Source organism: Sabethes cyaneus, chromosome 1, assembly GCF_943734655.1.
Source record: "Sabethes cyaneus chromosome 1, idSabCyanKW18_F2, whole genome shotgun sequence".
Taxonomy (NCBI): Eukaryota; Metazoa; Arthropoda; class Insecta; order Diptera; family Culicidae; genus Sabethes; species Sabethes cyaneus.
This window is the reverse complement of record NC_071353.1, coordinates 117,902,713-118,046,891: the sequence shown is the minus strand read 5'-3', so window position 1 is coordinate 118,046,891 and position 144,179 is coordinate 117,902,713. Positions and strand designations below refer to the sequence as shown.

The 144,179-nt window shown below is 40.6% G+C and overlaps 2 protein-coding genes across 2 annotated transcripts; both read left to right on the top strand.

Annotated features, from left to right (window-relative positions):
- The first annotated feature begins 18,371 nt into the window (after positions 1 to 18,371).
- LOC128746159 (uncharacterized) lies at positions 18,372 to 21,635 on the top strand. The gene is made up of 4 exons (XM_053843204.1): positions 18,372 to 18,473; positions 18,552 to 19,215; positions 19,258 to 19,972; positions 21,476 to 21,635. The coding sequence occupies exons 1-4, from the start codon at positions 18,372 to 18,374 to the stop codon at positions 21,633 to 21,635; spliced, it is 1,641 nt and encodes a 546-aa protein (XP_053699179.1).
- A 34,803-nt stretch (positions 21,636 to 56,438) lies between these two features.
- On the top strand, positions 56,439 to 140,189 carry LOC128746158 (frequenin-1-like). Its single transcript, XM_053843203.1, has 8 exons — positions 56,439 to 56,635; positions 65,004 to 65,062; positions 72,765 to 72,789; positions 72,968 to 73,016; positions 84,000 to 84,089; positions 112,844 to 112,922; positions 120,414 to 120,502; positions 140,022 to 140,189. Exons 1-8 carry the CDS (start codon positions 56,439 to 56,441, stop codon positions 140,187 to 140,189), a joined length of 756 nt encoding a protein of 251 aa, XP_053699178.1.
- The last annotated feature ends 3,990 nt before the right edge of the window (positions 140,190 to 144,179 follow it).

Here is a 144,179-nt window from a genome sequence, read left to right as displayed (position 1 = left end):
TTTACTTTTTACTTTTTACTTTTTACTTTTTACTTTTTACTTTTTACTTTTTACTTTTTACTTTTTACTTTTTACTTTTTACTTTTTACTTTTTACTTTTTACTTTTTACTTTTTACTTTTTACTTTTTACTTTTTACTTTTTACTTTTTACTTTTTACTTTTTACTTTTTACTTTTTACTTTTTACTTTTTACTTTTTACTTTGCACGTTTTACTTTTTGTTCAATTAGAGCTTTTACTTTTATTAAAATAAAGATTTACTTTCAATTATCGTATAAACTTTGCCGCTTTAAGCAAAAGCATTGTTTTATTCAATATTGAATCATTTTAATGAGGAATATTTTTGTTTCATGAAATATTCTATCATAACTGGTGGTTCCGTTATCGACAGTGCGCGAGCGATATCGATTATGGATCCACTTGAAAGCCTATAAAATATGCTTCACAAAATGATTTATTCATGAGCAATAACTTGAACTCGCTTTTCAACCGATAAAATTTCCACCAAAATCAAAAACGCGTAATACAAACCGCTTTAAAAGTAAAGTTTACGAGCGGCTATTATTTACTCTTTCATAAACGAGTAACTATGCGGCGAAAACACTGAGGCGTAAAAGGTGCAATTTTCTTAACCACAACTGACGGTGGAAGCAAAAAAGAGACCTATCACCACAAAGTACCCGCAGAATTTTTATTAGCCCCGTGTTTTGGCTGCCATTTGGCGACCAGAAACAAAAACAAACGCACTTTCAGCGGGTAATTTTAAACCTTGAAAAGCGCAGCAGCAACCGTGCCGGATCTGGTCTTATCGGGCATGTCGAAACGTCCCGTAAAACTTTACGACCAATTAATCTGAGAGCTTTCTCCAGTAGCACCGCGTTCACCCTAACCTAACCTGCCTGCCCTAGAATCGAGAGCGCGGGAAAAATTACAACCTCTCTCCCGCGAGTGTGTATGATACAAAGCAGACTGGCAACGATAGCAAAGTGGATTTAATAATTCAAATTCAATCTCGTCCTACTACCTACTTGCTTGATTTTTCTTTTAGTACGGTTAATCGACTCTGGCTCCAAATGGAAAAATGGAGCGCAGTAGTTTCCTTTTCTCCTCCGGGCAACCGGGCGTCTCCATCGCACAGTGGGGAATCGCTGGCCAGCAGCCAAAAAATGAAAGTTCATTTCGACTCTCCGTTGCATTTTACCTGTGATTCTATACTATTGAAGTGTTCAAATCCAAAATTTTAGATCAATATGACAAAATTTGTATTTTCTATGAATCTTGAAAGTATGCTATCTCAGCATGTTTTAGCGTTTTTTTAAAAAATAACCCAATATTTCAAAACATGCTAGAGGTCTAATGGTAGCTCGAATTTCAACGGTGTCTAAGGAAAAGTTCTTCAAAAAATAGTGCTGAATAAAGTCCATTAATTGAGTATGCAGTAATTTTATCATAATACGCCACAATTGTAATTTTCATTAAAAAAGTGCCATATTTTCCCATAAAATACGCTTAAAAGTTTTGAAGCCAAGGTTCGCCACTATTGACACTACCGGTAAAAGTTAGCGTAAAACATGAGCTTTCAAATGGATATAGTCTCATTTAGCGCAGAGTAGCGCAGAGCACAGATGTTACGCTTGTAAGGCTACTATATCAGAATTCAACAATATAGACAAAATGCAAACACTCAAAATAAACGTAGGATATCCTAATTATACCTCTAATTAATTAGAGGGTTAGGATATCTTAATTATGGAATATCTCCTTTACATGGTTGGATAAGCTGCTTCGAATGTATGATCCATATTGCAAATTGACTAGATTTTAGAGGTTGGAGGAAATCTGGAGGATACAGCGATAGTAATGACGGAAATACAGCTCGAAGATCTTATGCTAATACTGATATTAGTTCTGAAATCACGGGTATAGATATGCAATTAATTAAAAGGTTGAGAAATTTTCTTATAGCAAGTTCTTGAACACATTATTATTATTTATTTATTATTATTATTTATTTATTTATTCATCTGGCCATACAGGCCTTTATGAATTAGATTGGATGGGGAAAAGCCTCCTTGAGATGATCATACATCGACCGTTCTCAAGCAGGCGTAAAAACCCCATCATCTTTAAATATCAATACATAGTATACGTTTACAGGGCTTACAATATATTTTGGATCACATTTAACTTACGACTACTTTAAACAATTAATAGAAATCTTACGTACTAGGGTAATCTCTTTAAATTATTTTTAAACACATCAATGGACTTAGAAAAGTCAAAATGCACGTAGTATTTATTGAACACGTCACACATTGCCCTTATAGGCTCGTTTTTGCCGTACTCAGTGCGCTGATATTGCAGTCTTAAGAAATCCCATGACCTAAAGTTTCTTGATAGAGTGTTGATGTCGATTTTGGAAAGGATAAGAGGAGAGTCAATTTCGCCTATAAGCAGCTTTGCCACAAAAACTGCTCTACATATATCTCTTCTTTTAGCCAAGGTATTCATGTCAAGCAGGCGGCAGCGCTCAACGTATGGAGGTAATTCCAGAGGGTTTCTCCAGGGTAGATTTCTTAACGCGTAGCGCAGGAACTTTGCTTGAATAGCTTCGATCCTGTTTGACCAAACAGCTGTGTATGGGCTCCAAATGGCAGCTGAGGCTTCTAATACGGAACGAACAAGGGAATAGTATAATGCTCGTAAACAGTACGGATCAGTGAATTCTTTAGCAAGTCTAATAATAAAACCCAAATTTCTATTCGCCATTGAAACGACATGGGAGTAGTGATTTCCGAAGGACATTTGATCATCCAGAAGAACATCTAGATCTTTGACTACCGTTAATCTACTGACTGGTTCTCCAGATATGAAATAATTCCAGTGAATTGGGTTCTTTTTGCGTGAGAAAGAGATCACAGAGCACTTGGACACACTTAGGGTAAGCAAATTTCGAGCACACCAATCGCTAAAGTCATCCAGATGTCGCTGAAGTTCGATGCAATCAGTTGTCGAGCGTACAACAAGGTAAAGCTTTAGGTCGTCAGCATAAATTAAATATCGACCTGATGGAATTATCTTACAGACGTCGTTAAAAAATAATAAAAAAAAAAGAAATGGTCCCAGATTACTTCCTTGTGGTACGCCCGACAAGTTTCTGAAGCATTGTGATTCGTGACCGCCTATTTTTACAGATAAGGTGTGGCCAATTAAATATGATTTCAGCCATTCAATTATGGTTATTTCAGAAAAATTCGAAACTTATTGTTTGTATACCAAAAACCTTTATGTCAGGGTAAAGTCCTCATATAATACGTCCACTGCAATGCAAAGAATTTGAATTCGCTGTCATAAATGAATCTAGACTACTATATTGCTGATAGGACGAATGACAGAAGAAGCACAAAAATAAGTTTTTTTTGTTTAATAGTCACTTTAACAACTCGGGTCATTCGTGACTTCTGCGGGGTTGGGAATTGAACCCAGGTAACACCGGTATTGACCCTCACGAAAATAAGATTATTGCCTTATGCTAAAAATAGTGATAAAAATACAAGACAATATTTTACATGCAAAAATGAGTGTGAAAATACAAATCGTGATAAAATTATTCGTCTTCTTATTTCTCCGGATAAAGCTGTTAGCTTCTTCGAAATGAAAAAATGTAATTAGAAAAATATTTCTGAGTACGCTATATTACTATTGAAGACAAAACATGAAACGAGTGATTCTGCAGGAAAAAAAAGAAGAAGAAGAATAAGAAGAAGGAAAAGAAGATGGAGATTAAGACTAAGCGAGTGTAAGCGAGTCTATTGAGCAGGTTTGGGTACGAATCTCTCTAGACGGATACTCGCTCTACTTCTGTGTTATATGCATACCGCCCGATCAAACACGTGATTTAACACTGCTTGATGCGCACAACGATTCGCTGAAGGCGATATCCGCTCGGGCCCTTCCTGTCGATGAAATCGTTATTGTTGGTGATTACAATTTTCCCGGTTTGAAATGGTGTTCTGCTGAAAACGGCTTTTTGTATCCTGATTCAGAACGTTCATCTTTTCATGCTGGCACTAACAGTTTAATTGACTGCTACAGCTTTAATCTATTGCGTCAAATCAATCCAGTAGTCAACGAAAATGGTAGAATCCTGGACCTCAGCTTTGTTAGCTGTTCTGATTATGCACCGAACATTTGTGAATCGCCTTCCCCTCTTGTCAAGAGTGTTAGATACCATCCTCCTCTGCATATGGCCCTCGACGTTAAACGTGCTACTCTCAGCTGTCTAGTTTCCGACATCGTCAGTTACAATTTTAAGAGAGCTGACTACGATAGTATTATTGACATCCTGTTGAACATAAATTGGTTTGAAATTCTTGACAATGACGATGTCACCCAAGCTGTAAATACTTTTACCAATATTTTGAATTACGCCATTGATCGCCATGTACCCAAAAGGGCTACCACTCGGCATTCTAGACTACCGTCGTGGCATACTGTGGAGTTAAGACGTTTAAAAACAAGTAAAAGGGCTGCACTGAGGCAATACACAAAGCATGGTGGTTACATACTTCGCCAGCGTTACGTACTAATCAACAAAGTCTACAAGAGGACAGCTAGACGCTGTCATACACATTGTTTGCAGAACGTCCAACGCAGGCTTAAGTCAGCCCCAAAATCATTTTGGAAATACGTAAATGAGCAGAGGAAGGAACCTGGACTACCCTCAACGATGCACTATGAAGCGCAGACTGGCTCGCGCCCACAGGAAATTTGCCAGCTGTTCGCTAGAAAGTTCGCCCGCATTTTTTCAAGTAAGACGTTGTCAATGTCTGATATATTGCTTGCGGCGCGTAACGTTCCCACATCAAGCCAGTCGTTAGATTGTATCGATATCAATGAATGCATGATACATTCGGCTATAAGCCGAATGAAAACATCGACGTCTGCGGGTCTGGATGGGATACCATCAGTCCTTCTGAAACATTGTTGCGCTGCCTTAGTAGCTCCTTTGAAACATCTGTTTGGCATGTCGCTCACATCCGGAATTTTTCCAACTCTTTGGAAATCTTCATTTATGTTCCCAGTTTACAAAAAAGGAGATAAAAAGCAAGTTGATAATTACCGTGGGATTACGACGCTGTGTGCCGTTGCCAAACTTTTTGAAATGGTCATCTTGGAACCTGTCTTCAATCATAGCAAGCTGTATATTGCCGAAACTCAGCATGGATTTTTACCAAAACGTTCTACCGTTACGAACCTCTTAGCATTCACAACATATGCTACAGACGCAATGTCCAATGGCTTTCAGACTGACGCCATTTACACGGACTTATCGGCTGCTTTCGATAAAATTAACCATGCCATCGCGATAGCAAAGTTAGACAGACTGGGTTTTGGACCTAACGTTCTACGTTGGTTCCAGTTGTACCTAAGAGATAGGCGTTTGTCAGTCAAGATAGGTGACTGTATATCCAAAGAGTTCTCTGCCTCTTCCGGAATTCCGCAGCGCAGGGTAGCCATCTCGGACCCCTGATATTCCTACTTTATTTCAACGATGTGAACTTCTCTCTTGAATGCCCGCGGTTATCTTTTGCCGATGACCTTAAAATATTCTTTGTAATTCGGACCACCGAGGATGCTCTCTTTCTTCAACGTCAACTAACCGTTTTTGCTGAGTGGTTCCAAACTAACCGTATGAGCTTAAACAACAATAAGTGCTCAGTCATCACTTTCACACGAAGGAAAATGCCAATTCGATTGGACTATCATCTAGCAGGTAACGCAATCAATAGAGAAACATGTGTTAAGGATCTCGGTATACACCTCGACGAGCAATTATCTTTTAAACAGCATACTTCCTATGTAGTAGCCAAAGCATCTCGTTGCTTGGGATTCATACTGAGAGTGTCTAGGAATTTTACAGACATTTACTGCCTGAAATCTCTCTACTGTTCACTCGTGCGTTCAGTTCTTGAATATTGCTCGGTAGTTTGGAATCCTCATTACCTCAACGGAGTACACAGGATCGAAGCTGTCCAACGAAGGTTTGTTCGATACCCAAGTAACAATTCTAAAGCCACTTGGTTTTACTTGAATTTTATAGAGGTTTTATTGCGGTATTAAACATAACCTCTGGGTTTATTGTGGTATTGCGCAATACCAAGAGGATACGAGTCCAAACACACTTATAGCTAGCTAGAAAACCTGGTTGCTTATATTACCACGTTAAAACTTGTTGGCTGCACCACGTCTCCTATAAACTTACCATAAGCGTAACGTAGCAACACAAAATGGCGCACCAATCAAAATTGTTCTTATCGTGGTTACTTGTCAAATCGCAATAAATCTGTTAGTTTCATAGAGCTATTAAAACGGCAACACCCTAACCAAACAGTTTTTTTTTTGCTGCTATTATGAAGAATACCAAAGTTCAACACCAAAATCATTTTTTTATGCGAAGCCATATTGCCATATTCTAGTATTTTGTTTTAGCTTGCAAACAACAAAACAATTCAAAGTATTTTGCAGAAAGAAAGTTATTATCAATCGGTTTTCCTGTCAGAGACAGCAACTAAAATGATTTTGCTAGAAATTGAGATGGACTAACTGAATATTTTCAATTTGTTAAAACAACCAGTTTTCGAAAATTGCAAAATTTAAGTGGCGCGCTGATTTTATCGTCCTATCATATCAAAATGCACGATGAAATTAAATGCGCACATGAGGCAAACCAACGAAATTGCTTAAAATTTATTAAATATTCTATGGGATATTTTATTCTGGTCGCTATAAACCAAATCGTTCAGAATGATCTGTCAGTAAAACTAACATTTTTCTGCTCACGGATATATTTTCAAGTTGACAAAGCTAGCGAACTTATCTGGCGCTTGCTAGAAAAGCGAAAAGCGAAAAGGAAAAAGCGAAAAGCTTTTTTAAATTATGGCGATGGCTGTCAAGCAGCGAAAGCTTAATCGGTTTTATTGCTGCTTTTAGCAGAGCGTGATACGACTACTTGAGTTTTTAACCAGATTCTTATAGCGGTTATGAAAACATTCTTAGGAGTGGGCCACTTGGTCAGAAAGCAGTTTTATAGCGGTCATCAGGAAGTTCTGGTGGAGCTCATAGTTTTATCAGCGGTTTTATGAAATTGGTCATGAAAACCACTATACGAACATGATAAAACTTGGAATTGTTACTTGGGGCATGCTCTTCGGCGGATACCCTGGAATAATCCACACCAGCTGCCAAGTTACGAAAGTCGTGCACAGATTATAGGACTTGACTCACTGCAAGTGAGGCGAGAGCTTTCCCGTGCTATGCTGATTGCGGATCTGCTAACCAATCACATCGATTGCCCTTCGCTTCTCGGCGAATTAAATATCAACGTCCGCTCTCGAGCTCTTCGCGATACTGCCTTCTTCAGATTGCCTGTTCGACGTACTAATTACGGAACCCACGGTGCTGTCATCGGTCTGCAGCCTTCAATAGGGTCTCTTCTGGATTCGACTTCCACATTCCACGTTCGAGAATCAAAGTAAATATTTTAAGTATACTTAAGCATCATTAGGACCATCTGGGTCTGTTGATTGGTAACAAATAAACAAATAAAAAGAAGATTAAGAAAACTAATAAGGGGGAAAGTTTTGATTTTTGATATTAACTTATATGGATTTTGTGTTGATTATTAAAGCACATGCTTGCTTTGTATTGTTTTATATAATGTTTTATCATATAAAAATCCATCTGCAATAGTTTTCCAAATGACCCTCATTTCTTAAGGTACCAGTACACTGTTTGCTTTATCGTCAAATTTTCTTCCTGTCAGAATTTGGGCAAATTTTGGTATTTGTCAGACATATTTGTCTTGCCCAGTACACTGTTTGTCAAATTTGATGTCAAAAATTCGATCTGAGACGTTACCCGTGTTACAAAATCAAATAAATTTTGACATATTTTGTGGGGCCAGTACACTGTTTGCAAAACAGCATGAAATTCATGAGATTATCAAATACATTCGGCCCGAAAATGTTTGCGCCAGCAGATTTCTGTGCAGATCAAACAGAGCAAATACGCAAAAAAAAGTACGCTCGGAAAGTGACGCTATTCATTTAACAGGAAGCTGAAAGCCATATTAATTTTTTTAAACACGTTTTAATACAGGCATTATTATTAATTCAAAATAATTAATACAAATTACTGCGGTATGAAAAAATGCAATTTATATACACTGAAGTCGCTTTTTACGCGATTTTTTACGCGACTATTTTCACGCGGTTTTCGGAATTTACGCGGTTTTTTCGCGGTTTTCGGAATTTACGCGGTTTTTTACGCAGTTTTCGGAATTTACGTGGTTTTTTTACGCGGTTTTCGGAATTTACGCGGTTTTCGGAATTTAGGCGGTTTTTGGAATTTGGGCGGTTTTCTGAATTTACGCGGTTTTGATTTACGCGGGACGTATCCTTCGCGTAAAAAGCGACTTGAGTGTAAATTAAATTTCTACATTTAGTGATGTCTGGTAATTTCTCGATTAATCGATTACAGCATGGAATAATCGAATAATTTGTATCCGAATACTGCCGGCACGAGTAATTCATTAATCGAATAGTTTAAATAAGATTAACCCCTCTAAGGTCTACATCATTTTTAGCACTGCAAAATTCACTAAAATGGTCGTAACTTTTTTATCTTTCAATATTTGTTCACCAAATTTGGGGGATTTCCCGAATATCTTTTCTATTTTCATAATGTCTATAGATAATGGCCATATGTCTTATGGCCCCGGAGTTATTCCGGAGTTCTTTGGGGGACCGCGACATGGCTTTTTAGATAAAGTTGCCAAATATTTAAAATTTGTTTGAAATCTGTTGATTTTTGTAAATGTAATGACTGTGGACATATCAGTTAGTATGCCACACTTACGAGCCATGGCGCGCACCATCCGGATCCACGTCGAATTTGCACTTAGTTCTATCCAAAAATATATAAACTTGTTACCTTAGAGTTTTCCATAAAATTAATTGCGGTCGAATCCATTGAATCTAAATTGGTTTGTGTAAAAAGCCAAAGCCATGGGTTTATACCGTCTTTATGCATTACCCTTCTTTATCGACAGACTTCGCAGCCGGCTGTTAGAATACAGGAAAATTACGGGCCAGTGCAAAGATCCTACTGACTCTAACTAGCAAGCCCCGCCTAAACTCAAAATATTCTGCACATAACTATTAGTAAATTTCCATATTGCTGATTGCAAGGAAAATTGTACCCTCCAAAGTGCGAAATCGCTCATAAAAGTGCGATCCTGCATTAAATCGTTTTGGTATCTTCGGCGCACTTTTTCGTTACATTCCAAGCAATAAGTGCACCTAAGAGACCGAAACGAATTAAGCCAAAATAGCACTTTTAAGAGCGATTGCGCACTTATTGATTAGACAATCTTCCTTGCAATCAACAATATGAAATTCCATATGATTATCATGAGCCACATATAAACATAATCCTCCCAGAAATACACATAAAAATTATACTCGTATGAATAGTATGTGCTAATTTATCGCTTGCACATAAATGATAACTGTTTGGCACATAAAAATCATTTACTTGGCACCTCGCTAAAATCTATATGTGGGACACATAGAAACTATACGAAAAGTTTTCTCAGTGTAGCCGAGATTCGAACATACGACGATTGGCTTGTTAGACCAGCATCGTACCTCGAAGCTAACTAGGCGGTGCTAACTGGTTTGTGTATGTGACATAAAATTGGTTTGTGTGTGTGTGACGCCTATGCTTGTATATGCATATGTACATGCGTGCATACATATATACGTAAACATAATGACAAATATATTTTGTTCTTGTCGAACTGAGTCGAATGACAGTCGCCATTATGGCTCGAAGAAGCTGATGGATATATAAATGCATATCCAGCTTTTTACATGCCATAATGGCGGACGGCGTTCGTTATATTTGAATAGCATTTCTGACATTTCCTAAATACATGGCACGTTTTCTTTCCGCACGTTCCGTTAGTTTTAACGTGAACGTGCGCAAAGAAAACGTGCGATGTAATTACGAAATGTCAAAAATACTACACACACATGCAAGACATCTGTTGGGCACACAATGCATATTTTCTTATTCGATGCAGCAAAAACGTGCTGGATAAAATTATCATTTTTTCTAAAATTAATAATCATTTTAAAGTAATTAATAGTTAAAGTAACCGACAAATGTTCCCTGAAATATATGCTGACTTTTGGTAACTTGGGTTTCGGTGAATTCGCGTTAAATCGGTGTCCCAAATATACTGTTTTTTGAAGCAGTATACGGCATAGGCCAAGTTGAAAGTAACGGAATATAACATTGGTTTTAGCATAATAAATTGCTTTTTTAGCCGAAAGCAACTACCTGCTTTTGATATTTGTTTAGTTTTATCCCGCTAACATAGGTCATAGTTACATTTTTGATCATTGGTACCGCGTCTTAGCTTATTTGTTGAAAATAATTTTTTTATTTAGTAAACAGATATATTACCTTGGCGCCCATGGAAGATAGTGATGTCCTAGCACCTGATCTCCAAGAAGTCAAACGAGAAATCAGGTTGCTGAAGACCAATAAAGCCGCTGGGAAGGACCACCTACCGGCAGAGCTTTATAAACATGGCGGGGAAACGCTAGCAAAGGCTCTACACTGGGTTATTTCGAGGATTTGGGAGGAGGAAAAGCTACCGGAGGAATGGATGGAAGGAGTGGTTTGTCCCATCTACAAAAAGGGTGATCGGCTAGACTGCTGCAACTATCGTGGTATTACGCTGGTAAACGCCGCCTACAAGGTACTCTCCCAGATCCTGTTACGCCGGCTGTCACCGATAGCACAAGGTTTCGTAGGGAATTATCAGGCGGGTTTCATGGGGGCTCGCGCAACTACGGACCAAATGTTTACTATCGGACAGATCTTGCAGAAATGTCGGGAGTACAACGTGCCCACGCATCACATCTTCATCGATTTCAAAGCAGCATACGATACAGTCGATCGAGACAAGCTATGGCAGATAATGCACGAATACGGTTTTCCGGACAAACTGACGCGACTGATCAGAGCTACATTGGATCGAGTGATGTGTTTCGAACGCATCTCTGGGACACTCTCGAGTCCCTTCGAGACGCGACGAGGGTTGAGACAAGGTGACGGTCTATCCTGCATGCTGTTCAACATCGCTCTTGAGGGGGTGATCCGACGAGCGGGCATTGAAACGAGAGGCACGATTTTTACCAAGAGTAGCCAACTTCTAGGCTTTGCAGATGACTTCGATATCATAGCCAGGAACTTTGCGACGGCGGAGGCAATCTACGCCAGACTGAAAGCGTAGTCTAGGAGAATTGGGCTAAAAATAAATGCGTCGAAGACCAAATACATGAAAGGAAGAGGCTCAAAGGAAACAAATGCGCGCCTCCCACGGACGGTAACCGTTGACGGCGACGAACTAGAAGTGGTAGAAGAGTTCGTGTATTTGGGATCGCTGGTGACCGCGGACAACAACACTAGTAAGGAGATCCAGCGGCGCATCAAAGCGGGAAATCGGGCCTACTTTGCCCTTCGTAAAACGCTGCGATCAGGAAGCATACGCCGCCGCACGAAGCTAACAATGTACAAAACCATTATTAGACCGGTAGTTCTTTATGGACTTGAAGCCGTGACGCTGCTTACGGAGGACATACGCGCCCTTGCCGTGTTTGAGCGGAAAGTGCTGCGGACGATATTTGGCGGAGTACAAACTGAAAGCGGAGAGTGGCGGAGGCGTATGAATCACGAGCTACAGGCACTGCTTGGGGAGACTCCCATCGTACATCTAGCGAAAGTTAGCAGGCTACGGTGGGCCGGACACGTCGTAAGGATGCCGGACGACAGTGCGACGAAAACGGTCCTCTTCAACAACCCCACCGGCACCAGGAACAGGGGGGCCCAACGTGCACGATGGCTCGACCAGGTCGAAAGCGATTTGCGACTTCTGAGACGACTAGGAAATTGGCGACGAGTGGCCCAAGACCGAGTTGAATGGAGACGAGTGCTTGAAACAGCACGAGCCACCCCGGCTCTATGCTGCTGAAGAAGAAGAAGAAGATATATTACCTTGCCATTTGTATGAAGCAATTTGTAATTTCTGTTTTAAATGAAGAAAATAAATCATTTAAAAAATTTTGCTCTTCTCAGCCCGTGTGTTTTATATGGAGCTGTCACTTTTGCCTGCCCAACAGATCTCCAATACATATGTACTCTGCAAACACCCTATACGGCTCGCATACTCTGTGAAAAAAATATCAATCAATCCTGCATAGAACAATACTAACGTGACTAGTAGGCCCTATTGTGATAATAGATACGATATTTTGATAAAATCATGCATTTTCCATTTTGGACTTATGGCCAACATTTTGCATCAAATACTCCTATGTGCGAAGTAAAGCTGAAATATTTAGACGAGTTGAGGAATTTCGTTTAGACGGGATTTTGAATGACAAGTGCACTCAAAACAAAAAGTCGTCAAAGTTCTTACTTATTGGTAGAGTTTTAGACCAGAGCGTAGATGCCAGGTTTTGCTCGAACGATTGTTCGAACTTCCACTTCTGTTCTGTGCTGATACCGTCCGTTATTATGTCAGATGGTGTAAAAAGTTGGATAGCGCATCACTGTGCGATTACAGCGCACTACTTGCGACACACAAAACCAGAATAAAATTGAATGTCACACAGCTATCCACCTATTCGCGTGCGTAATGACGGCTATTGGATACAACTTTCGGAAAACGTTAGCATGCTTTTGGCAGCTTTGTTCACGTTAAGTTAATATTTCCAGCCTTAATTGTCGTTGTAGAACTTTCAAGCATACGTGAGCGAAGTTCCCAAAAGCAAATAAACATTGTCGAAAAACGTACCCACTAGCCGCCATTAAGCGCGCGAAAAGGTGGATATGCATACAATTATTGTTCATATTTTCTAGTAAATTATCCATGTTAACAGAACCAGAATGTAGCCTTTCGATCCTGAAATGATCGTTTACATGCTGACTATTTACTAGATTTACTAGAATAATGTTTCACATATGTAGTATTATATACGTGGTAGGCGTGGTACACTAATTACGTAACGCAAAAATTATGGTTTTTTGACCCCCTCCCCCCCCTATGTAACAAAAAGTAACGCTTGGCATAGCCCCCCCTTTAAATTACGTAACGTTAACTAAACCTCCCCCCCCTATCATTGAATGAAAATTGCACAATCCATTTAATTTTTTTGCAAACTCAAGAAACGCATCGATTTTACATTCTTATCAAAACTACTCTGATCAGAATGCCAATTTTGAATTCTGATCAAACTATATGATTTAACACAACCAGGTCTGAGTTCAAAACAGGAATTTTGATCAAAATGGATTTGATCAAGTAGAATCGAGGCTAAAATCATAGAGTTTCTCAGCTGAAAAAGCAATTAGGCATCACCTCATGTTGCATGTTGGGTTAAACGGTTTTCAGCTGCTCTATTTAGCAAAATATAATTCCGTATTTTTTTAATTTGATAAATTTGTTACGTAACTCTTCTCAAGACTCCCCCTCCCCCCTATGTAACAAAAAGTAACGCAAGCTTGACCTCCCCCCTCCCCTCTGAACGTTACGTAATTTGTGAATGAAGCCATAGTGCCTAATTTTAGAGGGTATTTAAGGTGAAATTAGTCGTCATCGATTCTGCCAATTTCAAAAGCAGTTTTTTTGTTTGAAACAAAAATTCTGTTAATGAAAATATATTCGCTGTGTTCAGATTGGCAAGAAGAAGGCAGTATTTATATTTTTACCACCAGACCCCAGCTATTGGGTCCAAAAACTGCTTTCGAAATTGGGCTCTCCGACGAAAAGTTAATGACTGCTATTTTCCCGTTAAACAAATCATGTTCGAAAAACAGGTATATTAAGTGATCTTCTCATTATTCATAATATTTTTAACTTTTCACTATTGATTTAATAATGTCCTGATTTATTCCAGTGTCATTTCCTTTGCAAAACTTCCTTTCTGCACGATTTTTCCTGTACCAAATTCTATTTTGACAGCAGTTCAAATAATAAACATTGTGAGCTTTTTTGATAAGTTTCAAGCAAACAAACCGGCGAACAGCGCAAAATGTTGCGAAAACAAATTTAATTTGATTGGCATATTACACTGTTTTACAAACCGCCAAATTTTATTGGAAAAGCTCGGCGACATTTTGAAAAATAAAATTTGTTCGAATATTTGGTTGGGTCAGTACACGGGTTTTCAAATTTATTTGATGAAATAGATCAAATATTGGATGATTCAGCAAACAGTGTACTAGTACCTTTATACGTCATTATACTTAAAAAAATATTTGAAAAATAGTTGAAAATTCTCCCTAACACAAAAAATATACGTTTTAATGCAAAATAAACCTGAAAATCGGGCTCAGCACCCCAAAATTACTAAAGAACCACATATTATCCTTGATTTAAATAGATTTTTTTGCTTGGCCAGCATTTGTATGGAGTCGCCCCACTGTGCATCGAGCTGATTTTATGAATCACTCCAATCAGCTGTCTGATCAGTGTCTCGGGTGGCTCCGGAAAACTTTTGCACCGAGCTGCAGTAATATTTGCGCAAAAGTTGGAATCAATTCCCGGCTCGTTAAAACACGGTAAAGCGCGGTAAAGTTCTGCTCAACTCTTAACGAAGATCTTCAATTTGTTTTTAATTGAGATGTTTTTCCATTGTCCGTGAGGGTTTTCGGTGTGTGTTGTTTGTTCCACTCGGACTGCTACTAGGAACTGCTACTCTAATGGGGGACGAACATTGACGACAGTAGTCTGTCGCAGTTGGTCGTGTGTGTGTGTATGTGTACATGTGGGTGATGCTAGTTGATGAGAAAGTTTTCTAATTTTGCTCATACAAAAGTTAATGGACGGGACGAGACGAGACAATTGGGTGTGGGCCACCCGTTTCGACTGTTCTGTCGACATGGTTTAAGTGGGGAAAGGAATAAAACTCACCGTAGACAATTGTACGGTAAAACGTTTTGTGTGCGCTTTTGATTGTTGGCGAGGAACCGTACCGAAGGAGGATGAATCGTCATCGCAGAGTAGTCAAATGGTTAAATGTTTGAACGTTTTCTCTGGTGTTGAGGGTGCTTTTATTCTGCACACGAGTTTCCTTTTCGTTAATGGTTAATTGGAACAAATCTAAATCTATTATTGAAAACATTTCGTTCCATTGTGCATACATTTGCGAAAACAGAATAAATGCAAAGTCAAAGTTTTCCTGCACCGAAATAAACTTCTATCGTGGAAAAAAGCTTCATAACCCTTCTTATTCAGCAATCCAGCGAACCGCAATCATAGCCACCGCGAATATGTATCATTATGCTACAAATAAAAATGTCCCGAAAACATTATGAAATACACTCCGGATGAAGGTGAAATCTTAAATCCTCTGGACCAAATTGCAATGTGGGTACCTGACATGCAAAAAATCTCAAATTCCAGCTGCAACAGATAACTGTTTCCACTTCCCTCTCATTCGGTTTAGTATGCCAGCACGAAAATAAATAAAGGAAACGATATCGCACGCTTTAGAAAGGTAGAAAAATTTGCAAACCTGAAAAAAAATCCAACAGCCGGAGCCGGAGCCGGAGTTTGGTTCGAGTGTGCGATTTGCATTTTCTTTAAATACGCGAAGCAATAGCGGAAAGCGAAGGATGACACCGCTGCAGCTGCTCCAAATGGCTTTTCATAAGGCAAATTTTTCATTCCTACATTTATTGCTACTGAATAAAAATCATTCACCCGGTTCCCGTCTGTCCCTGTCGCTACAGCGACGCCAGCCCACCGAAAGCGAAACGCTATCAATGTTTCCTGCTAACTATGTACGTAGGTACGTGTGCCGTATGTGCAGTTTGCATTCCGTGACAGCGAGCAATCGCGCCAGGTACGTTTCCGAAATCAACAAATTGAGTGGGTGAATCTAACCGCCAGGGATGGTTCGATCACTTTGATTCAATTTTGATTCATTTGACAGTACCGTCTCCGTCAAGCAAAATTTTACAAAGTTATGTATAGAACATTTGTAGAACTAGTTATTGTCTACAATTTTGCTGGATAAAGTTTTGCTGTATCTTTTGTAGTTACGGTGCTACAATGCTAGTACCTCATTAGTAGCTAAGTAAACGTTCACTTAGTCACTAATAAGGTACTGGCATTGTAGCACCGTAAATACGAAAGATACAGCAAAACCTTTTTCAGCAAAATTATTGACAATAACTAGTTCTACAAATGTCCGATACAGAACTTCGTCAAATTTTGCTTGACTGAGACGGTACTGTCAAATGAATGCTGCCGCTAACTGCATTGATCCAAAATATTTTGGAGCACATTCCTAGCTAACTAGCTACGTCCTTGGTCTTCAGTGCAAGTTTGACTAAGGATAAAACATACTTGAGAATTGAGATAGCCTCTCAAATGAGAGACGGAGCTTTTGAAAAACTTCAATTTCAATTTCTTTCCGCCTTGCACGGTCGATTTAGTCGCTAGTTTTTAGAGAAGTAAATAGAGAAGGTTCCAGCTGGGCGATTTTTTCCGATTACCAGGCCATGGTTGACAGGTGCTACTGCTGTGTCACGTATCCAATTAGGATTTAGAGTAGGGCGGGGCATAAGTGCGATGTTTGAAGTTGTCATCAATTTTCGCGAGATATATAGAAGGAAAACAACAAAATATATTTTATAGTGATGCAGCTACTCAATGTCTTTACATTCAACTATAAATCATCTGGAATAATAGTGTTATTGAAAATAAATTCTTCATTCCTTTGATGAAGTGCCGATTCGCACTTTTACCCCACTAGCGGGGCAAAAGTACGAATACCGCGGGGCAAAAGTGCGAAGCTAGAATCCATGAAATTAGCACAGCAGTAGCTAACAAAACCATATTATCTTCAATTTGCGGTATGTTTCGGTAAGGAATATTCTCAATTTACGCCTTTCCTGTTTTGCACTGGTGTATTGCAGCTTCTGTCAGTTCGAAACTTTCCCAAACGTTTGTTTTTTGTTTCACCAGCGGAAAAACATTGTTTTCCAGTTTTCGGCAGATCTTCCATTTCCAGTATCTGTAATATAATGCCAAAAGCTGTATATAATTAGCTATACATTTTTGCCCCGTCCATGAATCACAATTTTGCCCCGTCCGTGAATCGCACTTTTACCCCGCTAAGCGCTTGACTTGGAGTTTGATTAACTTATGGAAAAGCGAAATATATTTTGTGAACTCTTTTCACCGTATTTTCAAAACAGATATGCAAGTGTTTTACATCACTTGCTACAAATTTTTAACAAGTAATTTCCTCCTGTTGATATCGTGTCACCCGTTGTTCGCGACAGCGAAAAATACGCTAAAATCCGCCAACCATATGAAACACGTGCTTTCGAAGATTCGAGAAGCATCTCCAAACTGCCTGCATCTGCTAGCAACGTACATCGAACATTCTAGGCACTTCTTTCCTATGTCAGCAATGTATTTCGTCGAACCTTCCCGAAGTTGCCCGAGATGACCAGAATGTTGCGCCGCGTAGTATAAATACGGGCGTTTTACAGAATGCAAACAATAGAAGTATTTCAACCGTCTTAGAGACAACATCGATTTAACCACCGTGATAGTAACAACAAGTGATTAGAACCAAGTGAAAGTGCCACATTGTGCAAAAGTATAGTTAAATAAAAGTAGTGTTAAGTAACAGTGATCTTTTCCCGACATCCGAAAGAATTCCAGTTTGGCGTCGTCCCTAGTCGGTAAACCGTTCCGGCTAGGATTCAGTGTTTTGCGTGACCCTTCCACCCTCTCCGGCGTCGCCTCTGGACTCTACCCTTCGCAGTGGTGTGGCACAAATCCATCCAGCTGTTGTTACCGTGACTATTGTTCCAACGGCGGTAAGAAGGCACCGCTCACCCATCCGCCTTCACATGTTGGCATTGGTGCCAACATAATTTTGGTCCTTCGAGCCGGATTACAAGTGAACTAGTGATGAGAACCTGGACATAAATACCTTGAAAATTGCTAGTAAATTGCCAGTGAATAAGTTATCCTCCAAAGAGTTTTTCCATTGCCGAACCGTTCGGAACAGTGTGAAACCTATTCGATACCAAGCAAAGTGAACTATTTTTCCTCGAACAAAGTGAAACGTTTCCATGTAAATTCTAATCTGAATGCAAAGTGAATCTTATTCCTCCGTGAACATCCGTGAACTGTGAACTGTTACCAGCGAATCAAAGTGATTTCTTCGATGCCGTTGACCCACACCCCCGGTAAGAAAAGTCCTGCTACCATGGATGAAGTGAAACCGCTTATCCACCAGCGTGGCCAGGTAAGAGCCAAGGTTACGGCAATCCTGAAACAACTCGAGAAAGCAGAAAACGATTTGTCTCAGGTGAGTCTTCCTATGCTGAGAGTCTTTTCTAGAAAACTGGATATTTTGTATAATGAATTCAATGCATTGCATAAAGAGATTCTCAGTGTGATTCCCTCTTCGAAGCTTGACGACCAGGATGAAAAAGTTGTAGAATTTGATTTAATCCATACTGATGCCTTGATGCGTGTTGAGTGCCTGATTGACAAAGTGTCGAAGCCTTGTATGCCTTCTTCCAGCGCAGTTGCACCAATTCCTTCCACAAGTTTTGCTCAGCCTGCCCAAGTGATTGTTCAGCAACAACCTTTAAAGGCACCCATTCCAACTTTTAATGGTGAATATGAGAATTGGCCTCGATTTAAGGCATTGTTTTCGGACATCATTGGGCGTTGTACCGATTCGGATGCAATTAAGTTGCATCATTTAGATAAAGCGTTGATTGGTGCAGCTGCCGGAATAATTGATTCCAGGATACTCGTAGAAAACAATTATAATCACGCATGGGAAATACTGGTCGAGCGATTCGAAAATAAGCGTGTGATAGTTGACACCCATCTCTCTGGATTGTTAACTATGAAAAAGATGGTGAAAGAATCTCACACTGAATTGCGTGCATTGATTGAAACATGTTCCCGGCACATCGAAGGGTTGAAATTTCTTGATCAACCAGTTGATGGCACTGCAGGGTTGTTCATCAACAAGCTGCTAACCTCTTGCCTTGATCCCGTAACCCGCAAGCAATGGGAGAGAACGCTTAAGCACGGTGAGTTGCCTGATCTTGAATGGACGTTAAATTTTCTTAAAGATCAATGTCGCGTTCTCGAGCGTTGCGAAACAGACAATCCTCCCGCTAGTAATGTAAAGTCTCTTCCAAATACTCCAAAAACTGCCAGATTAAAGGTTCATACCACTTCTACCCTATCGACGATTCGCTCCTGTCATTTTTGTAGCAAAGACCATCTAAATTATCAATGTCCCGATTTCCGTAACATGTCACTTTCTGAACGCTTGTTGAAAGTCAAAGAAAGTCGTGTTTGTTACAATTGCCTTCGCCGCGGGCATCGTTCAGGTGACTGTTCGTCGAAGGGTAGTTGTGCTAAATGTAGAAAACGACACCATACCTTACTGCACGATGAATCGAAACAACCGAATGTTAGCTCGAAGCAATCTCAGAACAATCCTATATCGCAATCGGAACCAGTAAAAGGTTCAATGAATGTTATTTCTCAGCCTGTTAAAAATGTAAATGTTGACGAGTTTGTCCAAACTCAAACCGTTTCCTCATCCTGTTCTGTAAACCTTGGTAAAACAACACTGCCGAATGTGTTGTTGCTCACTGCTGTTGTAAATTTAATGGATCAGCATGGGCAATCGATTGCTTGTCGAGCTCTTCTGGATTGCGGTGCTCAGACAAATCTTCTCTCCAGTGCGATGTATCAGAAACTGGGACTAAAGGGAGAAGCAGCTAACTTTGACATTGTTGGAGTTGGTAATGGCCGATCAAATGCAAGTTGCCTTGTGTCAGTTCAATTGACATCCCAATGCAGCGATTATGCGACCACTTTGAAATGTCTAGTTATCCCCAAAATTACGAATCCGATCCCTCATAAACGTGTCGACATTTCAAATTGGAGTATTCCGATTGGCTTGCATTTGGCTGATCCCTCGTTTCACACTCCCTCAGAAATAGACTTATTAATTGGTCTTGATCATTTCTTCTCAGTTATGAAGCATGGTCATTTTAGAATTGATGAAGATTTGCCTGAGCTGCGAGAAACCGAGTTTGGTTGGGTTGTTTCCGGTGAAATTCGTGATGAATATGAACCTATTATAAATGAAAGACTAGCAACCGCAATTACAATTGAATCATTGAATGATACCACCAACCGATTACGGAGTATAAAAGAATGCCAAGACTTACTTCCCCCTGATCCTAAAGCGCAAGAATGTAAAGAACACTTTTGGTCAACTCACCGAATAGATATTACAGATCGTGATATAGTTGATCCCCCCTTCCACGATAATGTAAACCAATTTCACGACAACCTGTCGTTAGCATTTCGTCGTTTCTTGTTTCGTACACGATGCCTGCCTCGAAATCCTAAGTTGTATCTCCAGTACTCAAGGTTCCTCGAAAAATCTGAGTCTATTGGTCACTATCGAGAAAGCCTAGAAAAAGTTGATCCCCCAGACAAGTTAAGGTTACCACCCTCGTCTTGCCATCCTATGTCCGACTAGTTCGAGCGCGATACTTAGAGTAGTCTACGATGCTCGGCTAAGTCATATCATGCTAAACCCTTGAATGATCCTTTACAAATCTAACCCACTATGTAAAATGATTATATAACCAATTTGTTACACTTTCAGCGCTTTTCCTTTGTATTTACTATTGATATGAAGCCTCTATCCAACGTAGATTTTGGCGTTCTAATCCAAAGTAGAGACTCCGAATATTGGAGCCGCAAACTGTAACCTACGGAACAGCCTCTGCACTGTTTCTTGCTATCCCGTTTGATTCGAAAAGTACTACCCGCTCTGCAAATCCACTTTTTCCGCTATTCGTCTGTGGTCGGATAGCCAAATATTTGTGGTGTAATAGCAAAGGAAGGAAATTATCCGTGGTCCTATGTGCGTTCGAAAGATAACCCTGCTGACATCTTATCCCTTGGACAGCCTGCAGAATACTTAAAGTCGAACCACTTATAGTGAAAAGGGCTATCTTTTCTCACATCTAATGATTACCAGGCTGTTTCTTTAGATGAAGTTCCTGACAGTGAGTTACCCGATCTTAAACCCGTGTCTATGCTTGTGACTCTTTAATCAACAAGGATAGTCTCCCGTTTGTCAAGGGATATAGCTCTTTCCGAACACTACAGCGCGTTTCAGCCTATGTATACGTGGCGCTTTGCTCGCAATTGCCGTTTGAAAGATTCACTTCACTTCCTGCTGTTTCTGGACTCAGAGCATCATGCATTGCAATGTTATTAATCAACCTACTAATCGCTCTTCCTAAGTTTCTTTAGACAGGTTCTACAAGACATTTCTATTCGCGCCGGGGATGATGTTCGCGACAGCGAAAAATACGCTAAAATCCGCCAACCATATGAAACACGTGCTTTCGAAGATTCGAGAAGCATCTCCAAACTGCCTGCATCTGCTAGCAACGTACATCGAACATTCTAGGCACTTCTTTCCTATGTCAGCAATGTATTTCGTCGAACCTTCCCGAAGTTGCCCGAGATGACCAGAATGTTGCGCCGCGTAGTATAAATACGGGCGTTTTACAGAATGCAAACAATAGAAGTATTTCAACCGTCTTAGAGACAACATCGATTTAACCACCGTGATAGTAACAACAAGTGATTAGAACCAAGTGAAAGTGCCACATTGTGCAAAAGTATAGTTAAATAAAAGTAGTGTTAAGTAAAAGTGATCTTTTCCCGACATCCGAAAGAATTCCAGTTTGGCGTCGTCCCCAGTCGGTAAACCGTTCCGGCTAGGATTCAGTGTTTTGCGTGACCCTTCCACCCTCTCCGGCGTCGCCTCTGGACTCTACCCTTCGCAGTGGTGTGGCACAAATCCATCCAGCTGTTGTTACCGTGACTATTGTTCCAACGGCGGTAAGAAGGCACCGCTCACCCATCCGCCTTCACATGTTGGCATTGGTGCCAACACCCGTATAACAAAAAATTACATCAAAACCGCCCTAAAATAACATTTGCACATAACTCAGCAACTATGCTTCGTAAGCAACCAAAGTTTACGTTAGATTCAAGCTGTCAAAGTAGTCACGCATCCATGCCAATGTAGTCAATTTACTCGCAATCTGCACCGATAAATCATTAAATCGCACTTTTACCCCTCCTAACACTATAAAAAAGGTAAAAATGTAGTTTCAACCACATTTATGGTTGTTTTACGCACAAACAAAAATTTCATTTTGTTTCAACTCAATTTGAAAATACTTTACTTTTAATTCAAAACTGTTATTTTCTTGATTCAAAAAGATTTTTGTTTTGAAACAAAAATATTTTTAGATTGTTATAATAATTTAGTTTGAAACAAACTGGAATTTTTTCGCTCCGTGATAGCAACGAAACCTTTCCCCGAACAGCCCCGTTGAGAATCGCGGCTAAAACGCTGAGAGACGAACAGCTTCGCGCGCGGTAACTCACAAGTCACAAGGACTTGCATAGTGTCGTCGTCCCGTCAGTAAAATTAGTTAGATTCTCGATCCATGAATCGAACTTTTACTCCGTTAGTAAATCGAACTTTTGCCCCGCTAGGCGTTTAACGGGGTTTTATTAAATTATGGAAAAGCGAAATATATTTTGTAAATTCTTCTCACCACAATTTCAAGAGAGATATCTGAGTGATGTAAAACACTGCTATAATTTGTCAACAAGTAATATCCTCCTGTTGATATCGTATTTGCCGTACAACAAAATATAACATCAAAACCATTCTAAAATAACATTTACCCATAATTCAGCAACTCTGCTTCGTAACCAACAAATGTTTATGATAGATTTAAGCTGTCAAAGTACTCACCCATTCATGCCAATGTAGTCAATTTACTAGGAATCCGCACTGATAAATCATTGAATCGCACTTTTACCCCTCCTTACTCTACATAAATTAGACCTCAAAGAAAATATCGATTCATTTAGGTTCTAAACGTAGAACTATGTTTTGGCAGAAACTTCAAAAACAATTTGCAATGGCCGAAATGAATAGTTCTCAGTGACCAATAACGCACTTTTGAATTCCTACTACCAACTTGTTTGGTTGAAAAACTACTCAGAATTTGAGTTCGTACACTTTAATGGCATTTTGAGTAGTTTTAGCCGAGTTTAGCCAATCGAACCTATTCACAGGTAACCTTTTTTAAGAATATAGGCCCGATACGATAATTTTATACACCTGCGATTTTTTTTACTTTAATTCTTAAAAAAAAGTGACCCATTTTCCGGGACCAACAGGTCAGCAACTATTTATTTCGATTGAACCTATACCAAGTTGATGTCCTGAAAGTAAACAATGGTGTAAAAGTATAAAGTCATCCTTTTCTTTCATTCGATTTAGTCGTTTGAAAACTGAACCTAGATCGGTTTGTGAAACTGGAGGAACTCTCACTCGTCCACTAGTGACGGAATTCTTTATAAACTTTCGAGTGTACTGCTGTCAAGTATAAAAATAACTGATAAGCAGAGTGCAAAGATAACTCGCAAGGTGCAGAGCTACCAGTTGGAGTTACTGGTAGCTACGCTTAACAAGTAGTCATTGTGACTCTTACCTTTTGTCCAATGCTGGAAAGTGCATGGGTCGAACCAAGCTATAATCTGAGATAATAACCGAATTCGAACCCACAACACCCGCCAGGGCATGTGGCTCGCTGGTACCCATGTACCTTTGAACCACGGCGCCTCTATGCCTTCCAATCCTTCCAACGACACCGTCCCCATTTCCAGCTCAGTGTCTAATCCGCACCAGCAGAACTACCCCAATCCGCTGCTTTTTCACTACCAGAACGTGCGATGACTTCGAACCATAATCGATGACTTTCAACTCTGTGTTTATTAAGCGGATTAAACAAGAGATTCCATTCACTGCTGGAATAATCGACTTCTGAGTTTAGCACCGTTTTAAAAAACAACAAACACTGCTTTTGATGCTCTTGTGAAATGTCCTGAAATATCTTCATCAAACATAACAATACAAAAAGTTTTCATCCGCTCAACCGAACGGCATTTTTCACTAACGTTTTTTTTTGTTCTCTGTCAGTATTGTCCGGTCTGTGCGTTCTTTATTTATTTTTTTGTCCGTTCCCATACCAATGCCTGTATCAGTACTGTTGACAGCCAAAGTTTTCCCGAGCAGTGTGAAAAGGGTCAATTCTTCAGTAAAACTTTACTATGGTTTCTACCCTCATTAGCTCGGAAACTTTTTAAACTTTCGCACTGGCGAATTGAACTTTAACAAAAGATATGGTGTGTTGAAAAGCTAAAAATATAATTGTGGATTTTTATTGCTGCAAAACATCTAACGTAGTTCTTAAAGGTACTCTGCTATATATTTCCACGCATCGAAAGCATTAAAGCGCATTAATTATTAAAGGAATTTGCGGTGAACGACATCGCATTCAAACCGATTGTGTGGCAAAGCAAATTCAAGTGTTCGACATTTAAATAATCGCATTTTGAAGCAATGAAAGCACTGAAGCTTCTAAAGCAAGCGTAAAGCAAACATGCCGATGGATAAAATTCTGCTTGTGGATTTTTCACACCTACCACTACCTACCCTCGCTCGGCTGCCTACCTAAATCTACCTTCCTGGAGCAGTGAAATTTGCATTCGATTCGTGGTGAAACCCCGGCGAATGGGTGAAATGTTTTCACTAGATGGAAATGTGTGTAGCAAAACCACGAATAAACCCACAATGTGACAGTTCGATTTTCCTGGCAGCTATTTATGGGTATGTGTATGTGTGAAAATTTGGTTCGGTTTTGTTTTTCACTTCACTGGTTCAGTTTTGAATAACTCTATTGTGCCACTCGATATGCATATGAGTTTGAAGCGATGGAAAGCGTATCGAAACTGCAATTTTTGAAGCGCATATAAAATGCAATGTTCAATCGGAAAGATTGCATGTGAACACTGGTCTCTAAAGGTAACGTTCCGTATGTTAGATATCATCGGCTTATGATAGGTTTGTTGAGGAAAAATATTGGTTCGGACCGAAAAAAATGAAACTGTATCAGATGTTTACGCACATGTTTGCCAGATATCAAATTCATTCTCGAGTCAATTATTTCATGACTTGCGTGAAATATGTTTGCAATACTTATAAATTAGACTATAAATTAGACTCTACTTCACATTGAACTGGGAATTGGACTTAAAATTGGACACGAATTGTTTGAAATTGGACTTGAATTCAGAGTAATTTGCATTGGAAATTTTGCTTGGAATTAGCTATGAATTTGGACTTAAAACAGAATTTGAAGTTTTTATTTGCAATTGAACTTAATCGTTTATTTGAAATTAGAATTGAATTAGATTCGGAATTGGATTTGAAATTAAAGATGAAATTTGATTTGATAAAATTGAACCTGAAAGAGAAAATTGAAATTGGACATAAAGCGGACAGAAAATCGGACTAATTAGAGTTTGAAGTTTCCCTTTAAACCGGGCATGAATACGAAATTAGTTGCGGAGTTTTACTTGAAATTAGAATTACCATTTTTCGTTTTATTCACTCACACGTTTTAACTCTTTTTGTTCCGTTTTTATCCTTTCCTGTGCCGTTTTGTTGGTTTTGTTCTCATTTTTCTATAGTTTTTCCTCTTTTAACGTTCTTTTTTTTCTGTCCCGTGTCTCCTGTTTTACTGTTTCGTTTATCTTGATCTCCCATTTTTTCTTATTTTCAGCCGTGTTTTTCCATATGTTTTTTACTCGTTTTGTTTTATTTTCTTTCTTGTTTTCCAGCTTTTCTCTTCTTTTTGTCTCTTTTATCGTTTTCAGTTTTCGTCTTTTTCTAACTTTTATCTACTTTTTATCTTTTTACCGTCTTTTCTGTCGCACTTATTCTGTTTTGCATACCTCTCGTTTTTCGTCCTTTGCGCTTCCTTTTTACGTTTTCCTTTAGTCCATTTTACCTGGGTTTCTTTTCTTTTTCTTCTGTCCCATTTACCTTGTTTTTGTTTTCTTGTTTTTATTTGTTTGTCTGTTTGTTTGTGTGTTTTGAGGGAAAACACTCTTTTTTGCCCGCTCTTTTCTCTTTCACTGTTCCTCTCTCTGCTTTTGTTAATTTTTCTCTCTTCCGTTTTATGTCGATATCAGGCTTATGTTTTGTCCTTCTTTGTTCTGTTTCGACCTTTTCCTTTTTTCCGTCTTCCTATTATCATGTCCTGCTTTGCCTTCTTCTCTGTCATTTTTTGTTTTCTCATCCACTTAATCCATTTTGTCTTCCGTTTTCATTTTTTTCTATTTCGGTTCCGTTTTTTTTCTTTTTCTATTGTAGTTTCTCCATTAAGCTGCTCCTGTATTTTCTCCTTTTCTTTTTCTCATTTTCCATCCCATTTATTCTCTTTTTGTGTCACTCTTCACCTGTTCGGTGAAGTCATCTTCATTTTCTTTCTCATCTTTTTCTGTTTTTACGATTTTTTCTTCTTTTAATCATTTTTTTTCTTTTTGCTCTTCCATTCTCCATTTTTTTGCAGTCTCCATGCATTTTGTCACATTTTCCCTTTTATCTCTTCCACATTTTTTCATTTTATGTAACGTTCTCATTTTTAAACCTGTTTTTACGCATGTTTTTACTTGTTTACCGTATTTTCTTGTCTCTGCTCTTTTTTTCGTCTTTTCTTTTTTATCTCCTTCTCGTTTTTCATTATGTTTTTTCTCCGTTAGATCCCTCTTTCGTTCCTTGCCGGGTTCCTTTTTTTATGTCCCGTTTTTCGTTGTTTACTCTTCTTTTTTACTTTTTACTTTAGTTCATTTTCTTGCTTTTTTGTCTTCTTCTGTCCCATTTACGCGTTTATTTTGTCCCATCTCTCTCCTTTTATGACTTATTAAATCTTTTTTTCCAGTTTTCGTCATTTCCACTCTGGGATTTCTTCTGTTTTCTGTTTTCCATTCTCTTTCTTGACTCGTTTTCTCTGTTTTTCTATCCGTTGTTCGTTTTACTGTCTTTTTTCTCTTCTTTTACTGTTTTTCACCTTTTTCCTGAGTTCCTGTATTCCGTTTTACCGCGATTTCAAGCTCATTTTTTTCCTTTTCTGTCGCGTTTTCTTTTTTCCGTTTGTTTCGGCTTCCTGGTTCTGGTTCTGTTTTTAGTTTTTCTCTCTTTCTGTCACTTTTTGTTTTTCCATTAAACTCATTTTGTGTTCCGTTTTCATTTTTTCTATTACTATTCTCTTTTTCTTCTTTTCTATTCTCGTTTCTCCATTAAGCTGCTCCCGTATTTTCTTCTTTCCTTTCCTCCTTTTCCATCCCGTTGCTCTTTTTGTGTCCCCCTTTCACAATTTCCTTCAGTTTCTTGACAATCCTTTTGCGTTCCGTTCCCTTTCTTTTATTGTCGCTTTTTTTCATACTTTTCATTTTATCTTCCACTTTTTCTAGACGCTCTAGACGCTTTTTCTTTGCGTTTATTCTGTGTTTGGCTGCCCGTTTATTTCCCGTTTTTCGTCTTCCTATTTACTTTGTTCGTTAGCTCTTTAGTTCATTTTTCCTGTTTTTCTTCGGTCGCGTTTTTCGTCCTTTTTGTTCCTCTCTCCTTTTTTGTCAACTCTTTCGTTCCGGTTTTCCTCATTTCAATTGTAGGACATCTCTTGTTTTCTATTTCCTAATCTCTTTCCTGTCTCGTTTTACCATTTTTCTACCTGCTGTTTCCGTTTTACTGTTCTTTGGCTATTCTTTGGTTTGTCGCCTTTTTCCTGAGTTTTCCCTCCGTTCTATTTTTCGTCTTCTCTCTTCCATTTTTCCTCGATTGCAGTCTCTGTTCCCAATTCCAATTTTTTTCTTTTTTTCCACCGGTCTTGCCTCCCACCTAATATGTATGGCTTTACTTCTTTTGTATTTCTTTTCCATTGTATCCCTTTTTCCGTTTTCATTTCTTTTTCTCCATTTTTTCTATTTCTATCCGGTTTTTTTTCTTTTGCCAATCTCGTTTCTCCATTGAGCTACTCCCGTATTTTCTCCTTTTCTGTTCCTCCTTTTCCACCTCGTTTTCCCTTTTTTTTGTCCCGCTTTTCAGCTTTTTGGCCAAATTTATCCCCATTTTCTTTCTGTTTTCTTCGGTTTTTTAACGATTTTTTCTTCCTTTCTTTCATTTTTCATGTTTTGCTCTTTCGTTTTTTATCTTTTTTTTCTCCAATCTCCACATTTTCCCTATTTGTTTTCCTTTTCTTATCCCGTATTCCTTCCATAAGGTTTTTTATTAGCAGTCACGTTTTCCCACACACAATGTACCATTTTTTAATTTTTGCTCTCACTTGCCTGTCATTTTCGTCTTTTTCTGTCGTTTTCCTTTTTTCTTGTCCCGTGTTTCCTGTTTCATTGTTCCGTTTTCCATGGTTTCATGTCTACTTATTTTCAGCCCACCTTTTCCTCATATTTTACCTTTGTTATACTATAACAAAGGTTTTTTACTTGTTTTTAATTATTTTGTTTTTTTTTGTTTCTAGTTTTCGTTTTTTCATTCACTTTTGTCTAGTCTATTTTTCCTTTTTTTACTTCTCTTAATGTTTCACCTTTTATATCCTGGATTTTTCTTTGGTTTCTATTGTTTTTTATTTCCAATTCTCTTTCTTGTCTCGTTTTCCCTATTTTTCTGTTTGCTGTTTCCTCTTTCAGGGTTCCTTTTCTCTTGTTTTTCTGTCCCGTTTTTTGCATTTTTCCTGAGGTTCTTGGTTTATTCTGTGTTCCGTTTAACGCCATTTTTTTCGTTTTACTGTGATGTGATTGTACTGTGGCTCGTTTTTTGACCTATTCTGTCCCGTTTCGACTTTTTTCTTTTATCCGTATGTTCGGTCCTCCTCATGTCCTTGTCCTTTTGACTTCCATTTTCATTTTTTTTTCTTTTTCTGTCGCGTTATTTCTGTTTTCCTGTTTTTCTCGTTTCTCCATTCTGCTGCCCCGTATTTTCTTCTTTCCTTTCCCTTTTTTTCCAGTCCGTTTTTTATCTTTTTGTGTCCCTCTTTTCACAGTTTTGGTCAAGTTCATCCTCATTTCTCGTTTTTTCAGTTCCTTTTTTGATTTTCCTCTTTTTTTTCCTTTTTCGTTCCTTTTCTTTTACTGTCCAGTCTCCTCACCTGCCACATTTTCCCTTTTATGCTTCCATTTTTTTTCTTTTTATGTCCCGTTTTCCCTCTCATAGTCTTTCATTTCCTTTCTCGTTTTTTTCAGTTCCTTCATGATTTTTCCTTTTTTTCTCTCGTTTTACTCTTCCGTTCCTTCTCTTTTACTGTCCAGTCTCCTCACCTGCCACATTTTCCCTTTTTTTCTTCCACTTTTTTTCATTTTCTGTCCCGTTTTCATAGGCTTATTTGTTTTTTCCCTTTTCGTTCCGTGTTTATCTTTTTTTGTACCGCTTGATTTTTGCTCTCACTTTCCTTCGGTTTTAATAGGATTTTTACAATAGCCCCGTAGTTTTCCTGTACTCTAATAACCGGCTACGAAGTCTGTCGAGAAAGAAGGGTCAAGTTCTAAAGGACATTTATACCCACGGCTTTGCTCTTAGGTTTTACTTCCATGTTGTCCGTCTTTTCTCGTCTCTGTAACTTTTTTTTTTGTTTCCATTTTTTCATCTTTTTCCAACTCCTTTTATCTCCTTTCCGTCTTGTTATTCGTCTGTTATATTTTTTCACTTTTTGAAGTTTTTTTTATTTGGCTCCAGTTTTGCCTGTTTCTTCCCGGTTTTTCATTTTAATCTCCCGTTTTTCGTCTTTTTTCTTCTTCTTTTTCTTCTGTCTTATTTACGCGTTTTTATTCCTTTTTTCTCATTTTATAACTTGTTAACTCTTTTTCCGATTTTCTCCGTTTCCACTGTTGTTTTCTATTCCCTATTCTCTTTTCTGTCTCGTTTTTCCTTTTTTCTACTCGCTGCTTTCGTTTTACTGTTCCTTTTCTGTGCCATTTTTCGGCTTTCTCCTGAGATTCCCTTCCCTCCGGTTTTCGTCTTATTTCTTCCTTTTTTTCTCGATTTCATTATCGTTTTTCGTCATTTTCTTCTCCGGTTTTCGTCTTCTTTCTTCCATTTTTCCCCAATTTCAGTCTGTTTTTGTCATTTTCTGTCCCGAATTTTTTCTTTTTACCACCTCGTCGTCATCGTCCTCTTAATATGAAGGACTTTTCCCCTTTTCTGTCACTTTCTGTTTGTTTTCGTTTTAGCCGTTTTCTTTTTATTTTTTCATCGTTTTTCTTCTTTTTCCGTTCTTGTTTCTCGATTAAGCTGCTCCCATATTTTTCTTTTCCTTTTCCTTCTTTTTAATCCTGTTTTTCCTTTTTATGTGTCCCGCTTTTCATCTTTCCGATCAAGTTTATCCTCATTTTTCCTCGTGTTCCCGTAGGTTTTTTACACCTTCTTTTCTCTCATTTTTTCTCATTTTTCTTTTGAAGAATGACTTTTTCTGTACAGTCTCACAGTTGTTGCCACTTTTTTTCACTCCCGATTTCTAGCTTTCCACTTTTCTCTACTTTTTAGGTCTTCCCTTCCGTAACGTTTTGTGTTTCGTTTTTCTTTCTATGCTTTTTAGTTTTATTCTTATTTTCTTTCGGATTGTTTTTTATATCCAAGCTGTCCAGGTTTTGTCAAATTTTCCTTCATGCTCTTTTCCGTTTTTACCTTCTTCTACCTCATTTTTCCTTTCATCAGGAAAAATCACATCAGAAGATGGAGTACGTCTAGAACCATCGGTAGTTCAACTGGGAATATTTTAAGGAAATTTTCGACATTTGACGTTTTGAATTGCGTAAATGTTTAGAATAAGCGAGTTTTCCAGCCATTACTCAGGAACAACAAAAAATATCGTAAAAATTTTATTATTAAGAGATTAGAAATCGACAAATCAGTAAAAAATATTTCAAAAAATTTTCATGTGACAAAAAATAATTTTTCGACGATTCGTTGGAGTTTGCTATCATCACTTAACATAAAATTGGACTAAAATATGGAAATGAATTGATTTTATATTGGACTTGATACTAGACTTGAAATTGGCTTTGAAATTGGTGTTGAAATTGGGCATGAATTCGGAATTAAATTTGAATTTAAATTGAACTTAAATTAAGCTTGGAACTAATCTTGAAATTCAATTTATAACTGGACTTGATACTAGAACTATTTTTACGCAGTTAATTTGCCTACAGCAAAACTAGTGGCCGAATAAATTATAACGGGTGGCAACTAAAATTTTGGAATTTTTTCGCGGCCCTTATGCTCAACAACAAACGAGCTCAGAGAGAAATGAAAGTATGTATGTGTTAGCTCTCTCTCTCTCCTCTTTTTGTTAATATTTTTTGTTTCGTTTATGCTTGCCCAGTTTTACTAAAAATGGCGTCGAAACAAGAAGTATTTCGGGAGCGCGTTGTACACTTCTACAAACTGCAACAGAAATCTCGACAAAAAGTATACGATACAACATTTAAAAAGCGAAGATGTTGCGGCTTCGACTATTTACCTTATCCTAAGATCCCCGATAACTATTTGCAAGCAAGGTAGTGAAAGACCAGCCAAAATTATGGACGCAGGACATGGTTCTCTTTCTCGTTTCTTCAACATCAAGCCCTCTGGTTTGGCTATCGATTAAGATGCACCAGATGAATGTTTGAAGAAAATTTTGATCCCGTTTCTACAAAAACATCATGCAGATGGACAATACGTGTTTTGGCCGGATAGAGCATCATCGCATTACGCCAAAAAAACACAATCGTTCCTGAATACCCATTCGATCCCATTTTTACCCAGAAACCACGACGCGAAAAATCTGCCTCAGTGCGCCCAATTGAAGATTTCTTCGGGATTTTTATGTACAAAAATAACTGGAGAGCCACGAATTGCAAACAGTTGATTGGTAAAATCAAGAGATGCATTCACAAAGTTGACATGACGGCCGTACAACGCTCCTGTTTCGACGTCAAATGAAAGCATCGCCGAACAACCGATTACGGACCGTTTTCAAATGTACACTAATTTTTTTTCAACAATGGATAATGTATCTTTAATTTCGGTAAATCAGATCTTCTTCATGTATCTTTGTCTTTTTTTGACAGCTTGAGAAAAAAATTCCAAAATTTTGGTTGCCACCCGTTAAACTGCAGACTTCTGGGTTACACTAAAGTCTTTTTTTCACGGTGACAAATGTCGCGCCGGTCCCAAATGTATTGAAAAATAAATGAATGGTCCCTGAGTTGCCCCGTTCTTATTAATCGAAAAATCAAATCGTGTAAAAAAGTACTTGAGTGTACATAAAATATTTTGTTTTACATTAAATTTTACACATAAGGTGTGGCACGTGCTCTAGTGTGCCCTAGTCGGGGAACGTCCGTGCAAGTGTTATTTTGTAAATTGGCTCTAAAGTTATACAAAATTACCACAAATGCATTTGCTAAGCTCTTATGTTGCTAATTGCCTGATAGCATCTTGCAACTTTGCACCATAAATTCAGACAAAAAACTTTCAAACAACCCAAAAGTCTCCGCATCCTTCAAGCTAAAGTCATTTTCTTTCGTTCATTATAATGTGCAATCCGAAAAATGCTCTTCATTACATCACTAACCGAAGCTTTCTTCTCGGTTACTGCGCACCCGTAGTCCCTCATTTGCTCAGCAGGAAAACCGGTACCGACTACGAAGTTTTATTCCATTTGAACGAATTTTCACTTTTTCCCTCATTCATAATTTTACCAGTATGCCAGTAGCCGACCAGGGCCAGGGAGGCGGGGTAACCCGGAAAAAAGAAAACATCCACTTTCAACTGAAATTAAGTTTAACGATACAAGTTTTCAGGCGCTGCTACTGCTGCCGCTAGTTGCCGGTTGCTGAGAACGCATTCTGCATTAAATGAGCTCGCTTATGGTCGTGCTGGCTGTTTGCACAGTGAAACTAGTTCGAATGGAAACCGAAGAAAATAAATAATACTTTGTAATCCGATTTGTTCGGTTTCTGTTATAACATTGTCCTAAAACAGCTGTTAAATTGATTGACTAGATGCTCATCGGAGTCAGCTAAGCCGGAGGTATCTTTAGGAGCTCTTGTGATTATCTTAAATGGTTACCCAAGCAATTAAATCAGTTACAGGATTCAACGGTCTTTTAAGATTGATTAGTTTGCAACTTTATCTTCGGTTACTACTTACTTCATTTGATCTTCAGTATTGTTTCCAAGAGCTGTAAGGTCATTCATTCCAGTTTACTACCAAAAAGGGAGTGGTTTCCACAGCAAAAAACTCGAAACTATGCCGATTTTGGTCATGCACTCGTTAAATTTGCCCCACAGTACCCCAATAAAGTTCCACGATGGTGAATATTGCAATCGGTTTGCGGGTTAATGTTAGTTTTTGCCAGCTAACCACCGCCTTACCATTGCAATCAGAACTGAACATCACATTTCAAAAACGTTTCCTCCCATTTATACTCGGGCTGAATAAGATATATATACGAAACGAAATACAGCCTAACCGCTCTAGTAGGTAGTAGTGCAAGTTCGTTTGCTACTTCCCCCCCCCCCCCCCCACCCCTCCTCAAGATGAGGTTGGTTGCCGTATGTGTGAGAAGCGGCAAACAAAAGATTAAACTTTATACGGTTTTGAAAGAATCTTAAAAAGACTCATTGTCACCAGCCAGCCGGAAGCTGTACGGAAAGAAAAAAGCTTCTGCGCCGGAAAGCTGGGGCTGTTTCAAGCCTGGCAATGAGAGAAACGACTCCAGACGCCATTGTGAATGGAAGAGCCAAGAAAGTTTAAGTTTTTTTTCTCTGGTGTGCACCTCTGAATAACAATGAAATGAATTTCGTTATTCCGTGAATCTTGAGAAGTGAGAGGTGCTAACGACTGCTTAAAGCTTTAAATTATTTCTGTATGTAAAGTTTTGAACATTCGATTTTTGTCGAATGCATTAGACAGGAGTTTTTTTTTAAGTAATAGAATCAAATCTTAATATTTTAGTGATAACGATCGCTTATCAATCATCTGTAATTTTATAGAGACGTATACTGTTTGATTAAAAGGGAAGAAAGGAATAATTGCTCTCAATAAAATTGGACTTGAATCCGGACTTAAAATTGAACTGAAATTGAAATTTAAATTGTTCTTGAAATGGATGAAAATTAAACTTCAAAAGTCCTAAGACGAAAACAGAAAAGTTAGATTTTGAGTTGAAAGACAGAAGTAAGAGGTAAAAACTTATTTAGGGCATTGGTAGGTATTTTCGGCATATTCGTAGCACTAAACATTACATTTCCTCTAACCAACATGGATTTGTGGCTGGCCGCTCTGTGATGACGAACCTACTTGACTTTACTTCCAATTGCATTACTGAAACGGAGCGCAAAGTACAAGTAGACGTAATATATACTGATTCAAAAGCTGCCTTCGATCGCATCAATCATCGCATATTGCTTGATAAAATATTACGACTGGGTGTTTCGCAACAGTTTGTTACATGGTTACGCTCGTATTTGTGTGACAGAGTTTTACAAGTGAAACTTGGCTCGAAGGTATCGTCCCCGTTTACGAATTAATCTGGTGTCCCACAAGGCAGCAACTTAGGACCACTTTTATTTATTCTATTCTTTAACGACGCTGCCTCTGCCCTTGAAAGAGGATGTAGACTGGTTTATGCTGATGATTTTAAAATCTACTTGACGATTCGTTGCATCGAGGATTGTTATCGCCTTCAACTTCTCTTGGACACATTTGTAAATTGGTGCAAAGTGAATAACATGACTATCAGCGTTTCTAAATGCGAAATTATGACGTTTCACCGAATCAAATCGCCTATAGTATAGTTTTCGGCCACAAAATTGACGACCAGATACTAAAAAGGGTTGAGCATGTGAATGACCTTGATGTGATTCTGGATCCAAAACTAACTTTCGATCGTCACCGTACAACGATGATCTCAAAAGCGACTCGCCAGTTGGGATTTATTGTAAAAATTGGACGAGGTTTTAAAGATCCCTGTATTGCTCCTTAGTTCGTACCCTTCTCAAAAATTGGTTGCCTAATTTGGACTCCACATCAACTCTATTGGAACCTTCGAATTGAACGAGTGCAGAGGAGGTTCATAAGATTGGCCCTGCGTAGTTTGCCTTGGCGGGACCCGGAAAATCTACCTCCGTATCCGGATCGCTGTCGCTTGCTTGATTTAGATACCTTAGAACGTCGTCGGAACATCCAACAAGCTTTGTTTGTGGCCAAACTGTTACACGGCGAGATTGACTCGCGGCAATTACTATCGCTGGTGAATTTTCGCGCAGTACAAAGGACTCTGCAACCATCCTCACTGCTGACCAACCGCTTTCACCGCACTGAATTTTGCCGCAATGAACCGATTGCATCGTGTACTAGAATATTTAGTCGTGTTGAACAATATTTCGAATTTGTTGAACATATGCATAAATTTAAGCAAATGATTACAAGCTCTAGCTTATTATATCGTAGTTCAAGTCAGATGAATTGTAAAAATAAAGAAAATAAAGAAATAAAGAAATAAAGAAACAAATGTGCAACCATAGTAGTATATATTTCTAAGAATTAGGGATGATTTTCCCCCTGGGATGCGGAGAACAGAGAGTAGGCCCAAAATAGAAATAGGCCGAAGAACTACTGCCGCAACCCTACTTTACTTTATTTGCACTGAGGTCTCACCCGCTATTCTAATGCATGATTTTGACCCAGCGTCGTACGAATCAGCGTAATCAGTTTCGTCGGAAACCCATATTCTAGCATTATCTGCTATAGCTCATTTCGTTTGACTGAGTCATACACCGCCTTAAAGTCCACATACAGACGATGAGTCTGCAAGTTATACTCCCAGAACTTGTCTAGTAACTAAAGCAGGATAAAATGTAAAAAATCGTAAGCAAAAGATCAAAACCCAAAGGATAAAAATAACAACGTTTTAATTCAAAAATCAGACGTCCAAAGCTAAAAGCTAAAAGTTACAATTCAGAAGACAAAATTAAAAGAAAACGAACGTCAAAAACCAAAAGTTAGAACTAAAAGTCTAATATCAAAAATCAAAAGTGAAAAAATATACAAAAGTCATAACCAGTACCGATAAAAGCATTTTTTTTTCATGTGTGGACTCATTACTGCGACCAGCAGAGTTGATCTATTGTAATATTGCCCGGGTGCTTGCAGTATGACCCGCACTGCATTTCTTTTTGCTATAATCGCTATTGAGTGAGCGATATGCTTAATAAATTTTATGCCCGCTTGTGTGTATTGAGGTTTACCCTGCCTTCAAAGCTTGATCTACTTTACCCACTTATTCCGCGCTGCCAGCACTATCCCCTATTACAGCCGTCCCGGACGAGGATTCCTTCGTTTCTCTGACCAACACACTTACCTATAGGAGGGACCTTTGCACTATCAAGGGGCTTCAGTGTGGTAAGTATATAGAATAAAAGCGGGTAAATATATAGATAAAAGCATTGATCCGGTTCGAAACACTCTCGAAGATGATTCGAAAACGCCAAATAGTATTTAGAATAGAAAACCACGATTTTCAAACATTATGTACCTTTTTCTCAGAAACTACATAACGTATTGGAACAAACTTTTTTTACTTTTGTTGGCAGATGCTTGGCGAAGACTTTTTGAGCTTTGTAAACTACGCATAGCTTGAGAAAAAAAAAGATGGCTGAAAAAACTAAAATTTGTCTTCTTTTTTTTTCTTTGGCTGTGTTTCGTTTACAAAGCTCAAAAGTTATAAAAGTCTTTGCCAAGCTTCGACCATCAAAACAAAAAAACTCCAAGGTATACAGCCCTAAGGGTTGTACTAAAGGGTGACGTAGGACTATATCAGACCTTTAGATCAAAGACTAATGTAAACTGCATTTCTGACACATGTATGTTTATAATAATAATTGTTTAAGTGAATGTTTAAAAGAGAAGAGCGAAATATTCAGATTCAATTTTTCATTGAATGCAATGGTGGCTTTGAAAATACGTGGACGGGGGTTCAGAAGTCCAACGCCTGCAACCAGGAGCTCTTTAGGAGCCCCCTCTCCTAAAGAGGGGAGGGGTCTAAATTAACCATAAAAAAAATTCTTGCCTTTTGAAACCCCCACATGCCAAATTTGGTTCCATTTGCTTGATTAGTTCTAGAGTTATGTGAAAATTTGTATTTCATTTGTCTGGGAGCCCCCTCTCTTAGAAGGGGAAAGGGTCTCAGTACACCATAGAAAAAATTCTTATCTCCAAAAACCCCCACATGCCAAATTTGGTTCCATTTGCGTGATTGGTTCTAGAGTTATAGGGAAATTTGTATTTTATTTGTATGGGAGCCCCCCCTCCTAAAGAGGGAAGGGGTCTAAATTCACCATAGAAAAAATTCTTGCCTTTTGAAACCCCCATTCGCCAAATATAATTCCATTTAAGACTTGATTAGTTCTAGAGTTATGAGAAAATTTAAATTTCATTTGTATGGGACCCCCCCCCCCCCTCTTAGAAGGGGAAGGGGTCTCAGCACACCATAAAAATTCCTTTCTTCTAAAACCCTCACGTGCCAAATTTAGCTCCAGTTGCTTAATTAGTTCTCGAATTTTGACGATATCTGTGTCATTTGTGTTTCATTGTATAGAAGCCCCCCCTCTTACGCCCTCCATAAAATTGCTCTCTAATTGCCTCTATAGAATTGCTGGTCATTTTATCTATCCAACGACATATAAAATGTTCTGTTTCGTTCAGTAGTTTAGTAGTTATTATCATTTGAAATCTTTCATTTAAACGTTACACTTCTATTTTCGTTTTCACAAAGTGCTACTCAGTCCCAGTATAGTAAACAAAGACATAGTCCTACGTCAAAAGTTTTTTCCGATATGTTGTGTAGTTTCTGAGAAAAAGGTACATAAAGTTTGAAAATCGTGGTTTTACAGGAGCAGCGTTTCATTCCGGCGAGGTTGTGCACTGAAATGCTTATGTGTTCGATCGTTTTTCGACCACTTCCCATGGTCGGATCGTTACAAAATTAGCATCAAAATAAGCGGAAAAGACAGCAGAATCTAAATCTGAAATGAAAAATTTATGACTTTTTCAAAAAAAAAATTAGTCGTTTAAGTCCCCTTAACGTAATTTTCTTTTCGGTAAACTGCTTTTTGCAACGAACCAACCGGAAAGCCATAGCAGCTATGCGATCGACGAAGCCGTTCGTGTATAGTCATGAATCACAATGAAATACCAGTCCAGGTGGCAGGCTGCAAGCGACGTGGGATAATTCTGGTCTTTTTATTGTCGTAAGCAGCACTTCCGCAGTTAATTATTCTATTACGGCAGCTAGCTCCAGCTTCAATAGTTTCCTTTCCTCAGCAGCCGATGAATACGACTGACCGGGAACTGCAGACGTGCACGACTCGGGCGTGATTTTCGCTTACCCTTGATGCTTTCTCCTTTGTCGCGTCTAGACATGCCAGTAAGATGTTGGCAGTAGCTCAGCTAGCGTTTGAATAATGCTGTTCGCCGGGCTACTTCGTGTTATGTACCAGCGCAAGCGACAAGAATTGGTCCCGCCTATTTTTCGTGGTCCTTCATTCTATCATCTACGTTGAATAAAATGGAGCATTTCAATTTCAGTCTGAACAAAACCTGAGCAAAGTTCCCAATGAGCCGTTCGCCTTTTGCTGCTAAAGAAAAATTACGTGCGCCCATAAACCATCAGTTGGAATTTCGCAGCTGGTATTTTGGATTTATCCGCACGCAGGCGGGCAGATGGTGTGGTGACGAGAAGAACAATATGCAGCTGGCTGTCCGTATCGACGGAGAAATGAACAAACTTTTCTTCGGAGTTACTAGAGGTGTTTTGCTAAACATTCAAGCTGTTGTATTGTCCTTGAAAAGTGAGAAGAGTGCCGATATCAATTACCAGACACCGTCCTTTTAAGGATGAAAACATGCTTTTATGAAGACATAAAAGATTATTGAGATTATTAAAGTCCATATCTCCGGATTCCGCTGAGATAAAATTGATCTCTTTTTGCCATAAATAAGCTATCATCAAGAGGAATCCAACGACATAGTATTTGTTTACGGCACGCGCCTGTCTCTAGTAGTTTTGGCCAAGGGGATTTTAGCCTAGTTTTCTGGGAATACAGAGATGTGTTGATCACTAACTCTGGAATCCGCTGGGCGTTTATTTGGCACCTGGGCGTTTATTTTAAACATAAGATACAACCATCGTAAACAAATACTATGTCGTTGGATTCCTCTTGATGATAGCTTATTTATGGCGAAAAAGGATCAATTTTATCTCAGCGGAATCCGGAGATATGGACTTTTACATCTCTTCATGTCGAGAAAAGTAGGGTAAAATGCCCTTCTTTCAACAAAAACTGCTGGGCACAGATGCGTGCCGTAAACAAGCATCACCTATTTTTCTTTTGACATCAACAGGTTGATTGTAGCTCAGCGGCATTTTGAGATATTGAGATAAAGGACTTTTTTCTAAGTTATCCCCACTGTGCATTGGGTTTAGTTTTAATGAGTTTTTCTGCGCATTTGCTGCGGCGAATCAGTGTTTAATTTCGTGTTTACTTGGTTTTAATTGCTATCACTTATTCACGGCAGACAATATTTCAACGTGACGATTATTGAATATTGAGCACAATAAAGAATTATCAAGGCAAATAGCAATCAAGGAGAAATGGTAGAATTTCATTTAGTTCTCTTGTAACTTTGTTATAGTAGAATCAAATGAAATTTTCTATCGACTTTCTCGTTGATTCCTGAATAATAACTGAAAATTATTCCAACCAATCACAAAGCGACAATTTCTAGTACGACCGAGTTAGAATTATTTTCAATTTTTCAATGACATGCAGTAAAAATCAATAGTTTTTCTATATTTTCAATATTTTCCAAATCGATTTTCCGATCAATTGGTGTAAATATCTTGGAAATCTATTGAGAATTGACTGAATTATAAGCCGAAGTGTGAAAACGCGTTTCCGCTTTGATGACGTCATCTCCAACAACTAATCACGAAGCGAGTAAAACATAGGTTCATTATTTTCAATTGTTCAATAGTTCAACATCAAGAATCCATACTTTTCTTCATTTGGGCCAATTCTTAAAAGATTTTCCAATTGATTGGTGTAAGAATCGTAAAATCGTATAAAATCGATCGGGAAACCACTAAGATATTAACGTTGAAAACCTGACCGCTTTTCGAGAAAGATTTTTTGGAATGTCACCCTATACCAGCTACCTTCCTGAAAGACGTAGTCCCACATCAAAAATTTCATTACTTTCTTCTACCGTCCCTTCGTCAATTGTAAAAGAACTACCGTTCCAAAAAATATTCATTTTTTTCATTAAAAAAAATTTGACTTATATCCCAGAAATTTTTTTGCTCCCCGATTTTTCAAACGATTTTCAAGGGAGCGGGGGGAGGGGTGACAAAATCATTAGAAATAGTTTGCAATGGCCTCATCTGTTAATATATTTACTTATTTATCTATTTCGCTATTTTTTATTTTTCAATTTTTCTTTTTTTAAATTTTATCTGTTTTTCTTTTTCTTTATTTCTGTTTTTCTAATTTTTATTTTTCCGTTTTTCTTTTTTTATTATTCTATTTTTCTATTAATCTGTTTTTCTGTTATTCTGCTTTCTATATTCTGTTGCTTTTTGCTGTTGCTTCAAGTTGAATATAAACCAATGACAGTTTGTGAAAAAGCATTGCCTTAAAATACCATCGGCCAATCAGTGTTCGTAACTTTGCTGCTTCCTTTCATCCAACCGCTTGTGGATGAAGCAGTAAAAACATCAACGGTATCATGATAAGTTTCGCTTTACGCCTCCGATCTGGTTTGAGATACGTCCGAAGCAGTTGGAACAATTTGCATCTGATTTCGCCTAAAATAGCCGCAACCCGAGGCGATATTTTACACTACAGCCAGCCAGGATGAGCGGCCAGGATAACTGGCAGGAAATTGTCGGTAAACTCATCGTTAACAGCCAGCTTACAGCATAAATAAAATTTGTTTCCGCTTGTTTCTGCCAGCAGCCGCATCCTTCCTAGCTCAGATCCCTCAGATGCAACATCCAGCAACCGACCCGATGCAACGCAATTTGCATCGGCGACTCCTTTGGTTTCCTTACTCCATACCATACTTGGTGCGCAGTACAGTTGTTGATTCCAGCGAGTCCTCCCAGAGCGGAGCAAAACGACGGGAGATTGTCTCATTACGGCAAGAGCAATTTATCAGCCATCTGTAGGTACTCGGTTTGTAATTTGGCTACTGTTTGCTAGCTGGAAGCGATCCAACAATAAACAACCAGGAAATGAAGATAAAGTTTTCGTTCGCTCGTTCGTTCCTTCGATTGTTCAAGCGTGCAGATTGTTGATAACGAAAACGCTGACGACGGCAGTCGCGTGGAATTCACGGAGACAATGTAAACAAACTGGAAGCACTGGCGCTCTGGCGGTTGTATCTACCGAAGAATGAACCGATGAACCGTTGGCGTTGAGTTTTGCTCATTGTGCGATACTGTTTTCACCATCCTGTCGTGAGTTCAAGTGAAAATTGTTTACCGATTTGCAGCAGGAAAATTGATTTCAGTTTTCATTATATTTTACTACATTTTATAGGTACGTATTTTGTTTTAATTTTTTTATTGGATGAGTAACCTACACTTTCGTAATACTCATGTCCCATGATTCAGCGTCATTGAAATTCAATAGCTGTGATGGCAAAAAGTTGGCTTCCATGATATCAGGAGAACAGTTTTGCACGTACCGTTAGGCTCTCGCTGTCCTTAGATTTTCCCGCTACCTAATTTATATTCAAAGCGTGCTTTCAAAGTCAACAGTTTAGAGCCCAAAAATGCCAGAAGCACAACCCACGAACGGCTCTCCTGGTGCAATGCATTATCACACTTTCAAGTGAAGAAAAAAATCAACTTTAATACAATAACAGTAACTGCAGTTATTGCTTGCTGTTAAAACTGAGTTTCAATTACACAGGCAATGGGTAATAAATTTTAATGACCGAATCAAAAGATACTTATTTTTTCAGTGCCCAGTTCTTGAGCACATAAAATCGTTTATTTCGAAAATTTTACGATCCGAACGAACTTTTATCAAACGTGTTCAATTTTAATGCCACAGTTTCAAACCGGCCGTGAAATCTTTATCAAATGAGAGTAAAAAATAGAATGAATACTATTTATAAATTGCTTTTGTTAGAATCAATTTTTGCTAATAATGTTTCGTTTTTAGAAATAACTAATGCACAAGCAACAGAGGAGTTTCACGTGAAAAGCAAACGTCAACATGTAAAGACTATCAATGATTAGAAAAGTTTTCCAATATCAACAGTGACAAACATTTTGCATACAGTACTCGAAAGAAAAACTCGGACATAAACCAAGCAGTAGTTCAGTTCTCCTGATACTACCGGGTAAACCGGACGAACAAAGTTGTTGCTTCTCCAGCATACCATCATTCTTCGTTTTCAAAACTTTGCCGGAATGTTTTGTTTTTGTTAACTCTAAATTAGTGAATTCTAAGCATCATTGTTACTTGCTTGCTTCCGGGAAACTTAAACACTAGCTCAAGCTCGAATGCTCTGTAATTTCTTGCGAAACAATTTACAGTTTGCAGTGTCTTTTTACTTCCCATCAAGCAAATCCCGAGCGGGCAAGGCTATTTGTTTGCCCTTACATGCATTAACTGGGATACGGGGAACAAGTTTGTCTTGTGCGGAAAAGCACGTGCTTTAAATACTACTACTGGTGGAAGTTCTTTTGTCGTATCGTTCCGGATCGGATAGCAGGGACGGAAGGTGTTAAACTTTGTCCTGCTTGGCAAGAGACTGCCCCACTGTCATTCGTTATTCATGCTGTGTAATAGTCCGTGGCAGTGCCACTACGCTACCTCACAGTAACTTCCAGTTTCAATCCGCTCAAAGTCATCATCGCATTATCGTATGCTAGTGGTAGTTTGACTGCTTTGTCAAAAAATATGGCCGAGTCCCATGATATAAGCCGTTTGTTATGTTAAACACGTGGTAGGAAACTTTTCCTGTAATCAAGTTAGGTTGGAGTGAATTAGAATGAAAAATATGTCAACTTACTTCCCAGGTTGAATAATAATAAGATTTCTGGTTATTACTTACTTTACTTTTTCGGCGACAATCCGCTTATCGAATCAATGCCGAATTCAGGAGCCGTCTCCACATTACTCGGTCTTGGGCTGCCACTCTCCAGTCGCCTCTAACACCCGCTGTTCTAGCATCCTCGTCAACAGCGCTCATCCAACGGGTACGGGGTCTGCCTCGAAGTCGTCGACCTCTGTCGGGTTCTCTGCTAAATATTGTTTTTGCTGGTATCTCATCCGGCATCCTTGCTACGTGGCCAGCCCACTGTAGCCTGCCGTATTTTAGTCGCTTCACAATATTCGCATCTTTGTACACACTCCTTCGTCTAATATGCCGCCAAGAATTGATCGCACAATCTTACGCTCGAAAACGCCAAGAGTTCGTCGGTCGCTCTCTTTCAACGTCCACGCTTCGTGACCGTAGAGTACCACCGGGAGAATTAGCGTCTTATAGAGCGCGAGTTTTGTACGGAGTTGTAGGCTATGGGACCTCAGCTGGCTACGTAATCCGTAGAAGGCCCTGTTGGCAGCCGCTATCCGCCTTTTTACTTCACGGCTCACATCGTTGTCACATGTCACTAACGTACCAAGGTAAACAAATTCGTCGACCACTTCAAAAGTATCTCCATCTATCACCACCGCAGTTCCAACACCCGAAGGGCTACCACGCTCTCTACCAGCCACCATGTACTTTGTTTTGGTAGAATTTATGATAAGCCCTATCCTCGCAGCTTCCTCTTTAAGGTGCGTGTACGCTTCTTCCACAGCTCTACGGTTAACAACGATGATATCGATGTCGTCCGCGAGCCCTAGGAGCATATGAGATATCGTGATGATGGTACCGCTTCTCTGCACGCCGGCCCTTCTAATAGCACCTTCCAATGCAATGTTGAACAGCAGGTTCGATAGTCCGTCACCTTGCTTCAAACCATCTAACGTCACAAACGAGTCCGAAGTCTCACCCGCTACCCTGACGCTTGATTTTGAACCATCAAGGGTAGCACGTATCAGCCTAATCAGTTTTGTTGAAAAACCATGTTCAAGCATAATCTGCCACAGCTCGTTTCGTTTAATTGAATCGTACGCCGCCTTGAAGTCTATAAACAGATGATGAGTCTACAAGTTGAATTCCCGGAATTTATCGAGGATCTGTCGCTAGGTGAACATTTGGTCCGTCGTGGAGCGTCCCTCTCGAAAACCGCACTGGTATTCGCCAACAAAGGTTTCCTGCAACGGCCTCAGTCTGAGAAACAGGATGCGGGAGAGAATTTTGTATGCAGAATTGAGGAGAGTAATTCTTCGATAATTGCTGCATTCGAGTCGATGGCCCTTTTTGTAAATTGGGCATATGAGACCTTCCAACCAGTCTGTAGGTAATTCCTCCTCAGTCCATACCTTTAGTATAACCTGATGGATTGCACAATACAGCCGTTCGCTCCCGACTTTCAAAAGTTCGGCGGGGATGCCGTCCTTTCCAGCTGCTTTGCCGTTTTTCAGCTCTCTCGCTGCTTTCCTAACCTCTTCCGAAGTTGGTGGATCCACAGCTTGTCCATTATCCTCAATCGTTATCCTGTTTCTGTTGACCGTTCCATCTTGTTCACCATTCAACAATGCATCGAAATATTGTTTCCAACGCCTAGCTACCTCCGATCTTTCGGTAATCAGGTTCCCCTCCTTGTCGTTGCACATAACAGGAGTTGGCACGGTCCGGTTCCTGATTCCGTTGATCGTATTAAAGAAGCTTCTTGTATCGTGCCTCTCGAAGCAATTCTCCGCCTCCGCAAGAACGCGATCCCAGTGCTGACGTTTCTTACGACGGTGAAGTCTCTTTTCGGCAGCTCTAGCATCTCGGTATCTCTCCCTGCTCTGGCGTGTCACAGTTGCAGCCAAAATGTGACTTCTGGCTCGATTCTTCTCATCAGTCGCTCGCTGGCACTCTGCGTCAAACCACTCACTGGAAGTGGCTGCAGCAGTAGTACCCAACACTTCCCGCGCTGTAGTACTGATCGCGTCGTGGATGTGTCTCCACTGTTCGTTCAGGTTCTCTCCGAGATGTTCACCGAGCCGCTCATCAGTCTTCTGAGAGTACTCTGCAGCAACTCCCTCCGCTGATAACCGCTGAATGTTCAGTCGTATCTTCCTCGTTGGTTTCGATTTGAATACGTTGGACAACCGAGCGCGGATCTTGCTTACTACGAGATAGTGGTCCGAGTCAACGTTTGGTCCCCGGAAGGATCGCACGTCTGCGACATCAGAAAAGTGCCGGCCATCAACCAGAACGTGGTCGATCTGAGAGCAGGCCTCTCCATTAGGGTGTTTCCAGGTGTGCTTCCGAATGTTCCATCATGCAAAATGGGTACTACAGATAACCATTCCTCTGGCTGCAGCGAAGTTGATTAGCCTCAGGCCATTGTCATTTGTGGTAGCATGGAGGCTTTCTCTACCAATAACGGGACGAAAGAACTCTTCACGTCCGACCTGTGCATTTGTATCCCCGATGACTATCTTTATGTCATGTCTGGGGCACTCTCCATATGTTCTGTCGAGAAGATCATAGAACCCCTCTTTTACGTCGCTCGTCGGTGCGTACATATTTATCAGACTGTAGTTGAAGAATTTGCCCTTAATTCTCAACACGCATAGACGGTCATTGATGGGCCTCCACCTAATGACACGCTTCATATGTTTTCCATGTAATACGAATCCGACTCCATGCTCTGCTTTATCGCCGCCACTGTAGTAGATGTGATACTTGAATGTCGTGCCCGCAATAGGATCTACTGCGCGGAATTCACGTTCTCCCGTCTTCGGCCACCGCACTTCCTGGATGGCTGCAACCTCGACCTTCATCTTCTGCAGCTCTCTTGCCAGGATACCCGCGCGTGCCGGTTCAAGTAGAGTCCTGACATTCCAAGTACCAAGTTCCCAATAATCGTTGTCCATTTTCTTTTGCCTGGGTCCATGCCGATTATCCGGTTGTAGTTCCTTTCCTGAATTTCTCCTAGTAAAAGTTGTTTAAGCATACTGCCTTACTGGTGCTGCGATGCCTAGTCTCGCGGATAGGACTGCTGTCTTGGGTATAGCTGCCGAGACACAGCGTTGCATAAGTCAGCCGTCCGCTCCGGATCAGTCGCTGTTGTATGCCGCCCCTACTTTGGAAACAGCCGCATACCTGGTACGGAAACGGCGATTCACCGTGCAGTGGAATCACCGTCGGGAGCCACCCCTAACCTGGAGTCAGACGCACACGGCTGGCAAGGCTGTTCCTTTTGCCCCACACTCAGTAGATGCATGAGTGCCTCCTTCCCTGTCGGTATACGACCTTAGCTTCCACCGGGGTCGTATTCCGGCTGGTACCACGAAGAGGTAGGGAGAGGAGTTGCTGGATAAGAGGCTAATGACCACTGCGGGGTCTAATCTTTCTGGTTATTACACGCTTTTATTTGTGGGGTAAGTAAAATAACTGTCAGTGTTTTTGTACGTTTTTAATTAAAAATAGGTTAATCACAAATGTGTCTGCAAACTTTTCCTTTAGAGCGTGCTCAAATTTCAATACAGCGCATAAGTTTGTTTTAATTTTTTTTATTGATTTAAGAGTTGTGTTAATCATGAACGCAAAAAGGGAACTTGTAATAAGTCTGTATTTAAAAAATGTTCGACAGCGTGATATTTAAAAGCTGAAGCCACTCGGAATATACTTAAGATTCAATTTTTACAACATCAAGCGATACAAGGAAACCGCTTCTTGGAAAATACTCCCTACGCCTCCCAATAAACATATTTGTTTAAGAGTAGCTTTCAACTATTGCATAGCTAAAATATAGAAGAAAATTAATTTGAAGAACTCATCCTATCGTCAAAAAACACTACAAGAATGCACCATACTTGTCTATGACGTTTAAGGCTTAAGACTTGGTCACGTCTTATATCCGCCATCTGCTTGCACCATTCTGTTTTCAATATTCAGCACCGTTCACTATACGAAAGGTACGCAGGCTTGGTATGAGGTCAACATTGTTTTCCGTACGTTTCTGTGCTTATTTTACTTTACATTTTACGACAATTTCCTAGTCTCTAGTTAACGAACAGCAGCTGTTGCACAATAAACATAGTATTAGTACTTATCAAAATCTAATTGCAGTTTCTTGATTCAGCAAGCACGGTAGTATTACAACTGCATGTACTAACCTATACGCTATGCTTGTGTATGCTATGCTTGACCGTACTGCTGATAACTTTTGTCATTGTACTATTATTTATAACTTTTTAGCACCGTTCTACTAATTACTGTACTATTAGTGCTATAAATTTTAAACCGTACTGTTCGCTACAAGTTTTAACTACTTCAAGTTATTTTAACGTGGAAAATAGCAAAAAAACTAATCGTCGTGTAATATCACTTGCAAGCACGTCTCAAGTTTTTTCGATTTTTTGTTTTTCTTTTCGTCTACTGACGTTTCAACGCACGATTCCGACGCACACCGACGGAACGTCATGCATGTTATGCGAACAAGAGTGGTACACGAAAGGTGCGTACTAGGGATGGGAACTATCATTAAAAATCGTTACTGATAACTATCAGTAAATATCAATAATTTTACCCATCACGGCATTGTAGCAACAAAATAGGAAATTGTAATAACTGTATTATTCATTGTAATTTTACATTGTAATTTATCAGGTGGACTTCATGGGGGCTCGCGCAACTACCGACCAGATTTTTACCATCCGACAGATCTTGCAGAAATGTTGAGGGTACATCGTGTCCTCGGATCACATCTTTATTGATTTCGAAGTAACATACGATACATCGAGACCACCTTTGGTACATAATGCACGAAACCGGTTTTCCGGATAAACTGGCGCGACTAATCAGAGCTACATTGGAACGAGTGATGTGTTTCGCACGTCTCAGGGACACAATCGAGTCCCCTCGAGACACGGCGAGGGTTGGGACAAGGTGACAGCTTATCCAGTATGCTGTTCAACATCACTCTTCGGGTTGTGTTCCGACCAGCGAATATCGAAACGACAGGCATGATTTTCATCAAGGGCAGAAGTATATGACATCACGACATACTTTCACTGCTTGTGAATCCCAGAGATTCCCATCTACATCTGACAAAAAATCGGTAGGCTACGGTGGGCCGGGCACGTCGTTAGAATGCCGGACGACAGAGCAACAACAGTTCTTTTCAACAACCCCACCGCCACCGGAAACACGAAAACACAACATGCAAGATGGCTTGACCAAGTCGAAAGTGATTTCTGACTTTTGAGACGACTGGGAAATTTGCGACGTATGGCCCAAGATCGAGTTGAATAGAGACGATTGCTTGAAACAGGACGAGCCACAACGGCTCTAGGCTGCTGACGACAACGACGACATATTGTGTCACTCTCGTCAATCGTACGTAACTACCGACCATTAACTTTAATCTCCTTAAAATGATTTTTCTAACGGGACGACGTAACTGTATCAGTAAGCATCAATAACTGCGAAACCTCACTGATACTTAGTGATATTATTGCTTACTGATAACTATCAGTAATTAATGATAGTTTTCCCATCCCTAGTCGGGCGAAAGATAGGGTTGGTCGCTCACTTTTTTATAGCAGTTCACTTTTAGGTCATCAAATTGGTCTACGTTTATAGCGGAATCACTTTTTCTGGTGTACTTCTCAAGCACAGACATCAAATTAGTATAAGTTTGAACGTCGTAAAGAATCTTCGAGCTGTTGGGACGAGGGGGATTTGCCTTTTTTTTTAAAAAAATAAAGTTATCGAAATCACAGTAAACAGATGGTGTATTTGACTGTCGTTTCTGCTTGTGAAACAAGGCGTTATGTTATGAGTCGATCGGTATCTAAACCATGAAAATCCATTCATAATTGGCAGAGCTATTAGCGTTCAAAATCATTCATATCTTGCTGACAGTAACTGGAATCTAAATTATAGAATTACATCCTGCAGTAAGTCGTAGTCTTACGTCAAAAGAAAAACATCGATAATATGTAAATTGAAAAACTGATAGAGATTTCGAATTGCTCCGCTGGCACACAAATTAGTGTAGTGTTCTGGAGGTAAAGTTCTAGATACTAACTTTAAAGTATGATCCAATATTACTGATGAAGCTTTATAAAAAAGTTGTCTTTTAATGAATCTTAGGTGTTTGGTATGAGACAAATTATATCCGACATGGTATATAGCATAGCAACAAAATAAGTACAACCCTACGTCGTCCTTTAAACACTTTATAAACCACCAAAATAGATCACATATATTGGAACTATCACTTCTCCCGGAATGGGCGAAGCTTCTTAGCGCAAAGTTTGCATGACGGTGACCGAGGACAGCAGAGATATAAAATACGGGAACATTTCGTTACACACGAACCCACGCGAATGTCGAGTCGAGTCGACCCTAAAACGGAAGAAAACAGGATATATTTATTATCCGCTCTTAAGCAGGGCGTCATTCGACATTTCTTCCGACGTCCGGCTGCAAGACGTTTTGACCTTTCTCCCGTCGTGACCCACGACGACGGTCCACATCCCATCACCGCACCACCATTCCCCCGTTTTGTTGTGCTATCGACCCAAATATGCTCTGCTCATACGGATATTCGCACCATTATTGCTGCAGTAGAGTAGGTAGCATTCGCATTCGGTGCCATTTGTGGGATTAAATTTGGCCTGTCCACATGTACTGTTCCCCAGTACTACGTGGTAATACCGTAGTAAAGCCCACAGCAGCAATTACATACTAGCTGCGCAAACATTCGGATGGCTAAGATCGTAAATATCGAATGCTGATTAGCCTTTCCGGCACGATCTGTGTGCGTGTGTGTGTGCTGAACCTGCTACCTTGTTTATATGTAGGGGAATGTGGGTTGGGTCACCTTTCGGCATTTGCCCATCATCATCGTTGAAAATTGCAAAAACATGCATTGACATTGTGTATAGTGACATGAAATGGAATGATTCCGAAAATAAACAGACTCTATTAACATTTTTGAAATGTTAACGAGCTTCACTAGATTAATACTATCACTATCGCTTTCTCCGAGGTATACCACTACAATGAAAAAAAGAACAACAGCAATCTAGGTTTTAATATAATTGAAAGATTATTTTAACAAAGTGCGCGCTGTTCACCATTACACTCAAGTCGCTTCTTACGCGAAGGATACGTCCCGCGTAAATTAAAACCGCGTAAAAAAACAACCGCGTAAATTTCGGAAATCACGTACAAAAACTGCGTAAATTCCAAAATTCGCGTAAAAAAAACAAAATTTCACGTAAAAAAAACTTCGTGGATTTCAACACTACACGAAACAATAGACGTTTTGAGCACATCCGTGTAAGTTCCGAAAATCGCGTAAAAAAACCATGTAAATTCTCGTAAAAAAAACCGCGAAAATTCCGAAATTCGCGTAAAAATAGTCGCTTAAAAAACCGTGTAAAAAACCGCGTAAAAAGCGACTTCAGTGTATACTACTTAGCACATCCAGTGGACTATTTTCTCGGAAGCGGAACATCATTCTTGGAATGGAAAATGGCAAGGAAGACAAAAATATTAACACATTAATCTCGATATTTGCCCAACAGAATTGCATTGAAATATAGAGCCATTACTCTGTACTTTCCCAACACAGTTGTGAAACAATACAGCAGGCTGCCGGCTTTTGCATGTTGTGAATAAACCATAAACAGAATCTATGAAGCTAATTGAATCGTTTCATCCCCTCTCACTGACTATTTCTATTTTATCAATAGAAATAAATTTGTTTGTGCTACCATGCATTAATGTTTATTCTCATACACATACAAATCTATAAGTCGACAACAACAGTTTGACCACAAATCTTCCGGTACTCTGTGGTAACTAACGCAACAACAACTCTCCAACTGAATTGAATCACAGCTCAAACTTCTGTTTGTTGTTAAGCCACAACGACTGCTCGAATTATTGTTTATTCATGCATTAAATCATTGATATTATCAAGCTCAGTCAGGCGACATCGACGGCTTTATTTATTTGCATAATTTTGATTTAATCGAGTGACGGCTCAGTACTAATCTATTCATAGTTGTTACTTCATGGCTGCTGATTTTTGGAATAAATCAAATCGTTGTTATTGATTTTCGTTCGCCTATGATACATGACCGTGGTGAATGATGAAAAAATATTAAATTTTCAAATCAGCTAGTCCTGTTTACCATGACTGCAAATCATCCTGCCTAAATTTTGACACGCTTTGATACAACCGACAGTGTTGGCAGAACAAATTATTTTGTTTTTAGTGGCTTGCTATGAGATTTTCGGGAGTTTTTCTCACTTATATTCTACATTTTCAAGATAATGGTTTTCTTTAAGCCTGTGAGTTTATGCCAAATAGCGAATTTACCAAAACTTTACAAGACTGACCAACATCAGAGACACATTCTAGCGTCACGGGACACCATTCCTACTACGAAAATCAGCTACTATTACATCAAATCCCTGGCATTCAAGTGGAAGATAATGTACTCGTTAATTAACTATTTTACAAGGTATTTGCCGATCAATTGGTGAACAGGAAGCAGTTCACATAGTCAAAATGCGTGCGAATTGTGTCCCGTAATGCTGGAAAGTGTCCAGAGTCTATGTTTATATTAAGAGGTGTGCAAAGAGGGGAACAAGAAGTGCCAATTGGATCGTACCAAACAAGCTATATCTCCGTAATAGTGGTGTTGTTGTCCGCGGGTTTTAAATACACGAACTCATCTACCACTTCCAGTTCGACGCCGTCAAAGGTTACCGTCGGTGGGAGGTGCGCATAGTTTCCTTTGAGTCTGTTCCTTTCATGTATTCAGCCTTCGACGCACTTAATTTTATCCCAATCCTCTAAGACTTCGTGTTTCGTCTGGCGTAGATTGCTTCCACTATCGCAGAGTAGCTGATTATTATATCAAAGTCACCAGCGAAGTCTAGGACAGCGGAGTCTAGCTTTGGTGAAAATTCTCGCTGCGATGCTCGCTAGTCGGATCACCCCCTCAAGAGCGACGTTAACCCATTATGACCCGGGTATACCTAAATTTGGACCAAATGAAGTGAAACTCTGTAATCTATTATATTATGGCTCGAATGTGTCGGGAAACGCAAAATCGTCATTTGGAATGCTTTCAAGGCCAAAATATCGCAGGTTTAATATTTCATAGGCTCAGTTTCAAACAAACAAATTACAAAGTTGTTTACAGATTTCTTATCGAATTTTGTGATAAACTTTACATATAAATACCAATTTACATGTCAGATAATGTTTCGTCACTAAATGTAGACTTTTTCATGCGTTTTGGAGACAATGTTTTTTTCGCCATTTTTTTAACTTTTTTCCGCCATTTATCACAACTTTGCACTGTTGAAAATACAGATTAAATGACAAAAACTGACAAATTATCTCACACACACATCAGATTGATGTCTTATCTCTCTTGTAGTGATTGTTAACAATGCTAACTATTGAAATTCAGCAGTAAACAGGTTTTGAAGACGAGGTATGATATATCATACGCTAGGACATATGGGTTAAATAGCATGGATAAACTGTCACCGTGTCTTAATTTTCGATCACTCGATCCAATGTAGCACTGATCAGTCGCGTCAGTTTTTTTTTTGGAAAACCATATTCCTGCATTATCTCGAGCGACTGTATCGTATACTGCTTTGAAGTCAATAAAATTGTGATGCATAGGCATGTTGTACTGCCGATATTTCTGCAAGATCTGCTAGATGGTCAAAATTTGTTCCGTAATGGCGCAAGCCCCCTTGAAACCCGCCTAATACGCCCGCCGATAGTTGCAGCAATCGAGTTGGTTACCCTTTTTGTAGATAAACAGCTTTCTGCGTCCATTCCTCCGGTCTCCTCCTCCAAAATCTTGGAAGTGACCCGGTGTAGAGCCATTGTCAACATTTCTCGATCATGTTTGTAAAGCTCTGCCGGTAGGCGGTCCTTAACCGACCGTTTTCTTGGTCTTCAGCAACCCAAATTCTCATTTGACTTCCTGGAGATCAGGGGCAGGGACATTACTGTCTTCCATGGGCATACCTATGTTAACTCCCTTTCCGCATCCATCCTCAACTTTACCGTTGAAGTACCGATGTCACCCAAGTAACAATTTGGGTTTTATTGCACTCTTATGATGGTATTTAAGACCAAAATTGGTCTTGAAGACCACTATAAGAGTACAATAAAACTCACATTGTTGCTTGGGCAGCGAACATACGTTCAGATGTGTTGCGTTCTTGCGTATCGTAGTTGAAGGATGTAATACGATGCAGTCTGGTCAAAGTAGTCCCGCTGATACGCCAGTCGGATCCCCGGTCGAAGCAGATGGCCGCAATCTAAGGTACGCGGTTGAGCGCACACTGAAAAAAAAGTGCCGAAGTCAACAAAATTTTGCCGAGATTTGGACAGCCGAGCGTTCGGTAAAATTTTTTATGATGCCAAACGTTAGTAAAGATCCGTAAACGTCGATTTGCAAAACTGAAATTTTTACCGAACGCTCGGCTATCCAAATCTCGGCAAATTTTGCTGAGTTTTTTAAGTGTGCGAAATCATCCTGACAATGCACACATTCAAAATCGACCGGAGTATTTTCTGCACAGACTCCAAAACCGTGTGCAGTTGCATCCGCTCTGATCAGCACAAATTCAAGCAGTTTGTTGCGTTTAGGATCGGAAAAATCTTGGAGCTGACACGGGCGACCGAACGGCGGTACTCAACATAGCTGACGTCCTGACCAAATGGAGTCGAATCTGCAAAGTGACAGTGAGTGGTTCATCGGTCTGCCATTCCTGCACCAGTCCGAAGACCTCTGGTCTTCTACCGCAGATCGGTGACACTGTCGAGGAAGCAAGTGTGGTGCTGTTTTACGAAGTGGTCAACGACGAAAGATGTTCTCGATGGATTACGTTGTTGAGGAAAACATCATATGCAATGCGTTTCGTAAGCAACTGCATTCGCAAAACGAATGGTATGCCGGTCAGCACGACGAAGGCGACAGGAAAGCAATGACTACTGATAAAGGCTCAATACTCTTCGGTCCAAAAATCTTTTAGCCAGGGTTCCTGAAGGGGGTAGCAGTTCTTCGATGAACACCTCAATAGCGAAGTCGCAGAAGGAGGCGGAACGGAAATTAACCTAGGAGCGCCCATGGAAGATAGTAATGTCCTAGCACCTGATCTCCAAGAAGTCAAACGAGAAATCGGGTTGCTAAAGATCAATAAAGCCGCTGGAAAGGACCGCATACCGGCAGAGCTTTATAAGCATGGCGGAGAAACGCTATCAAAGGCTCTACAATGGGTTATTTCGAGGATTCGGGAGGAGGAAAAGCTACCAGAGGAATGGATGGAAGGAGTGGTTTGCCCCATCTACAAAAAGGATGTTCGGCTAGACTGCTGCAACTATCGTGGTATTACGCAGGTAAACGCCGCCTACAAGGTACTCTCCCAGATCCTATTACGCAGGCTGTCACCGATAGTACGAATACGGTTTTCCGGACAAACTGACGCGACTGATCAGAGCTACATTGGATCAAGTGATGTGTTTCGTACGCTCTACGTACGTACGTTCTCTGGGACACTCTCGAGTCCCTTCGAGACGCGGCGAGGGTTGAGACAAGGTGACGGTTTATCCTGCATGCTGTTCAACATCGCTCTTGAGAGGGTGATCTGACGAGCGGGCATCGAAACGAGAGGCACGATTTTTACCAAGAGTAGCCAACTTCTAGGCTTTGCAGATGACTTCGATATCATTGCCAGGAACTTTGCGAAGGCGGAGGCAGTCTACGCCAGACTGAAAGCGGAGTCTAGGAGAATTGGGCTAAAAATAAATGCGTCGAAGACCAAATACATGAAAGGAAGAGGCTCAAAGAAAACAAACGCGCGTCTCCCACGGACAGTAACCGTTGACGGCGACGAACTAGAAGTGGTAGAGGAGTTCGTGTATTTTAGATCGCTGGTGACCGCGAACAACAACACTAGTAAGGAGATCCAGCAGCGCATCCAAGCGGGAAATCGGGCCTACTTTGCCCTTCGTAAAACGCTACGATCAGGAAGCATACGCCGCCGCACGAAGCTAACAATGTACAAAACCATTATTAGACCGGTAGTTCTTTATGGACTTGAAACTGTGACGCTGCTTACGGAGGACACACGCGCCCTTGCCGTGTTTGAGCGGAAAGTGCTGCGGACGATATTTGGCGGAGTACAAACTGAAAGCGGAGAGTGGCGGAGGCGTATGAATCACGAGCTACAGGCACTGCTTGGGGAGACTCCCATCGTACATCTAGCGAAAGTTAGCAGGCTACGGTGGGCCCGACACGTCGTAAGAATGCCGGACGACAGTGCGATGAAAATAGTCCTCTTCAACTACCCCACCGGCACCAGGAACAGGGGGGCCCAACGTGCACGATGGCTCGACCAAGTCGAAAGCGATTTGCGACTTCTGAGACGACTAGGAAATTGGCGACGAGTGGCCCAAGACCGAGTTGAATGGAGACGAGTGCTTGAAACAGCACGAGCCACCCCGTCTCTATGCTGCTGAAGAAGAAGAAGAAGAGTTCCTGAAGGCCAGGACCGTTCTATAGAAACAAACGTATTTCGACGGTTTTCCGGGTAAGATGAGTATATTGACAAAGAACTTTGCACCGAAGCCATGGACTGACGGGAAAGGTAATTCAACTCTAGCACGAGAACTTCGGTCACGCCAATTGGGATACCATGGTAAAAGATTTTCGCCAGCGGTTATGGAATCAGAACAACCGAAGTGCAGTTTCCCATGTAACGCGACAGTGCATTTGGTGCAAAGTGCATCGGTGTCTACCAGTTGCTCCGCGGATGAGTCCGCTTCCGCTTCAATGAGTGACGCGCTACCTTCGGCCATTTAGTGCAGTGGACATAGACTATTTGGATCCTATCGAAGTGATCGTTTGCCGGAAGAGGATTAAAAGATGGGTCGCAGTTTTCACCTGTCCAACTATGCGCGTAGTGCATCCTGAGAACGTCCATATCATCAGTATTCAATGTTGCATGATGGCCATCCGAACGTTCTGCAAGGCGGATGGAGCAACGACAGGGATCTTTTCGGACAATACCACGTGATTCCGAGATATCACCAACGAGATGCACAAAATCCACTACAAATGTGCAGAAGCTCTCGACAGTGCATCGACGGTGTTGCAATCCGTCTGCCACATGAGCGGAATTTGGGAGCGGATAGTGTGGTTGGTGAAGGAAAGCATGAAAGCGTTGGACAACGGACGAACCCTCACGGATGAAATGTTGCTGACGGTCCTAGCGGAGACGGAGGCTGTAATGATGTAACACGTTGTCTGAAAATATTGAAACTATTTGGAGTAGAAATATTTTGGTGGCCATCTTGAATTTGGTCGCCATATTGGATTTTATCAACAAATCGCCGTTTATGCCAAGACCACTATTAGAAAGCTGAGAAAAATACTACAAGCACAATTCATAAAATTAGGTGCGCAATTTTCATATGATCATTGTGATGTCTTCAAAATTTGTTATGAAATAAATTACAAACGAGGGGTCAATCCTAATGAAGTGGTTAGCATTCACGCCGACCCGAGTTCAAATCGCAACCCCGCAGAAGTCACGAATGGTCCAAGCTGTTAAAGTGACTATAATCAAATAAAAATTAAAAAAAAAACTACAAACGACAGGGTTCTGTGAGAAGGAAGGATAGGGCTTTCAAATAGAGTAAAAAAATTGGCAGCCATTTAGTTAATACCAATGCACACCTAATTTTATCAATGTTTCTTGTAGCATTTTTTCTCAGCTTTCCAATGGTGGCCCCAAAATGGAAATTGGTTGGAGGACTTATGGCATAAGCAGCGATTTTTTATAAAATTCAATATGGCTACCAAATCCAAGATGGCTAGCAAAAATTATTACTACATTTAAAAGCCCTGCCATTTGTTTGTTGTTTCATTGCAAATTTAGGAATTTTATGATATAGATCTCAGGTTTGCTAACAATTCTAATTGATTTTAAACTATCAGAACTTTTGGCGAACGAGGGTTCCACTGTTTCGAGGTATTAAAAGGGTAATAGGGGTACCTGGGGTAATAAGCACCGTCGAGGCAAAATGCACCCTCTTTGTTTCTAAGCCAAAACACAATTTAAAAATAAAAAAAGTAATTCTATCAGTTAAATTGATGTTTGCGTTGGCTACTAAGTGAATTTGGCAGTTCTATCTAATAAGGAAACGTAAATAATAACAAAAATATGTTTTCTATAAATAACCTGTAACTTTTTTCTTTGCTTTACTAATACTTTTTAACTGCTCCGACCATATTAATCGCTGGTAAATGTTATAATTCGATTAATTGTGGTTTGAGCTACATAATTCTGATAAAACATCTGAAGTTTTGATATTTATTACTATCGTTTTTACCAGGAACATTTTTTGTGTAAGTTCAGGGCAAAATGCACCCCGTTACTCGGGGCAAAATGCACCCTCAGCAAACATGCTTTATTTACTTTGCTTTTTTATAAAAATGACACGCTGTTACGTCAGAATGTCTAATATGTTGTCAGGTACTGTTAAACAACTGCAGTCAGCACTGGAGGCTGTTAAATACTGTGTTTCAAAAAATATGCTACTCGGGTACACGAAATTCCAAGGAAAACACACCTCTAATAAATCATCTTCCTTCCCTCGCTTAGGAACTGTAATCACAGCATTTGGTAAAAACTAGAAACGACATTGTCAGTTAGCACGCACGAATTGTATTACAATTATTGAATTCATTGAATATATTCCCATTAATTGATACAGAACATGCATGGGTGCATTTTGCCCCGGCTAGTTGCGTTTTCAGAATTTTGCCTCAGTATCAAAAATCACTTTGCACGTCTTTTTTACAAAGGTTTTTAGCATGAGAGCTTCAGAAACTTTTAACTAATATTCATGAGATTATGCTCAGTATTTAAGATTGATGTTTGCTTTAAGCTTTAATAGGGAAAAACCACGATTTTCTTAAACGGTGCATATTACCCCAGGCTACCTTACTCATTTTTAACTATTTTCCACCAATCAAGTACAACAGTTTCAATATTTGAAGACCTCGTGTCATTAGTGGCCCAGTTTCAACTAGAATTACTCAATCAATTCTCGACCGTTGACGTACATGCCGCAGGAGTCAACCAATGAAGAAGCGATTACCCCGAACCATTTCCTTCAACAATCTTATGGATAATAGTTTACTCTATAAATGCCCCATATATAATATTTTCGAATTTGGCTTGGCTGAGGTGTTACAGTTAAAAAAGCAAAATAAGTTCACTGAGTGCAGGACAAGCCTGGTTCCGTGTAACAATTTTAACTAGTAAAGATAGCGATTATGGTTATAAAATGCGAAGAGTTACCTAGAAGGAGCGTTAAATATAGCTCTCTGAAGCCCCTACATAGCGCCTCCTCGCAGATCCAAGTCAAATGATCACGATCGATGACCATACTTGTAAATGCTTCATGTACATACTGAAGCAGCTAATTGGGGCGGCTCATACAGCGTCTGTCTCGGAGCAGGCGGCTGAATATAAAATGCTGTATCACGTAAGCTATACCTAAGATGGCAGACTCATCAGCGAGATGCGGGTATCGCGAATCCAGTATGGTGGTATATCGAAACTCCCATTTACTACAAGCACGGCAAAGAACTTGGTGGAAACGATTAATAGATAACCATTGAAAACTTGCTACCTGGAATATCCGACCAGTACGAACCGGCTTGCTTGCCTAAGAGCTACGCAGACGAAGAATGAAGAACACCGCTGGTCAAGAAATTCGGTAGTCAAATTCCGGAGAAAGGTGGTTTCGTACAGTAGACCCTTCAAGTACCACACCTACTACAGTGACATTAGAAAGACCGATGAGTTCTACGACAGGCTCGGAAGGACCTTTAGAGAACGCTTAAAACATGCCGCGAAAGTCATCATCGGAGATGTAAATGCGCAAATCGGAAGGGCGGAATTCTTCTGGTCAGTGATAAGACAACATAGTCTTCATCTGTCGATCAATAATAACGGTCTGAGCCTCTAAGTCTCATATCGATCAAGTCTTGATTGACGGTCCACATTTTTCGGATGTCATTGAAATTCGGTCTTCTCGGGAACCAAATATGGACTCTGACCTCTACCTCGTCATGCGTAAGTTTCACGTAAGGTTTTCGAAAACTGCAAAGGCTCGCACTTAGAACAGAGGACGTTGCGATTCAATATCCAGCGGTTGACGGTAGATGGCGTGGCAGCGAAATACGCCAGGAACCTTGATCAATGAATCGCTGAAAAGCAGGAAGAAAGAGACGAAGATATGAATGGGCTGTGGAGGAACCTCCATGGGACCATTGAAACAACTGCACGAAAGCACGATACGTGGAAGACTGCGTAACAGCTGGTTTGATGCCGAATGCAAGAGTCAAGAAAGTGACAAATGAGAAGAAGTAGGCCCGAAAGCACATGGTCACTGCTATTAGACGTTAAACAGAGAACGGTCAAAGAAAACGTGAGTACGTGGAGCACGTGCTAGCCGACGTACAAGAATGATTCGCCAGCAACAACACACAGAGTTTTGACAAAACGGTGAAGTGCAGGAATTTTGCTATGGATGTGATGTGCAATAATAGTGTTTCTGGCAACCTAATTACTGACAAAATGCTGACAAATTGCTCACTGCTGCCTATTAGGTGTTCTCCCGTATCGGCGAATACCAATCTAGTTTTCGTATGTGCTTTGTGTGCTTTGAGAATCATTCCAAGTAGTGCCGGCAGGGCATGGTACATACGCCTATGCCATTCTTCGCTTTCCGTTTGCGCTCCACCTCCTCCTGATGAAAATCTATTCGCAACAAATCACAACAATCTAAACACTCAGATAAACGTGGTGGAAAAGTGACATTGATGATATTAAATTATTTTGAAATTTTTCAGGAGAGATTTTCAAATCTCTTCAGAATCCGCAATCAACAGATTCATCTTCTATGAAGTAGCACGGTATGAGGACGAAATTTCTGAAGTAACAGGAAATATGAACCGAACTTTTTCGTTTTTTTGAAGGTTTATCATTCTAATAATGGGTATGAAGAAACCGACAATTATTTGAAAGAAATGGCGGTTAACTGTGACCAGTGTTGCGCAGCCCGCACTTGTGTGGGCAAATTTTCTTACACGCGTACTCGTTCTCATGAACACGCCGCCATAAGCATTCCTTTCGGACTCCCGCTCTTGTTTATTCATGCACTGCAACGCCTTTTGCGAGTGTGCATTTTGCTAACAGCCACGGTCGTCGCTCTCGCACGTCATTGCAGCCTGAGCAACTGATACCGATCACTCACGAGGACTCCCACCCGCGTGTAAAATCGAGGGCGTAAGATGAAGAAGAGAACAAAAAGTAATGCGAAATGGATACACGGGCAGCTGGCTGCTCCCGAGTTGTTTGCCTCGTGAGTGGTTATGCAGAAAGACGCTACGAGACTGTGCGTTTGCGAGTGTGTAGATAGTAAAATATCTGCACATAGCAACGCCGGATATTTTTCGTTTGTACTAGGGGCGCCATTTTGAGAATTCGCGTAGAGCGACAAATTAGCTAGCGCCGGCCCTGCATGAATGGCTTCATGCTGGGGGTTTTCCCTACACCACTTATTAAATAAACAAATACAAAAATATTATCATCGATAGAAAGGACAACAACCCCATTTCTTTCTATTACGTTTGGCTCCATACATTTGGTTTGACAAACGTACGAGCGTTACGGGTTCCTGCAAACCGTTTGAAATTACCGACAATAGTAGCATATGAATTTAGAATAGATTGTTTCGCTGACTACCAGCTGAGCAGCAGCGAATGCCGTCCAAAAACAGCGAAGCGGCAATGTTGCGCATATTTACTGCATGCATTTCACATTTTGGAATACCCGAGCAGGACGCTATATCAAAGGTATATCTCACAAATAGTTTTTTGTTTTAATATGTAATTTTTTCTGAATAAACGATTGAACAAACATTTTGGGTATTTGGGTATTAACATTTCAATTCATTGTTATTAGTTCTAGCTACTAAAATTGTTTTGGCCAAATCAAGATTAAACTACGATATAAACTTATCCTGTTTTCAATAACTAAACTCGATATGAATTTCATTTTTGCTCCTGTTCGGGGTAGATATCACCCGTTTTCCCACCGGAGAAAAGTGCCCGTTCCGATAAACATACAGACGCTCGTTATGCAATGCTTTAGCGAGGTGGAGTGCAGTCAAATATTTGCTCTATATGGAAATGTTTGGCAATGTCATAAGCCTCGTGGTGCAATGAACGAACACCAACCCGGCAGCCTGCCGCAATCGAAAGCAGATTCGGCTGCAGCGGCGGGCCGGCTGTTTGTTTGTATGCAAAACCTAGCCAATGCATTTCGTTGACTGTGGGTGGTTGGTCAGAGTAGAAGAAAAAATAATAATACCAATCTGCTTGCCATGCTAAACATGTGTTTGAAGGTTTTCACGAGGATGGCAGGTTGGCGGACTCGCCAACAATCGATTGAACAGCCGAACGTCGTGCGGCTTGTAGTGATATGAGCGCAAGCCAGGACTCGATAGAAATGCTGTGGGAGGGAACTTTTTTGAGTTTTTTAAACTTAAACCGTAAATTCAGTTTAATTATCGACTTTCAAATGCAAATACTTGATGCGACATTTTCTGTCAAACGTTTTCCATTCGCATTTGGAACAGTGTTGCCAAATGATGGAAACATTAAACTGTTTTTATTTTATGCCGCGAAACACAAAATATGTCAAGTGATGCCATATGGCATCGTTGAACAAGCTTCTGTTGAATAATAATTGTACCCATTATTTTTATTCGTCATAAAGGCCGCATCCATGTTGTATTCAAAATAAGTTGCAACTATAGCGCTATAAAAACGGATCGGTCTCACTGGAATCTTTCATACGGCAGATACTGTTCGTGTAATGAAAGTACATAATGAATGAGCCCAATTACCAACCACGAATCAGACTTTATATTTTATGTTTTCCGACCGGCACCCATTTATTCGACTGTTGGTGTTATCGTTTGATATTACTAAAAGAAACAAAATAAAATTTAATTATTATAATCGTTTAAAATTCCATTACAGGGAAATTTTGGTTTGCACAAAAAATTCACCTACCTTTCACATACACTACAAAATTTTAAGGCAAAACATGTTATCAATTAAATATTTATTTCAATCTAATTGAAATCTTGGCTGCTCTTCCCGTTGTTATTAACCAGACTGATTTTAGACTTTAAGCTGCATTCCCAAGCTAGGCCGGTGGTGCCTTCCGTCAGTCATACGGTGCCCTAGATGAAATGTCGGCCGCCAGGATCGGCCAGAACGTGATTTTTTCCCGGCTCTGGTTTATCAAAAGGATTATAGGCTCGCTTCGTTTGCGACCAGCAGTAGCAGCATCAGCAGCAGCATCAGCAGCAACCGTACAAAAGAGCGGATATTAAAATAGGGCACCGAATCCAATATCATTAAAATTATTACTTTGTTTCCCGCAGCTCTGCTGCTATCTCTTCACTTGCGTGGGTTGGTTGGTAGTGCGGTTTTTCGTTTATGGCCGAGCGACGGCAAATGAAGGAAAAACTGAAAGCACCATCGCAGGCATGTAAAAATTTACATTTTACAGTTGGTAGAATAAATATTTGTCTGGCGAGTCCTCCAATGGCACGTCAGCAGCCAGTGAAAAGTGTCTGAAGAGTGTCTGTTTTTGTGGCATTTTCTGAAAAAAAGTCCTATGAATGGAACACAGCTGGGTTCACTTTTTTAATGAACCTGAACTTGGTTGCTGCGTCACAGATGTCAGCATCAGCTGGCTTTCTTTTTAGCCCGGAGATATTCCTTCTACCATCGCTTCCAGAGTACGTCAACCAAATAGGCGTTAGATCGGAAGCTGCTTGGTTCCAGGGGAAATCCCCAAAAAAGAAATTAATTTAGGATTAACGGTTAGCCTATTCCAAGGGAATCAATGGTCAATGGTTTTGTATTAATCATTATTTCCACCACGATGAGCACCGACTCAAGCGTCTCATCGTCTGGTTTCCATGGTGTACCGATTGCCACTTTAACAGATTGGACCATCTGCTCCCAAGTTCCTCTGAACCAGGGCCCGACAACGTCACCTTCAATTGCATAGCGTCACTCAACAATGAAGTAGTGAAACTCCGGTTTCTACAGGAGCAGCACCGCTTCAGTTTCAAACTGGCTTCAGTCAGCGTCAGCGAAATGGGTTTCACTTCGTCATGACTATCGGTTTCAACTGTTCATACAATTTTAAATTTGGGAATTCACTGACGGCAAATTGTGTTCTCGCAGTGGGGTCATCGTGCTAATTCTTATGATTCCTTCTTCGTTAGTCCACCGAATATGATTCTGAAGGTTATTTACATATTGTTTGCCGCTATGACAGAATTCAAACGTATCTTCTCGTGTGAGGACTTTAAAATCGATTTAAAATACCCACTATATAAATCTCCAAATCGACTGGATTTTTGCTGACATGTGTAGAAGGGTTCGAATTTAAACAAACTTCAACTTGATTGTAAATTGGCAGCGTTTGTTCGGATATTACTAAACATATCCTCAGGATAATGTAGAGATAAATTTTGAGAATATTCACTGCGGCCTCCCAAATCCCACCGAAAGGGGTGGAATAAAACAGAATGGAAATAATCCACTATCTGATAAACTAAAACATTTATTTGCACTTTTGCGTGAAATCTTTCTAGTCCTCTAGTACAGCTGTTTCGCTTGTTGTCCTCCACGATTAGCACTAGGTCCCCTCCCCAGTGGTTATCATCCGCTGTTCCCCGAACCATTTCATTTTCTCCGTCAGAGTGGACGGATCGATTGCCTCCAGAAGTAATCCAGTTGATATTGCAACATACCCCACGAACTCTTTACCACTTCTGACTCCCGCAAGCTGCCGAAATCCGCTCGACACGATAGCCTTCGCTTCAATAACCAAGGTGGTGAATAACTTGTCGTCCAGTCTACTGTTAGTGTGCTTCACTCAGCCCACTATGCGCTCCCTAGCGTCACCCATATGTGGAGCCGATGGAGGAATGAATATTTAATATTCGCACTGGTAACAGTCGCAGCAAGTCCCTGCAGAATGTGCCTTTTTAATACTCTTCCATGGAATACGTTCCGTGGAAGTTGAACGCGTTATCAGAATGGATCTCGGCCGCGGCTCCTCGGGCTCTTAATGCAGGCTTTGGTAGATAAGCTGCATACTACTTCGCAGTGTATTGCTGTCATGGTAAGGCAGGTGAAGAATGCTACCAATCTTTTAGCGCTACTGCGTTTTACATTCACCACTAATAGTCCGAAGAAATCGACATAGTTGAATGGCCTAGTGAACGAAGCCAAGCAAGCTGGAGAAAGTGAAACCTTACGTGGCACACTGGGCGCCGCTTGATGCAGCTTGCATACGGTGCATCCATCCGCAATCTTTCGAACGACTGCTCCTAGGTTAGGCACATTGTTGCGGATAATCAAACACTGTTTTGTCAGTTGCTTACTTAGCAGCTACAAAGCTGGAATATATTTTAATGTTATCACTATTACGATATGTTCAACAGGCAAGTATGTTAGTGCTTCTTACATTTTCAGTGTTCTCTTTGTTTAGAGGTTTACAGGTTTCTACTCGCTTTGACAACTTCATGGGCAATCTACATACAGGTAAAGGTAAGTATAAATACTTTTAGGTTACGAGCTACTTAGAGGGCAACGGTAAGTATTTTAATCTATTCCACGTACCTTGAACGCACAGAATATTCAATTGCGACTTTACTCTAGTCCGACTACCGATTGCAACTATTTACGACTATTTTCACTTTTAGATAAACTTTTCCGATGCAGGTATATATTCGTTGACTAACGTTATCGTTGTTCCACTTGTTTTCGTGCGACTGTCATTCAGTACCCATTGTACTCGCTCGCGATGGAAAGGTATGTTGTTCACATCTTCACTACGACGAGGGGCTCGTCAACACACATGGTACCGCTCTGACGTATCTCGTTTACTACAGTCTCTGAATTACCATTCAGGAACTGGCGTTAGTACGCGTCCACTCCGGTTCATGGTTAGTCACTGTTGTATGACAGCACAGCGACTTCCTTTAGGAATCTCTGTCGTTGCGCCATCGAAATTAACGTTACTTCAGCTTGCCGCAGCTCGTCTTGCTTAAGATAACCTCCAATCTATGCCTCGCCGTAGATTGACTGTCTCAGATTCCCTACACAGCGATGTACAAAGTCAGGAGAACTGAGCGAGCGCTCCCACCTAGAAAAACGCTTGCAAACGATCCATTCCATAGACACAGTTGCTTTCACGTGAACACTGCATGTACGTAACTCTTCGTCAACGATTGGTTATGGCATTTTCTGTTTCAAAAAAGAATAGTCCCTGGTACCAGCAATGTTTGACATTCACGGATGGGCCATTATCCCATTTCGTAGCGAGATCCGCTGGGTTTTGCTTTGACCGTACCCACTGCCATTCGTTCATCTCTGTCTGCTCCAGTATTTCACTAATCCTACAGGCTACAGACTTGCTTATACTTACGGGGGTACGCAAGAAAATGTTATTTTCTTAATTAACAGAATGGCAGTCCTCGGCTTGGACTGTGTATTGCAATAGATCAACTTACCATTAGCCTAAAAATAAAAAATAAGAAAACTTATCCAATTTAATTCTACTATGTGTATTTTATTCACGACAGATACGTATTTCGCCTACGACTTGCAGGCTTCCTCAGTGTCTGTTTTCGAACCTGGCCACCGAACCTGTTTTCGTAGTTCGAAAACAGACACTGAGGAAGCCTGCAAGTCGTAGGCGAAATACGTATCTGTCGTGAATAAAATACACATAGTAGAATTAAATTGGATAAGTTTTCTTATTTTTTATTTTCAGGTTTCGTATTCTACTAAGACGCTCCGAAAACTTCAGTTACCATTAGCGCCGGATAGACCGAGGATTGTGGTATCGTTAATCCATGGTTCCTGGATCAGAGCAGCACTCAGCTGCCCATTGGTGAACCTCCTCTAGATGCGCTCTTGGCATGGTGGAGGTCCATCTGAATGCAGCGAAAGCTGCTCATTTTGAGGCAGGATTTCCGTTTTCAGCTTGATCCAATACTGGATCGAGCCTTGGCGAACGGGTACCAGCAGCGTGTTCGCTGAGTTGAGCGGCTGGGTCGCCCACACTGGCAGGCTTCGGTTGTCGCAGGCGACAGGCCACAGATGTCCGACCCACACTTAACGGCGGATTGAGCCTCGGAGGTTTGCTATCGACTGGGCGTACGCCTCTTGCGAGGTTTTCGCAGCGCCCGCCTTGTCTTCGCAGGATTGCATTGTTTAGGTGGCGGCGAGGCACTTCCGGAGGGAAGTTTCGCACTTTCCAACCTCAACGTTGCAGGATTGCATTGTCGTGGTGGTGGTGGGGCACTCCTAGAAAGGAGTTCCACTCGTACCTTCCTCGATTTTGTAGCAGAGACTTCAGACCTCTGCCAACCTGTCGCATGCGTGCTTTGCCAAACATATAATTTAGCATAAAGCGCTGCTCAGCGATCTGACTTGCCGACTTTTGTTCAACCTCCATTAACAGTTCCACGGTCTTTCCATGCACAATGCGACGGCGTATCTGCCATTCTTGCGTTGAAAAGCCATCGTTCTGATTCTGGAGGAATCTCAAGATTTTCTCATCCGTGGTGCCGACACTCTGTCCTGGAAGTACCCTATGAAGGTCCCTGCCAGGTACCCTGCCGAAGACTCACGATCCTTCGTGTCGTAAGCCCGTAGTCGTGCTCCTTCTCACGGGACGAGAGTAGATGCCGTTTGCTCCAGCCATTTGATCGTGTTCTGGTCAGAGCAAGCCGGTATCAAGTAGCCGTTCTTGAACTGGCAGCTCCTGAACTTTGGTCTAATGTCTGGAGTCTCCTGGTCAGCTATGTGATCCAGAAGAACGGCGCGGATAGTCTGGAGCTGATACGTAGTGAGCAGGGAAACGGGCAAATCAGCCGTAGTTATGGCTACGCTGAAAGCATCCACCATTTCCCTGTAAGTGCACCCCGAGGGTGGTTTTGGTGCCGAAAGACCCGCGCAGGCTCGACTGCGTGGTCTCTTTTTAGTGGGACCTTTTTTGCTGATGTTCGGCGACGCCATATCAGCGGATCGTTGCCTTTTGGTAACGGGACAGTTCCTCCGATTCCTCCTTTGAGTAGCCCTTGCTACGATACCACTACTGTCGTCGCCGATTCGCGTTGGAGAGACGCTTGGCCTCCACTCCGGAAGTCTCAGGTTACCCCTTGACCTCAGGTAGCGTCGCCGGATCGGGATGGTTATCCGCGCAACCCACCGCATTCCCTGTTGGTGAATTCAGGATCAGGGATGAAGCCGACAGTTCTCCTTCCAGCGACATGCTGTCGAGGTTAATCCATCACCCCGTGCCGATCGGACTGCGCGCTTCCGGTCTACCGTCGTGCGTCGCCTCTACACCTGCGCAATGTTGGTTAAGTGGTGTTAGTGCAATGAAGCAATTTCATCATGGTGCGGGTGGAATCGTAAATCGACCAATCACGATGAAGCGTGACGTAAAACTTCAAAAACAAACCCCATTGTCCGACGCGGTTTGTTTTTGTAGTTTGAGGTCGTTTTCTGATTTTTCGCTACTAATACCATCAAATGTCTTCATCTGCCACACCTTTTTAAATCTCATTGATTTCTAGAAATGGTACTGTGTGTGATCGGTAACTGTGGACTACTATGGACATTTGGCTTAGATTAAATCTGTGGTTGTGTATGATGCAATGTTCTAATAGGGCTGTCTTTTCTCCTAGTGACCTGAATTCAGAACTGGTATTTGTGTGACTCATTAGTGGTGGTTTTGTAAATTGGTAGCTACCAATTTGTTTACATTCGATTGATGGCCAGAAATTCTAGTTTTTAGCTTGTTTTTCGTCATCCCAATGTAGCAACTATTACAGTTGTTGCAGGGGATTTTGTAAACGACACTGGTTTTATCTAATTTCTCGAAGCGGAGGAGTTCTCAGTTCTGGCAACCTTGCTACTTGCTGTGTCGTGGCGATATCAGGTCGTGTGATTTTCGGCTTTTTCTCTAAATGTAGAGCATTAGAAATAAATTTCGCGAGTGTTTGATATCGAATAGTGCAAGTGAATCAAAAGTTGCGTCGAAATTTATTAAAATTTGGTAGTGTTATACCGTGGACCCCCGTTCGTTTGACCATTTTTAATCTGAACACTTTTTAATTTGAACCCCGTTGGTTTGCACGACGTGCAAATTAAAAATGGTTCAAACGTCATTCTCAACATGACATCATTTGTTTATGAAGACAATGCACATAAACACGATTTGTTTGTACTGACCTAGCGTGTTTAATCGGTTTCACATTTCGTTTTCCTAACGATTAAGATAGAAATCCGATCGGAAAATGCAATATTCGCGCTTGCAACTGCCAACTAAAACAATCCACCAAAACAATAACAAAGAGCAGGGCGGCCAGTTCACACAGGTTTCAGCATATTTCGGGTTACCAGTTGTTCAAATTAAAAAGTAACCCCGTTAGTTTGCATGAGGAATCGTTCAAACGAACGGGGGTCCACTGTAGTTGGTTTTGTGACTGATAAAATTTCTGTCGCTGACGATGTTTTCTAGTTTGAACCTAGGGGTTTCCAGTAAGAAGTATAAGTGCGTAGTAATCAGAGATTACTTTTGTAATCATTTACGAATTAATTAGGTAATCAATGGTAATCAGTATAGTAATCAATGATAATCTTAAGTAATCATTGGTAATCATGATTAATTTATAGTAATCACAAGAGATTGATTACTGGTAATCAGAGGTAATCAGTAAAGTAATCGAAAGTAACTTTTTTCGAAAGTGCCTAGTAATCATTGCTGTTGGAAACCCCTTGGTTTGAACTATCGAATGTTACGCGATGTTTTTTATCTTCGAATGCTCAATAGAGGAATCATCGTGCATGTATGCGTGCAATGAATATTCGCGCGTATCTGCCGGCGGCTGTGTGTACATTATAATGAATTCACATTTTATGCTAGTGGAAACGGAAATGCGACTGTGTGGGTAGCAATATGTGACTATGATAACGAGTGAAAAGAAGAAAATAAGTAAAATATAATGTCTCAATCGCAAAAATAAAGGTTACAAAAAAGAATTTTGTCTTGTGTGCGTAAAACTGATAAAATGGAATCAAATAAGTAATGCTATGAAGCGGAAATAGTCTGAGAGAACAGCTGACGGTCGGTGTTTTTCTTGGCTGCTCCTACTATTTGAAATTTACGAGTTATATACATACTGCGTATTCGTGCAGTGTTGTGATTCATACAGCTGGTTTTCTCGTGGTAGCAGGAGGATTGCCGGTTTAAAAAGATAAGTTGTATTTTTAAGTTAGCATTTCTTTTTCGGTAGATAATTTCATTCAATAAGACCATCACCAATAATCACACTCTGCGCCATCTATTATCGAACACCGGAAAGAGTCGAAACCAAACTCGACTAGACCGTAAATGTTGTTTTTTACGCGAGAGTTTTGTATGTGATTTTGTACAATGTTAAATCGTCGCGTTCTCTGTAATTGTCGCGCGCTAGAGCATACTGCGTTACGTAAACAACGAATACGAATACGTATTAAAAGGCCGAATACCCTGAATAATGGCGCGTTAGATTTGATATAGTCGTATTGATTACTATTGCAATTCATCTTAATATGGTACATCTTCTAGTTACGCGGATTATTTTATTAGGTAATTTCGATATCGGCATGTGTTTCGATATATCTGATTGCCCGCCGTGGAAACGACTGTTTGATGTTATTTTTATAGATCGCCTGATCGCATCATTCACCACAGTGAATATAGATCTGATCACACCCTATCACACTAACACAATCGTCCTTCCTGTGACATTAGTGGAGGTGCAGAGGTAAACTCGGCCTCATAACAGCGAATGTTGAACTAACAATCCTTCCCTTCCCTAACAACCACAAGGACGTGACCGGCGCCGTTATTGATCTATTTAAAGGCGTGTAGTAGTAGCTATTGAATTGTTGTACATTGAAGATGGCAAACTATTCCAAAATGCTATCTAGGTCGTTCTCTGTGCAACTTCATTAGCCTAGATCAATCACGGAGGTGCAACTACGATGTGTGTGGTTGTTCATGCTCATGCTCAATATGGTAACAGTTAGCATGATCCTTGTTTCGGTGTACTTTCGAAAGCTTATTGCAGGTTTTTTATATCGTGGATATGAAAATATAGCAAAACTCCCTACAGCCGGCTGTTTAGTGTTCGTTTTGCTACTAATAATGACAATATGTATCGGTACAATGGTCCAACAATATTTCGACTGTTGGTTTAAACTATCTTAAAAAATATCTTGAACAGTCTTTTCGAAACAGCTGGTTCTATGAATATCAAATATAAGAACAACGCTATTAGAATAAATATAAAAAATACATAATCTTAACAAAAAAACGATCACATCACTTATCAAGGTGAATCCCGATTCAACGAAACCTACGTTACTAACAAAATTCAACTCCTTCCTGTAATCTTTGCTGGGATGCAGAGATTAACATGGTCCCTAAAACAACAAAGATTACACTAACACTCCTTCCCCAATCCCACCTGATTGCAAGGACGTTATTGGCGGCGCAGTTATTGATCCTTCATATGTCGAGTCACTGCATTTTGCACAGTGAGAATGACCAGTCACTCCCAACCCCATTCGTTTGATTCATTATGCAATTTCACTGATTCGGATCAATCACTGAGTGCAAGCATTGATATGTGCAATCAGTCTAAGCTAAGCTAAGCTAAGACATTGGTTTTATCTAATTTGTATACCGGATCCTTCACGTTGCTGTGGAAATGTTTTACTAAAATTTACCAACTACTACCCTCCATGACCGTAATATGTACAATCCTAAGAACAAAACAAAAGACTAAATGATGTGTAAGCAAATTGAAATTTATGTAAGCAACTTAAAAATAACATTCTAAATGTATTTTACCACAGTACCCCTTGAAAAAGACACCAACAAAGTGTCGAAGCGTCGGTAAAACATCAAACTTCAGTCTTGATAAATTTCTCCGACGACTACCCTCCCGAATACTAACAATTAAATCCAGTCGATAAAAAACAGAACCTAACCCGAAAATTATAATTAAACTCGCATATTTGCTACATTTGTTATGAATCTATCGGTATCTAAACCATCGAAACCCATTTATAAATGGCAGAGTTATTAGCGTTCAATGTGTTTCATATATTCATGACGCTAGCTAAAATCTAAATTTTCTCTTATGTTGAAACTTCTAAATAAAACATTTCGAAATATAGCGTAAAACTTTTTTGTCCATTTAATTCCATGTATGAATCAATCATTCGTAACATGGTCAGTCGAATTGACGATGCGATAAAAACTTTGATGGATTAATTTCGGTCTGCACTCAGACAGGCAGTGATGTATGTGATGATTTTAAGCTTCATGCATCTATGATTGTTCTGAAAATAAATCAATCACGGTAATTCCTGCGGCAATGATGTATGCGTCAAGGCTGTTCATTGCGAATTGCCAGACTTTGTGACCTTATGATTAATTTCAGAACGAATCGCAGTATCTTTGCCAATATCGTCACATATTTACTTCCTGGTCACAGATGTATGTTAGTTGAGCTGTTCAGGCACAGTACATGGTTGATAGCTAGAGCAAGTTGGCAGTTTCCATTAACTAGGATGTGTGTGTGTGTTTTCTTGTTGGTTTTTGTTTCTCAACAAATAACCGAAAATCTTTCCAATAAATTTTTACAGAGTACGTCTAGAGCGCTTTCCACGTTTCGTTTATTATTTTAAAATTTATGTGCCTGACGTCCCAGCTGGTCTAACAAGCTAGTCGTCGTATATTGGAATTTTGCTTGGGAAAGTATGTTAGAGTCTAGCAGCTGGCTGCGAAGACTGTGGAATAAAAATCTAAAGTTACGAAAGCGCAACGTTCGTGACCAAAGCTTCGCTTTGCTTTTCCAATCTGTGCTTGATTTTCTTATCATTTTCTTAATGGAATTTAAATACTGCTTTGTATCTGCAGTCACCAACTTATTGATGTACATCACAAATAAGAAGCATTTGATTGCTTCAGTTTTAGTCATTTCTAATACTATAAACTATGATTGGGATATGAAAGTCCTAGGTGGAAACGATTCATGTACTAAAATGGTCCAATTTCTATTACGTGACGTCCGAAGCCAACAATAACATCTCTCGCGATTCGGCGTTGTTTTATGTTAATAGCTGTTTCATCATCATTAAGCTAATTGTGTTTTATTTTTCCTTTCTCCGTTCTTTTCAGTCACAGAGAAAGAAATTCGACAATGGTGAGTATAGTGGCGGCACAAATCGGCTCATCATCACGTATCCTCCGTCCATCTAGAAACAAAAAAAGTGTCAAACAAATGCGATCCTCTCGAATTCGATTAATTTTTTTCTCCCTACTTTTTTCCTTGTTTGTATTCAATCAACCCCCGCGATTGGACCGGATTTCACTATAAACAGGCACAAAGGATTCCTGAAAGACTGTCCCAACGGACTGCTGACAGAGCAGGTAAGCTAGATTAATTTTCGATTCGATATATTTCTTAGAGATTGCGTTCGCCTCCCGCATTTTTCCCCCATTTCCCTAACCGTGCATCTTTCCCACCGCCCCGTCGCTTCGCTCGACGGCGAAATCCACCAAAATTGATGACCGTCTGGGATGCGGAGCGAAGATAAAATATTAATGAAGGCTCTGATAAAGTTCCCAAACAAATGGCGACTGCTGATGTCATCGCTTTTAAAATGACCATCTGCAAGACCTGGAAAGTTATTCTTGTACGAATACTTGTCAACAGACAATAATCCTCCACCCTGCCATCAGTCAGGTCTCCGTCCTCGGATTCTTGCCACCAGCAAAAAGTACCATTTATCACACCCCCATTCTCCTCTTCAAAGTAGCCAACTTCACGTTTTCTCTACCACCCACTCACTAGCTAACCGAGGACAACGCTGTTCGTCGCAGTAGCAATTTGATATAATCCGTTTCTCCGACAGAAACCAAATGCATCACAGGTAGAAGCCAACTGGTTGTCATCAACCACCAGCAATTATCAGATTAATTAACCTTGTTTCCATTCAATTATCGTTGTTACTGCTGCGCTCATAAGCGTCGTTCTTCCCTCCCTTAAGTCCTTAAGGGCAATTGTTATCCAATCCTCAAGTGAACAAAAAAATCCAACCCATGTCAAACCTCCGCCGTACAACCCTCTGCGAAGCTGCATTCTGATTAGTAATTGGGGCAAAAGCCCGCAGGCCTATCGCAAGTCACTGACGGAGAGGTGAAAGTTAGTGCGTATCATCGTCGTTTCATCAGATTGGCACACTCCGCCGACAGTATCGAAGCGCAGATCGGCCGATGTCAATCATCACAGCAGCAGAGCAGAGGCAGAAAACAACAAGGGGGGAAAATTTTGCGTGCTCATCGGTCGGTCGGTGGGGAGTTAAGCTTCGTTTAAATAATCGACGGATGCCGCTCGCCGCTCGCTCCTTGCGCTTGATAAGCTTTAACAGCCAGCCAGCCAGCCAGCCAGCCAGGGAGCCAGCCAGCCCATCCGCCTGCGTCTAACCGAACCGCAACCCACTTCAAAAGGCGTAACAACAGCAGCGCGTTTGCCAGTCAGCAGCACGAACGAACACTAACGGTGCGGCGGAGCCGTTCAATCATAATTCGGTTGGCGGTTTTTGCGGCTCCCTAGGTTGCTTTCAAGTAGTGACTTGTTCGTATTTGGGGATTTAGATTGTGATGGGAACGGATTTAGGTCAATTTTTATACCTATGACCGAATTGTTTTGCTTTTGATAACAATGAAGGAAATAAATTAGTTACATTTTGCTAATTAAACTTAAATCTCCTCAATTTGAAATAAATTGAATTTACGCGAAAAATTCTTTGCATGCCAAAAATTTCAATGAACTTTCGTCTACACACAAATGTCTTCATAACTAATTCGAACGACTTCAATGGAGCCGCCCGATGATTCGTAAAATTAATGCACAATGTACGCCATTATGATGATTGCCATGGCATTGTGAGTTAGATATTTTTTATTCCAAGACTTTTTGTATTTTTTTTTTCAAAACGAATATTTTTTGCATACTAATAATCATGAATTCTGTAACGTTAATTCTGCATTTCTAAGGTACAATTTACTATAGAAGTTGGCATAACGTAATGGAGGCGCACGGTGTGTTGCTTTTCTTTACAGGTAAAAACAAAATATCAAATTGTCGTATTGAGTCATGTGACTCGCAGAATAAGGGTGATTATCGCACCTTCAAAATTATTTCTTCAAAAATTTGTGTTTCAAAATCAAAGTAGAGCGTACGCAAAAATTGACATTTTTTAATAATTTATTTTAAAATCATTCTGGTGTTATGAAGTTATGATTGTTATCATAAGAAAAGCTTAAAGATAAAAATGAGTAACATTGATGATTTTTGGCCCTATCCTAACTTGAAGGTACCCCCCTTAAGTTTCAGGTAAAGAAATGCGAGTCTAAAATATTTTTGACAAGAAGCCAGTATAAAAATTTAGAATGAAATCAAAATGTTTTGTTATTTCATTAGTTAATAGGTTAGTTTTCGCGGAATTACTAAAATATTATTAAGAAAAAATAAAGAAATACAAGCATAATAAATATCACGGAGAGAAATCCGATTCCGATACCATGAATGAAATCATGAAATCATGAAATTTGAATTGCTGTCAAATCATGACTGAACTGCCATATCAGCCAGCACAAAATTATGAATAATAGTTCATGATTTAGCATTGTATTGTACTGCAAGAAGGTCATGGTATCATGATTATTATTCATAATGTATTTTCATAAATCATGAGCTAAAAACTAGATTTTGCTCAAGATTACAGAACAAGATAACATAATAAGATTAAAAGACTAAAGACTAATACAGAAAAAATAATAAACCATAAAAAGAAAAGTCTTGGGTATAATCGTCATTAAGGTTTGACTCTTCTTTATCGACAAGCTGCACAGCTGGCCCTGGGAAAAAATTGAGAAAATTTGAAGCACATAAACGCTAACTTCTGCTTCTGCTTCTTAACAAAGCAAAAAATGAACATACTACCTTAAACGCAGCGGAGGAGAAATCACAGGATATTTACTTCTTCTAAACTCGCTGTTTACAACCCAGCAGTAGCAGAAAAGCAGCCTTCAGTTGGTATTTTTTTTAGTCATTACTCACAAAGATCATAGTATGCTTGATGCATGATGATGCACGATGCATGCAGTATGGCAGATTTAAATCGCATCGTTTTGAGCCTTGATGCATAGTTATTTAAACCAAATCACGAGAAATCGTCACAGTTTTCCTCGCGGAAATGTGTATTTGGAAACAATTTAACAAAACCAAGAACAAATCTACTGTTGCTCTGTTACCTTACAAAAATCAAAAATTGTTTTTGTAAGGTAACTCTTTTACCAGTACGATCCCTTTTTATCTGTTTCACGTCCTTGCCACAACACAATACATTCTCTTTTCACTACTCTTCCAATGAAATTATATATGTGCGCAGCATATAGAATCATATTACAACCGAACACTACTACAGCTGTAGCGCAGTTCCTTGGCACAGTTAACAAATTGGCTTAGGTTTAATCGTTGTGACGTATCTTCCCCCTATTATGACAAGGAAGTTTTATCACTTTTGCTGGCGCACTTTCCTACCACAGACATCAAATTGGACTAGGCTTACCGTGCTTCTAATAAATCTTGAGGGGACAAGAGGACTTTATCTCGCTTTCTGGCTTACTTTCCAAGCAAATATATCAAATTAGTGTGAGTATGGACCAGCGTTACTACTTGTACAGATTTATCTAAAAAAGTACAGATTTTTTTGGAATTTTTTGGTACAGATTACCGATTTTTGATAAAAAGTACAGATAGGTATAGATTTTTCTGAATGCCGAAAACTCATACTTTTTTCTCAGTACTGTTACTTAAAATCAATAGAGAAGCAATTCTTGGTATGAATGAAAATAAAATAAATCGTATTTGGATCTAAGTTTAACAGAGATAAGTGTATATATCATCAATCAAATAGATGATTTGAGACATGTGAATTTTTTACGCTAACGAACCAGAGTTTGCTATGAAACAAATATTTTAATGGTACAGATTTTGGTACATTTATTTCCCTTTCAATACAGATGAATATGTGGTAGCACTGGTCTGATGATCGTAAAGAGTCATTGACCTGTTGGGACGAGGGGGTTTTGTCTCTCTTTTTCTAAAAGGAAAGTAATCGCATGCAAGGCTAAGTATGGCTAAATATGCAATTATGCGAATTAATTTTATATGTTGCAATTTTAACGTGGACAACCATTTATACCATGAAAATTTATTCTAAATTAGCATAGCTATTTGCGTTCAAAATTTTACGTTCATGTTTACGTGACGGAAACTAGCATCAAAATTATGAAATAATACTCTGCGGTGTGTCGTAGTCTTACGTCAAATAATCCTGAAACTGTTATTCAAGTCATTGAAACCGGCTTGGTGGTTCAAAGTAATTTTTTTGTTTTGTAAACTCATTGATCACTGTTGACCTATTATGATATCGCCCGGGTGTTTGTTGTAACCTGCACTGCATTTCTTTTTACTAAAATCGCTATTTAATCAGCGATAAAGCCTATCAATTTTTATGTGTGCTTGTGTGTATTGGGTTTACCCATCCTTCAATGCGAACTCTACTTTACCCTCTTTGCTCCTCCATACCAGTACTGTCTCCAATTACAACCATCCCTGACGAAGCTAACCAGTACATTTAGCTATAAGAATGACTTCTTTCACTATTAAGAGCACTCCATCGGGGTAATATAGAATTTAGTACGAGGAAACGGTAATAAGGTGCCTGATAGTAAACCCATGCTAAAGTCACTTTGACAAGCGTTTCGCCTAGTTCTGCCAAGATTCGAACCCTCGACCATTCGCTTGTCAAAGCAGATTCGGTAACTTTGTGGCTACAGAGCTCCCCTTTCCAAAGTTTAAAAATAGCCTCGTTCCAAATATTATGATTTTTGGAATGATCCTTACTTAGTAAAAGCCACCCCAGAAAACAGTAAAAGCCAGATGAAAACACACGAATCTACAGTATAAAATGTTTGAGCAAAATCGAAGCACGAACAAATTTTGAAAGCACTTTTTCCATGAAATTGATGTTAAATCAGAAATAAGCAAACAGCAAAAAGCAAATAACAAAAAGAAAAATCAGAGGGGTTGTGTACAAGACACGACCGCATATAGGTGACGCAGAACTACGTAAGCCTCTTTGTTGTGATAGTAGCATGTATTCATGCTTGTAATCTTTCGATTCTTCATGTATACATGCTATATGCGTTGTATGTAACATTTATCAAAGTAGTAACATTGCATACGTTCAATTCTCAAAAGATTGTGCATTTGGAAACAATTTAACAAAATCAAGAACACAAACTGTCACTTTCCTGCTACCTTACAAAAATTAAAGATTGTTTTTATTATCCATGGTTTCCCAAGTTGAAGGAATTTTACCAATTCAATCCTATTTTATCAACAGCACATCTTTCCACTACACTTCTACTGAAACGGCAAGCATGCGTATTCCTACAGAGTCATATTGTAACCGAACACTACAGCTGTAGCACATTTTTCCAACACAGATATCAAATTCGCCGAGGTTTAATCGTCTCGCAGTATTGCGATGCGATGCGCAGAATTTGCGATCTGTTGGGACAACGAACTTGTGTCATTTTTTCTGGCACACTTCCCTAACACAGACATCAGATTGGACTAGGTTTAATCGCGTTCGTAAGAAATCTGTTGGCACGAGGGGGCTTTGTCACTCTCTCTGGCGTACTTCCCAAGCAAGGACATCAAAATGGTCTAGGTTGAACCGCGGTGTTAAGAAATCTTGTTGAAATGAGGAAACTGTCACTTGTTTTGGCTTACTTCCCAAGCACAGATATCAAATTGGTATAAGTTTAGATCATCGTAAAGAATCTTCCAACCAATCACGAAGCGAAAATTTTAGTAAAACATAGATTCATTATTTTCAATTTTTCAATAGTTCAACATCAAGAAACCATACTTTTCTTCATTTGGGTAAATTCTTAGAAGATTTTCCGATCGATTGGTGTAAGAATATTGAAAATCGATCGGAAAACCGCTGAGCTATTAGCGCTCATTTTTCGTGACGCTCGCATTTTTGGATTTTTTGGAATGACACCCTATCTCAAAACTTGCCATAAGACGTAGTCCTACGTCAAAAAAAGACAAGCAACATGAAAATAAGAGTCCACAAGTCCAAGAGTTCAAGAGTCCAAAAGTCCAAAAATACATAAGTCCAAGAATACAAATGTCAAAGAGTCCAAGAGTCCAAGAGCCCCAAATTCCAAGAGCCCCAGAGTCCAAGAGTCCAAGAGTACGAAAGTACAAGAGTCAAGGAGTCCAAGAGTCCAAAGGCCATGAATATAAATGTCCAATAGTCCAAAAGTACAAAAGTCCAGGAGTTCAAAAGTCCAATAGTCCAAAAGCTCAAGAGCCCAAGAACCCAACTGTTCAAAAGTACAAAAGTCCCATAATACAAAATTCCAAGGGATCAAAAGTTCAAGTGTCCAAGAGCACAAAAGTCCAAGACCCATGAACCCAAGAGTCCACAAGTCCAAGAGTACAGAAGCCCAAGAGTCCAAGAGTTCAAGAGTCCAAGAGTTCAAGAGTCCAAGAGTACAAAAGTGCAAGAGTCTGACAGTCCAAGAGTCCAAATGTCCAAGAGTCCAAAAGTACAAAAGTACAAAAATACAAAACTCCAAGAGTTAACCCTCTAACGGGTAAGACCGTCTGTAGACGGCCGTCGCTTTTGGAGCTCCAGAACCGCATACGAACTTTGTTTTTAATTGGCAATATCGAAAATATGTTCTGTACAGATTTCTTGACATTTTGATACTAATATCATAACATTCTGACCATGCATTCAAAAGTTATCATCTTTCAAAAACAAAAATTCCGAAAAATTTCGAAAATAATTAATGCGCGAATTTTCCCTTTTTTACTTTTGTAGAAAAAGGACATCTAGAACAAAATGATTAACCTAAAATGTTTTTCTATGAGTAAATTCCATGCATTATTTTAATTTTGTAATATGTCTGAATTGAAAAAATATCTGGGCAGAGCGTTAGACATGGAAAAGGAAAGAGAGAAATTGGACTTTTTCCTACCTGGCGCTCCTCCAGATAATTATTTTTGCATGAAAATCAGAACTTAAGGTTTTTTCGTGTGTACTTTCATGATAAAATAGTCATTAGCTTGATCGCATCGTTTTTACGATGTTGTCCGTTAGAGGGTTAAAGAGTTCAAGTGTCCAAGAGTTCAAAAGTCTAAGAGCCATGATTCCAAGAGTCCAAATGCCCAAAACAACAAAAGTCCAAGAATACAAAAGTTCAAGATTTCAAGAGCCTAAGAATCCAAGAATCCAAAAGTCTTAAAGTCCAAGAAGTCCATGAGGCCTAGAGCCTTAGATTCCTATAGTCTTAGAGTCCAAAAGTCTAAGAATCCAAAAATCCAAGAGTCGAAGAGTCGAAGAATGCAAGACTGCAGGAATCCAAGGGTCAAAAAGTCCTCCGAGTGTCCACGATTCCAAGAGTCCTAAAGTTCAAGAGTCGAAGCGTCCAAAAGCCTAATAGTCCTAGAGTTCAAGAGTCCAAAAGTCCAATAGTCCAAATATCCCAGAGTCCAAGAACCCAAGAGTCTAAGAGTCCATGACCCCAAGAGCCTTAGAGCCCAAAAGCCTTAGAACCTAAGAGTCCAAAAATCCAAGAGTATCAAAGCCCAAGAGTTGATGCGTCCAAAAGTAGAGACAGTAGAGGGAGTAGAGAGAGTAGAGAAAGTAGAAAGAGTAGAGAGAGTGGAGAGAGTGGAGAGAGTAGAGAGAGTAGAGAGAGTAGAGAGAGTAGAGAGAGTAGAGAGAGTAGAGAGAGTAGAGAGAGTAGAGAGAGTAGAGAGAGTAGAGAGAGTAGAGAGAGTAGAGAGAGTAGAGAGAGTAGAGAGACTAGAGAGACTAGAGAGACTAGAGAGAGTAGAGAGAGTAGAGAGAGTAGAGAGAGTAGAGAGAGTAGAGAGAGTAGAGAGAGTAGAGAGAGTAGAGAGAGTAGAGAGAGTAGAGGGAGTAGAGGGAGTATAGGGAGTAGAGAGAGTAGAAAGAATCGAGAGAGTAAAGAGAGTAGAGGGAGTAGAGAGAGTAGAGAGAGTAGAAAGAGTAGAGAGAGTAGAGCGAGTAGAAAGAGTAAAGAGAGAGTAGAAATAGTAGAGAGAGTAGAGGGAATGGAGAAAATAGAAAGAATAAGGAAAGTAGAGAGAGCATAGAGAGTAGAGAGTGTAGAGTGAGCAGAGAGAGTAGAATGAGTAGAGTGAATGGAGAGAGTAGGGGGAGTAGGGGGAGTAGAGAGAACAGAGAGAGTAAAGAGAGTAGAAAAAGTAGAGAGTCGAGAGTAGAGAGTAGAGCGTAGAGAGTTGACAGTAGACACTAGAGAATACCGAGTAGAAAGTACAAAGTAGAAATTAGAGAATAGTGAGTGAAGAGTGGAGAGTGCAGAGTAGAGAGTAAAAGGTAGAAAATAGAAGACTAAGGTTTTTGTTTCTAAATTTAAACACTTTGTAGTAAAATTTTAAAAGTTTTTTTCTACTAAAATAGCAAACTTTGCTTTTAAGCCCATAGCATTTGTTGAGTTGGATTTACTAACGAGTTTCTAAAAACAATAAGGACTTTTTTCTTAAAACAGAATTTTGATCTAAAACCTAAGTACTAAAAACTATAAACTAAAGACCATTAACATAAAAACCAAAATATCTGAAAACCTCAATATCTAAAAACCTAAAACCAGTTAATTATTGAAAATACTATGGACAACATAATATTCATTAAAGTAATGTCAATTATAATCAAAAGAAGGCATGCTTTCAATATATAATCCTAATAGTAGCTAGAATTACAGTTTTATAACAATTTTATGTAAGGTTCTTCTATTGTTCAAGAGTTAATTAGAGTAGATTAAAGACTACTGACAAGGGTGACTTAAGTTTAAAGAACATTTTATTAGTTTATCATCGTGGCATGGCTAAATGTGGGTGGTTGTTGTAAACATCTCTCTCGCTTCAATTCATCGATTAAAATCTCGAACGATATTTCTTTATCGTTTTCAAAGGGTAATTTTCACAACATGGTGTGGTGGTAATTTCTATCCATATCAAATGCTCTCATAATAGCGTAATGTGGGTATCCATAGAGTGCAATTAACTGGTATATACATAGATGTAATAACTATGACCACGAGCTCATAAAGGCTGGCTAATAAATAATCAAGCAATCAAGCAATATGCTCTGTTGCACGGAAGGACCACCGGGACCAGCACGCAAGTGTCGAGTGACAATCCCTGCGTGCTTAAATCACAAAAATGACCTTCGACATGAGAGCTGCAGTAATTCGGGCTCCGCCCGTTATGAATATTAACCCTATTCCCGACGTAATACGCGTATACGCGGATTTATGGGCAATAATGAAGTATATTTCCACTCGAATATCCCTTTTTGACTCACATGCATTGTCGCTTCCCTTTCCATGCCGGGCGGGAATCATATGAACGTGGAAATACTATCATAAATATTAAGCGCAAACATATTTTATTTTCCCGATTTTATCACACCAAATTGAGGATTCCATTTCCTATGTATACAACGCAGTTTGCCGGGCGGAAGTGCGTCAACAAATCAGAAACAAAGGCGTCTCTCGTCTTATCGACTCGAAACTTCCCATTTCAGTTCGATTTCACGTCCAATCGATTCAATAACTGCGAACGACGCCCTAAAGTAGAAGAAAAATCGAATTTATCGCGTACCAGACTTTCAATTTCTGTTTTTTTTTTATTCTCTCGAGCGGGTTGGACTTGAGTGTGCAGTAATCCGCACAATACAGCTTCCCTCGAAACGGCTCCTGTCGCGTGTAAATAAACCACCCATTCGGTGATTCGGAGTCTGTTTTTTTCGGACTTTCCCAGTGGCTCTGCTTCGTAGTGTCACTCACCGATGACAGGCTGGTGGTAGATAATTTGAAATACGGCTTTTCCTATCTCATCCGCTGTCGTTTCGTTGCCGGTTTTGTCCTGCAGGATGGGGGCGGCGAACAGAGAATGCAGATTTATGACTTGTCTTGGGTGTGTTGTACTGCGCCGCTGACGAGGCCACTTTCACCGTACAGAGCAAAGACCCATGAATACGCTATCTGTTTGAGCTAAGGATTATGCAGATTGCAAATGTACCCAGGGAGGACCTGTTTGGCTTGATTGCTTTGCCATTTTTCATGCGGCAGCTTCGGATCCGTCAGACTGCGGCTGACAAAAAGACCAAAGATCTAACCGTCAACCGTCAACTCACAGACTCACTCAGCAGTTCTGCTAGTTTTACGGCATGATCCTCCGCCGGGGTCGTGCGATGCTTCTGAATCAGCAGAAAACTTAATACTGGCGATTATTTTTCGGCTTCCCGTCCCGGGCTGGTTGCCTTTCGTGTCTCGGGTGATTTCCTCCCGGGGGGAACATTACATTCGCACTTGACAGGCTCCCCGCGAATTCATTAGGAGACAGTTTATCATTTTTCACGTCTGTTGGGTACAACGTGGCGAATTCAGTGCTGTACCAAACAGCGAAGATTAATTTGCTTCACTTTTTTATGTCTTATTTGAGCGCAGCGGCGCAAAAAAAGGATCCTTCCAACGCAATGTTTCCTAGGAAAGTCAGTATTCGGGGTATAAATAATAAAACCAAGTGACATTTTCGGTTCTTTCGAAATAGACAAATATAACAGACGAGACACATACCTACAGTAGTTGAGTCTCTTGATAATATAATAACTCAATTTGTTTCTGGCAAGAACCGCTTACATGAATGTACAAGAAAGACTGGTTTAGGTTTGAGTTTCAACAAAAATTTCCTACAATGAAAACTTAATTAAAACAAACAATAAAGTATTCGTCAGATTTGGCAATCCCTTTTTCTAGTGTAAAACATTTTGAAAGAAATATATCCTTGAATTCTAAGCTTTTTTCGGTTCAAATATTAGATAGATATAATTCAAAATGGAGTAGGGGATCAGGGAATTGGCAGAGTAATTAAAAACGAATCTCGCTTCGAGCCGTCAGTTCGTAGTCCGCGAATTGTACTTTTTGCTCGCTATTTCAAACAACGATTTTTACCTTTCACACCTTTTCCCTTGGATCTCTCTCTCTCACTCCCCGCCGAGTCCCAGAGCAGCATGCAATAAGAAATTGAATTTACTTTCCAACTCACTTCCCTTTCCTTTCCTAGGTAGCTTCATTCAGCGGAACGCACTTCTCCATTGGCTAAACTGTAACAACTGCCCCAAAGGCAAAAACTTTAATTAACACTTTTTCGTATTTTCTCTTCTTTCTTTCTATCTCTCTCGCTGGCTTTTCTTTTCTCTAAAGGGTTTCATCAAAATCTACAAGCAGTTCTTCCCGCAAGGTGATCCGAGCAAGTTTGCCTCGCTGGTGTTTCGAGTTTTCGACGAAAACAATGTAAGTATGCCGAGTAAAAGTATTCGAAACTTGATCTCAGGTAGCCATGCTGTCCAAAGTTCCCGTTGAAGCAGGTTGAAACCAAAAGTCATGCTGGCTGTCGACGAAATACTTCTGAAATCATAGGTTAATGTTGTCATGTTACCACACAAGCAGCAGATTCTCGTTACATGTGCCAAAATGAGCAGCAAACTGAAATAATTTTATTACTTTTGATGCAGAAGAAAATTAACTCATTAGACACATTTTTCGATGGCAATAAAGAATGTATTTTGACACGAATTTCCAACCTTGTTTGGTGCGTCCCATATCGCTACGGCCGGAACACATCCCGACAATGCAATAGACACCGGCATGAAACGTCATAATTGCCTTAATTACTGTCTTTTTATGCAGCGCACGAGCAGTGTGTACCATTAATGGTAATGATGAAAAGTGCCACCCACGGGTACCGGGAGCCTTATACAGAGTGCACTGAAAGCGGAACCGTACTCATTCTTTTGCGAGAGAAAAAAGGGTAAATGTGTGCATACCGACCAAATTGGAACTGTGAAACACTTCTTGAAATTATACTGCCCCGCCCCGCGGTAGTGTAATTGGAAGCGCACTCGACCGCCAATTGTGAAATGCGAGTTCAACTCCATCCTGCGTAGACACCCAGCTAGCATTTTCATTAGGGATGGGAACTTCCATTAAAAATCGTTACTGATCACTATCAGTAGTTTCCACTACGTTAGTAACTTTACCCGTCACGGAATTGAAGCAAAAAAACAGGAAATTGTAATTTTATAACTGAATAACTCAGTTAATTGTAAGTTTGTTTTGTAATTTACCAGGCGGGCATCATGGGGGCTCGCGTAACTATGGACCAGATTTTTACCATCCGACAGATCTTGCAGAAATGTCGAAAGTATAACGTGCTCCCGCATCACTTCTTTATTGATTTCAAAGCAGCATACGATACAGTCAACCGAGACCAACTATAGCACATACTGCATGAGACCAGTTTGCCGGATAAACTGATGCGACTCATCAAAGCTACATTGGGACGAGTGATGTCTTTCATGCATCAGGAGGACACAATCGAGTCCCTTAGAGACGCGGCGAGGGTTGAGACAAGGAGACAGCTTATTCAGCATGCTGTTCAACATCGTTTTTGAGGCGGTGATCCGACGGGCGGACATAGAAACGAGAGGCATGATTTTTATCAAGGGTAATCTCCTCCTAAGCATTGCAGGTGACTTTGATATCATAACCAGGAACTTGGCGACGGCGGAGGCAATCTACGTCAGACTGAAAACGGAGTTAAAATTGGATTAAAAATAAATGCATCGTAGACAAAATATATAAAAGGCAGAGGCCCAAAGAAGACAAACGCGCGTCTTCCACAGACAGTAATCGTTGACGGGGACGAACTAGAGGTGGTAGATGAGTTCATGTATTTGAGATCGCTGGCGCTGGTGAGCGCGGATAATAACACGAGTAAAGAGATCCTGCGGCAAATTTAAGCGGGATCGGGCCTACTTTGCCATTGGCTAAATGCTATGATCAAGCAGCATACGCTGTCGTATGAATCAGATAATGTACAAAGCCCTTATAAGGAGTATAAACTGAAATCAGAGAGTGGCGGAGGCGTGTGAATCACGAGCTACTTGCACTGCTTGGAAATATTCATATCATATATCAGACGGTAGGCTACGGTGGGCGGGGCACGTCGTAAGGATGCCGGACAACAGTGCGACAAAAACAATTTTCTTCAAAAACCCCTTCGGCACTGGGAAAAGGGGGGCTCAACGTGCAATAAGACTCGACCAAGTCGAAAGTGATTTGCGATCTCTGAGACGATTGGGATTTGGGAAATTGGCGACGAGTAGCCCAAGATAGAGTTGAATGGAGACGTGAATAATGGAGTCTTCTTTATCTACCGTACGTTACTACCGACCAATAAGCTTAATCTAACTGATGTTTCTAATGGGACGACTTAACTGTATCAGTAAACGTCAATAACAGCGAAACCTTACTGATACTTAGTGATATTATTGCTAACTGTTAACTAACAGTTGTTAATGATAGTTTTCCAATCTCTGATTTTCATATGTATATGCCAGGTTACGAATGAGAATTACGTTCCGATTGCGAAATCGTATTCGACGCGTAAAAGCCGCTTATCAGTACCACTTTCTAGGCGATATACGCACTGAGGGATAATTATAAGCGATTCACATATATAGATACTTCTATACGATAAGATCCGATTAAGCGCGACCAGCGTCATATAGCTATACAACTTTGTACTGAAAATCATATGTTTATTTTTTTATTTATTGATTTATTTATTTATTTGTTTAGTGTATTCACGTAACATACTGTCTTTTTAATGAATAAAAATATCACAATTGTCATATAGCAAAAACGTCAGATTTAGTTATTCTACGCGAGAAAGTGCTGAAATTTCCCCCAAACTTGAACAAGTCTTCAACAGAGGCGAAAGCAAGTTCAACAGGTTGAAGTAACGTAGCATTCCTAAGGGACCTCGATTGGATTCTGACATCAAGTAGTGCTAGCAATCGTGGACAGTCAACCTCGTTGTTTAGAAGTTTGGCAACAAAAGTTACCTGTTGAATTTTCCGGCGTCTGGTCAAAGTGTTAAGGTTGTTGATTAGTTTGCAGCGATCGCGGTAAGGAGGAAGGTTCAAAGGGTCACACCATGGCAAATTACGCCGAGTAACGTGAAGAAACCGTTTTTGTACTCTCTCTCTCTCTCTCCATTCGTATGTCCCATGTTATTTGATGAGGTAGTCATATAAGTGCTGCATTCTCCAAAATACGATGAACCAAAGACCAATATAAAGCTTTAAGGCTGTAAGGATCGTTCAAATCTTTCGCTATTTTCATTATGAAACCTAACTGTCGGTTAGCTTTAGCGATGACAGCTCCTCGATTATTGGCAAAGGAAAGTTTCTTATCCATCAGAACTCCAAGGTCAGTAATCTCCTCGACTCTGTTGAGTTTAGTGTCTTATATGTGGTAGTCGAAAATAATTGGCTGCGCATTGCGATGAAATGTCATGAAGGAGCATTTAGGGACGGTGACAGTCAGTTTGTTGCGTTGACACCAATCAACAAAAGTATTTAGCAATCCTTGTAAACGATAGCAGTCGTCTATACATCTCACTACAGAGTATAGTTTTAAATCGTCAGCATAAAGAAGTTTACAGTCATCATCGAGCAAAAATGCAACATCGTTGAAAAGTATCGTGAACAGCATAGGTCCCAGATTGCTCCCCTGCGGTGCACCACTCAAGTTACCAAATGGTGACGAAATACATGTTCCCAATTTAACGCGTAGTGTTCTATGGCTAAGGTAAGAGCTAACTCATTCGGTCAAATCATCTGAGCCTCCCAGATGACGTAGCTTATGCAAAAGTACGCGATGGTCAATTCTATCAAAGGCTGCTTTGAGGTCAGTATAAACAACGTCAACGTCAACGAGCTTTCGATTCGATTTGTGTGAAACAAGTGAACGTGAAATTCAGTGGTAACGGATCGACCTGGTACAAAACCATGTTGATCTGGAGAGATATAGCATTTAATGTTCGTCAACTACTATTATTATAAAAGATAGAATATCAACTTGTACGCGTTCTATTAGACTTCATTTATGATTACGAATTTGTTTAGAGATATTTACGATAATTTTTGGTATAATGATATACGAGTTTATGATGGCTGGGCAGTACTTTTTTCACAATCTTTATTATCGGGAGAATATCGTCGTCGTCAGCAGCATAGAAGTGGGTGGGCCACTCGTCGCCCATTTCCCAGGCATTTTGGAAGTCGCAAATCACTTTCAACCTGGTCATGCCATCTTGCACGTTGAGCCCCCTGTTCCTGGGTCGAAGAGGTTGTTGAAGAAAACCGTTCTTGTCCTCCGTGAGCAACGCTACGAATAATAATCAAGAATTTGGTACTGGTCTAATAAGGGAGGTCTCTTATGAGCCTCTTTGTTTCATGTATGTAGACTTCGACGCTTTTTTAGCCCAATTCTTCTATACTCCATTTTCAGTCTGGCGTAGATTTCCTCCGCCGTCGCAAAGTTTCTGGTTATGCTATCAAAGTCATCTATGAACCCTAGGAGTAAGCTACCTTTAGTGAAAATTGCATCTTTAGTTTTGATGCTCGCTAGTCGGATCACCCCCTCAAGAGCGATATTGAATAGCAAGCAGGATAAGCCCTTGTTTGAACCCTCGCCGTGTCTTGAAAGAACTCGAGAGCCAGCTTCTTCGAAAACCCTCGTTCGTGTATTATCCGCCATAGCTAGCCTCGATTGACTGTATCGTATGCTGCTTTGAAATCAATAAAGATGTGATTCGCACTCCATGTCTGCAAGATTTGTCGGGTGGTAAAAATTGGGTCCAAAGTTGCGCGAGTCCCCATGAAGTAAAAGAATAAAATGATATAGACGGTGTTTACCAGCGTTATGCCGCGACAGTTGCAGCAGTCGATCCGATCAGCCGTTTTGTAGATGAAACAAATCTCACCTTCCATCCATTCCTCTCCTAACTTCTCCTTCTTCCAAATTTTGGAAATAACACAGTGCAAAAGCTAACAAAGCTTTTGTTAGCTTTTCTCGGCCATGCTTATAAAGCTCTACTGGTAAGCGGTCTTTGTCAGCGGCTTTGTTGGTCTTCAGCAACACGATTTTTCGTTTGACTTTTTGGTGGTCAGGTGCTGGGACATTACTGTCAACCATAGGCATCCTTCCTTCCGTTCTGTTTCCTTCTGCAACTTGGCCATTGAGGTGTTCATTGAAGCACTGCTTGCGCCTGTTGGCCACATTTTGCTTATTTGTGATTAGATTCCCACACTCGTCTCTATACAGGTTAGATGCTGGTGTGTAATCTTTTTTGTGTGTGTGTGTGGATATTATCACTACGACCAGCATTTTGATCTATTGTGATCTTATCCAGGTGATGTTCCGCACTTCGTTGTAATTGCAGTATCGCTATAGAGTGAGCGAACTGCTTATTATGCATGCTAAAAGTGTTGGTGTGTTTTCACCCCTTTTTCCCTCTCTGCTTCTTACTACTTTTCAACCAATCTAGCTCTAGAGCCAGGAAGTGCGGAGACTAGTTATAATTTGTCCTTGGACAAGAGGCTTCATTCGCTCCTCGAGCAAGTATCATTCTTATAACCAACTGCGGCTAAAGGCTTCATGGTCGGTAAAGCAGAGTTCAGCACAGAGTGAGGGTGTGTATGTGTGTATGTATGTGTTCCTTACTGCTTATGCATTAACAATCTCGTTCCTAGAACCAGGAAGCGGAACAAGCTATAATTTGCCCTTGAACAAGAGGCTTCATTCGCACCTCAAGCAAGTACCACTCTTATAACTTGCCCTGACAAGAGGCTTTCATTGTTGGTGAATGCAGAATGCAGTAGGAAGGATGTGAAGGGGCCTAAGAATAAACCCATGCTAAAGTGACTTAACATCGAATGGCCTGATTCTAAAGATTCGAACCCATGATCACTCGCTTGTCAAGGCATACTCGGTAACATTGCGGCTACAGCCCCCCCCCCCCCCCCCCCTTACGAGTGTAGTCCTTACGAGATTGGTTTACCTTCTCGTAAAACTTGCGCGTGCCAAATTAGGTGGAATAAATTGTTTACTCTGTAGTTGTTGATTTAAGACTATTTACATGTTAGCTACAAAATATTAAACGGCATCTTAACCGCTTCTTTGGCATGAGCTATTTTAGGGTTACGCTTAAATTAACCAAGATCCAGAAATTAGCTTCAAGACAACACAAGATAGAGGAATATTCACTTCAGCAATTTTATAGCTTGAAGTATTTTGAGTAATACTGCAGAAGATGAAATTCCCCTATCTCAAACCGTTTCAATATTAGGGCGTTTTTGCTGAACTAAGTTAGGGTGACTCTGCAGCTTTGCGATTTTTCTCCATAACTTTTTTATTTTGCATTTCTCGCAAAACACTTCCTTAGACGACTTTTGAAGCTCAATAAGACGCAACTTTTGGTGAAAAAAGAAACAGGCTATTTACTTTACGTTTGCACTTAAAGGAAGGAGGGGTAAAAGTGCTATTCAATGATTTATCGGTGCAGATTTCGAGTAAATTGACTATATTGGCATCGATGGGTCACTACTTTGGCAACTTGAATCTAACGTAAACTTTGGTTGCTTACGAAGCATAGTTGCTGAGTTATGTGCAATTGTTATTTTAGGGTGATTTTGATGTAATGTCTCGTTATATGGGAAATACGATATCAACAGGAGGATATTACTTTTGAAAATTTGTAGCAGCGTTTTACATCATTCACATATCTGTTTTGAAAATACGGTGAAAAGAATTTACAAAATATGTTTCGCTTTCCATAATTTGATCAAACTGATCAAACCCCGTCAAGCGCCCAGCGGGGTAAAAGTGCGATTCACGAACGGGGCAAAAATGCGATTCATGGACGAGGCAAAAATGTATAGCTAATTATAGTCAGTTTTAGGCTCTATATTACAGATACTAGAAACGGCAGATCTGCAAAAAAACAGATGTTGGCCGGAGGAAAACAATGTCTTTCCGCTGATGCAACAAAAAACAAACGTTTGGAAAAGTTTCGATCTGACGAAGGCTGCGATACACTAGCGCAAAATAGGGAAGGTGCAAATTGAGAATATTCCTTACCGTACCGAAACATACCGCAGATTGAAGATAATATGGTTTTGTTACCTACTGATGTGTTAATTTCATGGATTCAAGCTTCGCACTTTTGCCCCGCGGTATTCGCACTATTGCCCCGCTAGTGGGGTAAAAGTGCGAATTGGCACTTGACCACAAAAATAAAGAATTTATTATGCATAACACTATTATTCCAGATGATTTATAGTTGGATGTGAAGACATTGAGTTACTGCAGCAATATAAAATATATTTTCTTGTTGTCCTTCTTTATATCTCACGAAAATTGATGACAACTTCAAACATCGCACTTATGCCCCACTCTACTCTACATCAAATTTTAAAATTTAAATTTAATTAAAATCGGTTGATTGTGTTTAAAATAACGTAGTTTTCTGTGCATAATATCAAAAATTTGGAGATAGGATTTTTGTCTATCTCCAATAAATCAACTTTGAATACATAGGATTTCAACATGTTTAAGTATATACAAGTGAACGTGTTGCACCATAACTCCGGAACGCCTTGACTGTTCTTTATCAAACTTGGCGTACATATTTCTTGACATAAGTGAATCATCACAGGGGGTTGACAAAAGGGGGGTGGTTGCTAAAAAGAAAGGGAGGTCCATAGAGGTAAAAGTAACTGTGATTACCTTGAATTTAAACCGTTATAGGTTGAGTGAGTGGTCCAAATCTAAAACAGAATGTATAAACTCAACCTTGTATTTGTTGACTTGACCTTTATAATGATGCTAGGCATTACAAACGTTAGTCATTCCAGTTAACGTAGGAAATGGTAGACAAAGTAATGAAATTAATGTTTCATAGTATCCTGGAGTGGAATAAGACATGAAAGGGAAAGAGCGGAAAATTAGGTGAAGCAAAGTCATTGAAGCAACTTTACTAGGTTTGTAATTCATATTCTGTCTTCAAGCTAAGGGATCAGCGCGTTACAGCAGGTTAGTGTGCCATGACTTTCAATATCCATCATCGCTGGTGGAATTGTGTTATTTTTAGACACAAATTGTGTCTCGTCCAGAGTTGGAAAACAGACACTGATGAAGCCTGCAAATCGTAGGCGAAATACGTATCTGTCATATAATAAATATACCTACATAGTAGAATTTAATTCGAAAGTTTGCTGTTTTATTTAATTTCAAGTCTCGTCCACACTCATTGTAGTCAACTACCGAATGAAAATTGGGTTGTTTCATTTAGACATATTTATCCACGAAGAACACTCCCAGGAACATATATCAAAATTTATTTTTGCATTTAAGTTGCCTACAGCTTCGATATCATAAAAAAACATTATTTTAATTTTTAATTAGAAGACGCTTGCGTTTATATAATGGACACATTCCGGCGTGACGTTACAACGTTTTGACATTTCTTTGCACAGTATTTGTGTTTCAGCTAAGAAAATCGTTGAGAAACCATTTCCTATTAAAAATGAACAAATTAATAGCATTTGCCGTACTTAGATTGTTTTGGAAAGCAAATATATAGCGTGACGTTACAACGCGCCAGAAATTCGTCTTTTGGTTCTTCTGTTAAAAAATATGAAAATTCTGCTCTCTTTCAAATTTTATCTAAAGACTTTCTTCTATGATTTGATAAGAGATGAATACTGAACAGGATTCCGATAATTAGTGAAGTTAATTTTTAAACAGATTTTACTTTTCGTGACTTTACAACGCTCTGCTCTACACAGAGAGGGTCGTAGCTCCGTTGTGACGTCACGAAAAATCTGTTCAGTTAATATTCGTTAATTATCGCTGTTGCTGCCAGAAGGCAGAAGTACATAAGGGATAATGCAAAACCGTGTTGTTAATTTGTCTTTTCACTATTTTTCCTACGTAATTGTGGGGTTCTTCACAAATTACGTCGCGCAGCGGGAGGGATTCTAAGAAAGTGAGACGTAAGTAATAACATCGAAACCTTAAAACATAGCATAATAGTTGCTTCAGAAAAGTTTCTTCATTTAAAAAGCACTTTCTAGTGGTGAAAAAATATTCGGACATTAGGGTGTCCTCAAGCAGATACAAAAACTATTTTCTCTATTTTAAGTCAGAAATGATTGCTGTCTACAGAAAATTTATAGAAAAACTAATTTTTAGAAACTTTGTTGAATGCTAGGGATTTATATTTTTTACATGAAAAAAGTTATTGAGCCAAGCTTTTAGGGACACCCTTAAAATATTTTTTTTCGATCTACCTCTTTAGTAACGCTTCGTATGGCTTGCGAATGTTCTAAAAAATTGATACTCTAATTAAATTGCACATTTTTGTCGAAAATAGTAGAGCACTATCTTTTTTCCTTTAGACACTATCACTGGCTTTTTTATTTTTACATGTACTCTTTAAGGGGTTGTATCTCGAGGGAGAGCAGCTATGAGCAGCTAATCTCACTTGTTTTTTGTGAGTTAATTTATGCTGTATTCCACCATGTACAACTTAGAGTATAAGGTGGAAAATCTAAAAAAAGTTATTATGAAGACAACCGTAGGTAAACATGTATAAATAAAAGAAATAAGGGATAGCTCCTAAAAGAAAAAAGATAGATCTCTACTATCTTCGACGAAAATGTGTAGGTTAATTCTATTACCAATTTCTTAGAACGTATAAAAGGCGTACGAAGCGTTATTAAAGAGCTAGATCAAAAAAAAAAACTTTTTAAGGGTGTCCCTAAGAGTTTGGCTCTATAACTTTTTTCATGTAAGAAATATAAATCTTCAGTATTCAACGAAGTTTCTTGAAATTAGTTTTTCTATAAATTTTCTGTAGACAGCAATCATTTCTGACTTAAAATAAAGAAAATATTTTTTGTATCTGCTTAGGGACACCCTGATGTCCGAATGTTTTTTAATCACTAGAAAGTGCTTTTTAAATGAAGAAACTTTTCTTAAGCTACTATTATGCTATGTCTTAAGGTGTCGATGCTATTACTTATGTCTCACATGTTTTGAATCCGTCCGGCTGCCCACTGTGACGTTACAACGCGAGCTTCAATCAGTTGTAACTTAGGTTCTACTTACCTTATCTTTATTCTTTAGGTACCATTTTAAAGGTATTTTTGAGTACAAAGAGAATACGGATCATTAGATTGTTCGAATTTATACTTTTCTGCGAAAGCGGAAAACTACACTTTTTTCGTGACGTTACAACGTAAAAAAATGGCCCTATTTCATCCACTTGAAATACAAAATAACTGCAAAATTGCATCCAAACTATTTTTGGAATAGATTCAGCATATATTCCTTTGTAAGTTGGTCGAAAACAAGTACTGTTATGAAATGTTTTAGCGCACTGTAGCAGCATTTTTAAAAATATCGCGAAAAATCATGTATTTCTTGTAAATTTCATTTATTTTCGACACAGGTTTTAAATAATTTCCGAAAATGCTAGAATACCAGTTAGGGCAGTTTTGAAAGGTTCAAACATTACCCAATCATGAAAAAATATTCAACAATGCTAAAAGCAACTTTTATAAAATGTCTGGTTGGTATACCGGCCCGCGGAATGTGTCAATGACATTCGTGAGTTATGTTAAAAAGCATGCATAGACACGTAAGATGATTTCAACAGGGACATTATTTCAGCACTGTGACAGCAAAAAATGTCAAAAGCTTTTCCAAAAGCGGTGGACTATCCAGCATTCCACGAGCGGTAATGGGGGCTGGTGGGTAAAGGCTGGTGTTTAGACTAGGTAATTCTTTGGCAACATATGGCATGCAACATGTGGAAGATGATATGTTGCTAGTTGTTGCTCAATGTTGTTTCTGTCGCCACCTCAACATTTGTGATACGTTGCTATAGTTGCTTGGAAACATCGGGCAACAGATTGGTAAAAGTTGCATGCCACATGTCGCCAAGAATTTAGTTTAAGGGAAGCTAATCTTACTAAAATATTACGGGGGGAGAATGGAGTTTGACTGCCAAAATCTTACAAAATCCTATATACGGGAGAGGAGGAGTTAAAAAATGAGGAAAAACCCTTGCGTAATTAATGCACAGCCTCTACCACAATTTTTGATCTCAGTAACCGCAGAGCTAAACAACATTTGACATCAAAATGTACCACCGAATTCAGAAACTGTTGCTGCTTGGAGAGTACCGATGGACCGCACAATCCACAACAACATCATCGGAAGCAGAAGAAGCAGCTACAATCGAACCATCTATTCTCGTCGAGAGTCCCTTCGCTCAGGTGGACCCGTGTGGTCAAGGGATACGGGCGGTGCAACTGGGGCTGACCGACAGTAGCTTGTTAGTGGCTATTGACGACTTCGTAGTGAACGCCCGGCGCGATGGCGTCGGAAAGGCGCAAAGTTACATCGATGCGGAGGTTGACTGTCTGGAGATGTTGTGCATTTTGCCGTTGCAATTCATCAAGCTGAAGGCGGTTCACCACGGCAGCCAACCACGACGACGGGAGCTGCTGCGGGTTACGTTGGTGACTGGACGCTGTCTGTTTTTTGAGTTCGGCGGTGGTACGCTGCGGCCACTGCTGGTTAAAATGTGGCGGGATCGGATTCAAGAGCTAAAAGCTTGCCGGCGTAAATCTGAAGTTCAAAGCAGAACAAAAATAAACCGTCAGAGTACAGAAGCATGGGTTGAGGAGCCGCTTCTGCCGAGAAGCCTTCGTCGGTTTTTGGAATACAGCTCCAGTTCGCGGGCTTCGACAGACGTTGAGTCTTGCGTGTACGAGTGGAATCAGCGCCACATGATCCGAGAAAAGCAGCGCCTTGCCGCGAAACTGGCATCGTCCTTGTAGCGGTGTGCTCCATCATGAATAACGGCCTCAACACTGTGACGAAGTGAGAACTGACAGCGAGAAATAAATCGCGCAATTAGTGTAATTGAATTTTGTTTATTTATTTATGTCATACTCATTCTTTGGCTAACGTGTTCCTAACTTTCATTTTCGAGACCGTGCAACAGTTGAACGCCACGAAGCAGTGTTGTTAGACGATTCGCGTGCACATTCAAGCGAAGTTATTTTTTTATGTTGCACCCTTGCACATGCATCAATGAAATAGCGTGAAAAATTTGCTCGATGGCAGAACACAGCGCAGCCAACAGCGCGAGCCGAGCCAATTTTTGCATTTCCGATGACGGAGTGGTATTATACTTAGCAAGCAAGCAATCAAATATAACTCTCATCGTAGGGTAGGTATATGAAAAAAAAATCGTTCTACTATGAGGCCGCCACGATACTCCGGGCAGCGTTGTTTTCCATTTTTGGCGTTATTGTTTGCAGGGATGACGAAATAACCGCTCAACACGAAATTGGATGCGTGAGCTTGAGCAGGAGTTGGGTGGCGCGGGTGGAGAAAACTTTCGATACACCAGCAACAGAGTCATAAAACACGAACCCGCTTGTTGATGCGGACAACTTTCGACGTTCGGAACGTTGGGAAGTTATTGGGAAAGTTTGCTCCGCAAATCTAATTTAGAGTGGTACGTCCTTTGCAGCAGCGTGTGGGCTTTTGGGGGGTTATGCCAGAGTGCTATAAATTTGTCAGAAAATGGAAAAATGGATGCCTTCAAATTATGATAAAACAAAAATAGCGACTGTCGTAAATTAAACATTTAAATCAGTTTTCAAGTATTTGCTTTCAGCCTCGCTATTCTTATTTTTTTATTAGTCCTCTAATGAAAAAGGTGAATTTAAGTGAATTAGAGGGGAAATATATAAAATGACATGTTTCATTCGTCGGATAGCGCATCTATATTAACGCAATTGTTCGGATCAGAGCAAACACTGTTTTGTTAGCAGCAAAGTATTATGCAGCTTCAAACTGTAATTTTAATTTTAATTAACTCTTTAACAATTTATATAAATTTTCTATTCAACTTACATTCAGTGTTTCAGTAAACTTTTCTTCCTCTTTCGCTCAAATCTGCTTTACTGTAACTCTTTCTCGTCTATACTTTCAAACTATAAATTTCCAACTTCTTCCTTCCTTTATCTGTATCTCAAGAAATTTAAACTAGTTAAATTACATATTATAGTTAATATTTTAAGCCCACTTACAACTTTCGCCAGCACAATTCCACGTTTTAGCTTTAGTTATATCAAAATACTCAGCTGTCAAACCGTCAACCGTCGTCTGGCCTAGAGCTCGGAACGCACACTCACGTCAAGCCTTTACAGTGGTCCCAGTTCCAATTTTACTGTGAACATCCCCCCACCCGTGTGGTTTCGGGAACTAGGTCAGTCATCTGGCTCGTTCCTTCGTTCTTATCTGCATGTACTTCCAGCAAAGCCAGTTTAACAGCAGGTCGCCATAGTAACCCATCCTTGACTTGAACCAGCGCACGCCGGACTTGGCCGTCTGCACCTTTCACCGCTTCTATGACTCGTCCTCTAGCCCACCCGTTCCTCCGAGTGTCGTCTACCACCACGACCAAATCTCCAGGCTCGAGCGGCTTCACTGGATGAAACCACTTCTTACGTCTAGTGATCGTAGGAATATACTCCTTTACCCATCTTTCCCAAAACAGATCTATCAGGCATTGCGCCAATTTCCAGCTATCTCGAAGGGTACCTCCTTCATACTCCAAGTGACTTATTGGTTGCTTGATTCCTTGTGATCCGTATAGAAGGAAGTGATTTGGTGTTAGAGCCTCTTGTTGTTCGGTATCTAGGGGAATATAAGTTAGAGGTCTGCTATTGACGATCGATTCCGCTTCTAATGCTACTGTCTCCAAAATTTCGTCACTAGGATGATGCGGATGATCTGCCATTGCCTTCATCGCTGTCTTTACGGATCGCACTAGCCGCTCCCACGAACCTCCCATGTGTGGTGCAGACGGTGGGTTGAAATGCCAAGAAGTTTGAGCATTAGTAAATGTCACCGCACATTCTTCGCCAATTTTCTTTAACTGCGCTTCTAAAATGTTGCTCGCCCCTGCGAAGTTAGTCCCGTTGTCGGACATAAATGACTGAGGAGCGCCTCGACGAGCAACAAATCTCCTGATAGCAAGGATACAAGAGTGTGCCGACAAACTATAGGCAACTTCCAAGTGCACCGCACGTATTGTCAGGCATGTAAATAAGACTATCCAGCGTTTCACCAGGCTGCGCCCTTGTTTAACCAGGATTGGTCCGAAATAGTCAATCCCTGTGTGTGTAAACGGTTTAATGAAGGGCGTAAGCCTTTCTGTTGGCAACGGTGCCATCATCGGGTACTTAGGCACAGCCTTGTAGACGTGACAGTACTGACAGTTTTGGGAAACTTGTTTAATGACGCGCCGCAATGACGAAATTTGATATTTCCGCCTCATTTCGTTGCACACCGTTTCATTATTGCCGTGAAGAAAACGACGGTGATAGCTGTCGACAAGCAATAACGTTAGGTAGTGGTTTTTCGGTAGTATGATGGGATGGGCAACTCGTAGATGCTTACTTGCTGCAGCTACAACTCTGCTATTCATTTTTATCACCCCATACTCGTCCAAAAAAGGCGACAACTTATACATTGAATTCGATTTCGCCAACTGTAGCGAATTTTCGGCTCCGTTTCCCTTATTGTGTTTTAATATCCGTAGTTCTTCGTAATATACCTCTGCCTGCACTATTTTCCACAATCGATTCTCGGCCTGGAAAAGCTCTTCGCTGGTGAGTGGTCCAAACACTACTTCTTTTCGAAACCGCTTCACTGATCTCAGCAAAAATGCTACAGTACGCAGGAGCCTCTCCCATTTGGAGAAACGATTTAATTGTAAGAGCGGCTGACTGACGACAGAACCATGCACGTAGAGATGTGCAGGTCGTAGCTCCTCGGCCGTATAGACGTTTTGCTTTTGTACGGGCCATTGGCTCTCAGGAAGGAACAAGAAGCTTGGTCCTGCGAACCATCGGCTTGTGGGGTCGAAACTAGGGCCATTTCCCCATTTGGTCGCATCATCGGCAACATTTAGCTTTGAGGGCACGTACCTCCATTCGTCAACGTTTGTCAGAGTCAATATCTCCCCTACTCTACACGATACATACTGGTGATATCGGCGACTGTCTGACCGAAGCCACGAAAGAACCGTGGAAGAGTCGGACCACAGGTATCGCTGCCGTATAGGCAAAGTCATAGCGGAGCAAACACTATCTGGTAGACGACTACCTATCATCGCGGCCTGCAATTCCATACGAGGGATTGAGAGTGGTTTTAACGGAACCACCTTTGTTTTTGCCGCCACCAAGGCGCACCGTACAAAGTCTCCATCTTCGATCCGAAAAAATATGCCACGCAAGCACTCGCGTTCTCACTTCCATCTACGAACATGTGAATCTGCATATTCGTCAGTTGCTTTCCGTCTACACCTCCGAAGAAACATCGAGGAACTTGCACTTGTTCCAGTTGCAACAACATATAACCCCATCTGCGCCATTCATACACTAACTCTTCCGGAATGCACTCGTCCCAGTTTGTACCAGATTTCCACACATTCTGCATGATAATTTTCCCGCCTACAGTGAAATGAGCTACGAATCCTAAAGGGTCAAACAGTGTCATAATCGTTCTCAGTACCTGGCGCTTCGTTGGCACGACTTCACTCTCAATGAGCTTTCGAATGTCTGCATGACCTCCGATGTCAAACGTAAAGACGTCTAGTGACGGCTGCCATACCAACCCGAGCACTCTTTCCACATGTTTGGGTTTCTCCAAATTCATGGTTTTGCTGCATGGTTCCCTCGACTCCCCCAGACGGTCCAATACCTCCGGGGCATTGGAAGAGAAATTTCTAATCTCGAATCCGGCCTGCTGGTGAACGTACTGCACATCCCGAACTAATTCCACTGCTTCATCTGCTGTATCGACGCTATCCAGAAAATCATCTACGTAATGCGCATTGATAATCGCTTCGGAAGCTTTCGGGTATGATTTTTCCCATACTCGAGCGTTCATATTTTTGATATATTGTGCTGAGCATGGTGAGCACGTCGCTCCGAAAGTTGCTACATCCATCACATAAATTTGTGGTGCTTCCGCTGGATTCTTCCGCCACAGAAAGCGTTGAAATTGCTGATCCTGTTCCCGGATCCGAATTTGGTGGAACATTTCACGAATATCTCCACATACCCCAACATTGCGCATTCTGAACCGCATTAAAACGTCCGTCAACGATGTCAACATATCAGGCCCCTTGAGCAGCATATCATTGAAGGACACCCCACCAGCTCGTGCGGCAGCATCCCAGATTAACCGTATTTTTCCTGGTTTCTTCGGGTTCTGAACTATCCCCAGCGGTAGGTACCAAGATTTACCAGGCTTTGTGGATTTCAGCTCCTTTTCGGTGATTTGATGAGCGTACCCTTTCTGCTCATACAACGTGACCTGTTCCTGAACACTTTTATAGAGCTCTGGATTCTTGCTAAGCTTTCTCTCCAGAGAAACCAATCTTCGAAGAGCCATCGAGTAACTATCAGGCACAACGGGATCCTCCTGCCTCCAAAGTAATCCCGTCTCATACCGGTCGCCAACGTGCTTAGTGGTCGCTTCAAGTACTTTGCGAGCTTTCAATTCACTTTCCGGTGTAGGATCCCTTGTCACGACGGCTTCTTCAACTAAAAAGAATTGTCGCATCCGCTCATGAAGCTCCCGATTGTTAAGGTCGTCATGAAATTCTAGTCGCTCTATTAAATCCGCTTTTTTCGAAGTCTTACCGAACACGCACCAACCTAGTCGTGTCTTAGCTCCAATCAGATCGTGGTCTTTCCCTTCTCGTACCTTCAGCGTCGTTAAAAGATGGGCATGCTCCACACCAATTATCATGGATGGAATCGCGTTTGAATAACTGCGGATAGGGAGGCCTTTCAAGTGCGGATACATATTTGTAAGTTCCTCGTACTGTAATGTTTGCGGTGGCAGCTTCAATGCGCTTACTGTGCGTACGTTGTTAAGGTTATACTGTTTCAGCCCCATCTGCCCCGAAACCGATACACTGATTCGCTTGGAATTCGTCTCTTCGCGCGTTACGTCGCCAGTCCAGCTGAGAAGAAGGGTGTCGACTGGACCTGTGATTCCTAATTCTGCCACGATGTTATCTTCAATAAGTGTAGCTGAGGAACCATCGTCTAAGAAAGCGAAGATATTAATTTTCCGGTTATTTGCGTGGATGGTAACCGGAAGATATCGAAAAAGTGAATGGGGAACGGACGCGTGATGGTTGTGATGAGAGGTTTCACTTGTGATTCCATCTGACTTGCCCGATGATATCACATTGCCAGAGTGCAAGAGCTCATGGTGACGAATGCGGCATCCATATACTCCACATTCCTTTCCCGACCGACAAGGCCACCTTCGGTGCGGGATAAGACACATCTTACAGAGCCCCTTCAGTCTTACAATTTTCCATCGACCGTCGACACCCAGTTCTTTAAACTCTTCGCAATTCATTATCACATGGTCTAATTTGCTACAGCAGCAGCAACCTTTCTTTCCCGATATTTGATCCTCGGTCTCTCCTTGATCTTCCATTGCCGCATGTGCATGCAGGCACAACTTTTGCTTATCACGATTCTTAGCTTTCACGACAGGATCATCTATTATCTCTGGGATGGTCACATCAGACGCCGTTTGAACTATTTCAGACATGAATTCCCCGAACGTCGCCAGGTTGACTACGGATTTCGATCGCTTATAGACAGACCACTGCATCTTCAATTGCGATGGCATTTTTTCCACGAGTTCTTGTAGTAGCATGGGATTACAAAGGTGGTCTTGCAGGTTGGACATGATCATATGATCCACCGCGTCCCGAACCGCCAGGCCGAAGTTAATGAGCGAGGGTAAATTGTCACTCTTAGGTGGAGAGACTGCGCGCACCTTTTGCAGTACCGTGTGAATAAGAATCTCCGGTCGACCATACAGTTGTCGTAGCGTTTTCATGACCGACGGCACTGATTCCGGTATCAGCAGGCGGCATCTAACTGAGTCTAGTGCCTGCCCCTTTAAGCTTCTTTGTAGTCTTGAGAGATTTTCTGCGTTTGTGAAACCACATGTTTCCGTACTGTTTCGGAAGGAACTATAAAAGAGTGGCCACTCACGTGGATCACCGGAGAACGAGGGTAGTTCTCGCGGAATGACTTGGCGTGCTGCTATTTGCGCTGTGGAAGGTCCCTGAATGTTCTGGGTATTTGAGGTAACGGCAGTACTCATCCTAGGATATGAATACAATTGTGGGTAGCTTGGAATAACACCGGCTGACTGTAACACTGGATTGCATTGGGACATAGCCACACTGTACGTTGACTGCATAGAGACAGAAGTTGAAACCTGAGATGGTAATCCTGTGCCATACATAACATTATGATTAGGCACGTTTGCTTCAAGAGACGTTAGTCCCACACCACGCGAATTGTTATTAACTGCAGGGGGTACGAGAGACGGCAGTTCTCCCCCATAAAGAGGGTTGATAATGGAATGAGGGATCGTAACTCTAGGAGCACTATGAACTGCGCTTATATTCCAGGACATGTTTGCTGTTACTGGATGTGTTGAAGAGATATTGAATATATCGACCGCACATTGCGGTACGCTTGGCGGAGGCATTGCGGGCAAGGGACTTTTGTATGGTACGTTTTGATTCAACTGTGACTGATTAAAACTAGTAGTAGCCATAATCGGTGCCAAAGTAACGTGAGTTAGTAAATTACCTTGTGAACTAACGGTACTACCCAGGTAACCAATAAGCATTTCCAATGCAATTTAAAAGCAAGCCAATAAGCATTTAAGTTGCCTTAAATGCTACTTAAATGCTATTTTGGCAAAATATGCGGCTACTTTACTGCTAGCCCTCTTATAGTGCTGACAATGCTTATTTGCAGCTTGTTACCAACAAGAAGAATTTAAATAGAATTGTGGAAGCCAATTTACAACAATTATGCAGTTAAAAAGCTGATAAACAACAACCTGCAGTATAAAACGCCAGGGATGCTAATAAACGACTGATTTACTGCTTATTTTAATGCTTATTGGTTACCTGGGTAGCTATCGGTATATCAGTTTTACTTAATTGTAAACTACCACTAGTGGTTAGAACTACATTAGATACTGTACTTGAAATTCCAACGGATACGGGAACATTCGGCGATTGCATTAATAGAATGGAAGATTCTGCGTAAGACTGTGTAAGGACGTCTGGAGGTTGCGTCATTATTGTACCAGATACACCAGTGGTCACCGGCGTAGGTGTCGATTGGGTTATAGTTGCTGGGATTTCAAACGCACTACAAATAACGTGCTCTGGCTGATTTGCCCGCGGCGTGGAACTGGACTGCGGAATCAATGATGAACCAAACTTCTTACCGTCGGGTTCTTCAGATTGCTTCGACGTACTTGGGCCAGAAGTAACGGGTTGTTGGATTTCACCGACTATCTGTGCCGATTGCACCACTGCTGTAGCCTGTCACGGGTTGCTCGACTAGAAGGCCTACTTTTCCTGCTCCCTACTGCACTACTTTCCGTGATCATTTGAAGCTCCGCCTTCTCCCTCAGGTACCTTTCGTCTTCTGCTGCCCTGCGCTTTCGCATTTCATCCTCTTCAGAGATGCGTTTTTGCCGGATCGCGTCCTCCTCTGCTTGCTGCTTCAGTCTCAGTTCACGCTGTTCCTCTATCAACTGTAGTTGAATCTCCGCCCGTCTAGATCGGCTACTTGTGTGCGAACTAGCAACTGAATGGCGACTTACTGCATCGCCTTTACAATTGTCGCATTTCCAGCTTCGATCCGAGTTGGCGATGGAATCACTTACACCTACACATCCGAAGTGTGCCCAAGCAGAACAAGAGTCACAGCCAACCATGTTGTCAGCAGAATCTTGTTGATCGCATTTGATACAATGTCCGGTACCGTCCATCGCGTTAACTTTACAATGATCCGAACGTTAGTAAACCTTTGATTACAATGAATTTTGAAGTTTGTTCGGATCAGAGCAAACACTGTTTTGTTAGCAGCAAAGTATTATGCAGCTTCAAACTGTAATTTTAATTTTAATTAACTCTTCAACAATTTATATAAATTTTCTATTCAACTTACATTCAGTGTTTCAGTAAACTTTTCTTCCTCTTTCGCTCAAATCTACTTTACTGTAACTCTTTCTCGTCTATACTTTCAAACTATAAATTTCCAACTTCTTCCTTCCTTTATCTGTATCTCAAGAAATTTAAACTAGTTAAATTACATATTATAGTTAATATTTTAAGCCCACTTACAACTTTCGCCAGCACAATTCCACGTTTTAGCTTTAGTTATATCAAAATACTCAGCTGTCAAACCGTCAACCGTCGTCTGGCCTAGAGCTCGGAACGCACACTCACGTCAAGCCTTTACAGTGGTCCCAGTTCCAATTTTACTGTGAACAGCAATTAATGTAAAAATATTTTATATTTTCGGATTTCACCACAGATAGGCATTTTAAGGTAGAACTACGTTTTTGTTTTCTATATTGGGGTGCACTTTAGAAGTACGAGGAATGAAAATGTTACTAAAAGTGGTTATGTTTTTCACGCTTATAACTCAGCCAATTATCAATGGATATATCTAAATATTTGCATCAATCCATCACAAATTTCACTACGCATTGATTGATATAACAGGAATTTGTCAAATAAGTATTGAAATAAGCACAATTAATTAACCAATCAAATGTAAGCAGAATTTTTAGAAAAAAAAACTAGTGGCAGAGTCTCTCCGCCCAACCAATCAGGATTGAGCCCATACTAATTAGTTGGTTATGTTATGAAAATAACTGAAAAGTGGAAGGAAACTTGTAAGAAAATTTGCAAGATATGGAGAACATTATCAATAGGACTAATAATGGTGCCTCCATCCTTATTAATTATTAACTGGTTATCCATATGATATTTGAAAGCCAATTTGTAGATGCGGCAATAAGACGAATCTTGATTTGTATCTTGAGCATGTATTTCAGCCAAAAGGGTTGAAAAGAATTACAAAATTATTAAGAATCGTTTAAAATTCAATTTGGTAAATTAATGCTAGTTCATCGCACTTAGTTATAAGATTTTGGATAAGCAAACAGTTAGATATAAGTACGGCCCAATCGGTTTTGATCACATGCACGGTTGTTATATTGTTCCCAATTTCTTATAATTCTTATATATTCTTATAATTTCTTATATTTTTCTACTTTGGTGATCCTTTCATTGGGATACGGGGATTACCTACGAATGACCGAAACACAAATGGCCGAATCACGAATGGCCGAATCACGAATGGCCGAATCACGAATGGCCGAATCACAAAAGGCTGAAACACGAATGACCGAACGTCATATTCGGCCGAAAATAATCACGGCCTTCAGCCTGCGCAAATGTTGGGTATATGCTGTCCTTACTCGCTGCCGCTCGTTCGGGCTTCACTAAGGGATAATCCCTACTAGTCAGTAAACCTAGGAAAATGTGCATCATCTAGGAAACATTTGCTGCTGGCACGATCAATAGGTTTCGAAGCCTATAATAAACGTAAATCATTTGCGCTTAGGGGAAGAAACAACTATCAATCATCTATACTCTATATCTACCAAAATAAAAAATACGGTGCAGAGTATATTTTATTTTCCTGAAGTTAAGGTACAGGGGGGCTCTGTAGCCACAAGGTTACCGAGTCTGCTTTGACAAGCGAGTGGTCGTGGGTTCGAATCTTAGTAGAATCAAGCCATTCGATTTCAAGTGACTTTAGCATGTGTTTATTCTCAGGCCCCTCCATTTACCCTTCCTTCGTGCTGAATTCTATATTTACCCTCTGAAGCCTCTTGACAGTGCAAATGTCCCTCCTATAGTTAAGTGTACTGGTCAGAGGTACGAATGAGTCCTCGCCAGGGACGGCTATAATATGGGATAGTGCTGGCAGCGAGGAATAAGTGGGTAAAGTAGATCAAGCTTTGAAGGAAGGGTAAACCCCAATACACGCAAGCACGCATACAATTTAAAATAAGCATATCGCTCACTCAATAGCGATTATAGCAAAAAGAAATGCAGTGCAGGTCATACAGCAAACACCCGGGCGATATTACAATAGATCAACTATACTGGTCGCAGTAATGAGTCCACACATTTTCGAAATGCTTTTTTCCTTCACCTAATGACGCAGTACATCACAGAGCTGCGAGTGGAACAAAGGGCATTAGAGGGGAAAATTTTAAAGGTTTTTCAGGGGGATGTTTCAAATTTGCGGAGAGAAACAGATGAAAAAATTTATTCAAAATGTGTAAGATCTCAAAAAATGAGCAATAAAAATTTTGTTGACGCAATTGCACTTTTATTAAGTGCTAAGCTAAGGTGTTCTGGTTTTTTGTTTTATAGTAAAAAATTGTGTTGCTTATTTAATTTTTTGTTCGATTAAAGTTATTTGTTAACTGTTTGCCATTCCATTGTTTCTTTTACTAGTTATTTAGGCATTCCGGGAAAGTTCGGACTTTCGTGATTCGGCCTTTCGTGATTTGGCCTACTGTGATTGTTGTTGGAATTCGGCCTTTTGGATTTCGGCTATTCGTGATTCGGTCATTTGTGTTTCGGCCAGTCGGTACCAGCCCGGGCACGGAGCATTGGGGCTCACCCCTTTCCTGTTTGTCATCGAGAAGTGCCCCTTTTTGCTCATTTTCCCCTATTTTTAGCATACTTTTACCTTTTTTCGCCTATACCAAGCAAGATTTTGAGAAAACAAAACATATTGACCTAATAATTTTGTGTAAAGAAGTCCGCAGAATCAAAAAGGGTGTACCCCATTTGGTTTAGAGCACAAAATTTTTGCAATGCAGAACGTTTCCCAGAACTTCTCTAAAACTATTAATGCAAAGACAAATAATTTCTGTAATAATTTATGATTTTTATTTAGTCGGCCAGCGGCCACTATTTTTGCGATAGGTAATTTAATCGAGTAAAAATAGTTACAGTTTCGAGGCCAATTTCAAGATCACTTATAAATCTAATTTGAAGTTTGGTTTTAAGCCTATAGAAAATGGTTGGAAAAAGAGGAAAAACGCGCGAGAAAAAAAAATCTGTCATAAAAAAAGAAAACACTTGACAGAATGGGAAGTAAAACGGAATATTAAAAAATGGGAGTGAGGGAAAAAGATAAAGTGCGGCGGAACGGAACGGAAGTGAAAAAAATAAAAGAAAAGAAGTAAAACCCACGAAAAAACGAGGAACGTGAAAGAAAATGAGAATAAAGTGGACAGAAAAGGAGTAAAATGGGGCAAAACAGGAGAAAAACGGGACAAAAAAGTAGAAAAAACGACATAAAAAGGAAGAATAGAAAAAAAGAGAATTGGGGAGCAGGACAATGGAGAAACGAGTACTGAAAAAGAGGAAAACTGGGACAGAAAAAGAAAAAAAATGGAGGACGTAGAGGATAAAACGGAAATGAAAAGCATAACGGAACAAAACAAGAGGAAGAACGAAACAGACAGTTAAACGCGAATGAAGACGGAAACCGGGACCGAAAAGGTTGAAACGGGACAGAAAATGACAATAACGATTAGAAAAATTGTCCCGAAAACGAACGGAAAACCGGAAGAAACAAGACAAAAACCGAACCAGAGGAGATTTGGGATTTGGGGGTGAAAAACGGGACAGGCAACGAAGAGAAAGGAAACGGAAAAAGAAAACAGTGGGCAGCAAAAAAGGAAAACCGATAGAGACGAGGATGATAGAATGAGGAAAAGAGAATAATAGGTGGAACGGGATATAAAAGCAGAAAAAAGGGAAAACGTTAAAGAAAAGGAAAAGATAGAACGGAAGAGAAAAACTAGAGAAAAGAAGGAAAAACGGGAAAGAAAATGGAGCAAAAAATGGGAAAATGGAACACTAAAAGCGAACAAAAGAAAATGGCTAAACGGATGAGAAAAGAAAAGAAAACGAGGTGGAACAGAAGAGATAAACTAGAGAATAGAAAAAAAAAGCGATAAAGAAAATGAAGACAAACTGAACAAAAAAGTCAAACGAGTCAGAAAAAGAGGAAAACTGGCATGAAAAAGAGGTCGAAAAGCGGAGAAAAAAGTCGAAAACAGAACAAAGGAAAATGGCAAAAAAACGGGACTGAAATGAAGAAAAAAGGAATAGAAAAAGAGGAAACAGCAGAAAAAAGGAAAACGAGAAAGAAAAAGAGAGAAAACGAGACAAGAAAGGGAATACGGAACAAAAAAGGGGGGGAAAGCAGAAAATTATAAAACGGAGGAGAAACAAAAGAAAAACAGGAAATAAAAAGGAAAACCGAAGGGGAAAGGGAAAAAAGGGAACCAGCAATAAAAAAACCGTGACAGAAAAGAAGGGAAAACGAGACATCAAAAAGAGGAAAAGCAGAACAGACGAAGGCGAAAAATGAGAATGAAAAGTGATAAAAGAAGTTAGAAAATGACGAAAACTGGAAATGAAGAAAAGGAAAAAAGTACACTGAAGTCGCTTTTTACGCGGTTTTTTACGCGAATTTCGGAATTTACGCAGTTTTTTTACGCGAATTTCGGAATTTACGCGGTTTTTTTTAGGCGATTTTCGGAATGCGATTATGCGGATGTGCTCAATTGGTCTATTTTTTCACGAAACGTTGAAACACAAAGTTTTTTTACGCGAATTTTTGGTTTTTTTACGCGAATTTTGGATTTTACACGATTTTTTTACGCGAATTTCGGAATTTACGCGGCTTTTTACGCGAATTTCGGAATTTACTATTTATAATATGGGATAGTACTGACAGCGAGGAATGTGTGGTAAAGTAGATCAAGCTTTGAAGGAAGGCTAAACCCCAATACACACAAGCACGCATAAAATTTAATAAGCTTATCGCTCATTCAATAGCCATTATAGCAAAAAGAAATGCAGTGCAGGTCATACAGCAAACACCCGGGCGATATCACAATAGATCAACTATACTGGTCGCAGTAATGAGTCTACACATATAAAAAAACCCAGAGGGTCATTCACCACAGCTAAATCAAATAATATTAAATTAAAATAAATTAAAACTATTCGATTTCGCCTTAAAATTAGTGAAATTATTTGCACTAAGTAAATTTATATTAAAAAAGTAATTTGACAATCTAGTTTGCATGCAATGTTTACAAAAATATAGGGTATTGTCGTTATCGTCGGGCCACTGTTATGGTCGGGCCATCACGATTTTACAGTTTTAGTAACTCATGATATCTATGATACAATCATTGAAAAATTTCTTACTGTGATAGCTAACTTTTCACAATATTATGAGTTTCAATCGTGTATTCAAAACACCCGTACTGAATTCAGTGACTAAATCTTACAAAAAAAGTTTTCCAGGCGAAATGAACTTTTCTCCAAGAAATGATTTATGAAATGCAATTATCGAGATAAATTTTGAAAATGTATGAAATATGTTGTGCTGCACACGAAGACTATAGAAAAACCCCCTCCAGCAAGGTGTTTGGGAAGGCTAAGATTAAATACTAGAAAAGCGCTATTTGTAACGGTCGGGCCACTTGAGTAGTCATTGGTTGGGCCATCATAATTTTAAGTGCAGAAGCGCAACAATCGCCAAAGAATGTCAGTCACGTAAAATGTGATGAAATAAAGCAAAATTAATACGATAAAAACCTAGATTTTTGTTGTTTTTTCATTGTAGTTGTACACTTCGGAAAAGGCGATTGCAGCAATATTGATTTTGCAAGATCACCAAAATTTCGCAAAAATGCAATTAAAAATATGGTATTTGTACCTATGTGAGCCGTTATTCACTGAATTCATTCTTTTAATGTCTCTATACAGAATTTAAGTATGAATGTCTTAGATTTACTGCGGTGGCCCAACCTGTACAACATCGCCCGACTATGACAACCTTTTTTGTCTTCACGTAAATACCTATAACTTTTTTATTTTTCAAGCAATCAGTTCAAGACTTTCCGGAAATATACCTTATTCTTAGACCTTTGCAACGATGTATTCAGATTTCCAAAATTCCTTTTGAAACGAAAGTTATGGGCGAATTCCAAAACGTGGCCCAACCACGACGACACTCCCCTATTATTCTAATTATTGTCTTAATAGATATTTAACCTATAGTACGGTACCTCAAACGTAAGTTTCGATTAAGTAAGTTAAACTAACCTAATTGGAATACGAAAATTAAAAAAAGACACTAAGCGTGAGTACCACGAAACCTCGTATGAACCAAGCATGGAACCCTATTACTTTATTATAAGTTCAAATATCAAAACCTAAAATATTGTTTTATTATTACGATACTCGATGGGAACTGTTCTATAGCGTCTACAGATGCTGTTAAGAAAGTTACGCTATTAAAGAATCAGAGAAGTATCTTTTTGTTGCGATTCCAACAGCTGGTGAAATGACAATGACAGTTTTATTAAAAAGAACTTCAAAAGTTCATGAAATTCCCAATTCGCTCAATTAGTTGAGCCACCTCATGCTCTAAAGGCTCTAGTACTACAAAATTCTTCTTCCTTCATCATTCAAGCCTTGTCTAGCAGAAAGCTGGCTTACATGAAAACAATTAACTGTGTTCTCTGCAGCATTTATTTCCGGCAGACGCTATAACACTTAATATTTCCAGCAAAACGGTGCCAGATGTTACTGTCGAGTGTTGTACAATTAAACCGAAAATTCATGATCATAATCAAGCCTTACGACCGTGATAAACTATTTCAATAAATGTAGCACACATCGCGAAGCGTAAACTTTTCTGGGTAGTTTTCCACCATCGCAGATGATGATTCCTTTCGCATCTATTCTCGTTATTTCACTTTACTCCGCAGTAGCCTCTCACAAGGGTCGACTACTGCTGATCGCAGCAGTTGGACGCACCATTCCGGGAACAAGTAGGTAGCCGACGACCTTAAAGGGCCGATCCCAATAAACGACTACACAGCACCGTCAGATTGCAGACGCTGCTATACCGACGGCCGATGAAACACATGCTACAACATGGAAACTGCTAAGTACAAGAAGTTTTTCACCCAGACCGACGACACGGCGAGGAGCAAACGGAATGGCCAAACTTTTAATATTAATAGCGACATTTGACCATCGAGCGCTCCAAACAGGGCTCGCACTATACCATCAAGAGCAATGACGCGTCTGTTTATCGCGTACGGTTGAAAAATTTCCCGGTCCCTGGCACCTGGCGAAATTTTACCGAAACAACCGACCGAACGGCGAGAAGCAATAAAATATTGCTCTTTCGGAGCATAATTACCGATGCAAACAGACAACACCGCTGTAGCGTAAACACTAATGACACTTTAGTCAATGTTTTCCACCGGGAAAAGTAATGGGAAGAGGGATTGGAAAGTTTTACCGTTCTTATCGTTGGCTGTAACAGTTTTTATTGTAACAGGTTTCTTTTTTCTTGAAGTTGGGAGCGAGTCGACAACTGCCATAAAATATTAGTTGAATAATTTGCATAATGAGTCAAATGTGCGCGATCTGCCGGATGAAAGCGTAGTGGGAAGCGGTTGAGAACCACGCAAACGGATAGAATGTATAGCTAGAAGCAGGAACATGGAATGGGGCACGTGTGCCCACGACACGGTGTTTCTCGAAACCGTAGCTAAGTTTAGGTTGAAAAATCGAGGTCTCATAAATCTCCGGAAATGGTTCTGGAGCGGAAGGTTACGCTTGATAAGTGGGTCGATGCCGTAATGGCTTATTTTTGCTGGTAGGAAAAGCCATTTCGGAGGTTGCTTTTATTTGCCAACTCATTTCGTTCGAATGCCTCTAGATTACCCATACAAAACCGAAGCGTTTTTGATGGAGACGCATGGTTGTTCATTAGCGCTAAAAGTCCTCAGCACGATTCTCCATTCGTTATTTCAAAGTAACTTTTAATGTCCCCGCCACCGTAATGGGGATACCGTCAATGGGGTTACCAAGTCGATAACGAGAAGCGTAAAGTGAGCAACCGCCTTTGTCGAAGCCGGAAATTCGTGACAGCTCATCCGGTTAGGAACCACCGGTAGTCGGAAGGCCCATCTTGTGTGAAATCACGCGGTCGCTCCAATGTGTGTACGCTGTTAGACAGGAAAGTTCCGTAGGTATGAAATCGCGTGCGTCTTTCGGAACCGCTTGTTGCTCGACGGCGCGGCGGTATGAAAATAACCGAAACGTGTAATATGTGTGTTTATATTTCAATTTGGAACCTCGGTGGTGCGCTGTTGGGTGCGATGGAATCGACATGCAACGTAACGGTTGGCTGGAGCGTGAAGGAGGAAAAAGGATCCGCTATAAAGCTGCTTTTCGAACTTTTCCTTCGGCACAGCACGTCAAAACGGGCTCAACTCAGAAACAAAATGAAAACTGCAAAGTTATGCTCGATAGTGATTACCGACAAAAAACAGACTGTCCAGCATGTATGAGCTCCAGCATGTCTGGACCCGGCTGCTGATTCGAGTTTTAAAAGTTTTATCCTTTGTACCAACCATAGATATCAATAGAAAAAAATGGTCTCAAGCTCAACGTAAGTTGACAATTTTGTGCACGAAAGTCTTTCTTCAATTCGATACCCGTACGTTGTAGTTTATCCTATCTTCAACCGACAAATGGATCAAAACTTTTATAATTAAAAGAATAACGGTTTGTCACACACTCTGTGCAACCAGCTGACGAAGGACATGTTATTGTCTATGTTAAAGCATTTAGAATTTAACATTTGCTAATTTTATGATAAAGCATGACTTTATTAATAAAAAACTAACCGTGAATACAAATTATGAAATCTCTACTAATATTTTGAAAACGCCAAAAACTGATTGCACCTTTTTAAATGTTAGCCGAGAATTTAAATGTTAGCCGAGTTCACTGTTTGTTTTTTATAGCAGCTTATTGAACTGCTGAAGTAGGTAATAATCCGAAAAGAAGCACTCAATAAGCTGCTACATTTATTTATTGAAGTAACGAGAGCCTCATAAATAAGTATATTTTAGTTTTAAAGATTTTATTTTTCTTATTCCCCAACATTTCTTAATTGCTACACCAACAATGATGCACTTGAAAACTATTCCTGTCTTGTTTTCTACCTTTAAAATTCTAAAAGGATTTCTTCTTTTTCTCACAGGACGGGTCTATCGAGTTCGAAGAATTCATCAGAGCGCTTTCCATCACCTCGCGGGGAAATTTGGATGAAAAACTACATTGTAAGTATACGATCGTCAAATGTACATGCTTCTTCTTGTTTAATCATCATCACCAGTGCTTAGAACCAATGCACAGTGGTCCAAAAGGGCGAAAATCGGAACTTTTTTCCTAGTGTCTTTTGCTATCATTTTATCATTTAAGTTTTTCAGCAAACTGTCAAAAGTTAGTCATTGCTTACTATAATGAAAATAAAAAAATAACTTTTTTGTGTTAGGAAATATAGACATAGTTTCTTCGGTAAAGTTGTAAATATTGTAAAAACAAGCAACTTTGTTGAAGAAATAAAATTTCTATCTTTATCGAATACTGAACTATAGGGCATACAACACAAAACACATGTTTGATCGCAAATCTCTGGGACTTCTACTTTCTAAGTTATCGCATATTCAAGCTTTAAGTTTCCGTAGCTTCACGAGCCTATTGGGTAAAATGGAGCAAGTGGATTTAGGAAATCAGTGCTTCATCTCAAAGCTTGTGTGGGTTCCGCTTGTCCCCAACCTCCCAAATGAGAGTACAACCAACCAACATAAGCTAAGTATGAAAAACTTATTTTTAAAGAATTTCCAAAGAAAATGCTCTATAGCTCTGCACTCGATAGAGAGAGAAATGTCATTTCTTTAGCAAAATTGTTTATCTTTACATTTTCTATAACTTTGCCGAAGAAACCATGTGTCTATCTACGAACACAAAAAAATGGACGTGTATCGAGCCTTTAGCGAACGCGAAATACATAAAACGTATGCTTGCCGTACTCTCATTTGGGTGGTTGGGGATAAGCGAAACCCATACAAGTTTATAGTACTCGACTTAAACTTTAAGATGAAGCGTTGATTTCCTAAATCCGCTTGCCCCATTTTACCCCATAGGTTCGTGTAGCTATGGAAATTTATAGCTTGAATATGCGATAACTCAGTAATGGTCCAAGAGATTTGCGGTCTTCTGCATAAACGTGTATTTTGAGAGCTTCCATAATTGCCTAAAACATTGTATTCTTGTAAAATGCAACTAAGAAAAGCTAAGTATGAAAAACCAATTTTTAAAGAAGTTTTAAAGAATATGCCCTATAGTTCAGCACTCGATAAAGATAGAAATTTAATATCTTCAGCAAAGTCACTTGCTTTTACAATATTTACAACTTTGCCGAAGAAACAATGTCTATATTTCCTAACAAAAAAAAGTTATGTTTTTATTTTTATTTATTTATTCAACATCAACAGACTACAATTGTCCTAATGATGGTTTCTTATACTATTACTAATTACACAGTCAAAAAATTACAAATATACAGATTTTCTTAAACGTCATTGATAGAGAAAAACACAGAAAAGTTTCGGCGGATAGTTTCACGTGATAGATTAAAATCAAAGGCAACTCTATTGAAGACTCGCTGTGCTGTACCGCTCATAGCACTGTTTTGTCCATAGTTGGTGCGTTGAAATGGTAGTCGCAGCATTGCGTCATTCCGCAGTGCCCTGGAACGTACATTCAGGTTAATCGTACCCAAAATGGCAGGACAATCGATTCTTTCCTGCAACATATCAGCAGCAAACAAAGCTCTCGCGACGTTCCTTCGCACCTGAAGTGTCTCCAAATGGATCAACCGGCATCGTCCCTCGTAACTCGGCAATCGGAACGGATCTCGCCAAGGTAGATGACGGAGCGCAAAACGTAAGAAGCGGCGTTGAATCGACTCAATCCTAGCAATTCCGTTTTGGTAATACGGATGCCAGACGATGGAACCGTATTTGAGAGTCGAACGGATGAGTGAGCAATAGAATGCCTTAAGACAATACACGTTGGTGAAGCCTTTAGCGATGCGGAAGACGAATCCTAGAGTTCTGGATGCTTTGTCCACAATGTAGTAAATGTGTCGTCTAAACAATAACTGACTGTCCAAGATAATGCCGAGATCTTTCACTTGGTCGACACGTTGGATTTCAGTACCTCAGAGCTTGTAGTTGAAAATCACTGGTTGACGGATTCGGGCGAAAGAAATAATGGAGCATTTTTCAGGATTCACGAGCATGCAGTTCAAGTTACACCAATCCATAAAGGTGTCAAGCTCTCGTTAAAGACAGATTGCATCGACATTGGAGCGAATCTTCAAGTAAATCTTCAGATCATTGGCGTAGGATAAACGAAGGCCTTCAAGGACGTGGTTGACATCATTGAAGTATAGCAGGAAGATTAACGGTCCCAAATGACTGCCTTGTGGGATTCCAGACGAGGCCGAAAACGCATTGGATTGAAAACCTTCTACCGTCACAATCAGTTTACGACCTACGAGATAGGAATTAAACCAACGCAGCACACTTCCGCTGATACCGAGTCTTTCCAATTTGGCAATTACAATAGCATAATTGATTTCGTCGAACGCCGCGGGTAAATCAGTATAGATGACGTCCGTTTGAGCACGGTCCGCAAAGCTTTCCGCAATATATGATGTGAGACACATGAGATTTGTAGTGGTTTATCTGCCGGCGATGAATCCATGTTGCTCATCACTTAGGTATTGTTTGCAGTGTGACAGCAGCGGAGTCATGATTACGAGCTCGAATAACTTCGAAATGGCACATAATGATGAGATTCCTCAGTAGTTATTGATGTCTTTCCGATCCCCTTTCTTATGAACAGGAAACATATGGGCAGTTTTCCATACGGACGGAAATACCCCGCTTGAGACGGACAGGCTAAACACCAGCTGAAGGGGGATAAATAGGTCAGCGATGTGCTTTTTTAAAAACTCAGACGGTATGCCATCTGGGCCGGCTTTAGTCAAAGATTTTAACGTTGAGGCGGCTCTAGAGATCATTGTTTCGTCGACGTTAAGAGTACCCAACGTATTCGCAATCATTAGCGCAACATTGTTGGCAGCCGGAGTGACTTGGTCGTCTGGGATCACTTCATCGCAAAACGTTCGCCCGAATTTATCAGCAAATAGTTGACTGATATACTGAGGATCCGAAGCAACCTCACCATTCAGGGTCATGGTTGAGGGAAGGCCGACTGATTCGTTTGTATACACCGTTCAATCTTATGTAATGCTCACACAGCGAAAGGGTGCGGAACTTGGAGTATGTCCTAAGCGCAGCCCTTTTTTCCGTCTTCGGAATACGAAGCTCGCGGGTCAACCAAGGTTTACTGTTTGGCGAATGTACTATCTTAGGTACATGACGATCGATTGCGTGCCCAATTATATGTGAAAGAGTTAATGCTGCGTTGTCGGCATCGTTTCCGTCGAGAACACCAATCCAGTCGATAGTTGCAAAGAATTCGGCAATGCTTCGGTGATCAGCATTCCGAAAGTCGTACGAAACAGGCGGGATGATTTTCATATGATCAGAATGATGGTCGTGGAGGGCTAGGATGAATGGAGGGTGGTGTCTTACTAGCTTAACCAGAGGCGACGGAGCGAGCGAAATCACTGGGGCAACATCGTGTACGCTGACGAAACAGAGATCCAGACTGCGATTGTTCTCGTTGGTCACGTGATTGATTTGTCGCAATGTGGCAGAGCTATAACAGTCGAGAAGCCGTAAAGCTCCGAGGTGTACAGTGGAGTGATCGGGATCCGGATGGAGAAAACCATTGCTGGATGGTTGCCACAGAAGTCCTGGAAGATTGAAATCCCCGATAACAATTCGCTCGTCGGTTGCGGTAGCCACATCGATAACTGACATAACCGACCGGGAGTGAACATCGATTAGAGCGTCATCGCGTACTCGATCAGGCGGAATGTAAATGCTACACACAAAAAGTTTGCTGTTTGCGAGTTCGATACACACCCACACCTGCTCAATATTGCTCCATTGATCATTTTCAATCACTTTTGATTTCAGTTTTTTGTTCACCGCAACAAGCACTCCGCCGCCCGCTGAATTTCGACTGTTTCCGGGCCCACGATCACAACGGAAAACTTCAAATTTGGGACCGAACACCTGACAACAGGGAGTTCGCGGGTCAAGCCAGGTTTCAGTTAACATGATGATATCGTAGCATTCATCGGATACAGCCAGGAAGTAGTCGTTCACGTTGCTGTTCATCCCTCCGGCGTTTTGATAGTAGATGAGTACGTCGTCGTTGGCAATACGGGCCGCACAGATTGGGTTAGACTGCATGTTGGCTGAACTAAAAAAGGGTGTATCAGGTACCGGGAGTTCGTTACATGAATTGCAAGGGTACTCGCCTGGGGCTACGGATTGGAAGACTCCCGCACCACAACCAACCACAGGACCGGGACGACTGTGAAGAGCGCAGGCTACGATTAGCTCGACTGAGTTGGAAGGGCCGGGAGCTTCCATATTACTGTCCACAGTGCGGCTCGGTTGCAGAGTAGGAGAAGAAAAAGATTCGTTGCAGTCAGAATTCGCTAGTTGTACATTGCTTGTAGACGAACTAGGGCTGAAATTTTGTATTTCATCAACGAGGGAAAGTCTGGTTTTACATGCATACTTGCCTGAGAGTACAGGCTGGGAGACTCCTTCCAAACCACCGTGAACATTATTATTTTCATTATAGTAAGCGGTGACTAACTTTTGACAGTTTTAGATTAAGGGGGATATTCACACGAACTAAAGTGCTAAAGACCATAAATGCTAAAATGACACTAGGAAAAAAGTTCCGCTTTTCGCCCTTTTGGACTACCGTGCGGTGCTAATATTCCATTAATGCAATAAGCCTGAATTGATGCAATATATTGGTCATCGAAATGACATGAACTTGGTATTGCCAACCTGAAACCGACGATTCGAGCGAATCACCTATATTCATGTTCGTGTTGTTCTCTACATTCATTATTTCTCAACAATAAGTTTTTGCAAGGTGACGTCACGAATGAACCGGAATGAACGCAATTCACCCATTTGACATCCACTCGTGGTTTGTTTACTATTTGTTGGGCGAACGCGATATACATATATTGAAGTTAAACGTTTTAAAAGCGTATTACCCGGTAATGTCGCCCTCCAAACTACTCGGAATGGCAGTTTTTGTGCTTTTCTGACTTACCATTAAGGCCTTAAGCAATATTCATTTTCAACATATTAACCCACGTTCTAAGTCCATGTAAACAAACCACTGATAGACGTCAAAGAAGTGAGGTTATGCTCGCCCGTGCAAAACCTTATAGTGAATGAAATCAAATGTGAATCATTCATTCATTTTGAACTGCCGACAACGGCACACGAAATTGCAGTAAACGTCAACATTGCTTCGAAATTTTAATTAATTTCTTTCAGCCTGATTTTGGTTGATTTTAAAAAGCAGGCAGTTTTAAAAACTAAACCTTATAATCTAATATATTAGTTACGAGCAAGAAAATTCACTGACAGATTAGTCGAGCAATCATTCTGCAAATGCGTTTTATATTCGTCTTCATGCAGGGCTGTCAATTGTCAAATGAAGCGGTGGTGCTTAACAAGGGGGGGGGGGGTATAAATAAGTAAAAGGAGCTGCGTTTCCCTTGCATACGGACTGATACCACTTGTATACAAGTGGCTACAAGACGATTAGGGGTGAACTGAAAATAGAGTTGAACATGTAAATATGTCAAAATAAAGAGAAAAGACCTTGTCCCTGGTGCCAATGGAGCTGTTGAAGAGACCCGTTTTCGTCACACGACGTATTGTCATTCTTACGACGTATCCGGCCCACCGTAGCCTACCGACTTTCGCCAGATATACGATGGGAATCTCTCCAAGCAGTGCCATTAACTCGTGATTCACATGCCTGCATCACTTTACGCTTTCAATTTTTACTCCACCCAATATCGTCTGTAGTACCTTTCGCTCGAACACGGCAAGGGATCGTATGTCCTCCGTAAGCAGCGTCACGAATTCAAGTTCACAAACAATTACCGATCAAACAAAGGTTTTGTACATTGTCAGTTTCATACGGCGGCGTATGCTTCTTGATCGTAGCGTTTTGTGAAGGGCCAAGTAGGCCCGTTTTCCCGCTTGAATGCGTCGCTGGATTTCCTTACTAGTGTTGCAGTCTGCGTTTACCAGCGATCCAAAATACACGAGCTCATCTATGACTTATAGTTCGTAGCCGTCAACAGTTACTGTCCGTGGTCCGTGGAAGGCACGCGTTTGTATAACTTCCTACCTATGAGCCTCTTCCATTCATGTATTTGGTCTTCGACGCATTTCTGTATCCTAAATTCAAAGAACCAGCCGGTGCAGATAAGTGGTCAGTTTTTCTGATCCCATTTAATAGGCTCCGCTCCGATGCCATCTTTCCTAGCCGATTTATTGTTGCACAGCTGCATGATGGTCAGCTGAATTTCACTTATCGTTGGGGCTGACACCTCTTCTCCGTTGGTCACACAGTCTAATGGCTTTCCCTGTCACCATGGTTCTCCGCCTGGTCGCTATTCAGGTGTTCATTGAAGTGCTTCTTCCACCTTTCGTTTACCTTACAATCGTCCATCGAAAGCTGTACCCAGCTCTTGTGTGTTGCTGCTGCTCTGGTAGATGTTATACCCATCACCGAGCGTATGTACCATTGAGCCGTTCCAGCTCACCTCCTGCAGCTCTACAACGTAAAATTTGCGGCTGTTCGATGGATTGCTTCCAAAAAAACGAAAAACAAACGTTAAAATTTCTATGACAGAAACCCTACTACGTGCAATCATCATTCCATTTAATCCATTTATTTCGTACATTCTCCACCCGCATCCAATGCTGTTTCCGCATTTCTTCTCAACAACCCATTGACTGGTTTTTCTTCGCAAAAGTTAAACTTTAAAAAAATTCCGCTCGGATTACTTTGATTGCTGCCACCACAATCGGCAACGATTCTGGCAGGCAACAAACGCAAATGCTAACCGGATTCGAACATCGATGACGGAGCAATATTCCGCAACCCTTCAAAAGTTCACTCGTTGACTTTCGATGTTTACTTCCCGCTTGATTGGCTGGTTTTTTCATTGGCTTCTTGATCCGCCCGGTCGAGCCGAACCGAGCCGCGCGCCATCACACGCTCCCGCAAAAGTCGTTCCGGAACGAACGAGGAAACTCCCAACGCGCAGATAAAAACAAGCGATTCGCTATTGCGTTACATTCCGCTTCCAAACAAATGGGTTTTCTTTTTTGTTAGTATTCATCGGCAGGCCAAACTGCCAAACGAGAACGGCGCAATGATGAATTCCATAATTTATGTTTTATTTCGCGTGAGCTGCCACTTCTTGCCGATTTGAGATTCAGGAACAGCTATTGCGTTGCGTTGAGATGCCAACGATTCCATCGAAGCTGTCGGATTTGAAAAGTATAGAAGTCTTCCCACTTCACCTTACACAGAGCAAATCACAGGGAAGAACACATTCATATCGGTCTGATTCTGATCGAACCATGATGGAAGCAGAATCCATCTCCATATAAATCGTATCATCCTCACTTGTCTGTCTGTTTGTGCAATACTACCTACTGGCACATATGCGCTGGTTTCTGATGCCATTTTTATCATTCGTTTTTTTTTTTTTTTCTTTGCAGGGGCGTTCCGACTATACGACGTTGACAATGATGGTTTCATAACGAGGGACGAAATGTACAACATCGTCGATGCCATCTATCAGATGGTGGTAAGTAGATTACAGATAGAAAGAAAGTAGAACAGATATGGTTTATATCGGTAGCGAAATCAAACGCGGTGGGATGTCGTCTGTGTTTGGCTTATCTTTATGGGTGTCATTTCCCGAGCGTGGGCTCAGATGGTACATATTTACATATCGGCAAATTTATGCATAATATCGCCGCCGGTTCAACCCGATAAGTTATTGAGCGGTGCCGTGTTGGAGCTATAACGGCTGTTTTCAGTGGCATGAAAAACGACTGTGCTGATAGATTGGCACAAGATAAGAGGAACCTTTGTAATAATAGTAGAAAAGGTGGCATGAAAACGTGAACTCAGAAGCTATAATCCTGACTTAAATGCTACTTAAATGCTATTTTGGCAAAATATACAGCTACTTTACTGATAACCTTCTTATAGTGCTGACAATGACAATTTACAGCTAATTACCGACACGAAGAATTTGAATACAATTTTGGATGCCAATTTACAACACCTATGCAGTCAAAAAGCTAACATACATTAACGTGCAGTATAAAATGCCAGATTCGCTGATTTGCTGCTTACGTTAAGGCTTATTAGTTACCTGGAATGGGTAGTTGAATGTACAAATTTGCAATTTTTCCTCACAGTAAAGTAGAAAACAACTCCCCTGTCCCCTCATTGCATAGCCAGAAAACGGATAGTAATATTCGCCATGATTGTACAACATTACGCCGAATATCATTTTGCGAAAAACCTTAAGCGGAATGTACCATTTCTCGGAAAACTTTTTTGTGGAAAGTACCATTTCGCGATCCTCTCCTTACTCGCTGTCGCTCGTTCCAAAAACCCAGGTAAACCTAGGAAAATAAATGAACCTAGACAGTAGTGGGCGGCGCTTCCGACGGCGAGTCGCCGGCAACACTCGCGGCCGTCTCGTCCTGAATGATCTAGTGTTACTATTAGTTTTTGTGGTCTTGTTATTGACTAATGTTTTATGGAAGAGTCTCGAATTTCTCGAGTTCGATTAGTTTTTGAGTTTCGCAAAAATTTCTGTTTTATTTGTATAAGAGTCCATATCCCCCTACCACAGAGGTGAGAGGTCTCTAACTATCATAAAATAAATTCAAGACTCCAAAATCTCCCACATGCCAAATTTGGTTCCATTTGCTTGATTAGTACTCAAATTATAAGGATATTTGTGTTTCATTTGAAAAGGAGCCCTCCTCTTAAAAGGGGAAGGAGTCGTAGTACACCTTACGAAAAAATTCTGCCATCTAAAACTCCCACATGCCAAATTTGGTTCCATTTGTTTGATTAGTTCTCGAGATAAGAGGAAATTTGCATTTCATTTGTATGGAAGCCCACCCTCTTAAAGCGGCGATGGGTCATAACTCGCTTTCTAAAGAGGAGAGGGATCTCAATTCACCATAGAAAAAAATCTTGCCTCCAAAACCACTTACATGTCAAATTTGGTTCCATTTGGCTGATTAGCTCTCGAGTTATAAGGAAATTTGTTTTTCATTTGTATAGGAGCCCCCCCTCCTAAAGTCGAGAAGGGTCCTAATTCACCATAGAAAATATTCTTGCCTACAAAAACACCCACGTGCTAAATTTGGTTCCATTTGCTTGATTAGTTCTAGAATTATGAGGAAATTTGTATTTCGTTTGCATAGGAGCCCCCCCCTCCTAAAGTGTGGAGGGGTCCCAATTCATCATAGAAAAAAGTTTTGTCTCGAAAAACACACACATGCCAAATTTGGCTCCATTTGCTTGATTAGTACTCGAGTTATGAGGAAATTTGTATTTCATTTGTACAGGAGCCCCCCCCCCCTCTTAAAGTGGGGAGGGGTCCTAATTCACCATAGAAAATATTCATGCCCTCGAAAACCTTCACATGCCAAATTTGGTTTCATTTGCTTGATTAGTTCTCGAGTTATGAGGAAATTTGCATGGAAGCCCCCCCCTCTGAAAGGGGAGAGGAGTTATAGTTCCCCTTATAAAGAGGGGAGGGGTCTCAATTCACCATAGAATAAATTCTTGTCACTGAAAACACCCACTTGCCAAATTTGGTTCTATTTGCTTGATTAGTTCTCGAGTTATGAGGAAATTTGTATTTCATTTGTACAGAAGCCCCACCCTCCTAAAATGGGGAGGGATCCAAATTCACCATAGAAAATATTGTTGCCTACAAAAACACCCACATGGTAAATTTGGTTCCATTTGCTTGATTAGTTCTAGAGTTATGAGGAAATTAGTATTTCGTTTGTATGGGAGCCCCCCTTCCTAAAAAGGTAAGAAGTCCTAATTCATCATGGAAAAAATAGTTGCCTCCAAAAACACCCACATGCCAAATATGGTTCCATTTGCTTGATTAGTTCTCGAATTATGAGGAAATTTGTATTTCATTTGTGTAGAAGCCCCCCCCTCTTAAAGTGGGGAGGGGTCCTAATTCACCATAGAAAATATTTTTACCTCCAAAAACACACACATGCCAAATTTGATTCCATTTGCTTGATTAGTTCTCGAGTTATGAGGAAATTTGTATTTCATTTGTACAGGAGCCCCCACTCTTAAAGTGGGGAGAGGTTGTAATTCACCATAGAAAATTTTCTTGCCCTCGAAAACCTTCACATGCCAAATTTGGTTCCATTTGCTTGATTAGTTCTCGAGTTATGAGGAAATTTGTATTTCATTTGTACAGGAGCCCCCACTCTTAAAGTGGGGAGAGGTTGTAATTCACCATAGAAAATTTTCTTGCCCTCGAAAACCTTCACATGCCAAATTTGGTTCCATTTGCTTGATTAGTTCTCGAGCTATGAGGAAATTTGTGTTCCATTTGTATGGGAGCCCCCCCTCTTAGTGGGGGTAGGGGTCTCTAACCATCACTAAAATCTTTCCTGGCTCCAAAAACCTCTACATGCAAATTTTCACGCCGATTGGTTCAGTAGTTTTCGATTCTATAAGGAACATACGGACAGACAGACAGAAATCCTTTTTTATAGGTATAGATATACCTGAAACCTAATATTGATATATTGGAGAATTTGGGAGGAATGATGGGTCACACACAGGGTTGCCACATGTACAGATTATTCTGTGTTTGATAGATATTTGGTACAAATCGCCTGAACAATTTTAATATATGCCTGACCGCATTTCAAGGCCATGACTAAAATCACGAGGTTTGGTCAATTTTCTCAGGAACGGGGCCTTCCCCCGAAAACCCGCGCTGAGAACCGCGGCTAGCACGCTGGGAGAAGAACAGCGTTCACATGCAGTACCTTGTATCTAGAGTGTTAATTGGCCTTGATAATTTGAATCTATTCTCACCGTTAGAAACCCGCGTTGGCAATCCGGGTGAACCTGTGGCAGTAAGGTTCTTGCTGGGTATGGACCAAAAGGTCAAATCTCCCCGAAACATGCTTACCTCCATTATCACACCGAGCCTGGCAAAACTGATGAAAAATTGAATGAGATGATTCGGCGGCGGTTCGTCTTGGAGGACACAGGTGTGTCGATGGCACCTCTGCCAGAGCCAGCCGAGGAGAAAAGAGCACGCGAGATATTAGCGAAAACAATAGCTCGCGTAGGAAACAGATTCGAAACCGGCCTTTTGTGGAAGGCAGACGATGTTCAATTTCCAGATAGCAAGCCAATGGTTATGCGAAGATTGAAGAGTTTGGAGATGAAATTAGAAAAGGATCCACAGTTGTGTGAGAACGTAACATAAACAGATTCGTGAGTACGTCCGCAAGCAATACGCGCATAAAGCGACCGAAGTTGAATTAGCGAGCGCAAAGCCAAACCGCGTATGGTACTTACCGTTAAATGTAGTTACACACCCCAAAAAGCCGGATAAGAAGCGATTAGTCTGGGACGGTGCTGCTCAAGTTGATGGCGTCTCTTTAAACTCACGTCTGTTGACGTGATTTTGGGCCTGGATCAGATTTCTCATATTTTGGACCACATTTTTAATGAAATTTTAGACCTCGTCTGGACCAATTCTGCACCTGCATCAGATTGTGAACCAGGTTTGAGACCACATGTTTATCAGATTTGGACCATATTTTTTACACATTTCGAACCTCATTTTTGATCCGAATCTGGACCGGAACTAAATCTTGGAGCTGCATTAGATTTTAGACCACATTTTCAACAGATTTGAACCAGATTTTGAATTAATTTTGGATCCGGAACTAAACCACAATATAAACCAGATTTTGGGCCACATTTTAAATCAGATTCTAAACCAGCAATCAGATTTCGGATAAGATTTTGAACCAGATTTTGGACCAGGGCCATATTTTTGACCTGGCCTATATCGTGGACCACATTTTTGATCAAATTTTATTCCAGATTCCAAATTTTAAATCAGTTTTTCATCAGACTTTGGATTAGATTTTAGATTCAGATTCTAGACCTGGGCTGGACCTGCATCAGATCTTGGACCAGATTTGAGACGATTTTTATAGATCTAGATCACACTTTTGATCTTATTTTGGACCTCATTTTTGATCAGATTCTGGACTTGCGTCATATACTAAACCTGAACCAGATATTGGAGCTGCATTAGATTCTGGACCAGATCGTAAACCATATTTTTAATGGATTTTGACCCAGATTTTGGATCAAATTTTGGGCCAGATTTTCAAATTATAAACAAGATTTGAGATTGAGATTTTTGATGAGCCGCAGTGTGACATTGTGGCGGCCCTGGCGATGGCCCGACTTGGCACACTCTTTCTTCTTATATCAGTGTTCCCTCGAAGTTTGTTATTTTTTAGAATTAGACTGTCATAAACGATTTGTTCAACTCCCGAAATTCAGCCCTTCGCTACACTTGAGAGTGCCTTACTGAGGTTCATACTGTTTTTGGCACCCCCTTGAGCTAGCGCCCTTGGCGGGAGCCAGTCTGCCCAACTGCACGCACGGCGCTGCGCAAGCCTTGTCGTAAGACGTAAGACCAACTACCTAAGTAAATAAGTAACGCCAAAGTATCATGAGTTCTCTTAAAGATTCCGTTATTCCGTCAAGTGGACATTCGACCGAAACTGCTGATTAGGCTACAAGGTAATCAAGTAAATCAAGTCAAGCGTTCCACTCAAAGTCCACGAAGGGGGCCAATTTGATATTTTTAGCGTGTTGTGATGGATCTACGCGCAGGGGATGAACGAGCAAATGCTTGATTGCTTCGCGCTAAAAACTCGTCCTAGCAAACATTTTCGTACGTATATCAAAGTAACAAATATGATATATGTACCGATATATATCTAGAAAAATCGCATTCGATGCTCGAAACCAGCATGAAATTCGACTCAACATGGTTAGTTCCATAATGCTATACAATTCTGTGACGAAAATCGTATATGAATCAGTTGCTATCATTTTGTACCAATAAATGTAAACTAGGGTGCGCTTCATTAAGCTTTGTGTACGATTTCGAGTTTGTTTAGCGATATTTAAGATGATTTTCACACATTATTATACGATTTGTGGTTTGCTGGGGTGGACGACATTTGTAAATCGAATCCTGCATGATACCTTTTACCAGGGGCGTAGCCAGAAATTTTTCTTAGGGGTGGTTTTACAAAAAAAATCTGACATAACCTAACGTTAAAGAGTTTATTCAGGAGATGAGGAATTATTTTCAATCATCAGAAGCTATTTTAGTTTATATTCAGGGTTCTTTATTTAACAAAAAAAATCGAAATAATATAAAAGAAAGTAAATGTTGAAATTGCGCCTCCCAGTTGGCATCGTGGTATGTTGTATATTCAAATCTCGGCTGGTAGAGACTATTAGAGTCAATAGCATTGATCCCTTCCAGGCGCGGGAGAAATCGAGACAAGTTGACAGCTTATCCTGCATGCTTTTCAACATCGCCTTTGAGAAGATAATCCGGCGAGCTAAACCGAAACGTGAGAATTTTCAGGGGAGGTAGCAACCTTTTTAGCTACGGAGATGACTTTGATATTGTAGGCCGAAACTTCGCAACGGCAGAGGCCGACTGTGCTAGACTAAAAGCAAGGGCTAGTAGGATTGGGCTAAATGTAAATGCGTCGCAGACCAAATACATGATTGGTAGTGGCTCAAAGAGACTAACGTGCACTTTTCGTTGACGGTAATCGTTGACGGTGACGAACCAGAAGCGGAAGATGAGTTTGTGTATTTGGGATCGCTGGTGGCCGCGGATAACACAAATTGCAGCAAACATCGAGTCTAGTTTGCCCTTCGCAAAACGCTTCCATCCGCTAGCAAACGATAGCCACCGTACGATGCGGACAAAGTACACAGCCCTTACTAGACCGGTAGCTTTTATGGATTGGACGATGCTCACGGAGGACATGCCAGCCTTCCGGACGATATTTGACGGAGCAATAGCTGGAAGCGGAGAGCGGCGGAGGAGGGGAAAAACGTATCGGGTTCGGCGGGGACATATGCGACATGTTCCATCAGATTCGGATCAAACCTGAAGATCGACGTTCCCAGAGATTTATTTTTCGGTTCGACCCCAAAGACACTCCTGGCGTATATCTGATGGACCTAGCGACTTTTGGCGCTAGTTGCTCTCCGTGTTCAGCTCAACACGTGATGCACCGAAATGCTGAGGAATGGACCCACGAGTTCCCAGAAGCAGCCGCTGCTATCAAATCCAAAATGTACATGGATGATTATTATGATAGCGTCGATACGCCAGAGGAAGTCGCAGAACGAGCCATACAAGTCAGGGCGGTGCACGCCGGATTTGACAGGCAAAAATGGGTAAGCAATAGCCGTGACGTCTTATTAAGGCTCGGTGAGAAATCGTACGGATACCAACCACCCTCGGCGATCGGGCAGCAGGGAGAAATAGAACGAGTTCTAGAAATCCTTTGGGATCCTAATGAGGATAAGTTAATGTATTCTGCCAATTTTCAGAGCCAATTTTCTGCAAATACTGACGGTGGCAGCCGACCATCGAAACGAATCGCTCTGAGGTGCATTATGAGCCTTTTCGACCCGCTTGGACTGTTGTCGCCATTCCTCATTCACGAACGAGTAATCATCCAGGATCTCTGGAGGAGTGCCAATCAGTGGGATGATGTGATGCGTGATACAGAATACGAAAAATGGCTTCGCTGGACGGAGCTGTTACCGAAAATAGAAAAACTTCATATACCTCGTTATTACTTTGACGGTTGGAGCCTGGACGATTCGAATTCACTAGAGCTGCATATTTTTACAGACGCTAGCGAGTCAGCCTATGGCTGCACAGCATACATCAGGATCGTAAATGCACATGGAATAAAATGCGCATTGGTGATGGCAAAGAGCAAAGTAGCACCTCTAAAGCACCAGTCTATTCCTCGGTTAGAGCTACAAGCCGCCGTATTAGGCGCCAGATTAAAAAAGTATGTGACGGACAACCACACTCTACAGTTTCAAGACCTGTGGACGGACTCGGGCGTAGTAGGGGAAGACTGTCCAGAACGCACCGTGGGGGTAGAATAGCCCATGCTATTAATTGTTTAAAAACGCGGAAACTATTTTGTGAAATCATGAATGCGAATTTTATTTTGGTGTAAAACAAGCTAATTCATAATTGTGTAGCATGTAAAAGCATCAAACAAAGCCAGATCCAATAAAATCAAGCGATTATCCCCGATCTCATTCCACATGTAAGAAATCACGGTTTTCTCTTAAGCTTTTACCACTAGTCGGTATGCAAATTTCATAATAAATACAGTCTATCTAATTGATATACTGTCATATTCGATGATTCATCACAAAAACGGGATTAACTAGGCATGTTTTTCACATAAATTGCAAAAAAAAACTTCAAAATGCAAAACAGGGGTTGAATGCACTACAGTGGGATCGAACTGCAATAAAATATTTTTAATTTGCAGTACATCTTTTGTTTCAGATTATTTATTAAAAATATAACAATATTATGTATTGTATAGGACTTAGAATTTGCCTTAAACCTAATTGTACATTTTTTAACTTACAATATTTCATCACACATCAGTTGGAGAAAAATAAATGAATAAATTTTATTGCCAATTATGTTGAGATATGAACCCATTATTGCATCCATCCCGTTCCAGCAAACGAACGCTATAACAAACGCTATAACAAACGCTTCCGTCATTTTTGAAGCCTAGTTTCAGGAGTTTATACAACACGTGACTATATGTAAAATTTGCTGGTTGCGTTTAACGCCTAGCTGGGCCAACTTGGTGCGTTTTGGCCACGGGTTTTGGCGTTTTGCCTCACATAATGATTTTGACTCTTGCTAAAAATCGTCAAAAATAACCAAAAATACCGGTTTTTGTTAGGAAATTTCACCAGGAGATAGTGTAAAAAAGATCCCAAAGTCTTTTAGACGACCAGCATTTTTGTACCTCGATAAGCATTATTGGCCACAACAGAAGGTAGCGAGCACAGAGACAAGCGAAGAGCTCCGGACAGCGTTTCTTTTCCACCACTTGGTGCTTCCAGTCAGCGTGATAGACGTGAGTAGAATTTCGAAATGGACCATCGCAGTGCGTACAATGGCATTTGTACAGAGGTTTGCGGATAATTGTCGACGTCGGAAGGCCGGGGAGCCGATTCTGACAGTGGAAGCTACTCAATTACAGCGGAAATACATGCTTCACTCCGCACCAGCGATAAAAACAGCCTTGCAGTAGTCCGAGTACCAGAAAGCAGAGCAAATACTATGGCGAATCGTACAAGGAGAATGCTATCCGGACTAAGTTAAAATTTTTATGAAAAACAAAACAGATCCCGTCAAAAAATGACTCAATATAGAAAAATCCAGCTTACTTATTTACTTACTTATGTGTCCATGTCCGCCGGTCCGGCAGAAGAAAGGGATGAAATCAGAGATCTCCACTGCTGACGGTTACCCGTCATGGCTTTTACCTGCCGCCAGGACAGGTTCTCGTCTACAACCCGGATGTCGTTGGCTAAGCTCCGTCGCCATGAACCTCTGGGTCTGCCTCTTCTACGCAGTCCTTGTGGATTCCAGTCGAGTGCTGCTCTGCAAACCTCGTTCGCTCCTTTCCTCAAGGTGTGTCCGATCCACTTCCACCTACGTTCACGAATTTCTGTGGCTAACGGCCGTTGATGACACCAACGATGGAGTTCCTCATTGGATATCCAGTTATCAGGCCACCAGGCACGAATAATGTATCGCAGGCACCGGTTAATGAATAGCTGCAGTTTTTGCGTTGTCTTCGCTGAGACACACCACGTTTCACAGGCATACAGCAGTACGGATCTAACGTTTGAATTAAAGATTCGGGTTTTCGTACGTAGAGTGATATGGTTTGAGCGCCAAATGTTTCGCAGACCTGCAAAGGCACCCCTGGCCTTCCTGATCTGTGTGGCTATATCAGTCTTGGTACCACCATCGGGCGTTGTTTGGCTACCAAGATATTGAAAGGCGTCTACCTGCTCAACTTGTTGCCCGCTACTGTGAAGTTGGTGGAATTGTCAGTGTTCACTACCATAGACTTAGTTTTCGCTACATTGACTGTAGACCTGCTGCCTGGAAGCTCTCGGAGAGGTCGTCTAACTTGCTCTGCATATCGTTTCGGCGTTGTGCGAGCAAGACAATGTCGTCGGCTAGGTCGAGGTCATTTAGCTGCTCCATCGTTAGAGGATTCCAATGCAATCCTCGATTTGGTCTACTGTCAATTGCTCCAACTAATATCTCATCCATCCATAACGATGAGAAACAGAAGCGGTGATAAAATGCAGCCCTGTCTCACGCCAGCATTAACACTTATGGGGTCGGACAAGACGCCGTCGTGTCCTCGTACTGAGCCTCGATGAGATGGACTAGCTTATCTGGAACTCCTCTGCGCCTAAGTGCGCCCCAGATGTTTTCGTGATTGAATCGGTCGAACGCCTTTTCGAAGTCAACGAACACCAGCAGAAGAGAGTCCTGGAATTCGTTGATCTGCTCCAATATAATGCGGAGCGTTGTGATATGGTCTACACATGATCGGCCAGCACGGAATCCAGCTTGCTGTCGCCGGAGAGTAGCGTCGATCTTCTCCTGGATCCGGTTGAGGATTACCTTACGGAGTACTTTGAGAGTAATGCAGAGCAACGTGATGCTACGCCAGTTACCGCATTCAGTTAGGTCCCCTTTCTTAGGGACTTTGACCAATATGCCCTGCATCCAGTCCACCGGAAAAGTTGCGGTTTCCAATATATTGCTAAAAAGCTAATGCATCATCTGGGCTGACAAAGATGGGTCAGCTTTGAGCATTTCGGCTGATCTATCCCTGGCACTCTATTGGATTTCATACTCTTAATGGCTGCTACAATTTCATCCAGCGATGGCGCCTCCGAGTTCACGCGATTGATTCGACGAACTGTAGGCGTTATATGCTGCTGGTTTTGTTGGTCGCTGACAGTTGAAACTCGGAAGAGTTGTTCAAAATGTCCAGTCCATCGCTTAAGCTGTTCTGTACGGTCAGTCAATAGCTGACCAACTCTGTCCTTTAGCGGCATCTTTGTATTCATCCTGCGGCGAGAAATATCGTACAATAAACGGATATCACCATTGGCGGCGGCGGTTTCTCCTTGTTCGGCTAGGGAGTTAATCCAGGCTGTCTTATCCCGCCTACAAGCACGTTTAACAGCCTTGTCCAGTTCGGCGTATCGTTGACGGGCAGCTGTCTTAGCCGATCTGGTCCGCGCTCGCTCAATGCCGGCTTTCGCTTCTCTCCGCTCGGCGATCTTCCTCCAAGTTTCATCCGAAATCCACTCCCTCCGCCCGCCGCGCGCTTTGCCAAGGGTTTCATCACTTGTCGTGATGAAGGCGTTCTTGATGCCGGTCCATTGCTCTTCGACGGTTCCACCAGGTGGCAACTCCGAGGCTCGAGATTCAAGTTGTTCGACGAAGGCCCTTTTCACCTCAGGATTCTCCAATCGGCGGACGTCGTAGCGGCATCCAACTTTTTCCTCCCGTCGTAGGACACGTGCGACGCGCAGACGTATCTCAGCGATAACAAGATGATGGTCGGATGCAATATCAGCGCTGCGTTTGTTGCGTACATCAAGAAGGCTCCTTCTCCATTTCCGGCTGATGCAGATGTGGTCGATTTGGTTTTCTGTTCGGCCGTCGCGGGAAACCCACGTGACTTTATGTACTGGTCTATGGGAGAAGAGCGATCCACCAATGACCATGTCGTTATTACCACAGAATTCTGTAAACAGCTCCCCGTTTTCGCTCATCTCTCCTAGGCCATGGCGTTCCATGACGCGTTCAAGGTCCGCGTTGTTTGAGCCAATCTTCGCGTTGAAGTCGCCCATGTGAATTTGGATGTCCCCCTTCGGGATTTTCTCAACCACGCTGTTCAGCTGGCTGTAAAAACTTTCTTTCTCCTGCAGGTCGGCAGCATCTGTTGGCGCATAGCACTGAATTGCCGTAAGGTTCCTAACCCGTGTTTTGAATCTGTCAACGATTATTCGCTCATTTATCGGTTCCCACTTCATCAGGGCCGCATGTGCCCCTAGGCTCAGTCTTTCTCGAGTAGCATTATCACCTCGTATGCCAGAGTAGAGCAAGACTTGCCCGGATGATGTCCTGTGTTCGCCAGTACCCGGCCAGCGGACCTCGCTCAGCCCCAGGATTTCAAGCTTCTGGCGGCTAGCTTCCTTTGCAAGTTGAGCCAGCTTGCCCTGCTGGGCAAGGGTCAGTATATTCCATGTTCCGATTCGTGTCCGTGTTTTCATGCTAAAGGTCGTTGCCAATAATCCAGAGATATTTCTTCTTTCATTTTCGGTAACTTTTTTATGTTCTGGTACAGTAGGCTGTTAACCTAAGGTCCTTATCCCGCTGATGGGGCTGCCATCTTAATGTGGGCGGGAGCCACTGTGCCCCCTTTCCTGTCAGCATACGACAACCGAAGTTGCGTACCCCAGCCGGCACCTTGTGGAGGTAGGAATAGGAGTTAATGAACAGAGGTTATGGAATGCACATGTTCACCCTTTGCCAGCCAGAAAAATCCAGCGATTTGTATAAATTGTCTCCTTTTATGGATGAACACGGTGTCCTTAGGATGGATGATAGAAACGCGAATGCGAGTTATGCAACTTTCGACGCACGCTTTCCAATCATTCTGAAAAGGGACCATTCGATCACTATTAGACTCTTGGAACATTACCACCAGAAATACGGCCACTTGAATAAGGAAACGGACGTTAATGAAGTGAAGCAACGATTCGAAATTGCACATCTACGTGTAGCGATCGAACAAGTGTTTAACCGGAGCAGCGATTAACACCCTACCTCAAACCATTCAGCTACACTGGTATTGATTACACGGGGCCGCTGGAAGTAACTGTAGGAAGACGCAAGGAAAAAAGGTATATTGCAGTATTCACGTGTTCTGTAGTCAGGGCTGCGAAGTGCATTTAGAGGTTGCGTTTAACCTCTCTACAGAATCGTGTATTTCGGCGATAAGACGATTTGTGTGCCGCAGAGGTTCACCAATAGAAATTGTCACGGACAATGGTACTAATTTTGTTGGTGCGAGTTTAATACGGATTGCGCCGTGACATTCACAGACGCTAACACGAGATGGACTTTTAACCCTCCTTCGGCCCCACACATGGGGGGTATATGGGAGCGTATGGTGAGGAGCGTTAAAGAGGCCATGCGGGCGCTCGATGATGGCAAGAAATTAACCGATGAAACTCTGGCAACCGTCATCTGTGAAGTAGAAGAATTTATAAACACCCGGGCTCTTACGTATATAGCACAAGGTATAGGCAAAGGCGAAGCACTTACGCCGAACCACTTCGTTAAGGGAAGCTCTTCAGGAACCAGCGATGCTCTGAAGATGCCCGTCTGCTTAGCTGAAGCCTTGAGAAGCAGCTATCAGAGATCCCAATATCTTGCTAATGAAGCGTGGGGTCGATGGCTAAAGGAGTATCTCCCTTCAGTGAATAGGCACACAAAATGGTTCGACGATGTGAGGTCCGTAAAAGTCGGAGTTTTAGTATATGCATTTGGAAAAAAATGAGACGACCCGTCGTGAAGCTTGCGAGGATGGAGATAGGTGATTCCGAGGTATATCCTCCCGATTCACTGGATGGGGGATATTCTGGCAGCACGGCATCTCCTACTTTATCATGTTCACAAGATCGACCATCAAGCAGCTGCCAGATATAGAGAAACCGGCCATTGCAATTAAGAAACGTGTTCCTGATTAGTCCACGAGGCGATTCCACTTGATTTATTTGATTATATATACTATGTACAAAATTACAATTTACTTTGCTTATCTTATTATATACATTAATATTCTATATTGCTAAATTACCAACTAAAACTAAAGGTGAGTATAAACTAAATAGTTCCTAGTGAATTATTAACCTAAAAATTGGATCTACGAACAGATTATAGGCCAGTTAATGATCACATTGCGCAGTAGTTAACAACTTTCTCCGGTAAAAGACAAATGTAAGGAAAATCTCACTACAAAAACAAAAAGGAAAATCCTTTTTATATCAACCAAATGAATAAAATGAACATTAATTTTCCAGCTTTAAGCTGTCGCCATAGTAAACCGCGCTGCTCTAAAGATTGCTTTCCGAACTCCTAACCCAACAGTCGGGTTTGCTGTCTTCGCTTCTGTTTGTATCGTCCCACATTCTGGGCGGGTGTGTCTACGCAGCATTTGTACCCGCATTGCGTTCTTCTCAGCCAATATCTGCTGGCATTCCTCGTCAAACCATTCGTTACGTCTATTCGGTGTCACACGCCCTAATGGTTGTTTTCACGGCACTCCAACAGTCCTCAAGAGGGGCTTCATCCAGTTCACCCTCTTCCGGCAGTGCTGTTTCGAAAGATAACGCGTAGTTTTTGACCACACCCGGTTGCTTCAGTCGCGCTGGATTATACCGTGGTGGGCGCCGGTATCGTAGGTTGTTCACAACAGATAGTTTTTGATGTATCCTTGCCATCACTAGGTAGTGATCCGAATCAATGTTAGCACCCTGACAGGTTCTAACGTCGATAATGTCTGAAAAGTGCCAAACATCTCCAGGTGTACCGATGGTAGAGGTTTTGGTGGAAGTAGGGACTACGTATGGCCATGTTCTTGGAGGAGGCGAACTCTTAGTCTCTTTTCGTTGAATTCCTCCTCCTGACCAACCTGAGCATTACAGTCCCCGATGATAATTTTGACATCATGTCTTGGGCAGCGGTCGTATTCACGCTCCAACTGCGCGTAAAATTCGTCTTTGTCATCATCGGTACTTCTGAGGTGAGGGCTGTGCATTAATTCTGCTAATATTAAAAAATCGGCCCCTGATTCTTAATCTGCACATTTGGGGGTTGATCGACCACCACCCGATCATCCGCTTATGCATCTCGCCCATCTCGTGTGTATTGCCGCAGCTTTGGTAAAAGATATGACCATCTCTATACGTACGTACCATCGTTCCTTTCCAGCATACCTGCAGCAGCGCTACGATGTCGAACTTGCAACTCTTCACTTCTTTAGAAAGCACCTGGATACTTCCGAGGAATTTTAGAGACCGACAGTTCCATGTTCCTAATTTCCGATTAGAGTTATTATTACTTATAGAGTCCATTGCTTTGGTATTTTAGTGGATCACGTTTGCAACGTCCTCAACCAACCCCACGGTATCGCCGAAGGGCAAACGTAGCTCGAAGGAGCCCCCCTCCCCTGTCAGCATACGACCTTGGTTTCCACCGGGGTGGGTTACCCAATCTCCACCGAAGTTGCTCGTATCCCAGCTGGTATCACTAGGAGGTAGGGGTAGGAGTTGCTGGTCAAGAGCCTGTGAGCCACCGATCTCAAGCAACAATGACAGTTTTATTGTACTCTTATGGCGGTTTTCGTGACCTATTTTGGTCTTAAATGCCATCATAAAAGTTTATTTGTTTATTTGTTTATTTGACAATATTTCATCTGACAATGATGTCTTAATGAATAAAATTTAGCTAATTTACAAAGACCTAATTCTATACAAAAAACCCGAATTAATCCACCTAGCGGCGTGACCTAGCCTTTCTACTGCCACAATAATCATTATTTAATTTCTCAGGAACTTAATTGTAGATGTATAGATGTTATATTAGACTATATTTTTAAATATTCGTTCCGTATTCCTCAAAATCCTTATTTGCTAGTAAAATTCACAACGTATTGTGTAGAATAATTATATTTTCTTTCCTTGGGTGCGTAAATACATGTAAGCGTCATTTATGTTACTTGATGAACACCTTATTTAGTTTTATAATATTTATAGAAAAATAATGTAAACACAAAAGATAATTTTTACAGACTTGAATGAATATGTATAGAAAATTAGAAATTAACACTCTAACGGGTCTACAGACGGCCTTAACTTTCGGGCTTCAGAGCCACATACGAAACTTGTTTTGAATTGACCATGCATTCAAAAGTTAGCATCTTTGAAAAACAAGAGTTCAGAAAAATTATTATTATATTTCGCTTTTGAAGAAAAAGGATATCTACAACAAAATGATTGATCTCAAAATTTTACTATTGGTTTGCTTGGCTTCAATTTTGCAATATATCTGAATTAGAAAAAAATTACTGAATAGAGCATTAGATATGAAAACGAGAAATGGAACTATTTCTTAGCTAGCACTCCTTCAGATAATTATTTTTGCATGAAAATCAAAACTTAAGCTTCTTTTGAATGTACTTTCATGAAAAGATAGTCATGAGCTTGATCGCATCGTTTTTACAATGTTAGAGGGTTAGGAAAACAAGATGAGGTCGAAAAATAGTGCCAAAGCTGCGCCATAAACATGCTTAAGAATAGGAAATACGATCGATATGATTCCCAGTGCTTGTCTTTTTTTTTATTTATTTATTAAAACATGATACATGACATAAGACATCTGTCCTTTAAAATATCACTAACGAAAACAAATCTTACAAAATTTCTACCGTGCAACGTTTACTTCCTATTTTTCATATAACATTTCTAAGCTCTAGTATCTATTGATTGAAAAGAGCATCTATTGATGCGCAGAATTTGTTTGGAATTTGTACAAATTTATTTGGAAAAATCAACTCACTAGTATTTTTGATTCTATACACCACTATACCTACATGCTTAAATAAACTGCTTTTCTTCGCTTTTTGCTTTTCTTGTACAATTGTGAGTAACAGCAAGTGAAGAAAATGACAATTGAAATCTGAAATCAAAGAAAAGAAAAAACTTTCCGATTGAATCCCATTATTTAATATTTATTTGCAACAGATACGTAGTTCACCTACGACGTGCAGGCTTCATCAGTGTCTTATTTCAAAGCGTATACGTATCTGTCGCGAATAAATATTAAATAGTGGAATTTAGTCGGTAAAAGTTTTTTCTTTTCTTTAATTTCAGAGTTCGTATTCCACTAAGAGGCTTCAAAAACTTCAGACAATTGACATGTTTCTCACTTTTCTTGAATTTCATTGCAAATTTTAAAATTGCAAATTGTCATCACATACATACATATATACATACATACATACATACATACATACATGCATACATACATACATACATACATACATACATACATACATACATACATACATACATGCATACATACATACATACATACATACATACATACATACATACATACATACATACATACATACATACATACATACATACATACATACATACATACATACATACATACATACATACATACATACATACATACATACATACATACATACATACATACATACATACATACATACATACATACATACACACATACATCACACACATCTCATACATTGAATACAATCAACATTTGATTGATATGTTTTGATTTCACACGTTTTAACGGTTTAATATGCGGTGCTTAAGTGTTAAAGTTTGAATAACTTTTGAATGAAGCGTCCGATTTTAAAAAACTCGGTTTCGTTTGATAGATCTCAGCAGTAATTATCAAATAATCATAAAATGTTTGATGTTTTTCATTAAATTAATGCTTATATGTTACATAAATATGTTTTAAATACTATTTTTTCACATTTCTTTATGTAACTTTCAAACTACAAGTCCAATCATCATGAAATTTGGAAGTTAAGGGTTTGTAAGGCTCCTCTTTCATATGCAATCAATTTTGTTCAAATCGGTTAAGGAATCTATGAGATAATGAAGTCCCATATTTTTCGTATTTTTATGCATAACTTTTGAACTAAAAGTCCGATCAGTACGAAATTCAATAGCGACCAATGGGACACCTAGACCTTTCATTTGACACTAAGAACATTAAAATCGGTCCAGCCATCTCCGAGAAAAGTGAGTGAGATTAAAAGCGTCACATACACACACACACACACATACACACACACACACACACACACACACATACATACACACACACACAGAAAATGCTCAGTTTTCGAAACTGAGTCGAATGGTATATAGCATACGGCCCGCAGGACCTTCTTTCCATTTCCGGTTTTCCAAGTGATTTCTATACCTTTATACTATATATTTATATAGTAGAAAGGCAAAACGTTTACTTGGTTCGTCAAACTCGTAATAGTCTTCAACAGTTGTGAATGCGCGAATGCATGCTGAGAACGGTTCATTATACCCAAACACCGTTCGATGAAAAATTGGCTGCAGTAACGTCGTATTTCGAAGAGTTCTACCTGGGATACGGAAATTCAACATTGAGAGAATTTCAGAGGCATCAATTTCACCATTTAGTAACTTCGCTATAAATAATGATTGCTGAATCTTCCGTCGTCGTTCCAAAGTATCTATCCCCAATAGCCGGCATCTGTCAGGATACGATGGCAAGTTGTTAGGATCACGCCAAGGCAAACTTCTCAGCGCCAATCGAACAAACCGTTTCTGTACTCGTTCAATTCGGAGGCACCATGTAACCTGGTAAGGATGCCATATTATAGACGCACTTTCCAAGATTGGGCGGACGAGAGCACAATACAATGACTTCCAACAATGTGGGTCCGAAAAATCTTTCGCCACCTTAGAAACGAATCCCAACTGCCGCGTTGCTTTCGATATAATTGCTGAAGTATGTAAATCAAAGCACATTTTTGAATCCAGTAGGATTCCCAAATCAGTCACTTTAGTAACCCTAGTAAGAGTAACTCTGTCAATATGATAAGTGTATTAACCCTCTAACGGGCAACACCGTAAAAACGATGCGATCAAGCTAATGATTATTTTATCATGAAAGTACACACAAAAAAACCTTAAATTCTGATTTTCATGCAAAAATAATGATCTGGAGGAGCGCTAGGTAAGAAAAAGTCCAATTTCTCTTTTTCTTTTTTCATGTCTAACGCTCTGCCCAGATATTTTTTCAATTCAGATATATTACAAAATTAAAATAATGCATGAAATTTACTCATAGAAATTATTTTTAGGTCAATCATTTTGTTCTAGATGTCCTTTTCCTTCAAAAGTAAAAAACGGAATATTCGCGCATTAATTATTTTCGGAATTTTTCGGAATTTTTGTTTTCGAAAGATGATAACTTTTGAATGCATGGTCAGAATATTATGATATTAGTATCAAAATGTCAAGAAATCTGTTCTGAACACATTTTCCATATTGCCAATTAAAAACAAATTTCGTATGCGGCTGTGGAGCTCCAAAAGCGAAGGCCGTCTACAGACGGTCTTACCCGTTAGAGGGTTAAAACCCTAATTGTTACTTGGGATGGCACGCATTACCTAGCCGTTTACAATCCAGTTAAATGCAATTAATACAATCAAATTCTATTAGCTTCCTTCATCACCAAACTCCATTTTGGAACATTCTCCAGAGTCGGCGACCTGTCATCGCCAGGGCCAGGTCACCGCGTCTAAAGCTTCCATACGTGTTCTCGTTCGTGAGGTGCTTGCACCAGTTGTAGTTTAGATGTCCATGTATTAGTTTCAGCTTCGTGTAAAACATTTAGGGAGCCAGCTGCGATTTTTACTGCGAACACAGGATGTCCTATCAGAGGTCAGGTTTTATTTACAGACGGATAAGGCCTCTATAGTATTAGATTTTCAGACCTTTTTCAAAATTATTCTACAAGATGAACCGAAAAGTCTTAGAATTTCATATAATTTTGTACGCAAACATATTTTATTAACTTATCAATGCAAACAGTATTTAAAAAACTCAAGATCTTCTATTTTCCCCGAAAATTCCAAACGAAAATCATCACATATTTAGTTATCCCATGCTTTAAACCCTAGTTATTACTACTCTTCTTGGTTGTTTTTCGCCACTGCTGTGGACAATTTGGTGAAAAACTTTAAATTATGTGAAAACCTATGAAACCTGACCATCATTTGTCAATCATTATGTACAACATCCAACTTTAATCAAAAGGGCGGGCATGTGCCTTATTCTAGACCCGCCAAAAAAGGGTAAACTTAAAAGCTATCATCCCGACCTGAAGCCCTATTAATCTTCAAACAAACACGCAGAATTGCTTTCCTTCATAATCCAGATGCTAAACAACGAATTTGTTTCGTTTCGTCCCCCAGGGTCAACAACCGCAGACCGAGGATGAGAACACACCTCAAAAACGGGTAGATAAAATTTTCGATCAGATGGACAAGAACCACGACGACCGGCTCACACTGGAGGAGTTCCGCGAGGGTAGCAAGGCGGATCCCCGTATCGTTCAGGCGCTTAGTTTAGGGGGCGATTAACCGAACGACGACTCGCGGGACCAGGCGCCACTCCCGCAGCGGTCGTACCAGTACGACGAGCAGCACAACATCGAAATTCGCCGGGCGCCGAGCCGAAACAACAGCAGCATCTATTAAGCGACGGGCAGGCAGGCAGACATAAAATGGCAAGGAAAATTCATTTGCTTGGTGTTTTTCATTTCTTCGAATTTTGCTTTCGTTGAATTCACTGCACCTGCTACTTAGTGGCTTCGAGCGCACACAAACACACAAATACAAGTTTACTTTGATCTAAAATAGGTGTTGTGAGGAACGAACAAAACAAAGCAAAACAATCACCTTTTGTTTTCGTTGGCTGTCTGTTACTTCTGAGTGGTAAAACATAAACACTCCCCGCAGGTATGGTTCGTTTTTTCCCGCTGAAAAACATTTCTCCCGTTTTTACTGTTCCAACTCTGTGTGTAGTTAAGATTAAAGTGACTTACAAAATTTTACCCCTCATGCGAAGGGGATAATCAATTTCAAAATAAATGGAAAAAAACAATCGAATAGCATTTACCTACTATAAAGCAACCTATCTAAGAAAGAATGCTTCTTCTTAAATACAATAATTATTCGAGTACTTAAATTAAATACTGTGAACTTTTATGCAATCTCAGAATTAAGCGAAAATCAGGCGTCCAGCGCAATCAATGATCTTAAAGAACGAATGTTAAGTTTGCTTGATTAAAGTTGGTATGTTATTAAAACAGTAGAACATGACATCGAAAATGCGAAATCAAAGATTTGGTACATTTTGTGAGAACAAACAAAAAAATAATAAAGAAAAAACAACAATGAAACCCGCACTATCAGTCATATTTTGAAACGGCAACCGTCAAATTACATTGAACTGCACCCAAACATACCTATGTGCTAGCCAAGTTTTATCCTTCACACATACATAATTATATTATATACATACATACACATACACACACACACCAAGAGGTTGAAAGCAAAGTGCACAGTCTTATCTTTGACATTTTTGTGAACTTCAACAAGCGAAACGTAAAAGGAATAAAAGCTATTTACAAACTGATCGATTGAAGTGTAACGTGCGCGGAATCGCTCGGTAGGAAACGGTAGAATGCAGAACAACAAAAAAATCCACCAACCATAAAACGACACTCGTGCTAACAGTTACTGATAAGTGTGTAAATTTGAGATAGAAAAATGCCAAAAAACAGATAGCAAAAACCAAAAAGAAAATAGTTTATATTTCATTGAAAGGAAAATTAAACATACAAACAAGGCAGCACAGCATGTAAAATAGCATTATTTGTTATCAAATTTTAAACTGCATCACTGCAAACAAAAAAGTGATTAAAAGAAATACAATATTGATATTAAACGCTAATTCTATTGTTGTTACTGAAATAAAATTAAAATTAAAAAAAAAACTTACTAAACCTTAACTGATAAGCGCGGGAAAATGTGAGAGAATCTAACAAACAATCTGATTGACGATGATAACCCAAAAAAAAACAAATCGACGCCAAGCGAGTGAACTGAGTTTGCCGAGAATGATAACAAGCAATAAGAAAAAAAAACTAATTTGATTGAAAAATTTAACTTTTCTGCGAACGGATCGTACCGGAAAACCGGGCGGCCCGTTCTGTCTTGCGCCACCATTTGGGCACCTCGTCCCTGCTTTGTTCTGGTGGACAAAACGGTAAACAAAGGATAATCAACTAACAACAGCTCTAGCTAACACCAAGCCGAAGCAAAAAACAAAACAAAGAAAAAAAAATTATACCGACAAATTATCAGTGTTTAGTGAAATAAATTAACTCTCAGACAAAACTAAAACGGGCCAAATTGACTCTGACGTCGGGACAGAAAGAAATCTCCAACCAAACCAGCAAACGGTGAACCTTGTTTGTGCGTGTGTGTGTCTGCTTCGTTTCGAGAGAAGTTACGTCGGGGAACAAAAAAAAAGAAAAACCCTGAAGCGAAAGTAGATACGAATGGTAAGGGCAAGGCCATTCCTATGCAGCGTCGAACGGACTGAAGCAATTGTGTTACTAGAAATTGCCCCCGTCCGGATGTTCTAAATGGTTGTATGAAATCGGAGAAAACGACTGCCACAGCAATTCCGCTAGCTCCGGTAGCTGAATTATTTTTTTCTACTGAGAAGGGTGGGATTTTGTACAAGTCCATTTTTGGTTGGTGGCTACAGGAAAGCTGCAATGAAAAAGGTTCACTGCGAGGGACGCAGTGACGCCAGAGCGTGCCCAAGCGGTTGGAGCAGGATGTTGTTTTGCTCTTTGCAAACAGTTGGTCATAATTTTCGAGAGATGATATGGATGTAAATAGAAATTTTATGCTAAAACTAAATCTGCTAATGAATATATTTGCTGTAAAATGGTATTACTGTAGCTATTCAATTGGGTAACAAACAATACACTTTACTTGAATAGTAACAATCGAGTGTATCGTAAAATAATCCTAAACATTCTCAGAAACAGGTGCAGCGCAAATCCTGGGATTAAACCATGTGCACTATGGTCAAAAGGTTTAGGTGTGTACATTATTTTGTCACCAAACCAATGCAATTGGAGCTGTTAAAATTTGAACTTCCTTCCGTTGGCTCCGTTGGCGATTAGACAAGGAAACGTAACCATATTACCTTTGAAAAAGGCCAAAACCAAAGGCCGAAACGTCAGGCAGTATAAAAAAGCCGTTTTCAATACAAAACTGACTGGAAAGCCGTTATTTACGATAATTTTCGGTTATTGATGTGCGATTTGGAGCTAGCTGGGGACTTCACACATGAAAATTCCAACCTGCGCAAAGAATAGTGTTCGACATCGGAACGAAAATTGAAGTCCGGGTTCCGGTCCGGTTAAAAGGTGGCACGAACTTTGTTATTCCGACTATAAAGACTAATAATCCGGTCCGATTTGGCTCTGTTCATGTTCCGGAACCGGAACATAGCCAAATCGGACCGGAATAAAGTCGGAATAAGAAAATTCGTGCCGATTTTTACCGGACCGGACCGAAACCCGGACCTCAATTTTCGTTCCGATGTCGAACACTAGCAACGAAATTAAGAGTAGAGTAATAGATATAAAGACCCTCGTGAAAGGTGCTTTGGAGGAGCACAATGCACTTGCACGAAAATGCACTCGCTAAAAGATTAGAGAGCGTTGCGGTCGAAGCACAAGTCGAAGCGAAGGAAACACAAAACCGGTCGGCGAAGAAGAAAAAAGAATCGCCGGTGGATGACCAGAGCGACAGCCTTTATGAGGGCATGGATTGGAGCATAGCCACGAACAAAAAGGAGAGGAAAAGAAGGAAAAGGAGAAGACAACAAAACGCAATGAGAAAAGGGTAAACCCAATCCTCGCAGGGTGCGAAGCAAATGCAATGCACTTATCGCTGAAGCAAACGGTGAAATGTCATACGCGGCCCTGTTGAAAAGGGTGAGAGATAACCCAAAAATGAAGGTTCTTGAAAAAAGCGGGATAAAATCTAGGCGTACCCAGAATGACGAAATGCTGTTCGAGCTGAAGAACCATGCCGAGAAAACTGTAGCCGCGAAATGCCCGGCGTCTAGCTTACTGGCAGAATGAGATGCTTAGCAATGTCCGCGAGGATTATCTCAAAGCCAGACGACTAGTTCAGGGAGCCAGTAATCCAGTTTACCGAGAAGAGTGTGGCCTGATTTCAGATTGGCTAGGACTGCACTGAAACGGAAGATGAAGCAAAGCAAACGCAACCGCTACAAAAAGCTATGCCAAGAAGCTGATGCCAATCCCGTGGGTGACGCGTACCAAATCGTAATGACGAAAGTAAACGGTCCTACGACAATTAGGGAGGTGTGCCCGAATAAGCTGAAAACTGTCGTGGAGGGACTTTTCCCGACGCACACCCCTACGATGTGACCCCAAAACCGTACGGACCAGAAGAGAGGGTGAGTGCTGATGGTCTGCACTCTGCAATCTCCAACGCTGAAATAGTGGCAGT

Coding starts and splice junctions, on each gene's coding strand:
- LOC128746159 (XM_053843204.1), top strand. CDS start 18,372: ATGGATGAAGTGAAACCGCTTATCCACCAGCGTGGCCAGGTAAGAGCC. Junction 19,216..19,257: donor GGAGAGAACGCTTAAGCACG/GTGAGTTGCCTG, acceptor ATTTTCTTAAAG/ATCAATGTCGCGTTCTCGAG. Junction 19,973..21,475: donor TCAAATGCAAGTTGCCTTGT/GTCAGTTCAATT, acceptor AAGTTTCTTTAG/ACAGGTTCTACAAGACATTT.
- LOC128746158 (XM_053843203.1), top strand. CDS start 56,439: ATGCACAAAATCCACTACAAATGTGCAGAAGCTCTCGACAGTGCATCG. Junction 56,636..65,003: donor GAGACGGAGGCTGTAATGAT/GTAACACGTTGT, acceptor CTCTTTGTTTAG/AGGTTTACAGGTTTCTACTC. Junction 112,923..120,413: donor TTTGGATGAAAAACTACATT/GTAAGTATACGA, acceptor TTTTCTTTGCAG/GGGCGTTCCGACTATACGAC.